Source organism: Callorhinus ursinus, unplaced genomic scaffold (assembly GCF_003265705.2).
Source record: "Callorhinus ursinus isolate GAN/ISIS: 27379988/994484 unplaced genomic scaffold, GSC_fseal_2.0 scaffold34, whole genome shotgun sequence".
Classification (NCBI taxonomy): Eukaryota; Metazoa; Chordata; class Mammalia; order Carnivora; family Otariidae; genus Callorhinus; species Callorhinus ursinus.
The window spans coordinates 495,615-638,467 of NW_027397096.1; the positions used below are offsets into that span (position 1 = coordinate 495,615).

Sequence of the window (142,853 nt, forward strand, 5' to 3'; positions counted from 1 at the left end):
TTAAATGATTTGCCCATGATCACACAACTAGTAATAATATTTATTGAGCTTTTCCAATAGACCAAGTTTTATTGATAATATATCAATAATATAATCAACAGCTAATATATATTACCTCATTTAAACCTCACACAAATCTTTTTTTAATTTTATTTTATTATGTTATATTAGTCACCATACATTACATCATTAGTTTTTGATGTAGTGTTCCATGATTCATTGTTTGAGTATAACACCCAGTGCTCCACGCAGAACGTGCCCTCCTTAATACCCATCACCGGGCTAACCCATCTCCCCACCTTCCTCCCCTCTAGAACCCTCAGTTTGTTTTTCAGAGTCCATCGTCTCTCATGGTTCTTCTCCCCCTCCGATTTTCCCCCCTTCATTTTTCCCTTCCTACTATCTTCTTCTTCTTCTTTTTTTAAAACATATAATGTATTATTTGTTTCAGAGGTACAGGTCTGTGATTCAACAGTCTTACACAATTCACAGCGCTCACCATAGCACATACCCTCCCCAGTGTCTATCACCCAGCCACCCCATCCCTCCCAGCCCCCGCCGCTCAAGCAACCTTCAGTTTGTTTCCTGAGATTAAGAATTCCTCATATCAGTGAGATCATCTGATACTTGTCTTTCTCTGATTGACTTATTTCGCTCAGCATAATACCCTCTAGTTCCATCCACATCATTGCAAATGGCAAAATTTCATTTTGATGGCTGCATAATATTCCATTGTATATATGTACCACATCTGCTTTATCCGTTCATCTGTTGATGGACATCTTGGCTCTTTCCATAATTTGGCTATTGTGGACATTCCTGCTATAAACATTGGGGTGCACGTACCCCTCCAGATCACTACATTTGTATCTTTGGGGTAAATACCCAGTAGTGCAATTGCTGGGTTGTAGAGTAGCTCTATTTTCAACTTTTTGAGTAATAAACCTCACACAAATCTTCTAAGGTATGTCCTATCTTCATTTAATAGACAAGGAAACTGAGGTACAGAAAGACTAACTTATCCTTGGACACACAGCCTGAGATAAAGGAGCTAAAAAGTCTGTCTCTGGGGCATATATTCATAACCAATAAGCTATAGAGTTAAGTATGACAGCTTTGAAGTGTATCAGCTTGGCTAGGCTGAATTACATTTGCCAGTTCCCTTTTCAGTATGTTTCCAATTAGCATGGGCCATAAAAGAGATTCTTGCTGGAGATTCGGGGTCAGAAGTGAAGCGGTGGCCATTTTGTAGCTGACACCTGTTGCCAGTTGTCTGCTGTTTCATCTCATTAGCATGGGCAGTGGGCATGGGTGTAACTGCCTTACCTTCCCCTGATCTTCCTTCAGCTTCTCTGACTCCTGGGCCAGGTGTGGGTAATTAGCTCTGTGCAAAGAGCCCTGGCTTCTGCAGGGCACCCACCCCATCAACATTAGAGGCAGCAAGAACTGATGGGGGCTTCTGTCAGTCCTCATGGGCCTCAGCTCACGCTTGTGAGTTCCAGCTTATTCTTCCTCATGTCCACTCTAAATCCATTGTCCATGCCCAAATGCCTGCCCTGTAGATTTCAAGCTCTAGCATCAGATGTGAAGACAACAGCCTTCCAGAAACTGCTTAACCAGCTAACAATTACAGAAGGTCAAATCTCTGTAATAAATATATATAGGCAGTCTTTGCTTTGCATGGTACTACAGGACTGTAAAAATGACCGTGCAAGCTGAAACCATTCAAAGTGATCTGAATACTCAGTGAGAAGAAGTATGATTGTTCTGTGATCTTTAAATATTTTGGTCAAAACATTAAAAATTCTCTACCGTTATAAGTGTATAGAGAAATGAAAAAAGAAAAGTTAATATTCATTTAGTACATTGTTATTTAAAACACTAAAAACACTGAAAAATTAAAATGTTTTATTTCTTTGTAAAAAACGTTTCAACAATGCTTGCCTTCTCATCATATAACTTACAGAGCAAGAATCTTTTCTACAGCTTGGTGAACTGTCATATTATATTCCTTGCTAAGTTTGGGTCTGTTTCCAGCATTTTATCATTAGATCTTTCGATGTCATGAAATATGTCTGAGAGTTCCTTTAACGTTATTTTTTTTACCAGCATCATTTCCTCTAGGGCATCTTCATGTTTTTTCATAACTACCTGCCTTAGAATTGGGATGCAAATGTCACAGCAGTGCCCTTATCTGCACTAGTAGTCCCACCAGTTTAGCTTAATATTAATCAATTCAGGGGCACCTGGGTGGCTCAGTTGGTTAAGTGTCTGCCTTCGGCTCATGGCATGATCCCGGGGTCCTGGGATCAGGCCCTGGGTCAGGTTCCCCACTCCACTGGAAGTCTGCCTCTTTCCCACTGCCCCTCCCCCAGGTCATGCATGCTCCCTCTCTCTCAAATAAATAAAAATTTAAAAAATATTAATCAGTTCATGCTGTTTTCCAAAATGGTAGAACCAGCCATTACAGCAGTGAAAGGGTTTTCTTCAGTCTCCTTACAATGATCATTTTCTTCCAATGTGGCTATTAGCTTCAATGCTCTGGCCTGAATGTTAGCCAAACTGATTTAAAAAAAAGTTATTATGTTCTTCAGTCAGAAGTGCAAGTAAACACTCCACTTCATCCATAAGTGGCTTTCTGTTTCTTGTGCAATTTAGAAGAAAAGCTGTTGGAGTGACTTCCCCTTATTTTTTTCATATTCCTCATACTTTTTCAATATGGTTCATAGGATACCTTCATATGAGTCTAGGTCTTTTGCTATCTTTGCTTTGTTGTCACTCTATTCAAATTTTCTAATCACATCGTTTCACTTCTAACATTTTCATTTTTCATTTCTTTGCTTCACTTTTATCTTTGTTGGCCAATTCTCTCTTTCGATTTTCCCTTTTTGTAAAATGTCATATAGGTTTATCACTGGGAGACAAGGAGGAAATACCTAATTTGCTGTCTGTGAGTGGATTGAATAACAGATATACAGTGACCAATCTCCAACAGATTTTGCAAAACGTGACATGATTAGTCACTGGTCATGACATGCACCTTATTCACATGGTGATTTGTGGACTAAATTGCTAGCGATGAATTTTGCATTTTATACAGTTAATTACTCACCAGTAATATACTGTGGTAACTAAAATTAGAACTATGTTGTTGGGGCACTGGTGTTAATTTATTAAACTGTGGTAACTGAAATTCATGCATGTTGGAAGTGTGCAGAGTGAGCACCAGCTGTGTGTGTATGTGTAGACCTGGCAGCAGTCCATAAAATCACTGTTCCTCCTCCAGTCTCAACAAAATCCCAAGATAGAGTAGGGATTATCCAGAAGAGACTTGTGGGTATAGCTTTTGTTTAAGGGAGTGAAGTTCCAATAATAATAAGATCGATAATAGAACCACAAAAATTTTTAAATAATTATATTGACAGAACCACTACCAGTTTGGACTACAAGGGACTAAAGCCACATAGAATGAAAAGAGGCATATGGGCCACCCCCTGCCTCCCCAAATCTACTAGCAGTAAGAAAGGTGATAAAACTAACCAGTTGAGGGCACCTGGGTCGCTCAGTCGGTGGAGCAGCTACCTTTGGCTCAGATCATGATCTCAGGGTCCTGGGATCCCTGGGTCCCAGGGTCTCTGTCAAATAAATGGATGAAATCTTTAAAAAAAGAAAAAAAAAAAAACTAACCAGTTGAAAACACAACCTACCTTTCATGGATGAAGAAGGATGACTTAGATGGCAGAATCAAGTGTTTAATAGAGTTGGGAGTCATGCAGGATTATATTCTGAGACCTTAAGTCCTAATCAAGGAGCTACAAGCTTGTGCCCAGCTGAATTTCAGAATTGCTGTGGACCATTGACTCCTATGTGCCTCCTATTTTCCCCTTTTTTGAATGGGAGGGTCTATAGCACTTATCCTAAGCCACTGTATTTTGAATGTATGGAAGGTCTATCTCTTTACTTCATAGGGTTTCCAATCAAGAGGTACTTTACTTGAGAAACCAGATCCAAGGAGCTTTATCTGCACCTGGATCTAATTTAAATGATGACATTCTAGACTTGGAATTGATGCTGTAACAGGTTGAGAATTTGGGGGATCATAGAAGAGTAAATGTATTTTGCATGTATGAGAAATTAATTTCTTTTTAAAATTTTTTTAGATTTTTTAAAGTTTATTTTATTTGAGAGAGAGAGAGAGCACACAATCAGGGGCAGAGGGAGAGGGAGAAGCAGACTTCCCACTGAGCAAGGAGCCCAACTTGGGGCTCAATCCCAGGACCCCGGGATCATGAGCCAAAGGCAGATGCTTAACCAACTGAGCCACCCAGGTGCCCTGAAATGTAAATAATTTCTGATCAGAGAGATGGTAGTGGTTTTCAGATATATCCACAAACTCTTTGACTACTTCTGCTTTGAAAAGGTAGAGCCTAATTTCCCTTGCTTTGAGTGACTTAGTGACTTGCTTCTAATTAATATATATCATGGAGTGATGGTATGTGACTTCTTTCATGAAAGACTACATAGACATTTCCTTGCTTTCTCTCTCAGATTATTCACCCTGGGAGAAGCCAGCTGTCGTGCTGTCAGGACACTCAAACAGTCCTATGGAAAGGTTTATATGGCAAGGAACTGAGGCCTCCTGCCAACAGCCCTGTTAGTGAGATACCATAGAGGTGGACCTCTCAGTCCCAGTCAAGTCTTTAGATGATTGTAGCCTTCACTTATAGCTTGACTGAAACCTCATGAGAAACCATGAGCCAGACACCATATTGCTAAGTTTCTGCCAAATGTTTATTGTGGTCTAAGCTATTAAGTTTTGGGGTAATTTGTAATGCAGCAGTAGATAATAATTAGTAATTATAATTAGGCTAAATACTCCAATTAAAAGAAAGATTCTCAAACCAGGGTTTTTTTTACAAGCTTTGTTTATTTATTTTTAGGTGATCTCTACACCCAATGTGGGGTTCAAACTCACGACCCTGAGATCAAGAGTTGCAGGCTCTTCTGACTGAGCCAGCCAGGTATCCCTCAACCTAGATTATTTATTTATTTTTAAAGATTTATTCATTTGCTTGAGAGAGAAGGGGGAGGGGCATCAGGAGAGAATCTTCCAAGCAGACTCCCCGCAGGGCATGGAGCTCAACACAGGGCTCAACCCCATGACCCATGAGATCACACCCTGAGCTGAAATCAAGAGTTGGACACTTAACCGACTAAGCCACCCAGGCACCCCTCAAACTAGATTTTTTAAAAAGCACAATAGGCACACCTTAAATATAAGGCTACAGGAAGGAAGTAAAAGAATGCAAAAACCATGCACTCAACAACAACAACAACAAAACAAACAATCCAACTTAAAAATGAGCAAAGGACTTGTTTGTCCAAATAAATTATACAAATGACCAAAAAGCAAACAAAAATATATGCAAACATCATAATCATTACAGAAATACAAATGAAAACCATAACGAAACAGCACCTTACATCCATTAGAATGGCTACTATTAAAAAACCCAAAACACAGAAAACAAATGTTGGCAAGGATATAGAGAAATTGGAACTCTTGTGCTCGGTTGGTAGGAATATAAAATGGTGGAAAGCATTATGGTGGGTCTTCCAAAAATTAAGAATAGAATTACCATGTGATCCAGCAATTCTCCTCCTGGATATATAACCCAAAGAATTAAAAGCAGGGTCTCAAAAGGATATTTGTACACCCATGTTCATAGCAGCATTATTCACAACAGATGAATGGATAAGCAAAATGTGGTGTGTACACACACACACCCACACACACACTGAAATATTATTGAGCCTTAAAAAAAAGGGAGAAAACTCTGACACATTCTACAATATGAATGAACCTGGAGGACATTATGCTAGGTGACATAAATCAGTCACAAAAATACAAATATTGTATGATTCCTCTTATATGAGGTACCTAGAATAGTGCAATTCATAGAGATAGAATGGTGGTTGTCAGGAGTTGGGAGGAGGAAGAAGGGGCATTAATGGGTAAAGAGTTTCAGTTTATAAAATGAAAGTTCTGGAGATTGGTTGCACAATAATGTGAAGGTACTTAATGTCATTGAACCATTAAAAATGGTTAAGGTGACTCTTCTGGGGACGGCATCTACAGCATTCAGAATGGTCCAGTGTTTGACATACCATCATAGTTTGTCCTACGATACAGCCTCTAACAAAACTAGGCTGTCTAGAACCCTTGGTAATAAAATCATTTACCTTTATACTAAGAAGGTTGGGAAAGCACCAAAATCCACTGTGGTGTGTGCCCAGGCCAAGTTCAAGGAGCAGTGACACCTACAGTTCTTATGAGGTTGTCTAAAATGAAAAAATACATCAGCAGGGCCTATGGTGGTTCCATGTGTGCTAAATGTGTTCGTGACAGGATCAAGTGTGCTTTCCTTATTGAGGAGCAGAAAATTGTTGTGAAAGTATTGAAGGTATAAACACAGAGTCAGAAAGCTAAATTTAAAAATGAAGCTCTTTTGGAGCACCTGGGTGACTCAGTCAGTTAAGCATCCAACTCTTGATCTCAGCTCAGGTCTTGATCTTAGGGTTGTGAGTTCGAGCCCTACATTGGGCCCCATGTTGGGCATGGAGCCTACTTAAAAAAAAAAAGAAAGAAAAGAAAAGAAAAAAAATGAAGCTCTTTTGAGTAAGAAAAAAATCAAAGGCCTTATTCTGTTAAAAAAAAAAAAGAGGGGTGCCTGGGTGGCTCAGTGGTTAAGCGTCTGCCTTCGGCTCAGGTCATGATCCCAGGGTCCTGGGATCAAGCCCCGCATCGGGCTCCCTGCTCCGTGGGAAGCCTGATTCTCCCTCTCCCACTCCCCCTGCTTGTGTTCCCTCTCTTGCTGTGTCTCTCTCTGTCAAATAAATAAAATCTTTAAAAAAAAAAAGATTAAGATGAAAGCTATAAAACAATGAAAGAAATTGAAGATGACACAAAAACTGGGAAGATGTTCATCCTCATGGATTGGAAGAACCAATATGGTTAAAACATCTGTATTACTCAAATCAATCTACAGACTTAAGGCAATCCCCATCAAAATACCAACAACATTTTTCACAAAACTAGAACAAATAATCCTAAAATGTGTATGGAACCACAAAAGACCCCAAAAAGCTGAAGTAATCTTGAAAAAGAACAAAGCTGTAGGTATCACAGTCCCAGATTTCAAGATATACTACAAAACTGTAGTAACCAAAACAGTATGGTACTGGCACAAAATAGACATATAGATCAATGGAGTAGAACAGAGAGTACAGAAATAACCCCACGCATTTATGGTCAATTAATTAATGACAAAGGAGGCAAGAATGTACAATGGGAAAAAGGCAGTCTCTTCAACAAATGGTCCTGGGAAAACTGGACAACCACATGCAGAAGAATGAAACTGGATCACTTTTTTACAGCATACATAAAAATAAACTAAAAACGGATTAAAGACTTATGTGAGACCTGAAACTAAAATTCTGAGAAGAAAACATAGGCAGTAATTTTTTTGACATCAGCCATAGAAACATCTTTCTAGATATGTCTCCTAAGGTAAGGGAAATAAAAGCAAAATTAAACTATTGGGACTATACCAAAATAAAAAGCTTTTGCACAGCCAAGGAACCCATCAACAAAACAAAACGGCAACCTAGTGAATGGGAGAGATACTTGCAAATGATATATCCAATAAGGAGTTAATATCCAAAATACATGAAGAACATAGACAACTCAACACCAAAAAACAAACAATCCAATTTTAAAAATGGGCAGAGGACATGAACAGACATTTATCCAAAGAAGATGTACAGGTGGCTAACAGACACATGAAAAGATGTTCAACATCACTGATCCTCAGGGAAATGCAAATCAAAACCACAATGAGGGGCACCTGGCTGGCCTAGTCTGACGAGCATGCAAATCTGATTTCGGGCTCATGAGTTAGAGCCCCACGTTGGGTGTAGGGATTATTTAAATAAGTAAATAAATAAATAAACTTAAAAAAATACCCACAATAAGGTATCACCTCATACCTGTCAGAATGGCTAAAATAAAAACATAAGAAATAACAAGTGTTGGCAAGGATGTGGAGAAAAAGGATCCCTTCTGCGCTATTGGGAAGGCAGACTGGTACAGCCACTGGAAAACAGTAGAGAGGTTATTCAAAAAATGAAAAAAATAGAATTACCATCTGATCTAGTAATTCCATTACTGGGTATTTACCCAAAGAAAATGAAAACACTAACTCAAAAAGATATGTGCATCTCTATGTTTATTGCAGTATTTACAACAGCCAAGATATGGAAGCAACCCAAGTGTCCATCAATAGATGACCAGATAAAGAAGACGTGGTATATATACACAATGGAACATTACTCAGCCATAGAGAAGAATGAAATCTTGTCATTTGCTATAGGTATGGACCTAGAGGGTATAATGCTAAGTGAAATAAATCAGTCAGAGGAAGACAAATGCCATATGGTTTCCCTCATATGTGGAATTTAAGAAACAAAACAGATGAACAAAGAAAAAAGAGACAAACAGAAAAACAGACTTAACTACAGAGGACAAACTGGTGGTTGCCAGAGGGGAGGTGGGTGGGGAATGGGGGAAACAGATGAAAGGGGTTAAGAGTACACTTATCTTGATGAGCACTGAGAAATGTATAGAGTTGTTGAACCATTATATCATACACCTGAAACTAATATAACACTATATGTTAATTATATTTCAATTAAAAATATATATAAATAAAAAATAAAGGTGATGAAACAGAGGTAAAAATGGTTAAGATGGTAAATTTTATGGTATGTGTATTCTACCACAATTAAAAATAAAAAATAGATAACTTTTATTTTTAAAAACTTTTTTAAAGATTTTATTTATCTATTTTTCAGAGAGAGGGAACACAAGCAGAGGGATGCGGCAGGCAGAGGGAGAATGAGCAAGGAGCCCAATGCGGGGCTCGATCCCAGGACTCTGGGATCATGACCTGAGCAGAGGCAGACGCTTAACTGACTGAGCAACCCAGGCATCCAAAAAACTAAACAATTTTTAAAAGAAGAAAAGCAGGGGTGCCTGGCTGGCTCAGTAAGCTGAGCATGCTATTCTTTTTTTTCTTTTAAAGATTTATTTATTTTAGAGGGAGAGAGAGCTTGAGAGAGGGAGCGAGTGCGGGGAGAGGCAGAGGGAGAGGAGAGAGAAACTTTACCAGACTCTGCTGGGCATGGAGCCCAATGCGGGGCTTGGTCTTGAGACCCTGAGATCATAACCTGAGCTGAAACCAAGAGTTGGACACTTAATCAACTGTGCCAGGGACCCGGACTATGCTATGCTTGATCTCAGGGTTGTGAGTTCAAGCCCCGCATTGGGTGCAGAGTTTACTTTAAAATCTTTTTAAATAAATAAATAAAAAGCATTAAAAAATGGGGAAATGCCTTTAATTATCTGTTGTACTTGCTAATTGGATCACATAGTTAATTTACATGTTTAAAAAAGAAACTGAAGTTGTGCACTGATCTTCAAATAAAAAAAGAGGTACACCATGCAAATGCTAACAATACCCATAAAACCTGGTGTAGCTATCTTACTATCAGACAAAGTAGACTTTAAGGCAAAAAGCATCACTAGAGATAAGTTCGTAATTCATAATTCCATATTTCATAATAATGAAATAGTCAACTATCTGAACAATATAACAATTCTAAATTTCTATGCTCTTAATAATATAGTCTCAAAATACAGCAAGCAAAAATTAATACAACTGAAAGTGAAAACTGATAAATCTACACTCATAATGGGAGGTCTTAATACCCCTCTCTTGGGATGCCTGGGTGGCTCAGTCGGTTAAGCACCTGCCCTCGGCTCAGGTCATGATCCCAGGGTCCTGGGATTGAGTCCCATATCTGGCTCTTTGCTCAGCAGGGAGTCTGCTTCTCCCTCTGCCCCTCCCCCTGCTTATGCTCTTTCTCTCTCTCTCTCTCTCTCTCTCTGATAAACAAATAATCTTAAAAAAAATACCCCTCTCTTAGTAACCAAAGAACAAGCAAATGGGTAATCACATATAAGTTATAAAATATTTTACCAATTAAAAAACTTGATTTCTTTAACATATGTAAAACACTCAACAATTGCAGAATACAAATTAGTACATATTAGGCAGATGAAACATGTACCAAAATGAGTAAAGTGACAATATTTTTGAGTATCAACAAATTTTAAAGTATTTAAATCATATGGAGTATTTTCACTGACCACAGTGTAATAAAACTCAAAATGAATAACAGAGGGGTGCCTGGGTGGCTCAGTCAGTTAGGCATCTGACTTTTGATCTCAGCTCAGGTCTTGAACTCAGTGTCGTGAGTTCAAGCCCTGCACTGGGCTCCATGCTGGGCATGGAGCCTACTTAAAAAAAAATTAATAACAGGAAGATTAACTCAGAAATATCTGTATGCATAAAAGTTTTAAAATATATTTTTAAATAATCTATAGGTCAAAGAACTCCCAGTGGACATGGGAAATAATTTCAATTAAATGCTAATATAAATATGACATACCCAAACTTGTGGAATGTAACTATGCTAACAGAAAGTTTATATTCATATATTAGAAGGGAAGAGAGACTAAGAATCAATGTTTGAAGCAGCCATGTCAAGAAGTCTTTTTAAATGACAGATTAGACCCAAAGAAAATGGTAGAAGAAATTATTAAGAGCAGAACTTAATGAAGTAGAAGGCAAACATACAACAGAGAATATTAATAAAGACAAATGTTTGTATTTTGAAAGGACTAATGGCTAAGCCCCTGGCACAACTATCAAGAACAAGAAGAGAAAATGTTTAAATAACCATTATTGGGAGGCACCTGTGGGGCTCAGTCGGTTAAGTACCAACTTTTGATTTGGCTCAGGTCACGATCTCAGGGTCCTGGGATCGAGCCCTGCTCGGCTCTGCACTCTGCTTGGGATTTGCTCTCTCCCTCTGCCCCTCTACCTGCTCACACTCTCTCTCTCTCAAATAAATAAATCTTTAAAAAAAAAAATAACCATTATTGGGAATTAAAAAAATGCATATCATTAGAGAGTCTACAAATATTTTTAAATGATATTATGGACAACTTTATTCCAGTAATTTCTACCTTTTGTTGAAATGGGCAAATATGAGAAAAAATAAAACTTACAAAATGGACACAAGAAGACATGGAAAATATGCATAGTTCTATACTTATGATTGAAATTGAATCGTTACTTAAAAACATTCCCACAAGTCACTCCAGGCCCAGATGGCTTTATCATTTGTATTCTACTGAAATATTTAAGGAAGAAACAAGGCTAATTTTACACTAACTTTATCTTTGGGCCTTAGTTTCCCCATCTGTAAAAGGCAGGTGTTGAACCAGTCAACTTCAGAAGTCTCTTCCAGTGTCAGCCCTTAATAACTCTGCTGGTGCCCCTTCTGGCAGGCCCTGTTCCACGGGGAAGTTAAGAACATTTGGCTTTGGGCGCCTGGGTGGCTCAGTTGGTTAAGCGACTGCCTTCAGCTCAGGTCATGATCCTGGAGTCCCGGGATCGAGTCCCACATCAGGCTCCCTGCTCGGCAGGGAGTCTGCTTCTCCCTCTGACCCTCTTCCCTCTCGTGCTCTCTCATTCTCTCTCTCTCAAATAAATAAATAAAATCTTTAAAAAAAAAAAAAGAACATTTGGCTTTGATTGGAAAAGATTTCAGGATTCTGAGGTTTAGAACCTGCTGATCACCACTGGATGAATGGGAGTCACCTGGGCTCTGTTCTCAATGCTCTGTAATTTGCTACTGATGTTGCTCTCTGAACTGAGACAGGTTCTCCTCCTGCAGTGGTCCCATAATCCCCCCATGCCCTTTACTCCAAGGAGAGCCTGTTTTAGATATCATGCTTAGATATCATGCTAAATATTTTACATCCTTTTTTCTTACATCCTTCTTCCTAAGTATAGGTTAACAAGCATGCATTATTAATTTTTTCCTCAGAATATAGGGTCATAGAGATGAATATCAGTTATTGCAATCTCAGAGAAGCAATCAAGGAAATTAAAGTACATATAGTTACTTACTTCTATACCAACTAATCCAATTTTCTATGATTTTTCTATGATTCTTGTCTCCCTTAAAAAAATCTCCCTACGTTTCAGACTGTTTGCAGTATCCTTAGGTATCACAAATGTGTTTTCTTAGCAGCTACAAATCCCTTTTTCTAATGTACTGCTTCTATTTTTCTGTGAGTTAAGAAAAGAGATTATCAGGTATATTAAGATTATGTGCAAACTAGGAGCAAATAAACCCCAGTGAAGGTAAAATGGAAAATTTTACTGAGATATTAACCTCTACACAGACTCTTCCCCTTTGTTCAAGCAGATAGTAGGACTTCTTTTTTTAAAGATTTTATTTATTTATTTGAGAGAGAGAGAGAGAGAGAGAGAGACTGAGCCAGGGAGAAGCAGAGAGAGAGGGACATGCAGACTCTGCGCTGAGTGTAGAGCCCAACACGGGACTCGATCCTACAACCCTGAGATCATGACCCCAGCCGAAGACAGACACTTAACCATCTGAGCCACCCAGGCACCCGATAGTAGGTGTTGTTCTACTAGTCTCAGGGATAGTTTGTGGCTCCTATTGAAGAAATAAGGATTGAGAAGAGATGGATTTCTTCTGATAATGGTTTCTTATGACCCGGGGCCCTTGAATTTGGATGGGAAAAAAAATTATATCTTTATTTTCACTAATACGTATCTGAAACATAGTCTTTCCTTCAATTATGTATGTAGCAACAAACCACTGTTGTACTAATAGTACCTGTGCATTGGCACCAGCAGAAACAGCGATTTTCATATCTTATTATGGTTGCTGCAATATGTTGAAATATTGTTTATGTTTACCACTACTTCAAAAGTATAAAGTTATTAAATCCATCACTAGATCTCGGTATTTAATGTACTTTTTAAAAAATCCATACGTTAGCATATCAGAGGTCTGTTTTTAGAATATTTTGGAGGCACTGGCTGGCTCAGTCGGTTAAGCTTCCGACTCTTGATTTCAGCTCAGGTCATGATCTGAGGGTCATGGGATCAAGCCCGGCGTCGGGCTCTGTGTTCAGCAAGGAGTCTGCTTGAGATTCTCTCTTTCCTTCTCCCTCTGCCCCTCCCCCGCTCTCGCTCGCTCTCTCTCTCTCTCTCTCTCAATAAATAAAATCTTTTAAAAAATAATAAAATATTTTGACAACGCTACATTAATATTTCCCCCAAGGCTGATGGAAGGAAAGAAAGAAAGAGAAGAGGGTTGTGAGTCTGTGATTCCTCTGGGAGGATGTGGCAGCTCACTGCATCCAGAGACAGAGTCCCATGTCACCAAGTTACAGCTTGACAGGGCCACTGTGACCTGTGGGGACCACTGCCTGATGGGACCCCCAATAAAAAGCTCTTCCAAAACAGCATATAACTCATAAGAATGAGGAACCCCGCCCCCAGCTCTATTTCTTACGCAACTGAATTTAAGGGCTGAAGTTGTGGCAGTTACAAAGGCTTCTCTAGTCACCGAAAGGCATGGCCTCAATTATAGGACTTCTGTCCATTGTAGACATAAACAGCATGGAAAAGGTTAAATACCTGTGTTCAGATCATAAGACCCGGCCCAGATTTGCTGTATATATTGCAATGTTAAATGAAAAAACACCCCTTTGTATTACAGTCATGTGGTCTTGTATATGACCATTAAATAATTTTTTTTAGGGGCGCCTGGGTGGCTCAGTCACTTGAGCGTCTGCCCTTGGCTCAGGTCATGATCTTGGGGTCCAGGGATTGAGCCCCGCATCAGGCTCCCTGCTCAGTGGGGAATCTCCTTCTCCCTCAGCCCCTCCACCCCCGCACCCCACTTGTGCTCTCTTTCTCTCAAATGCATAAATAATAATCTTAAAAAAATAATAATTTTTTTTAAAAAGTCTAATTGGGTTGCTCAGGGGCCTTTGATGGAATTCCTGAACAGTGGCTACGTTTCAGATAGAGGCTGAAGCATGACAGTCTGTGTGCGGGTCAGGGTTGCGAGAGGTCATGTGCAGTCCTGGCCTCTCCATTTGCTGCCTCACAGTTCCGGGGACCAAAATGGGAGCTCAGACATCTTTGCACTGAGTCAGTCTCCACTGCCCCCACTGGGCTCTCCACTCGCAGCCTCATGGGGCAGCTCGGCTCTCTGCCTCATTTTCTCCCATTTCTCCGTATCATATATAAACTCTCAACTCATGAGCCGAGAGAAGGACTAAGCCAAAAGCTTCTTCCTCCTCCTCTCTACCTTGTCTGCAAATTCCCTCCCACACAGAGAAGACGCCTTTGATGGTGAGCAGGAGGACTAGCCCTGCCCGCTTCAACTCTGGCAGAGAGCTGCCACCCCCTGTTGCCCCTCCTCCGGCCTCTCTGGCCCTTGCAGGGAGGAGTAGGAGTGGTGCCCAACTTTCTATCACTCTTTGCATCCTGACCTTTCCTCTCTACAGCTGGGCCTACCGTGGGAAGAGCCTCAGGCCTCAGCTTGCCAGATTATGCAGTGGACCAGCTGATAGGTGGGGCAGGCTCCTTCCGCCCCCAGATAGCATCAGCCTCATCAGCGATTTCAAGAGCAACATCTAAGAATTGGATGTGTTGGCCTTGGATGCACCTGCGGCAGGACCAGGCGGCTGTGTGTCCCCCTCTCTCACCCCCATGCCTCAGCAAGCAACAGGGACACAAGGTAATGGAAAGACAGGAGGCCTGGGTCCTACTCTGCCATTAAATCATTCCTGGCCCATCCAGGTCTCCTCCCCATCCTAGTCTTAGTTCCGCATCTTCAATATAAGTGAGTTAAGGGACACCTGGCCGGCTCAGTCGGAGGAGCATGTGACTCTTGATCTCGGGGTCATGAGTTCAAGCCCCACGTGGAGTACCGAGATGACTTAAATAAATAAAACTTAAAAAAAAAAAAGTGGGTTAAACTAGATGAACTTTAAGTTCCTTTCTACCCCTTAATGGTCCTTGCACATTATCAACATCCCAAAAGACAATATTTTCCGTCTCTTAGGCAAACCATAGGCTCTGTGGGAATGAGGGGCCCACCCCAAGTCACACAGTCAGACGAGGGATGTGGGGGATTGGAACTCACCTATTTAGAATCCTAATCCATTCAGCTGCATTGGTCAAGGCAAAACCTTACCTCAGGAGCTCTGTCCCTAATCCAAAGGTCTTTGAATTAGGAAACATGGCGGAGGGAGAACCTTCAAGGCCTAAGACAGCCCTAGGCCTGCTGCTGAGCTCAGAGGCAGTGAGGAAGGGAGCCAAAGAAGCTCATCACCTGAGATGCAAAAGGAAGTCTGATGACCCAGCCAGATGTGAGACTGGGGAATGGAAAAGAGTGGGTGCTAGGGATGCATTAGGACAAGGAAAAGCAACTGCTAAGATGCTGTGCTTGTTCAGAAAACAATGTCCCTAGCGCAGTATTGTTGTTGCAGAAAAATGCCATATTAGCTAACCATACAATCAGAGGCCATTACTTAGTAACAGGTACAGTCTATGAGACACAGACTGGGAAGTGGGCAGAATAGGTGCTTGCCCCAGTCTCTGAATGGTGAGATGGAGGTGGATTTTTACAAGCTTCTATTGGCCTCTTCAGGCTTGACATCTTACCTCCTGGTCCATAGTGCCTGTAGGAGGAGAGATGGGGTGGGTGCAAAGGATAAATAACTTTGAGAAACCACAGCAGCGGCCAGGAGATTTTAATTTTCTTTCTATTTTTTCTATCTTGAAATATTTGATATAGCCATAAGAATTTGTTATGTAGGGGCGCGTGGTTGGTTCAGTCGTTAAGCGTCTGCCTTCAGCTCAGGTCATGATCCCAGGGTCCTGGGATCGAGCCCCACGTTGGGCTCCCTGCTCACTGAGGAGCCTGCTTCTCCCTCTCCCACTCCCCCTGCTTGTGTTCCCTCTCTCGCTGTGTCTCTCTCTGTCAAATAAATAAATAAAATCTTAAAAAAAATAGAATTTGTTATGTATATACAGTCACATGCATAATAATAAAACAAATGCCTGTGAGCTCCCCACCCACTTAAGAACTAGAACACTGCCCGTGCTCAAATGTTTCACCTCCTGCCTGACCCAAAGGTGACCACTATTCTGAATTTGTCCCACAATATTTTGCTTTTCTTTCTACTTTTTCATACATAAATCTCCACGCAGTATAATGTTTAGTTTTATTTTTAAATTTAATAAGAATGTATTTATTCTATGAATTACTTTTTTCACTTATCATTGTTTCTAAGATTCTTCCATGCTGACATGTAAACAGTTCGTTCATCCTTGTGTGAATACACTACAACTGATTTTTCCACTTTTTTATCCAAGGACTTTGGGATTCTTTCTAGTTCTTTGCTGTTTTCAACAATGCTGCTAAGAACATTCGGATATTTATACCAAGTGTAAGAGTTTCTCTGGGGTATATACCCTGGAGTGGAATTATTGAGTCAAATTGTTTTTCAGAGTGGTCGGACCAATTTATGTTCCACTTATGAGAGTTCTTGTCACATGACATCCTCTCCAAGACTTGGTGTTGTTCTCCCACTTTCTAGCAGCATCCCTAACCTTGGCTACTTCTGCTGATGACCTACGGTGGCTCCCACCTTTCCCAGCCAGAGCCCTGGGGTGAACTTGCTGAGATGTTTCTATGTATCCTTGTGTTCCTAACTGATAACACTGACCACAGGGAAGGGAGGAAATATAAGTTTATGGATAGACTGGGGGACTTGAGGTTTATCTATGTGACTATCAGAATCACTGGCTCCTTTTGGAGAACAAAGGCCAGCTGGTAAATCTGTGAGTTCTGCCCTAACCCTAAGCACACTGAAGCCTGGTCTCCTGGGGTGACTGAAGATGCTTAATTCATTTTCCTCCCTATCAGCCCCCACAGTCTCTCCTGTTTCTTAGGTGATTATTCTTTACCTCCCCCCACGCCTCCGTCTACTCTCTGCCAGTGTTTCTCCAAGTGTGGCCCAACGGCCGCCTCCATCGGAATCAGCTGGGGTGCTTGTTAGAAATGCAGATTCTCAGAACCCTCTGCAGATGGAATCAGACTTTCTGAGGTGCAGCTTAGGAACTGCTGTTTAACACACTCCTCACATGATCCATGTGCATGTCGAAGTTTAAGAGCTACTGCTCCAAGCACTGCTGTTAGGGAGGTCAGGCCAAGGGCCTCTCCGAACGCTCAGACAGTCTCCCAACAGCTCCTCCATGAGGGCCAAGTTGATTCTCATCCTTCCATGACCCTTCCTCTACCTCCACTGTCCCTCAGGGCAGAAGGGATAAGGAGATCACTTTAGCTGAAGCATGTGTGTGTACAAGACACGCATCGCAGCATCCTTTACAGTAACGAGAAACCGAAAATTGCTGCCTCTTTATGAACAATTCATAAATTCATAAACCAAATTCATAATGGCACATCTTTCCAATGGAATGCTATGCAGCTATTCACAGTGACTTCATGTTGCTATTATTTCCTTTCCACTTCCAGCAAATCTTTAAAAAGTGTGTTAAATTTTACAGTTTCTGGTATTTGAATTTTCTACATAAGCATGCATTATGTTTATAATCAGAAAAACACAATAGAACACAGAAACATCCAGAAGCATTTGCTGGATATTTATAAAGGAATTGGCTTGGATTATTCTACAAGCCCTGCTAACAAGAATCTCTTTAAATTATCAAGGGAAATACTACAGGAAATTTTCTCATAGCTGAAGAACCTGGCTTTCTAGATCGAAAGAGTTCACAAAAAGGCTAGCACAACAAACTGTTGTTTAATGATTTTGCTTTTGTTTTTTAAGATTTTATTTATTTATTTGAGAGAAAGAATGAGCACAAGTGGGGAGAGGGGCAGAGGGAGAGAGAGAATTTCAAGCAGTCTCTGCGCTAAGCATCGGGACTCGATCCCAGGACTCTGAGATCATGACCTGAGCCAAAAACAAGAGTCAGATGCTTAACCGACTAAGTCACCCGGGCACCCCTAATGATTTTGCTTAATAATGCAGGTATTTATTTGCAACGACGTGGATGGAACTGGAGGGTGTTATGCTGAGTGAAATAAGTCAATCAGAGAAAGACATGTATCACATGACCTCACTGATATGAGGAATTCTTAATCTCAGGAAACAAACTGAGTGTTACTGGAGTGGTTGGGGGTGGGAGGGATGGGGTGGCTGGGTGATAGACATTGGGGAGGGTATGTGCTACGGTGAGCGCTGTGAATTGTGCAAGACTGCTGAATCACAGATCTGTACTTCTGAAAGAAATAACGCAACATATTTTAAGAAAAAAGGAAAAGAAGAAGATAACAGGAGAGGAAGAAAAGGGGAGTATGTCAGAGGGGGAGACGAACCATGAGAGATGATGGACTCTGAAAAACAAACTGAGGGTTCTAGAGGGGAGGGGGGGAGGGGGATGGGTTATCCTGGTGATGGGTATTGAGGAGGGCACGTTCTGCATGGAGCACTGGGTGTTATGAACAAACAATGAATCATGGAACACTGCACCAAAAACTAATGATGTAATATATGGTGATTAACATAACAATAAAAAAATTAAAAAAAAATAATGCAGGTATTTGTCCTCACCACGGATGAATTTTTTTTTTACTTAGTTTTTATTACTTTTTTTTTCAGAATACCAAGAATGAAGAGAAGATCCTAAAAGCTTCCGAAGAGAAAAAAGGAAAAACAGGTCAAAGACAAAGCATTAAGAATCAGAGTGGCATTTGGGCTGCTATCAGAGACATTGCATATTAGAAGACCAAGAAACTTTGCTTTCAAAACAGGGTTGCCTGGCTCAGTCAGTAGATCATGTGACTCTTGATCGTGGGCTGTGAGTTCAAGCCCCATGTTGGGCATAGAGATTATTTAAAAGAAAGAGAGAGAAAGGAAAGAAAATACAAAATAATCAGGAAAAATGATTCCTATATTTATCCTAAACTGCCTAGCATATGTAATGGTAGAATAAAGACATCCTGAGACATATAAGAACTCTAATATGTAATTTCCCAAACACTCTTAGAATATGCCTAGAGGATGCATTTTAGCAAAATGAGGATGTACAACATGAAAGAGAAAGCCATGAACCCTGGAAACTGGAGATCCAACCCAGGACACTGGTGAGGGTAGGTCCAGCAGGGCCCAGCTGTGTACAGGCCCTAGGAGGGTGCAGTTAGTCCAAGTTGGGGCAGGAGGAGGGGGCTGTGGGATAGATGCCTCCAGATTTAAAAATGCAAATGGAACCAGCAAAGGCTTCAAACCGTGTCTGAGTGTGTGGGAAACCTATTGACAGTCATGTGACAGATTTTTTGGAGTATTTGGGAAAAGTCACAGAAAGGAAACAGTCATATAGAAAACTAAGCAAATGAAAATATGAAAGCTGATAGTTTCAGGAAAACCAAAAAATTGTAGAAGAAAGAAAATATAGAGTACTGTAAGTCACCACAACACTTAAAACTGATAAACTATGAAACTATAGCATGTGCATATTACTTTAAAATACGGAGAAAAACGAGGGGAAAAAAACAGTTAAAAGAGTTGCAAGTGTCTGTCTCTTGGAAATGAGACAGGAGATTGGGTAAATACTGTTGTATTTTGCCATAAGCCTTGTAGCACTATTTTTTTTTAAACTGCACTTATTCTCCTTTTTTAAAAAAGATTTTATTTATTTGAGAGAGAGAGAGCACTAGAGAGAGAGAGAGAGAGAGAGCACGAGTTGGGGTCAGAGGAGAGGGAGAAGCAGGCTCCCCGCTGAGCAGGGAGCCCGATGTGGGGCTTGATCCCAGGACCCTGGGATCACAACCTGAGCAGAAGGCAGACACTTAACCAACTCAGCTACCATGTGCCCCTACACTCACTATTCTCATAATAAAAGTTGGAACATTCATACACTGCTGATTGAATGTAAAATGATGCAGGCAGTAACTCTAAAAAGTTAAACATAGAGTCACTACATGAACCAGCATTTCCACTCCTAGGAATATACTCAAGAGCACTGAAAACAGGTGTTCAAACAAAAACTTGTACAGGACTAGTTCAACATCATTTATTCACAACAACCAAAAAAAAAAAAAAAGGTAAATGTCCATGAAGGTTAGAAAAATGTGGCATATCCATATGGAATATGATTCAACTATAAAAAAAGGAATAAAGTACTGATCAATGCTACCACATGGATGAACCTTGAAAATGTTGCCCTAAGTGAAAGAAGCCAGTCACAAAAGGTCACATATTGTATAATTCCATTTATATGAAATGTTCAGAATAGGTAAATCCATAGAAACAGAAACTAGATTGGTGGTTGCTTGGGGTTGGTGGGAGGGGGAGATGGGGAGGGATTGCTTAATGGGTATGGAGTTTTTGGGGGGTGATGAAATGTTCTGCTGATGGTTGCACAACATTGTGAATATTTGAAAAACCACCAAATTGTACACTTTAAAATGATCAAATGGTGAATTTTATCTTATATAATTTTGTCTCAATAAGGATACATCGGGTTGTAGCAGAACACCCAATTCAAGCTGCTTAAATGATAAAAGATGTGTTTTGGGACGTCTGGGTGCCTCAGTTGGTTAAGTGTCTGCCTTCACTCAGGTCATGATCCTGGGCTCCTTGCTCAGCAGGGAGCCTGCTTCTCCTTCTGCCTGCTGCCCCCCCCCACCACCCCGGCTTGTGTGCTCTCTCTCTGGCAAATAAATAAAACCTTTAAAAAATTTATCAAAAAGAAAAGAGATGTGTTTTGAGTTGAAAATACTTTTTTTTTTTTTTTCAAAGAATAACCACCCAATATGCATGTTTTCCCTCCACTCTTCCAGGGCCTAAAATCCACTTGGCCCTGAGACCCAGGCACACAGGACCTGCAGCGGTGCTGGGGAGGACAGTGCACTGTGGTGGTAAATAAGCGCGTGGGAGCCAGACAGATTAGAGTTCCGGTTCCTTCACTGCCTTGCAGCCAGACCTTGCACAGAATTCTTAATCTGTTTCACTTGCCTCTTCACTAAAATGGGGCAAATAACAGCCCCCATCTTATCCAGGACTTGTTAAAATTAGAAGAGATAGAAGCGCCTGGGTAGCTCAGTCGGTTGAGCATCTGCCTTCGGCTGGGGTCATGATTTCAGGGTCCTGCGATTGAGTCCCGAGTCCCGCATCGGGCTCCTGCTCCACGGGGAGTCTGCTTCTCCCTCTCCTGGCAGCTTGTGCTCTGTTGCTATCTCTGTCTCTCTGTCAAATAAATAAGTAAAATCTTTAAAGTAAAATAAAATTAGAAGAGATAACGTTTTTATAAGCCCCAGGCGCAGTGCCTAGCCCATTGCACACTCAGATCTGCTATTTGGGGGGAAAGTTCTGCTCCCGGAATGAGCAGTTGCATTAAGCATAATGGAGCCAGAGCAGGTAGGAGAGGATTTCGGGAAAAAGCAATACTCTCTAATATTTATTGAGCGCTACTCGGTGGCAGGCCCCGTTCCAAGGCCTTCCTGCGCCTCCGCTCGCCTCCCTAGTGCACCCGGCCCGCCGCGGAACCCCGCCAGGGAGCGGGGCCCGTGCGGCCCCGGGCTGCGAGCCGCCGCGACCGCGCCCCAGCGACGCGAAGGAGGCCGGCGCCCGGGCGACAGGGGCCGGGGGTTGGGGGGGGGCGGGAGGGCCCGGGGCACGCGGGGATCGAAGAGCGGGGGCCGGAGCGCGGCGCGGGACGCGGGGCGGCACCGAGGCCGGAGGAGGCGGGAATCTGGGGGCTCGAGGGCCGCGGGGCGCGGAGGCCGGAGGCTGCTGGGACATGGTGGTGCGCAGGCAGCGGGGGCCGGAGAAAGCCGGGGCCTGGAGGAGCCCGGGGTGCTGTAGACGTCGCGGGAATCAAAGGGGCGTCGGAAAACCCAGGACAGCACCGCCCCAAGGTACCCCTGCCCGCACCCTTCGCTTAGAGCGCACACTGTGGGCTTGGCGCTAACCCTCTGTTCACAGGGCTCGGTTTACTCACTCGCCTCCTCCCCTAGTCTGGGATTGCTTGCGAAGTTGCTTGGTCTTCATTTTAAACGGCGGACAAAGGATCCAAACTGCGTCCCTCCCTCGGGCTCCAGTCGGCCTCTGGGGTCCTTGAAGGCAGGGCTGGTCCTTCACTACTGTGTCCCCAACAGCCTGGCACATGATAGGCTCTCAGTGGACGGTGGGTGGATACAGAAGAAATGGTTGTGTGAGAGAACTGCCTCCCTTGAGACCCAGAGCTCACTCTCGGGACTCGAAGCAGAGGTGGAGGCCTGTGGTAGGAGGCCTGGCACAGAAGCACTAATAGCTGCTGGGACCCCCCCCCCCCATGTGTATATTGGCGGGCCATGTGAAAGCACACTCATTGCTCTTTTTTTTTCTGAGCCTCACACTATCGTTGGAAAGTAGGAGCGGCTCCTGCTGTTGCTCTCATTTGGCAGATGAGAAGACCAAGATTCAGAGGAGTAGCCCAGTTACATGTTACGCAAAATCCAGTCTTGCCTGCTTTCTGGGGCCCGGCTTCCCGGAGTTCCTGCACCAGGCTTATAGCTATGGATGCCCATAGGGCTGGCATTTCTCCTGTTTTTCCTGTGCCCACTGAAGTATTCGGGCTGTAGGGTGCAAAGGGAGGGTGGTGGGCTGGTGACCGCGGCCAGCAGTAGGTGGTGTGGTAGTAAGGGAAATAGGGAAAGCAACACTGCCATTTAATGCCAGTCCAGGTTTGATTCAAGGCAGGCTTTACTGGGCTGTGTATTTGGGGAGGAGTGCAATGACAAATGAGACACAGGCCTTGCACTCAGGGAGTCAAAACTCGGTAGGACAATAGCCACATATATAGGATATTCACGAGTTCAAGAAGTTTAGCTAAAAACAGTGGTTCTCAACCAGAGGTTCAAGGAGTACCTATGGAGAATTTTAAGTATATGCATGCAAAGGCGCCTGGGTGGCTCAGATGGTTAAGCGTCTGCCTTCGGCTCAGGTCATGATCCCAGGGTCCTGGGATCGAGTCCCGCGTCGGGCTCCCTGCTCCTTGGGAGCCTGCTTCTCCCTCTGTCTCTCATGAATAAATAAATAAAATCTTTTAAAAAAAAAAGTATATGCATGCAAAATATTGATGTCAGAGCCCCACCTCAGGCCTACCAAGTCAGAATTTCCTGAAATGGGATCGAAGCATGTGGCTTTTTAAGAAAAAACCCTGGATTCTGATGTATACTCTTTGTTGAAACCTATTGCGTTAATGCAAAATTGTTGATTGTGGACCAATAAGAGAAGAACACAAGTAACTAGAGAGAGAAAATTGGGGTGGGTACCTTAATAAAGACACACTTTTTTTTGGCTAGGGAGATTCAAGTCACATCTGGATGGAGGAATCAGGAAGTATTTGGGTGATGTGGCAGTTTGTGACGGGACATAGGACGAGTAGGATGTGAACCAATAGAAATTGTGAGAAGAAGAGGAAGACATTTCAGGATGAAAGACCAACCTGAGCAAAGAAAGAGAGTCAGAAGAGAGCATGAAGTACATTTGGAAAACAGATTCTTAGGGAGTTTGACTGGAAGGAGACTAAACATGGCTGGAAAAGGAAGGACTCTGCTATGAATTGTCTTGTATGCCTGGATGAAGTCTTATTAAATACAAATGGAAGAGCCAATATTGTGGAGATGCTGATCTTCTCAGACTTGATCTGTATATTTAATGTAATGACAATAAAAAAAAAAATCCCCAAAGGATTTTTGTAGAAAACTTCACAAAATGGTTCTAGAGTTTATTTGGAAGCATAAACCTGTGAGAGAAGAGTTAGAAAATAGAAAGCTACAATAATTAAGACAAATGTGTACATGTGTGGAAATAGGTAGACAGGTCAGGAAAACAAGTCTAGAAATAAACCGAAGCATATGTGGGAACTAATAAATTACTAAGAGGACAATCCAAATCAATGGGTTAAAATGGTATTCAAATGAGATAAGCCAGTCATAAGAATACAAATACTGTATGATTCCATTATATAAGCTATGTAAAATAGCCAAATTCATGGAAACAGAAGGTAGAATGGTGGTTACCAATGCCTGGGGGAGGAGGAAGAGGGGAGGTGATGTTTAATGGTTTTAGTTTTGCAAATTGCAAAACTTCCAGATCTGTTTCACAACAATGTTCAAAGTTAGCACTACCTAACTGAACACTTAAAAATGGTTATGATGAGGGGCACCTGGGTGGCTCAGTCTACCTTCAGCTCAGGTCATGATCCTGGGGTCCTGGGATTGAGCCCCACATTGGGCTCCCTGCTCGTCGGGAAGCCTGCTTCTCCCTCTCTCACTCCCCCTGCTTGTATTCCCTCTCTTGCTACCTCTCGGTCAAATAAAATCTTAAAAAAAAAATGGTTATGATGGCAAATTTTATGTTATGTGTAATTCACCACAATAAACACAATTTTTAAAATGGTATTCAAAGGGGCGCCTGGGTGGCTTGGTCATTAAGCATCTGTCTTTGGCTCAGGTCATGATCCCAGGGTCCTGGGATCGAGCCCTGCATCAGGCTCCCTGCTCCGCGGGAAGCCTGCTTCTCCCTCTCCCACTCCCCCCGCTGTGTTCGCTCTCTCGCTGTGTCTCTCTCTGTCAAATAAATAAATAAAATCTTAAAAAAAAAAATAAAAGGCATCCAAATTGGAAAGAAGGAAGTAAAATGAGCTATATTGACCGATAACATGATCTTACATGTAGAAACCCTAGAGATTCACCAAAAGACTGTTAGAATGAATTTTAAAAATTGGCAAAGTTTCAGGATGCAAAATTAACATGCAAAAACAGTTGCATTTTTATACACTAAAAATAAGTAAAAGAAAATTAAGAAAACAATTACACTTACAATAGCAACAAAAAGAATAAAATACTTAATAAAAAATGCAACCAAGTAGCTGCATTCGTTTGCTAGGGCTGCTGTAACAACAACAACAACAAAAAACAAAACAAAAAAACACAGACTGGTAGTTTAAAAAGGCAAAAGATTTATGCGATCTGAAGAGAAACCAGAGTGTTCAGACTGGGTAGTTTAAACAACAAAGATTTATTTTCTCACAATTCTGGAGGCTAGAAATCCAAGGTCAAGGTGCTGGGAGATTTTGTTTCTTCTGAGGCCTCTTTCCTTGGCTCACAGATGGCTGTCTTTTTGCTGTGCCCTCATATGGTTGTTCCTCTGTCTGCATTGTTTGTGACCCTACTCTCCTCTCCTAATAAGGACACCAGTCATATTGGACTAGACTTCATCCTAACAACTTGGCCTTTTAGAATTCATTCAGTTTGGTACATGATGAACTCTTCCAATTTCAAGACTTTTATCATTCTCAGCTTTAGGAAATTTTCTTCCATTATTCCTTTTTTTCTTCCACTATTCTTTTCTGTGTTTTTACCTTCTGGAACTCCTACTAAACAGAGTTGGAGCTTCTGGATATATCTTCTAAATCTCTTTTTTTTTTTTTTTTTTAAAGATTTTTTTAATTTATTTATTCATGAGAGACAGAGAGAGAGAGAGGCAGAGGGAGAAGCAGGCTTCCCGCTGAGCAGGGAGCCCGATGCGGGACTCGATCCCAGGACCCTGGGATCATGACCTGAGCCGAAGGCAGACGCCTAACCATCTGAGCCACCCAGGCGCCCTAAATCTCTTTTATCTCCTATTATCTAACATTGTTTTCCCTTCCAAGCTGTCGTTTCTTTCTTTCTTTCTTTTTTTTAAGACTTTTTTATTTATTTATTTGACAGAGAGAGAGAGAGCACAAGCAGGTAGAGCAGCAAGCAGAGGGAGAGGGAGAAGCAGGCTCCCCACTGAGCAAGAAGCCTGATGTGGGGCTCGATCCCAGGACCCTGGGATCATGACCTGAGCCGAAGGCAGGTTAACCAACAAAGCCACCCAGGTAACCTGAAGCTGTGTTTTTTTGGCAAACCTGATTTTGTCTTCTTTCCTTTTTCTTTTTATTATTTCAGATCTACTTTCAAGTTATACAAATATATCTTATCATTGTAAAATACTTAAGTGATGCAGAAAAAACATTTAAAACTCTCATGCCCCACCTCTAACATTCCAATTCAGTTTCTGCAAGTTAACCACTACTATTAGTTTAGTTTTTCCTTCCAGAGCTTTCACTCTGGTTACTTTTATGTTTATATTTTCATATTAAATATGTGTTTTGTTTTTGCTTTATATAAGTGGTATCAAACTGAACTTACTGTTTCACAATTTCCTTTGTCCTTATTTTATATGTTGGAGTTTTATCGATGTATTTATTTATAACACTTACATAGCATTCCATAATAAACAATGTAACAACGAACATCTTTGTACCTACCTCAACCTCACTGTAAATATGTATTTCTTTGGGACAGAACTTAAAAAAATTGAATTGCTGGTTAGAAGAATATCTACATATTTATTTATTTTCTCAATATACCCTTAGTACAAAATTCAAAAGGTACAAAATCAGTGCTATTGTGAAGCAAGTCTTCTTCCTATTTGTGTCTCCCAGTCATTAGTTCTTCACTCCAGAAGCAATCACTGGTATCAGTTTCTTCCTTTCACAGGTATTCTTGGCCTGGATATTTTGGGTTTTAATATGTATGTTTCCAAATGAGGCTTCAAAAGGCAATTTATACTAGCTATGATAAATTACAATTGGCCATAGATTCTTTGCCGTTCCTTCTGCCCAGAGGTGAATTCTGTTTCCCCACTCCTTGCATTTAGGTTGGCCTAGGCCTTAAGAGCGATTGCAGCTTACTTTCTCACTCCCTTGGAATGTCGCTGCCCTGTGAGTAAACCCAGTGTATGCTAATGGATCGTGAGAAACTGTGAAGCAGAGACAAGTACTCCCAGCTTGGGTTTCCTAGACCAGGGGTTGGCAGACTTTCCGTAAAGGGCCACATGGTAAATATTTTCAGCTTTTGGGCTATGCGGCCTCTCTTGCAACGACTCAACTTTGTTGCTGTGTTGTGAGAACAGCCATAAACAATATGTAACTAGATAGGTGTGGCCAGATTTGGCCCAGTGGGAGTAGTTTGCTGACCCTGACCCTGGACCAACCAGCCTGCCAACTGCCAGGCCTTTGAATAAGGTCATCCTAGACCATCCAAGCCCCAGCTTAACCTCCAGCAAACTGCAGAGATCAGTGAACCAGAATAACTGCCCAGCTGATGTACAGAATTGTGAGTGATAGTTAATGCTGTTGTTTTAAGCCACTAAGTTTTAGGATGGCTTGTTACACAGCAAAAGCTAACTAACAACTAACCTTTGCCATAATTGGACATTATCAATATATTTTTAAAGGATTCTATTTACTTATTTTTGTCAGAGAGAGAGCAAGAGACAGCACAAGCCGGGGGAGTGGCAGGCAGAGGGAGAGGCAGAAGCAGGTTCCCAGCCAAGCAGGGAGCCCGACGTGGGACTTGATCCCAGGACCCTGGGGCCATGACCTGAGCCAAAAGCAGATGCTCAACAGACTGAGCCATCCAGGCATCCTTATCAATATTTTTTATTTTTATTAATATGATGTGTTACAAATGGTATAGTTATTTAACTATGCCTTTCTATGATTACTTATGCATTTGAGCCTTTTTTCATATATATTCATTGGTTTACTATGTATACTCTTGTGAATTTCTTTTTCATATTCATTGTTCATTTTAACATTGGATTATTATTGATTTGACATTGTTTGAGAATGTACCTTGGATAATAACTGTTATATATATTGCAAATATTTTCTCCCTGCTCATTGTCAATTATTTGTAGTATTTTTTATTATATTGAATTTTTAAATTTTTGTATAATCAAATTTAGCAATCATTTCCCTTATGGTTTTTGAGTTTTGTGTCTTTAGGAGACCTTCCCTATTCTTTTTATAAAAAACATTCTTCTACATTCTTCTAACACTTCTATAGTTGATTTTGTTTCCATAAATATTTTGTTTATTATCCATATGGGCTTTATTTTATGTGTGGTATAATTTTTTTTCCAACTGGAAAAATTAGCTGTTCTTGCACATTTTGTTTTCCAGATATATTTCAAAATCATCTGTAGTTTCCTATAAAAATCTCTTGGCATTTCAGTTGTTATTCCTATTTGTGTCCTGTTTTTTCAGAGTATCCTCAAAGTTTCTGGTCTGTCAGTGGCACTCTTTCTGGGTGTTCAGTCCTATTTGGAATTTCTTGTTTTTTAAATTAATATACTCTGTTTTATGAGACTTGGAACAGGAAGGAGAGTAGTCAGATGTACATTTAGATCCAGTTCTTCCACCAGGTATTAATTTTTGAAATTTATTTTCAAGTCTTTAAAGAATTTAGCACTATTATCATTATTATTATTATTTAAAGATTTATTTGTTTATTTATTTGAGAGACAGAAACAGAGAGTGTGCACGGTTGGGGGGAGGGACAGAGAGAGAGGGAGAGAAACTTTAGCAGATTTCCACACTGAGCGCAGAGCCTAACACCAGGCTCAATCCCAGGACCCTAATATCACAACCTGAGCTGAAACCAAGAATCTGATATTTAATCAATTTTGCCACCCAGGTGCCCCATTATTATTATTATTTTTTAAAGATTTATTAGGGTGTCTGGGTGGCTCAGTCAGTTAAGCGTCTGACTCTTTTATTTATTTTAGAGAGAAAGAGTGCATGTGTGGCACAGGGGGTTAGGAGGTAGAGGCCGAGAAAGAGGGAAAGAGAGAATCTCAAGCAGGCTCCCCACTGAGTGTGGAGCCCAATGCAGGGCTCAATCCCACCACCTCAAGACCATGACCCCAGCCAAAATCAAGAGTCAGATGCTCAATCAACTGAGCCACCCAGGTGCCCCACAGCATTATTTATAAAATGAAAAATATAAAGCATCACTTGAGTAGCTCTCTCAGTTATGTAAATGTAGGCTGAGAAACAGTCATTGTTTTGGAATTAGAGTGTAGCTTTTGTGAATTAATTAAGGTGGCCATTAGATCTCTGACAAACTAACTTAGTCCCCAAGAAAGAACTGAATACATTTACATAAGTAAGTCATGGTCTTCTGGGGTATAAGGAATTGATACTCAATCATTACTCTCTAAGACATGAAGTTAGAGAGACCTGTGGATGTTGTCTGGCTGGCACCGGCCAAAGGAGAGTGGCAGGGTAGAGTAACAAGTTCTTTGAAATCGTTAACTTCAGTAAAGTGGGAGTTCAGGATGATGCCCTCAAGGTTGATTTCAGCCCAGGCAATGGCTGATGCTGAAAGCAGGTCTGGTAGCAACTATGCAACATTTCAGAATTAGCAGCATTACCCACCAAATGTGCAGAATCAGTTTCCTACTACAAAGCAGCAGCAAAAAGCAAAGGATGTAATAGACTAATTGAACGCCTATACTGTCATTGATGGGGTATTGAAGTTGGACAGACTTCTCTTACAAGATTAAATTCTTGGGGATTTGAGGGTAAGTCAGAGAGATAAGCCCTAAGAGGCAGATGTTGAATATGTTACTAATCTCCACAAAATAGTGGAGTCTCTAAACAATATTCATTTAATGTAAAAAAATTTTTTTAAATGAGATGTATTTATCATTGTACCATAATTTTAGGAATAGGCCAATCTATGCCCACCTATAGGGAAATTAGTTTTAAAAATAATAGCACATCCATTCAATGGAATACTATGCTCCCATCACAAAGGATGATATAGAAATACAGAGGCGGCTGGGTGGCTCAGTCGTTAAGCATCTGCCTTCGGCTCAGGTCATGATCTCAGGGTCCTGGGATCGAGCCCCGCATCGGGCTCCCTGCTCCGCGGGAAGTCTGCTTCTCCCTCTCCCTCTCCCCCTGCTTGTGTTCCCTCTCTCGCTGTGTCTCTCTCTGTCAAATAAATAAATAAAATCTTTAAAAATATATATATATTAATTGAGGTAGGACAACCTCCAAGACTTATATCTGAGAAAAAAATATATGCTATTTCTATAAAAAATTTTAGTTATAGATCCATATAAATATATATATATTTCATATAGAGATCTGGAAGTAAGGTTAACAAATTTTGGTAATTGGCTCTAGGTGGTGAGATTTTAGATAATTTTTGCTTTCTTTTTTTTTTTTTATAGATTTTTTTTTAAATGTTTTATTTATTTATTCATGAGAGTCAGAGAGAGAGAGAGAGAGAGAGAGAGAGAGAGGCAGAGGGAGAAGCAGGCTCCCACCTAGCAGAGAGCCTGATGCGGGACTCGATCCTAGGACCCTGGGATCATGACCTGAGCCGAAGGCAGACGCTTAACCATCTGAGCCACCCAGGTGCCCCTAATTTTTGCTTTCTTATAGTCTCCTGTATTATTTAAAATTTTTACAAAATTTTCTATAATGAACAAGTTTTATCATTATGAAATAATTTTTAAAAATGGAAACTGACCAAAGAAATTATAAGGAATAATAATAATAATAATGATAGCTTACTATGTGCCAGAAACTATGCTATTTTATATGTATTATCTGATTTAATTCTCACAACAACCCTATGAGATTACTAACCTGTTTGGCAATATTGAACGAACCCAGGCTTGAACAGTTTAAGTAAACTGTCCAACATCACAGGGTTAGTATGTGGTTGGGGGCATGATTAAAGCTGATATTCCCTGGCTATAGAGCTAGAATCTCTCTGGTTTGGCCCATGGGGGAGTTGGATCTCTGTTTGGAGCAGATAGAGAAATTTGCCAGCATCTAAAATATAATCCACTTACAACCCTACAGTCATACCTCCAATGCCATTTTCTCTTTTACCTTTCCAGAAGCAAGCACTAAATACTGTGAAAATAACCAGTACCAAAATCACTACCAACCAAAGACAAAAAACTTTCTGTGGTGTTCTGTTCATTGGTAGATCCAGTGAACCATGGTTTGCAGTACTGTAGTGTATCCTGGCATAGTCCCCTCCTCTTGAATCTGGGCTGGCCCTTTGACTTGCTTTGACAAATAGAATTGAGTGAATAATGAAAGCACCAGTCTAGGCCTAAGCCTTAAGAAAGCCTAGCAGCTTACACTTTGCCCTTTTGGGAGCCCTGAGCTAACATGTAAGAAATCTGGCTACTCTGCTGGAGAAATTATATGGAAAGGTCACAGGGAGAGGGAGAGAATTTGAGACTACAGGGAGAGGGGAGCCCAGCCACTCCAGCTGAACCAGCCACCAGCTGATGCTACCATCAACAGCAAGTACAGAACAAGAATGGTTGGGCTAATCCCAACCCAGACTGCAGAAAAATGAGCAAATAAAAGAGCTGTTGTTTTAAGCTATACATTTTGGGGTGGTTTGTTACACAGTAGATAATGAGAACACCTCCTTGCTTTCCTTGCGTGACAAATGGTACACTTTGTTCTACATAAAACTTAAATCTTCATTTCTTTCTTATCTCTCAATTTTATAGCAATGCTTTGCCAGAAGCTTTCGCATTAAATACTGGGACACAGGAAAGCTTTAATGGAGTTACTAGGTGGGGGTCCAGAGGCTGACTTTAGTCCTAGCCTTGACTGTATCTTTTGAAAGTGATTTACCTTTTTGTCTCAATTGTGAAATGAGACTAATGCTCACTCTACTGGCCAGAGAGTAAAAATTAGTATAACCGAGTTGAAAAGAAAAACGAAAAGCATTTAATAGAGCTTCCAGCTCAAGAGGCAGGCGAGGAAACAAAAAGAACATGGATTTGATGTCATCTGGGTGTAAGATCTTGAACAAATTACTTAATATTTCTGATCCCCAGTTTTTCCTCTGTAAATGAGATTACTCCTTCTCATATCACAGGTTTATCTGTGATGATTAAATGAGACAACACATGAAGCAAGAGACCTGTTGCAGAAAAAACGCTGTCCGCCATCAAATCCTACAGCTCCCCGCCTCCGCCATCCTCATATTCCCGCCTAACCCCACAGAGTGTGATTCAGTAAGTCTGACGTGAGACCCAGAAAGCTACATCTTCATTTTTTAAAACCTACATTACAAAACAAACAAGGTCCCAAACAAATTCTAACGCAGGTGTCCTCACGCAAAAGACTCCGCTTGCTACCACGCCCCTTCCTTGTGTCAGGAGCGGCAAACTCCAGGTCTCGCGAGGGATTTTCTTTCTTCACACTCTGCTACGGGTCGCGCGAGAGTGCTTCGTCCAATCACGAGGCTGGATGCTTGCCCAACATGGCGGCGCGCTGGGAGCGTAACATCTGCGTTTCTAGGCGCTTCGCTCTGCGGGTGGCTTACGACTCTGGAGTTATAGAGGCCTAATCCAAACCGGTCATCTGGAAGAAACTTTGATTTCAGATGTGAGTCGTTTATCAACTGTTGGGCGGGTCGAGAGGTCATTTAACCTATGTATGGCCCAAGTTCCTTATTCTTGGGTTCTGGGCTGGTGAGTGGCTGACTTGGGGCCTAGGGAGACAGACGTGATGGGTGGGTGGCTTTGTGTCTGTGTATGTGCGTGCGTGTTGCGCGCGCGGGTTCTGTACTTGGTGAGGTGCTGGCTTGCGGTCTCGGGAGACAGACCACATGGGTGAGTGAATGGGCTGGATGGGTGGGTATGTTGTGTGCGCGCGCGCACGTGGAGGAGGATAATGGTGGTGGGATAGATGGGAGGAGTTGGCGCCTAGAATGGAGACTAGGATTGAAGTACGAAAGACCCCAGGGGCTGAGGAGTTTAGAGAGATGCGAAACTGATGCGGGAAGACTGAGTGGATAAGATGAGCGTGTGGGAGGAGTGGAGGAGATGGAGAAATGGCACTGGCGGAACTAGAGGAAAAAGTCGGATTTATGAAGGAAGGCGACGAGAGAAAACGGCGTTTGGGGTTGAACTGGGAGAGATCTGTGCAGAAGGAATTCAAAGTTAGAAGCGGAAATTAGAATTCGAAGCGGAATTTAGAGTCTTTTGAATGTTAAGATAAACGGTAGTTGAAGAGTATTATTAAGGGTCAGGAGAAACCAAGGAAACAGTAGACCATGCAAAGAAAGTCGAAGCGTCAGCTTCAAGGGTGTACTGCTTTGGCTTTCAGGACTGATTTGGGTAACCCAGAAGAAAAAGCTCCAGCCCTAAGTAGGGCTGATCCTTTTTGAGTGTCACGATGAGGACTGTTTACAAAAAACGAGAGTGCTGTGTTTCAGTGGCTTGGGACAGTGAAAAGAGTTCCATCATGTTTTCAGTAAACAACTTATGAGTGGTAACTCTCCCAGGCCCTAATTTAGGCAGTGGGATATTGCAGTGAACAAGATAGACAAAATATTTTCCCTCATGAAACTTAACTGGCAGGGCAGATTTTAAAAAGTAAGTAAGTGCTGTATATGGAATGTCAGATGGGTAAGTTCTGTGTTGAAGACTTTGAAAGTGTTAAGGGAGAGGAGTGTGTTCACTCACTGCACATGTAAGTGTGCAATGGGAGAGGAGTGTGTTCACTCACTGCACATGTAAGTGTTCACTCATTGCACTAAGAAAAGGCATCAGGGGTGCCTGGCTGGCTCAGTCCATAGAGTATGCTGCTCTTGATCTCGGGGTAGTGAGTTCAAGCCCCAAGTTGAGCGTAGAGCTTACTTTAAAAAGAGGTGGGGGGGGGGAGAGACAGTGAGAAGGTGAGGTTTTACCAAAGGCCTGAACAAGGCGAGAGTATCTTGTACGTATGTATTTCTGGGGGAAGAGCAGTCCATACCGTCCAAGTACAAAATCCCTGATGCAGGAGTGTGCCACACTTGGTTAAAAACAAACAAACAAACAAAAAACACCCCAAAAACCAAGGAGACTAATGTGGCTAGATAAGAATGAGCCAGGAAGAGAAAAATAGGCTAGAGAGAAGGGGGAGTGACAGTGTTAATGCCAGGTGAGAGTTAACACTGAGTTAAATTCTGAGAAATAGGATAGATTTAGCTAAGATCCCTTTGCCTTTAGGAGGTTGGTTAGCAAAAAAGTGGCTTTATTGACTCTTATCTGTTCTGACCAGAAAGTTTGATTAATGTAGGATATAAATTGAACCTGCCGTATCTGTAATTTAATTTGTTCCACATATGTTCAAAGTGTCATGTGTGTACACTGATGTCATCTGTGCAGTCTTTAGAATCTTAATGTGTTGCAGAGCTCTAACATACCAGTGTCTTTTGAAATTACTGTTAGAGTACCTTTTTTTGTTGCTGCTTGCCAGAACCACAAGAAAGGAAAACATTTTCCTTTTAAACTTTTTCTTTTTTTTTAAGATTTTTTAAAGTAATCTCTGCAGCCAATGTGGGGCTTGAACTTACAACCCTGAGATCAAGAGTTGCATGCTCCACTGACTGAGCCAGCCAGGCACCCCCTTTTCAACTTTTTCATGGGAGCTGGTTCTTATCCTAATTCTATGCTCCCCTCTTTTTTTTTTTTTAAGATTTTATTTGAGAGAGAGAGAGAATGAGAGATAGAGAGCACGAGAGGGAAGAGGGTCAGAGGCAGAAGCAGACTCCCTGCTGAGCAGGGAGCCCGATGTGAGACTCGATCCCGGGACTTCGGGATCATGACCTGAGCCGAAGGCAGTCGCTTAACCAACTGAGCCACCCAGGCGCCCAATGCTCCCCTCTTTTTTGATAGTCTGTAAAGGGTATGTTAATGTTAGGAAATTGCAACTTGTATATAGTGAGTTTCTGTGATAATGTTAGGGGCAAAAGGTGGTAGCTTAGTATGCTGAAAAACTTCCAGGTGACTATTAATTCCTCTAAATTCTGAATTATTCTCTCGAGTATTTATTGTATGCCAGTTGCTGGAGGATACAGTGAAGAATAAGATGGACATGGTTGCAGCCTGGAAGGTGGGGTGGAGGACAGGACAGACATTGTAAACTAAGAGCTTTGAGGGAAAGCATAGAATGCTTTGAAAGTATGTAGAGTGGGCATCTGATTGGATGTGTGGTGTCAGAGAAAGTCTACCTGAGAAAATGATGCTTAGGGTGTGATTTGAAGGACTAGTGGGCCTTCACAAGGAGAATGGATGGTAGGAGAGTGAAGAGAACCTCTTAGGCAGTAAGAATAACAGATGGTGGGACAGATCATTATACAGCAGAGAAAATGAAAAGACAAGTGTGTCTGGAGCATAGTGGCAACAAATGAGGTTGGAGGGATAGGCAAGTCTAGATTATGTATGCCTTGTTAATGATTTTGGACTTTATAAGCCTAATAGCTTTAGGAAGCCACTGAAGGGATTTAGCAAGGACTCCAGATTTGCATGGAGGGAGGGAGGGAAGACCTGTCTGTTAGGTGAAAAGTGGATGGCAAAGGCAAGAGTGATTATAGAGAGATCAGTTAGAGGCTATTATAGTAATCCAAGGGAGATGATAATGATCTGGGGGTAGAGTTGTGGAGTTGTGACAGAAATGGGTAGGGTCAAGAAATAATTAGAAGGTAGAGAATATTCAGGACATGGTGTGTTTGGAATGGGGGAGATGGGGTGGAGAAGATGCTAAAGATTTCTGGCCTGAGCACCACAAGAAAGGTAGTGGTGTTATTTGGCGAAAAAGGGATGATTAGAAAAGGACCAGTTTGAGGTGGGTAGAAATGACTTAATTTTGGACATTGTACATGAAGTACTTCTGAGCCATTCAAGTGACAAGTCGGGTAGGCAGTTGGATATATGATTTGGAAAGGTCCACGATGAAGATAGCTCTTTTTTGAAAATGGTTGTTAAATTTTCAGTGTAGAGGTTAATATTTGCAAATGACATATCCAGTAAGAGGTCAGTATCCAAAATACATAAAAAACGTATACAACTCAACACCAAAAAGCCCAAATAATCCAATTAGAAAATGGGCAGGGGCACCTGGGTGGCTCAGTCGTTAAGCGTCTGCCTTCAGCTCAGGTCATGATCCCAGGGTCCGCATCAGGCTCCCTGCTCGGCAGGAAGCCTGTTTCTCCCTCTCCCACTCCCCCTGCTTGTGTTCTCTCTCTCGCTGTCTCTGTCAAATAAATAAATAAAATCTTTAAAAAAAAAAAAGAAAATGGGCAGAGGACCCGAATAGACATTTTTCCAAAGAAGACATATGGATGGCCAACAGACACGTGAAAAGATGCTTAACATCACTGATCATCAGAGAAATTAAAATCAAAGCCATAATGAGATATCACCTCATGCCTGTCAGGATGGCTAAAATCAAAAACACAGGAAATAACAAGTGTTGGCAGGGATGTGGAGAAAAAGAAACGTTCCTGCACTATTGGTTGGAATGCAAATTGGTGCAGCCACTGTGGAAAACAGTACAGAGGTTCCTCAAAAAATTAAAAATAGAATTACCAGGCACCTGGGTGGCTCAGTTGGTTAAGCGACTGCCTTCAGCTCAGGTCATGATCCCGGAGTCTCAGGATCGAATCCTGCATCCAGCTCCCTGCTCAGCTTCTCCCTCTGATCCTCCCCCTTCTCATGCTTTCTCTCACTCTCTCTCTCAAATAAATAAAATTAAAAAAAAAATAGAATTACCATTTGGGGTACCTGGGTGGCTTAGTTGGTTAAGTGTCCAACTCAACTCACGTCTTGATCTCAGGGTTCTGAGTTCAAGCCGAAAAATGAAAAAAGAATTACCATCTAATCCAGTAATTCTGCCACTGGGTATTTACCTAAAGGAAATAAAAACACTAATTCAAAATGATACATGCACCCCTATATTTATGGCAGCATTGTATACAAGAGCAAAGATAAGGAAGCAACCCAAATGTCTATCAATAGATGAATGGATGAAAAAGGTATAGAAAAAGACACATACCATATGATTTCACTCATGTGGAATTTGAGAAACAAAACAGATGAACATAGGGGAAGGGAAGGAAAAATAAGATAAAAACAGAGAGGGAGGCAAACCATAAGAGACTCTTAACTATAGGGAATAAACAGAGTTGCTGGTGGGGAGTGCGTGGGAGGATGGGGTAATTGGGTGATGGGTATTAAGGAGGGCACTGGATATAATGAGATGTTAATGTATAACTGATGAGTCACTAAATTCTACCCGTGAAACTAATAGTACACTGTATGTTAACTAAATTGGAAAAAAAAGGTATGTATATACACAATGGAATATTACTCAGCCATCAAAAAGAATGCAGTCTTGCCATTTGCAACAACATGGATGGACCTAGAGGGTATAATGCTAAGTGAAATAAGTCAAAGAAAGACAAATACCATATGATTTCACTCGTGGAATTTAAAAAAACACAAAAAAGGGAGACCAGCAAAAACACTTTTTTTTTTTTTTTTAAGATTTTACTCATTTATTTGACAGAGAGATAGCGAGAGCAGGAACACAAGCAGGGGGAGTGGGAGAGGGAGAAGCAGGCCTCCCGCCGAGTAGGGAGCCCGATGTGGGGCTCGATCCCAGGACGCTGGGATCATGACCTGAGCCGAAGGCAGATGCTTAATGACTGAGCCACCCAGGCGCCCCCAAAAAACAGACTCTTAAATGCAGAGAACAAGCTGGTGGTTGCCAGAGGGGAGGTGGATGGGGGGGATGGATGAAATAAAGGGGATTAAGAGTACACTTATCTTGATGAGCACCAAAGAATATATAGAATTGTTGAACCATTATATCGTATACTGAAACTAATATAACACTGTTAGTTATACTTGAATTAAAAAATTAAAAAATTTTTTCAGTGTAGAAAGCTGTCAAAAAATCCTTCTGAAATAGAGTGTTAGCAAATCTATTACTATGTAAAGTTATATCTCTAATAAAACCTACAAAGGAAGGGTGCTTGTTGCTAGGAAACTTTATAATAGGGGATATGACTTAACCAGGGGCATTAGGGAAGGAAAAACTTACCTGAAGAAGAGATGCTTGAATTGAGTAAGGATGAGTAGGAATTCATCAGGTGAAAAGGAGGAGGAAAAAACATTACAAAGGGAATAAACTGTAAAGACCCAATTACCAGAGTGGAGGGACAGAAAGAAGAGCAATGGGAGTTATGGCTTAACCTGATGGTGAAAAAATAGTTAAGGCCACACCATGCTGGCCCTTATATGTATGCTGAAGTAATGATTTTTGTTTTTAATCCTAAGTAAAATTTTGAGCAAGTGGGCATAGGAGAAGGAAGACACAGTGAGATTTGTGTTTAGGAGATGATCTCTGCAAGGTGGAAAAAGGAAATGTGAGAGAGTAAGAGTGGAGTCAATGTGACCAAGTAAGAGGCTGTCATAAATTCAGGTGACTTGTACTGGGCTGATATTGGTGGAGATAGGGAAAAACAGATGGATTTGAGAGGTATTTAGCAGGTAAAATCCACATGACTGTTGATTTCTTGGGGGTATGAGAGGTATAGAACTGTCCAGTGATGGCTACGATTCTGGCTTACATAACACTGTTTAGATGAGTGCACCGTAGAAAAAACAGTGGAAAATACAGAATGGGCTATAACGAAGAAAATACAAATCACTTACCACCCAGAGATATGCACTAAAATAATTTTTAAAATTACCAACTGTATAACTTACTAAGCCACTACAATCAGGGCGTCTGGGTGGTTCTGTCAGTTGGGTGTCTGCCTTTGGCTCAGGTCGTGATCCCGGAGTCCCTGGATCGAGCCCCGCAGCAGGGAGCCTGCTTCTCCCTCTGCCCCTCACCCTGCTCATGCTCACTCTCTCTTGCTCTCTCAAATGGATAAATAAAATCTTAAAAAAAAAAAAACTACAATCAATGGCTTTTCTTCAGTTTTATATCTTGCTATAAATGTGTTAATTTTTTTTTTTGTAATCTGGAAGGAGACAAAATTGTTTTCATTTGGTTTTAGCTACCTAGGAATGACAAGACTGAAATTTATAAAATAGAAGATATTATTTTGAAACATTAGTGATTTATGATGTGCTACCAAGTATTCAGTCCATACAAGACCCCTATAAAAACTAACCTCTGACTATTAGTTCTTGGCTATAGATTATACTGCCTTCTGCCCCTTTGATGCTTTCAAAAGAATAGTTTCCAGTTTTCATGGTTTAAAAAAAAACCCATATGTTGCGTATGCATTTCAAGCTGTGATAAAATATACATAACATAAAATTTACCATTTTAAGCATTTTTAAGTGTACTGTTCAGTGGCATTAAGTACATTCACACTGTTGTATAACCATCACCACTGTCCATTTCTAGAAGTTTTTCATCATCCTAAACAGAAACCCATTAAATAACAACTCAACATTCATACCTCCTCCCCAAACCCTGGTAACCTCTATTCTACTCTCTTTATGAATTTGCCTATTCTTGGTATTTACTATGAGTGGGATAATACAACATTTGTCCTTTTGAATATGGCTTCTTTTCCTTAGCATAATTTTTTTTTAACATTTTATTTATTTATTTGAGAAAGAGAGGGAGAGTGAGAGGGAGAAGCAGACTCTCTGCTGAGCAGGGAACCCATTATGGGACCTGATCCAAGGACCCTGGGATCATGACCTGAGCTGAAGACAGATGCTTAACCGACTGAGCCACCCAAGTGTCCCAGCATAATGTTTTTAAGGTTCATCCATGTTGTAGGATGTATCAGAATTTTATTCCTTTTTTTGGCTGAAGGACATTGCATTATATGTATGTACCACATTTTCTTTATCCATTTATGGACACTTGGGGTTGTTTCTACTTTTTTGGCTGTTGTGAATAATGCTGCTGTGAACATTGATGTGCAAATGCTGTTTGAATCCCTTCTTCAGTTCTCTTGGGTGTATACCTAGGAGTGGAATTGCTGGATCATATGGTGGTAATTCTATGTTTAACTTTTTAAGAACCGCTGAGCTGTTTCCACAGCCATTGTATATGTTCCCACCTGCAATGATCCAATTTCCTAACATCCTCACCAACACTTCTCTTAACCCTTTTTTTCTTTTTTAATAATAGCCATCCTACTGGGTATGAAGTGATACTGTGGTTTTGATTTGCATTTCCCTAATGACTCATTATGATGTTAAGCATATTTTAATGTGCTTATTTGTCGTGTACATTTGAAAAATATAATTTCTACTTTCTCAGTTGATTGGCAAAAATATATTGGCTATAACTGTTGACTTGGCAACCACAGCTTTTTCCCATTAATGTATTTTTTGACTAAATATGCTTTCCTTTTTTTCTTTTTAAAGATGGCTCTGAGTAAATCAATGCATGCAAGAAATAGATACAAGGACAAACCTCCTGACTTTGCATATCTGGCAACCAAATATCCAGATTTTAAGCAGCATGTTCAGATAAATCTGAATGGAAGAGTGAGGTAGGTAACATGAAGAATTCTTAATACTCTATTATTCTAGTATAATCTGAATGGACACAGGGTAGTGGAAAGCATACTGGACTGATAGTACACCTGAATGCAATGCTAGACATTTCCTGAAATTTCTCATCTGATCTTGGACAAATCACTTAACCTGTCTGGGTTTCATCTCTATGTTGGTGCGGGGAGAGGGAGAGAGAGAATCTTAAGTAGTCTCCACGCCCAGTGAGAAGCCCTACGTGGGGCTTGATCTAACAACTCTGAGATCATGACCTGAGCCGAAATGAAGAGTTGGATAATTAACTGACTGAGCCACCTAGGCACTCCTGGGTTTCATCTTTTCAAGTTATAAAATGAGAGGATTGGACCAAATACTTTTCAGTTTCTTTCTGGCTTTAAGAAAACTTGATGTCCAGATTATTGCTTACCCAATAGGGATCCCAGAGTAAGTGCAGAAACCTTGGGATTGTGCTCTAAAACGTGCTGATAAGGGCCTAGAGTTCTTATTTTATTTACTTGCTTATTTTTAGTGAGGATTATTTTGTTTATTTTTAATTTTTATTTATTTTTTATTTAAATTAGAGTCCTTGTTTTAAGTGTGTTTTTACTTTGATGTAGGTAGGAAAATAATAACCAGACATCAAAACTGATTTCATAGATACTATTACTTAGGATGTCAATAAATTTATTAAAAAAAATTTTTTTTTTTTAATTTGAGAGAGAGAGAATGAGAGCACGAGTGGGGCGGGGGGGGGCGTGTGGGGATGAGCAGAGGCAGAGGGAAAAGCAGACCCCCCCTGAGCAAGGCGCCCGATGTGGGGCTCGATCCCGGCACTCCGGGATTATGACCTGAGCCAAGGGCTGCTGCTTAACCAACTAAGCCACCTAGGCGTCCTGGGATGTCGATAAATTTAAAGTTTAGTTGAGGGGCACTTGGGTGCTCCATTGGTTCAGTGTCTGTTGATTTCGGCTCAAGTCATGTGAGATCAAGCCCCGCACTGGGCTCTGTGCTCAGTGTGGTCCAGCTTGTCCCTCTCCCTCTGCTCCTCCCCCCGCTCACACTCTTTCTCTGTCTCGCTTTCAAATAAATAAATAAAATCCTTTTAAAAAAGTTAAATTTAGTTCAAAAGTTGCTTTTAAAAATTAAGAAAATAGGAGCGCCTGGGTGGCTCAGTCGTTAAGTGTCCACCTTCGGCTGAGGTCATGGTCCCAGGGTCCGGGATCGAGCCCTGCATTGGGCTCTCTGCTCCTTGGGAAGCCTGCTTCTCCCACTCCCCCTGCTTGTGTTCCCTCTCTCGCTGTGTCTCTCTCTCTCTGTCAAATAAATAAATAAAATCTTTTTAAAAAAATTAAGAAAATAATGAGTGCTTTGGGAAATGGCAAATATGATAATGGTGTGGGAATAACTGATGTGTGTATTACACCTTTGAGAAGGAAATCTTTAACTGCATTCCTAAACTCTGTGGGAATTATAGGCTGGACATTCCAAGCCTTCCTGGGGAAAGATGTAGTGATTTAACTGTGAGGGACAGGAGGAGCAGGGTTGTGGAGAAAAGGGAAGGTAAGGAATAATAGTATCACAGAACTTGAGGCATTTTGATGACCTCTTCCTACTAGCTGTTTCCTTATGGCTTTAGAAATGGAGGTCCGAGGGCAGGATTTAACCTGAGGGGCAACATAGCCTAGAAATCACATAAAATCTGAAAAATATGTGTATTTAGGGGCGCCTGGGTGGCTCAGTTGGTTAAGTGTCTGCCTTCGGCTCAGGTCATGATCCCAGGGTCCTGGGATTGAGCCCCACATCAGGCTCCCTGCTCAGTGGGGAGCCTACTTCTCCCTCTGCACGCACACTGGCTCTCACTCTCTCTGTCAAATAAATAAAATCATTAAAATACATGTATATTTATACTCATTTTTCTGGGAGATAATCCTTAGTTTTCATCAGATACTGAAAGAGATCTGGGCTCCCTTCCTCCCCCAATACACAGAGGTTAAGATCAAATGCCCTAGAGTATGGCTTCCAAGCTTTTTTGTCTACTCAGTTCAAAGTTGAGGATAGTTCCATATCACTGCTTGTATAGGGGACTCTGTTAATATTAAGCACATTAAAAAACATAATTCAAACTAAAAATTAAACATTTAAATAAGAGTTCTAATATTTCCTTTGCATACTCTAAAGAATTATTTTCAGCACCTTACTTTGGGAGAAAACCTTAGCGAGATTGAGTTAGTATTTCTTTTTGTTTAGATCATCCCTACCATTTTTCTTAAATCTTTGTTCCATAATTATGTATGTGAATGTTTTATTTAGTCCATATAGTGTTAGGACAGCTACAGTTTTGTTATTCTTTGTTTTCTCTGTATACCTATCATTGTACTTAAGTACTTAAATACCTATTGATTAACCATTTTGTGCTAAGTTTTAGGAAAGCCATAATAAACAAGAAAGACAGTGACTACTGCATTTGGAGTTCACACATTAGTGGGGGAAGTGGACACATAAATAAGCGGTCAAGCTTTTGGTATGGCAGAACCTGTGGAATCACATAGAAGGGAGACCTGACCGCGACTTTGCAATTTAGAGAATGATTTGAAACAGAAGTGGGTCTTGGTTGTGGTGAAGAATGAATAGGAGTTAACCAGATAGAAGTGTGTTACAGGCAGAGGGGGCAGTCTGCAGAGCACTGAGCAGTAAAGGAACTGGAAAAGCCGAATGTGTCTAAGATGTTGTGGACAAATGACAGGAGGTAAGGCTGGGGAGGATTATGCTTGTACTTTATAAGGCCCACTTAGGAGTTTGGATTTTATTTTTATTTTTTTAGATTTTATTTATTTGAGAGAGAGAGTAAAAGAGAGAGAGAGCACGAGTGGGAAGAGCAGAGGGAGAGGGAGAACCAGAGCAGGGAGCCCTATGTAGGCTTGGTCCTGCAACTACGGGATTATGACCTTAACTGAAGGCAGATGCTTAACCAACGAAGCCACCCAGGTGCCCTAATTTTGTTCTTTTTAAGAGAGAGAAAGTGATCCCACATGGGAGTGAGGGACAGAGGGAGAGGGAGAGTTAAGTAAGCTCCACACCCAGTGCGGAGCAGAGCTCAGTCTCATGACCTGAGCTGAAATTAAGAGTTGGATGCTTAACCACCTGAGCCACTTAGGTGCCCTAAGGAGTTTGGAATTTATTTTAAGGACATGGTGTGGAGGGTTCTTGTATCTTCAGAGTTACCCATCCCTGTCCTTATCCACTAGTTTAAAAGCAGAGGAATAACATGTTCAGAGTTGTGTTTATATAAAAGTATTCTAGGAGCATTGGGGAGGATGGGTTGCAGGGGAAATTAAGATTGGAGGTATAGGGAAGTGAGTAGGAAATGGTTTCAGTAATCTGGATTAGACAGACATTGGTGGCCAAACTAGGTAGAGGCAGGAGGGATAGAAATCACTGATGAGTTTGACTGAAATTCATGAAGAAAATTAGCAGGACATGGTGGAAGTTAAGGAGTCTGAGCCAGATATAGTGCTTGTGATTTTTTTTTTTTAAAGATTTTATTTATTTATTTGACAGAGACACAGCGAGAGAGGGAACACAAGCAGGGGGAGTGGAAGAGGGAGAAGCAGGCTTCCCGCGGAGCAGGGAGCCTGATGCGGGGCTCGATCCTAGGACTCTGGGATCATAACCTCAGCTGAAGGCAGATGCTTAACAGCTGAGCCACTCAGGTGCCCCAGGTGCTTGTGATTTTAATTTAGCAAGAGGATGGGTGGTAGTACCTAGTTTACTGAGTTAGGGAACAAGGGAAAACGAGCTCATTTGTGGGGAGATGAGAGTTTCAGTTTGGGGCATATGGAATCTGAGAAGGCTGTGGGATATTCAAGTAGGGTTATTGTGTTGGCAGTTGAAAGTTGGAAGAGAGGGACAAAGCAGTGATGTGGAGGGAAGGCCATGGGTCTTCGAGCTAAATCCTGATGAATGAATAGAAGAGGGAAAGAATTCGGGTATAGAGAAGAGATTTTTGTGAAAGGTGTGTTTAAGTTTGGAGAACTGCGTGTAGGTGGGGTTGAAGTGGATATAGGATATCGGGTTGAGAAATAAGAGACTGAAAGGAAAACAAAGAACAGGTCACAAAGAGCCTTTTATAGCATGCAAGTTCACTTGACTGCTCAGACACCGGAGGAACCAGAGGAGGGTTTTTAAGATGGTTTAGGATTAATATTTTTTAAAATATCGCTCAGAGCAAACCAAACAGATCTGTTATTACAATGTATTTGAATGGATTAAAGGTGTCTGGCAAGTAATAGACATTCAATAAATTTGTTAAACTCTCGAGAATAATTCCTCTGTAAACTCTAACTCTGTGCCAATTACAAGTGGCATACTTATTTCTTCCTCCAAGTTTTTAAGTTCCACCTAATTAACATACATTGTAATATTAGTTTCAGGTATAGGATTTAGTGACTCATCGCTTACATAGGCTATACTAGGCAAATGAGAGTTCCCCCAAATTAGAAAAATAAAATAGAAGGCAAAAAAGCATCAAATTGGAAAAAAGAGGGTTAGTTTACATTAATAAAAGCAATAATTTTGGGACGCCTGGGTGGCTTAGTTGGTTGTGTCTGCCTTCGGCTCAGGTCATGATCCCAGAGTCCAGGGATCAAGCCCCGCATCGGGCTCCCTGCTCAGTGGGAAGCCTGCTTCTCCCTCTCCCACTCCCCCTGCTTGTGTTCCCTTTCTTGCTGTGTCTCTCTCTGTCAAAAAAATAAATAAAATCTTTAAAAAAAATTTGATTCAACGATGTATTTTGAATGTTTAATGTATAAATGTGAACATTCTCTCTTTTTTTTTTAAGATTTATTTTAGAGAGAGACAGCTTGCAAGCAGGGGGAGGGGTGGAGGGAGAGGGTAAAGTACAGAATCTCAAGCAGACTCCCTGCTGAGTGTGGAGCTGGGTGCAAGGCTTGATCTTAGGACCCTGAGGTCATGACCTAAGCTGAAGTCAAGAGTTGGATGCTTAACTGACTGAACTACTCAGGTGCCCCACTTTTTTTAAAGTTTCATTTATTTAAGTAATCTCTACCCAACGTGGGGCTCAAACTCATGACCCCAAGATCAAGAGTTGCATGCTCTGCCGACTGAGCCAGCCTGGCACCCCATCAATGTACATTCTTTTAAAATGACTTGCCCAGGCTTGTAACAATAAGAAATGACTGAGCTGGGGGCGCCTGGGTGGCTCCTCAGTTGAGTGTCTGCCTTCGGCTCGGGTCATGATTCTGGGATCAAGTCCTGGGATGGGCTCCCTGCTCAGCAGGAGGGTCTGCTTCTCCCTCTCCCTCTGCCCATAGCCCTGCTTGCGCTCACACTCTCTCAAATAAATAAATGAATAAAATCTTAGGGAAAAAAAGTGTATATATATGTGTGTGTTTTGTGTGTGTGTATGTATACACACATATATAAATATATAACTGTGTGTGTGTATATATATATACACACACACATACACATACATAAAAGTGTTGCTGCTTCCCCCAATCAAAATCCCTGTTTTTGGGAGACAAGATAGGTATAATGTTTCCAAAATTCAAAGAAAAGATGCTCAAAGCAATAAAAGAGTAATGGGTGGTAGAAAGGTGTAAGTGTGTGAACTTTAAGTTCACAATATATTTAAATATCTACCGGGATATTTAAGTTAGATATTTAACATCCAGATATTTAAGTTAGAGTAATTAAAACATTAGTACAGTGTTGGAGCAAGAATGGGCCATCAGAGTGGCATTCTGAAACACATCTAAGTCTAAACAGCAGAACAGTTGCATGTGCACATTAAGTGGTGGGATGATTCCTGCCTGTCACTTGATTCAATAGCGTACCTCCCAGAAGGAGTACAAAGTGAACAGGGTGACTCTTCCTTTCTTAATCAGTCTTGACTCTTGTGTATTTCTCATCGTGTGAATATCATACAGTGCTATAAACGATTAAAGAGATTTTCCAGTGTAAAATTTTGACCATATTGGATTTTCAGTTTATGTGCTTACTTGAGAACCTTTCAAGTAAGGTACCACCCTATGGTGAAAAGCTATAGTGTAGAATAGAGTAGCATTTCAGTTCATTAGGGGTGAGGCAGACAGTAATGAGTTTTTTTCAGTAATGCATTTTTTTTTCTTTTGAGAGAGAGAGTGAGCACGTGTTAGTGGGGAGAGGGGCAAAGGGGGAGAGAGAGAGAGAATCCAGGCAGGCTCCATGCCCAGTGCAGAGCCCAATGTGGGGCTTAATCCTAGGACCCCAAGATCATGACCTGAGCCAAAACCAAGAGTTGGACGCTCAACCGACAGCCACCCAGGCACCCCCAGTAATGGATTTTTAATAGATGCAGTTGGGACAGCCACGGGAAGGGTGCATTTAGATTTCCTTTCCTATGTTATGCAAAATATATTCCTGATCACTGAATGATTTCAATATATTTATTTTTTTTAAGTACTAGAAAAAAACATAGGTGAATGTCTTAACTTTGGATATAGAAATGGGCTTTCTATGCATACTCCAAGGATAGAATTCATCAAAGAAAAGATGGCTGGATTCAGCTACATGAGATGTAAACAATTTTACATGTCAGGAAATACTAAAAGTAAAAGATGACAGGGCGCCTGGGTGGCTCAGTTGGTTAAGCGGCTGCCTTCGGCTCAGGTCATGATCCTGGAGTCCCGGGATCAAGTCCCACATCGGGCTTCCTGCTCGGCAGGGAGTCTGCTTCTCCCTCTGACCCTCTTCCCTCTCGTGCTTTCTATCTCTCATTCTCTCTCTCTCAAATAAATAAATAAAATCTTTAAAAAAAAAATGACAGAACACTGCAAATACTTACAGCGTATGGCAGAGAATTAGCTTTCTCAATATAAAGAACTCTTATAAGACAATAAGAAAAAGTAAGAAACCTTTATAGAGAAAGGTAAGGATTAAAAATGGACTGTTCACAAGAGGAAAGACAGTGGACCAAATTAGCAAAGATAAAATATTAAAATATGCATCGGGGCACCTGGATGGCTTAGTCAATTGAGCATCTGACTGGATTTCGGCTCAGGTCATGATTTCAGGGTCGTGGGATCCAGCCCTTTGTTGGGCTCCATGCTTAGTGTGGAGTCTGCTTGTCACTCAACCTCTGTTCCTCCCTCCCCCCTGCTGCCCCCTCCTTCTCCCTCTGCCCCCCGCTCACTCACTGGCTCTGTGTCAAATAAATGAATAAATAAAATCTTAAAAAAATAAAACATCCATCAATGGCAAAAATGTAGTCAAATGGCATAGAGAAAATGTTGGTAAAACTGCAACCTTGGAAGTTCTAAAAAACATACTTGAAATAATGTTTGTTTAAGGATATTTATCCTAAAGCTGTTTATAACAAGAAAAATAGGAAATAATCTAAATATCTAGTATATAGGTTCTTAACAGTACAGTTCCATGGAATATCATGGAGCCTGTAGAGTGGATGCTGCAGATTATAAAACATGATAATTTTGTTTCAAGCTAAAACTGAAGTATCTGCTGATTGCTCTGCACAAAAAGGGACTAAAAGGTTATGAGTTGTGTTGTTCAGACACATTGATGTTCTTTTTGTAATAGGCAAAAGTAATTTTTTTTTAAATTTTATTTCTTTGTTTGAGAGAGAGAGAGCATGAGCAGGGGGAGGGGCAGAGGGAGAAGCCGACTCCCCACGGAGCATGGAGCCCAACGGTGGGCTCCATCCCAGGACCTGGAGATCATGACCTGAGCTGAAGGCAGATGCTCAACCGATTGAGCCACCCAGGCGCCCCTAGGCAAAAGTAATTTTTTAATTTTTTTCAGGATAGGGATGCTTGGGTGGCTCAGTCAGTTACCTGTCTGCCTTTGGCTCAGGCCATGATCCCAGGGTGCTGGGATCGAGTCTCGCATCAAGCTCCTTGCTCGGTGGGGAGCCTGCTTCTCCCTCTGCCTCCCGCTCTCCCTGCTTGTGCGCTTGCTCGCTCTCTCTCTGACAAATAAATAAAATCTCTAAATTTTCTGCAGGATAAAACAAGCTTATTTATGAAGGGATAGGAAGAGGATGAGGCAAGCTTAAGGAGGAGAGCCTTCTTTCTTTTTTTTTCTGTTTATTTTTTAATTTTTAATTTTAATTTTATTTTTTTTTAAAGATTTTACTTATTTATCTGATAGAGGGAGACACAGCGTGAGAGGGAACACAAGCGCGGAAAAGCAGGCTTCCCGCAGAGCAGGGAGGCCGATGCAGGGCTCCATCCCAGGACCCTGGGATCAGGACCTGAGCCGAAGGCAGACGCTTATCGACTGAGCCGCCCAGACTTTATTTTTTTAATAATTTTTTAAGATTTTATTTGAGAGAGAGTGAGCGAGAAGTGAAGCACAAGTCGGGGGAGGTGCAAAGGGAGGGGGATAAGCAGGTTCCCCACTGAGTGGGGCTGGATCCCAGGACCCTAGGATCATGCATGACCTGTGCTGAAGGCAAAGGCTTAACTGACTGAACCACCCAGGCGCCCAGAGCCTCCTGTTATTTCTTTAAAGATGGAAACAATATGAGCTTATTAATAGTTGGCAGGGTAGCATGTTTAGAAGGAATCTGCATGCTCCTAGACATTATCCCCCTTCCTGCTCTGCTTACTTAGTTAAGAGTTATTGATTGTCTGCATTGATACTTTTATTTTATTTATTCTTTTAAATATTTTTATAGTGGCTTTTTACTTAATTCAGTGAAATGTGTGAAAAAGAATGCCAAAATATAAACCCAGCTAATGATGGAAAAGGAATATCAGACAAAACAGTAGACCTGAGATGGCTCAAAGGGTCGTTTATTTGCTCAACTCTTAAGCAGGGTGTGGTATGGAGAGAGGGGACTCATTTCTGAGTCAGTCATCCTAAGGACTGGTCTTGAGGGTGCCACATAGCAGCTCTAGAGATTTTAGGTAATTTCTTTTAAAGACTTTATTTATTTGACAGCACAAACAGGGGGAGTGGCGGGCAGAGGGAGGGGGAGAAGCAGACCCCCCGCCAAGCAGGAAGCCCGATGTGGGGCTTGATCCCAGGACCCCAGGATCATGCCCCGAGCTAAAGGCAGACACTTAACCCACTGAACCACCCAGGCGCCCCTTTAGATAATTTTCTTAACTTTACTGAGACTAAATTTCCTCATCTAAAGAAGGGGGATAAAAGGACATACTTTGGATATTTGTTGTAAAGGTTAGTGATAATGCAGGTAAAGTGACATTATAGACACTTAGCAAATGATAGGTACTCTTACTGTTGTTATGCCTGGTATAATTGATAAGGTGACTAAGATTGCTAGTGTGATGTCCCTTTCTGTTTTTCTTCCCTGTACCTATCACTGCTTTGTTGTAATCATATCTGACGATTGTAACTAGATTTTAGTTCATACTTTTTTCACAGTAACCAGCTCCATGGAGATAATCCTGCAATTTACTTGAACCCTGTCAGTTGAGCATTGAAGTTTTTTTTTTTTTAAAGATTTTATTTATTTATTTGACAGAGAGAGACACAGCGAGAGAGGGAACACAAGCAGGGGGAGTGGGAGAGGGAGAAGCAGGCTTCCGCGGAGCAGGGAGTCCGATGCGGGGCTCGATCCCAGGACCCTGGGATCATGACCTGAGCCAAAGGCAGATGCTTAACCGACTGAGCCACCCAGGCACCCCTTGAAGGGTTTTCTCATACATTATGACTGTACATTTTTAACCCCTCAGTGAAGATCTAATTAATAGAAACCAGTGCCGGAAAATTAGGTTGGGAGGCTCTAGCCTTTATTGTTGTTACATGAGGTTCAGTCTCTGTAGTGTTAGAATGATTGTTAACCATGGGTCACAGAGTGTGTCCTTCCAAACTCTATCTATAATGGTAATACTGTATTCTTCAGTAGCAGAGCAGGAGTCATTCTGGGGAAATTGGACATGAGCCTGTTGACAATAGGCTATTTTGTGAAGCTGGATGTGTTAAACAGCAAAGACTTGATGGAGTAAATTGCTAATTTCCACGTGAGAGCTAATTTTAGTTCCGGTGATCTCAGAAATGAGAATGAGAAAAGGTTTTGCCTGTGTTCAGGATTTTTTAATGTCCCAGGGTGCTACGGTGACCTAGATATTTAGCTAGTAAAGCCGGATGACTAGACTTTGTCCTACAAAAGGATTTCCAACCCTTAGATTAGTGTCTGTGTTTTCTTGGAAGAAAGTGAATATTTGCCTTGCTAACAAAGTGTAAGAATCAGCTCTTCATAGATTTTTTTTCAGTTTCTTTAATTACACTAGTCTCTGCTTGATGTCTTGTACATTTTGGTGATTAGGATGTAGTTCCTTATTGGGACACCTGGGTGGCTCAGTAGGGTAAGCGTCTGACTCCTAATATCAGCTCAGGTCATGATCTCAGGGTCGTGAATTCAAGCCCCGCATTGGGCTCCACACTGGGCATGGAGCCTACTTTAAAAAAAAAAAAAAAAAAAGATGTAGTTCCTTATTAATAAATTGTATGCTGTAGTCCCTCAAGGTGAACATATATATATTTTTTCATAACAAAAATTGTTTATATAAACAACAACTCTCTTTGAAGACACTAAGAAAACATTAATTACAATGCTGTTTCTCTTGCTCCAAATGTTTCACGAAGCTGTGTAATTAATGCTTAGACTGCAGTACTCTCCTTGGTGATTGTTGTCACCGTGGGAAATCTCCTGGTTTGGTTTCCAACAGAATTGTCCCTCTTCCGTGGAAAAGTATCCTGGAGCCAGGGGCCTGTTTTCCATTTTTGGGAAAGGGGATTTTTCTTTTTTGAAATTATACAGACATTATAGAACCCTTAATGGGAAAATTACAGAAATATATCCTTCCTAACTACATTTATGATGGTAATGTTGCAGACATAAAAGAAAAATGTCACCATTCTTCCACCCCCAGAAGACCAAATTGCTTTGTGTTCCTTTCAAAGTCCTTGTCCTTATGCATGTATAGTATTTTTTGATTGTAATTTTGATACAGATATAATAATAAGACTTTTTCTTCCCCCCACGTGACATTATAAGCATTTTCCATATGGTTATAAAATGCTGTTATGAAGGTGATATTATGTCAAATGTATTCAGATAAAACAAAAATATGAGGAGAGTGGAAGTGTCTACCCTACTCATCCACCTATTTGCATATCCAGAAGTGGCTCTTAACCCTTTCGGATTTTTTAGGGTGCCTGGGTGGCTCCGATGGTTAAGCGTCTGCCTTCAGCTCAGGTCATGATCCCAGAGTTCTGGGATCGAGTCCCGCATCGGGCCCCCTGCTCCTTGGGAGCCTGCTTCTCCCTCTGCCTCTCTCTCTCTGTCTCTCATGAATAAATAAAAATCTTAAAAAAAAAAACCCTTTCAGACTTTTTTTTATATATATACACACACGGGATCGTACTTTTCTTTTTAAGATTTTATTTATTTGAGAGAGAGAGAATGAGTGAGAGAGAAAGAGAGAGCACATGAGAGGGGAAAGGGTCAGAGGGAGAAGCAGGCTCCCTTGCTAAGCAAGGAGCCCGATGTGGGACTCGTTCCTGGGACTCCAGGATTATGACCTGAGCTGAAGGCAGTCGCTTAACCAGTTGAGCCACCCAGGCGCCCCACACAGGATCATTTTTGTTTGGTTTTTGTAGGGTCTTTTTGTACAAGAATGTGATCATGATGTATGTATATGCTTTTATTCAAAGGTGTTTTTTTTTTCATATATACATATATATATATACACACATATATATATATATATCAAGGAACATTCTTCATACAATAATATGTGGCCCAGCCCAGTCTTACTCTTTTTTTTTTTTTAAGGTTTTATTAATTTATTTGAGAGAGAAAGAGTGAAAGTGAGAAAGAGAGCACAAGCGGGGGTTGGGGGGACAGAGGGAGAGGGAGCCTGACATGGGGCTCGATCCCAGGACCCTGGGATCACAACCCGAGCCAAAGGCAGATGCTTAACTGACTGAGCCACCAGGCGCCTCTCAGTCTTAGTCCTTTTAATGACTGCATACTAATCTCATTGATTACTTTTAGATTGTTCCTAAAATTTCTGTAATATGAAACTTAAATTTTTTTAAGGTTCTCTTACTGCTGAACTTTATAAAAGTTTGGGTTTTTTTTTTTTAAAGATTTCATTTATTAGAGAGAGGGAGAGAGTGAGCACAAGCAGGGGGGAGCAGCAGACAGAGAGAGAGGGAGAACCGGGCTCCCTGCTGAGTGGGGAGCCTGATGCAGGACTCAATCCCCGGACCCAGAGATTCTGACCTGAACTGAAGGCAGACACTTAACCGACTGAGCCACCCAAATGCCCCCCAAACTTTTTTTTAAAGATGTATTTACTTATTTGAGAGAGAGTGCAGGGGTGGGGCTGGGCAGAGGGAGAGGGAGCAGACTCTCTGCTGAGTGTGGAGCCAGACGTGGGGCTCCGTGGGGCTTGATCCCAGACTCTGAAATCTTGACCTGAGCTAAAATCTAGAAACAGCTGCTTAACTGACTGAGCCACCCAGGTTCCCCCAAAGTTTTTTTTTTTTTCCTAAGTATTTTGTTTTTTGTTTTTAAAGTGAATTTAAGGTAAGTCACTGGGCTTTGCTAGAAAAGTTGCAGTACTCTTAACTGTACTTGGAAGGCCAAAGAGGTGTTTGGATGACTAGGTTTTTATTTCCTGTCATCTGCTTTTTAGCACAGGGATCTGCATTTAAGAGATCAGTTTGATCACAGTTTCTTGTAATTTTGCAAGTAGGATTTTGGGTTCTTTGGTTAGTCTAAGGTTGTTAATAATAGTCATTTCCACTGTTCCAGGATCTCTTTTTTTTTTTTTTTTGTATGATATTACTATCTAATTGCTTATTTGACCTATGGGATGTTAAAGTTAAAAAAAATTTTTAGGGGGTTGCCTTGGTGGCTAAGTTGGTTAAATGTACAACTCCTGATTTTGGCTCAGGTTGTGAGATCGAGCCCCATGTTGGGGTCCACTCTGGGCATGGAGCCTGCTTAAAATTCTCTCTCTCTGCCCACTTCTCTCCTCTTTCTCTCACCCCCCCCCACCAAAAAATCAGTCATGGTTAAGTATGAGTTGGTGGAAAACACAACAAAAGACCATGGGTCTGCTTTTGGTTTTATTCAACAAATTATTATTCATAATTCTCACTGTTACTATTATTACTATATTCTAATCAGATCTGTGATGTGGATCCCATACTCTCCCTTCTTCTCAGGAACCTTCGTCTAATTTTCCTTCTACTAATTATTTAATCTCTCTCCATCAACTGGCTTCTTCTCTTTGACTTTTTAGAAATTTGAGATATAATTCACATACTATAAAATCATTTTATTTATTTTTTAAGGATTTATTTGAGAGAGAGAAAGAGAAAATGCATGCGCACAGCTGGGAGGGGCAGAGGGAGAGGGAAACCCAAGGAGACTCTGCAGTTGGCGCAGAGCCCCATTTGGGGCTCGATCCGACAACCATGATATCACAACCCAAGCTGAAACCAAGAGTCAGATGCTCAACCGACTACGCCACCCAGGCGGCCCTAAAATCAGTGTACAGTTCAATTGTTCTTAATATGTCACAGGGTTGTGCAAGCATCACCACTAATTCCAGAACATTTTCGTCACCCCCGAAAGAAACCTATTCAGCAGTCACTCCCAAATCCTTCCTCTCTCTCTTTAGCCCCTGGCAACCACTAATCTGCTTACTTTCTCTATATATTTGCATGTTTTGGACATTTCGTATAAATAGAATCATAATAGGTGGTCTTTGTGACTTCCCATTGACTTTAAACATTTTTGTCTTCAATTAAAAATTACTAATAGGGGTCTGCCTTCAGCTCAGGTCATGATCCCGGGGTCCTGGGATCGAGCCCCACATCGGGCTCCCTGCTCAGTGGGGAGCCTGCTTCTCCCTCTCCCTCTGCCGCTCCCCCTGCTTGTGCTCTCTCTCTCTCTGTCAAGTAAATAAAGTCTTAAAAAAAATACTAATAAAATCTCTCCATCAGCACTGCCACTTACACTGCCCCATCTCACTTCTCTCTTGGGTAACAACTTCTTGAAGAATTGTTTATTTTTACTGTCTTCATTTTTCCACACCATACTTAATCGTCAGCTCATTCCAGGGTGGTTTCTAATTCCACCACTACCAAAGCAGCTCTTGAAAAAGGTCTCCAGTGATCTTGTGTCACTAAATGCAATTTTGGTTTTCAGTTGACTTTTGAGAAGCACATTACTTTGCTGACACTGTTCTTCATGGACACTCTATTCCCTTGGCTTCCTTGGCACCACACTTTATTCTACCCTTTCTGTCCTTGTGTAGCTTCCTTTGTAATGATTGTATATACAGACATTCAAGGAGTCTTCAAGGCTTAGTGCAGAGCTCTCTTTTCTTCTAATTTCGTATTTTCCCCTTAAGCATTCTCATCCCTCCAGGACCTGACTTGTTTGTTTGCAAATCACCCATACATTTGTTTTCCGCAGACCAGTTTTCTGGGTTCTATACCTAGAGGTCACTGCTTCCTCAGTATCTCCACTTGGATGTCTCAGATTCAGCTCAGATTTATGATATTTATCCTAAAAAATGGTTTTCTGTCAGAGTTCCCAATTTTAGTGAATGGCAGGGTCTATCCTGTTGAACAAGCCAGAACCCTAGGGGATATCTATGTATACATCCTTTCTCTCACATACAAGTCCATCACCAAATCTTATAAATTTTCCCTCCTGAATGTCTCTTAATTCTTTTCACTTTCCCCTGGCTTTGCCACCACCACCTTTATCCAGCCTCTTAACCCATGTTAATGCGGTGTTCCCTTCCCTTAGTTCGTTCTTTCTTAATTTTTATTCTGCCCTCAGTTATTAGCTCAGTTACCTTTTCTGATTTTTCTAAGGTAGTTCTACTAATTACGTAGATTTCACAGCACCTTGTACCTATCTTTTACGGCATTGAGCACAGTGACAATTTTACATGTATTTGAGTGATTCTTGGATGAATACCTAACCTCTACCAGACTGTCACTGTCGTGAAAGGAGAGATCATGTCTGTATTTGCATACTGCAGTATCTCTAGCACTTTGCACAATGCCTAGCACATAGTTGATGCATGATAAATGTCTGTCGAATGAATAAAGGAATAAATGCCCACTGTCACAACTTCTTAAAAATTCTATTCTGTATAACTCAGTTGAACAAAGTAAAGTAATCTCTACACCCAACGTGGGGCTCAGACTCACAACCCTGAGATTAAGTCAGCCAGGCACCCTGGGATTGAAACATTTTTATACCTCATCTTTTTTTTTTAATGTTTTATTTATTTATTCGTGAAAGTCAGAGAGAGAGAGAGTGAGAGAGAGGCAGAGGCAGAGGGAGAAGCAGGCTCCCCGCCTAGCAGGGAGCCCCATGCGGGACTCGATCCTAGGACTCTGGGATCATGACCTGAGCCGAAGGCAGATGCTTAACCATCTGAGCCACCCAGGCACCCTATACTTCATCTTTAAAAAAGCATAGGGGAGCCAAGTATCCCAGCTTTTTTTTTTTTTTTTTTTTTTTAGAATTCCACTGTTTACAATATAGGTTACAACCTGTCAGCCTGTGAATTGTGTAAGGCTTGCAGTTGTTTATTGCCCACATAGATTTTAAGAATCAGGGAAATTTCATATAAAATTATGGTTTGTTGGTTTCCTTTGAAAATTTTAGAGATCTGGCAAAATGGCTGGTAAACTCAGTTGACATTAACTACCTGGAATTGAGCGGTGATCGTAATCTTTGAAATGGCCATTTGTGTCATCTAGCATAATGCTACTAAAAGTGTGGTTATTGAACTAGTGGCTTGTCCACAAACTATTTGTTACTGTCTGCAGAGATAAGGGCCTTGTGCTACATGTTTAAGTTCAACAGACGTTTCCTTGGTTGAATGCCTTTCTTCAGTGTGCTGATGTACAGGCTAGCACAAGCTCTGTGTCTTGTTAGGGACTGGCATTTTGAGTAACACCATGTAAATATTTGAGTGTGCAGTCCCTGACTTTCATAATTTTATTCAAAATGCCAATGCAAAGTAACATTCAGAAGTTATGGAATAGTAATTATGTCATGTCAGGGGTCCTGCTGTTGCTGTTACACTGTTCAAGCTTATTTTATAAGGTATCTAGGCTATTAAGTTTCTTTGATAGAAAAGTTGTGAATTTTTACATTTTGGATTTTAAGGCTTTGAACATAAACACTGTATTGGGGCATAATTTGTGTGTTTAGCAGTGAAGCTAAATAGATTAAGCTACTGTTATAGAATAAAGGATGTGAATTCATTTGAATGCCTTATTGTGGTACTCAGATGTAAACTTTCCATATGTAAAAATTTGGTTTTTATTTCTCTCTTATTGAAGGAAATGGAGTTGTCCCATCTTTTTCACATACTTGACAGATTTCACAGGAATAAAATATAACATTCTTATTAGAATTAAAAGTAAAGTTTTTATAGATTTAATACCTCCCCCCTTTTATTTTTGCTATATCATTTATCTTGTTGAATCTGAGATTGTACTGCTTTTTTTTTTTTAAGATTTTATTATTTGAGAGAGAATGAGAGAGAGAGAAAGCACATGAGGTGGGGGGAGAGTCAGAGGGAGAAGCAGACTTGGGAGCCCGATGCGGGACTCCAGGATCATGACCTGAGCCGAAGGCAGTCGCTTAACCAACTGAGCCACCCAGGCGCCCTGTACTGCTTTTAATTGAGGAAGAAATCCAAAGGTAATACACGTCATTTTTTTTGAAAATTGAGTGAGGCAATTGCTGTGCAATTGAGTGAAGCAGAAATGTGTTTATGGTTGCTTTGCCATGGACTGATTCTCTTTTATCAGCCCCCACAAATGACAAAATTAATATATAACCACTTAGATGTCTAGGAATAGATTTAATTCCCCTTTAAATAGGCTTAATATATTTTTAATGAGACTTTTTATTGCTAGCCTATATTGATACAGTAAACTTCTACTTGCATTGTTTTGTAGAAACTAGTCTTTAAAAGCTCACCAATCCCCACCTAAATGTAAAGGGGTTATCACTTTTGAAATTACTGTCCTCCCCAGGGTGCGTTGCTAGCTCAGTTGCCAGAGCACGTGATTCTTGATCTTGAGGTCATGAGTTGAGCCCCAAGTGGGGGTAAAGTTTACTTTAAAAAACAAAAACAAAAAAAAAGGAAGAAATTACTATTCTCTGGACTTCGCTCTGGCATTTCGTATTTCTCACTCTTCCTACACAGTTGCTTCTTCATCTCATTGAGTGCTTTTTATTCCCCCTCAGAATTGATGGTTATCTAGTGAAAGGTAATGCCTGCCGGTTTCTCTTTTCCTTACAGTTGGCTGGTATACTTTTGCTTAAACTTTTATTTTCAATCTTTGGATCACTGTGTTTTGGCATAGTTTTTGTTTACAGGATAGATTAGTGGTTTTGTCTTTATAATCTGAGAGTCTTAGAGTTTACCATTCACATTTATTTTACAATGTGCTTTGTTTTGGTGCTTCTTTTTTCTCTCTTTACACTTTGTGATCTGGTTTTCATCTCCCTTTTCTTCACCACCTGATTTTATTTGATTATATTATTTCTCTTAATTTTCTAGTGTTTATATTCTTTTTTATATTCTTAAATGTGTACTTCTGTCTCTGCTATTATCAGCTTTGCATGAAATCTTTTGACCCATGTTGAGGAAATAATGTATTTAAATACCTCTTCTTTTTCCATCTCCCCTCAATTTTAATTATGTGTACATGATTATGGTTTACAAACATTTACATTCTGTGGTGTAGCCACAGATTGTTTTAATCTTAGTTCTTTGGTTAAAATAGTTCACTGCTAGTCTATTGCCCCAATTTCTTTTTTTTTTTAAAGATTTTATTTATTTATTTGACAGAGAGATAGAGAGCACAGATAGGCAGAGCGGCAGGCAGAGGGAGAGGGAGAAGCAGGCTGTCTGCTGAGCAGGGAGCCCGACGCAGGGCTCAGTCCCAGGACCCTGAGATCATGACCTGAGCCGAAGGCAGCTGCTTAACCGACTGAGCCACCCAGGTGCCCCTGCCCTAGTTTCTTTCTTTGTCCCTTGGTTGGTTGAACTTTTCCATTAGGATTGTTTTTTTCCACAAAGGGATCATGGAAGCTATGTTCCTTGAGTTCTTGTATGCTCAAAAAATGTCATACTTGTACAGTTTTGCTAAGTATAAAATTGTTTATGTGTTGTCATACTTAAAGTACAATTTTGCTAAGTATAAAATTGTTGAGTGACATTTCCCCCCCACCAAGGGCTTTGTAGTCTGTGTCCTTTTCTTTTCTGCTATTGAATAGTGCTGTGGAAGTCTGAAGCCAGTCTTTTCTGTTTGTTTAAGATTTTATTTTTTAAGTAATCTCTGTGCCCAGTGTGGAGCTTGAATTTACAACCCCGAGATCAAGGGGAGTCGCTTGCTCTGCCCACTGAGCCACGCACCCCCCTGAAGCCAGTCATTTTACCTTGCTGCCCTTCTTTCCCCAATAGGTGGTTTAACTTTTTTCCTAGATGTGTAGTTTTTTTTCTCTTAATCCTTAAAGTCTAGTACTTTTCTGGTATATGTGTTGGTATTGCTAATTCTGAATTGGTTTTTCTTCTAAGGGCTCGGTTAATCTTTTGAGGAGAGGGGATTATCTTCTTTGGGTCTCTTATTCAGGAACACCAATTCTGTGTATGAGGGGTCTCTGTTATCTGCCTCTCCCATATTATTTTTTCTCTAGCTTTTTTTTTTTTTAAGATTTATTTATTTGAGAGAGAGAGCATGAGCGGTGGGGGTGGGGACTTGGCAGGCAGTGGCAGAGGTGGAGGGAAAGGGACAAGCAGACTCCCCACCGAGGCAGGGCTCTGGAGGCGGGGCTTGATCCCATGACCCTGAGATCACGACCTGAGCTGAAACCAAGAGTCAGACGCTTAACTGACTGAGCCACCCAGGTGCCCCAATTATTTTTTCTCTGATTTTTAACTTCATGTTCATTTTATTTATTTTGATATAGTTCACATACTGTAAAATTCACCTTTTTAAATTGTATAAATCAGTGGTTTTTAGTATGTGGACAGTATTGTGCTATTATCACCACTGTCTCATTCCTGAATTCCATTTCATTTTGCATGCTTTTTTTTTTTTAAGATTTTATTTATTTATTGTCATTGAGAGAGAGAGCACAAGCAGGGGGAGTGGCAGACAGAGGGAGAAGCAGGCTCCCCGCTGAGCAGGGAGCCTAATGTGGGGCTTGATCCCAGGGATCATGACCTGAGCAGAAGGCACATGCTCAACTGACTGAGCCACATGCTTAACCACCTGAGCTACCCAGGTGCCCCTGTTTTGTCCTTCTTGATGTTTCATTGAAGCATATGATGTCAGTTTGTCCCATAATTAGTGGTGTTAACTTTGATCGCATAAGGTGGTATTCATCAGATTTCTTCATTATAGAGTTACTGTTTTCTCCTTTGTAATTGATAATTTGTGGGGAAGTACTTTGAGACCTTGTAAATACTGTTTGTCATTGAACTTTTATCTACTGTTTTTAGCATCCATTGATGATTCTTTTTTTTTACTTAAAGATTTTATTTATTTATTTGACAGAGACACAGAGAGAGAGGGAACACAAGCAGGGGGAGTGGGAGGAGAAGCAGGCTTCCCGCGGAGCAGGGAGCCCGATGTGGGGCTCGATCCCAGAAGCCTGGGATCATGACCTGAGCGGAAGGCAGACGCCTAATGACTGAGCCACCCAGGCATCCCCGTTGATGAATCTTAATTGAAACAGGAACATGGTGATTGCCAAGTGTAATTTTCTAGCTCCTTCATTTCTTCTACATTTGTTCATTATCATCCCACTGTAAATAAGAGCTGTGTTTTCTCCCCCATTTATTTATGTAAGTATGGACTCTTGTATCTTTCTTTTATTCTGTGGCTATGATCCCTTGATAGCATTCTTCATTCAAATTGTGCCAGATTTGGTCAGTGGGAGCCTCATTGACTGGCCCATGTCCTTTTGACTTCCCTCATCTTTGAGCATGTCCTGTTTTCTGATATAACAAAGTGTTCCAGGCTCATCTTAAACTTTCTCCTACTTCATACCTGAAATAGCCATTCAGCTAAGGACCTCTGATTCCTTTTAGTGGGAGTGGTATTTGGAAACCAAGATTTGGAACACTAGGTATGCTCATTGCTTCTAGGTTCTGATATATCTTTTGAGATTCCACGATAGCCATCTTCTTTCTGTTTGCTATAGATTATATTAAAATTTCATTTTTTAAAACTGAGGTATAACTGACATCAGTTTTAGGTATATAACCTGATGGTTCAATATTTGTATATATCAAAAAGGATCACAATAAGTATATCTGTCATCATATAGTCACAAAATTTTTCTTGTGATGAGAACTTTTAAGATTCTCTTAGCAACTTTCAAATTTGCAATATAGTATTTACTGTAGCCACCATGCTGTGCATTACATCTCCATGACTTATTTATTTTATAAGTGGAAATCTATACCTTTTGACCCCCTTCGCCATTTCACCCACCCCCTGCCTCTGGCAACCACCAATCTGTTTCCTATCTATGACGGGGTTTTTTTGTTTTTGTTTTTTAAATAAACTCTACCCACAGTGTGGGGCTTGGGCTCAACCCTAAGATCAGGAGTTGCATGCTCTACTGACTGAACCTCCCAGGCACCCCTATGAGGTGTTTTTTGTTTTTCATTTTAGATTCTGCATTTAAGTGAGATGATACGATATTTGCCTTTCTCTGTCTGATCCATTTTACTTGGCACGGTGCCAAGGTCCACCATTGTTGCACATGGCAAGATTTCACTCATTTATGGCTGAATAGTATTCCTCTGTGTGTGTGTGTGTGTGTGTGTGTGGTTTCACATTTTTTAATCCATTTATTCATCGATGGACATGTAGGTTGTTTACATGTCTTAACTATTGTAAATAATGCTGCAGTGAACTTAGGGGTGCATATATCTTTTTGAGTTAGTGTTTTCATTTTCTTTGGATACTCAGAAGTGGAATTGCTGGCCCATATGGTAGTTCTATTTTTTTTTTAATTCCAGTATAGTTTATATTACAGTTTTATATTAGTTTCCAGGTATATAATAATAGCGTTTCAACAGTTCTATACATTATTCAGTACTCATCCCAGCATGTTCATTCCTTAATCCCTATCACCTATTTCAGACCTCTGATGGTAACCATCAGTTCTCTAGTTAAGAGTCTGTTTCTTGGTTTGTCTCTCTCTCTCTCTCTCTCTCTCAGTAGTTCTATTTTTAATTTTTTGAGGAACCACCATACTGTTTTCCATAGTGGCTGCGCCAGTTTACGCTCCCAGTGAAAGCTTTGTTCTTAATATCTTTTACTTTTTTACTACAAACTAGTACCCTGAAACATTCTTGTTTTTGTTTTTGTTTTGTTTTGTTTTTGTTTTTGGTTTTGGTTTTTTTATAAAGATTTTATTTATTTATTTGAGAGAGAGACAATGAAAGATAGAGAGCACAAGAGGGAAGAGGGTCAGAGGGAGAAGCAGACTCCCTGCTCAGCAGGGAGCCCGATGTGGGACTCGATCCTGGGGCTCCAGGATCATGGCCTGAGCCGAAGGCAGTCGCTTAACCAACTGAGCCACCCAGGCTCCCTGTTTTGTTTTGTTTTAAGATTTTATTTATTTGAGAGTGAGAATGAGCACGAGCTGGGGTGGGGAGGGCAAAGGGAGAGGGAGAAGCAGACTCCCTGCTGAGCAGGGAGCCCGATGTGGGGCTCCATCCCAGGACCCTGAGAGCATGACCTGAACCAAAATCAAGATTCAGATGCTTAACTGACTGAGCCACCCAGGTTCCCAACCCTGAAGCATTCTTAAAGGTCATAAGAAACCATATATTCAAGTAATAGAGTGCAGTTTTTGTATAGATAACAAATTTTGTATATATTCCTGAAATCTAATCCTGCTCATCATCACTCTTTGCAAATTCTTTTACTTACTAAAATTGTGTTTTTCTGAACAGTTTTTTTAAAGGGTAGATCATGTCTCTCAGGGTTGAGATTGAGCCCTGTGTTGGCTCCATGCTGGGAGTGTAGCCTGCTTAAGATTCTTTCTCCCTCTGCACCCACCCTTAAAAAAATAAAGAGTAGATCATGTCATCTACAACCATTGATTGTATATTCCTTAATATATGTTTAATAGTGTTATTAAATGCTTACTATTATAAAGCAGAAGAATAAAGATTTTGTTAGGTATCAGACTGGAGGATAATGGAAATGTTTACTGGTGTTTGGTTATCCTGTGTCTTCGGTAACTATTGATTGTTCCACGTCTCTGTAATTTGCTCTACAAATATTTAAGTGAATACCATTTTACTAATTCATAGTATGCATCATAAACCCTTAAAATTTTACCTGGAAGCATTGTTTGGATTTTTATTATGTCTTAATTCCTTAGTTTTATAGATGGAGAAACTGAGACCTAAGAATTGAAGTGACCTTCAATCCATGGCTAGTTGATTGCAGACTCTAGATTAGAGTCCAGATTTCTGAACTCCCATACTCTAGAATATTTTTGCTGTGGGTGATGGTGGAGCTTGGGTCCATGGTATCTCCCTGAAGTTTCCATGGTATCCAGGTGGATAAAGCGCTCTTCCTTCCATCTGGGCATTGAGTTTTTCAGAATGATTGGTCAATTGATGGCTAAGATGGGAACATACAACTTTAGGCCAGAATTTAGAGCAGTTTCAAAGCTCCTTTTTTTTTTTTTTTTAAAGATCTTACTTATTTACTTGACAGAGAAAGAGACAGTGAGAGAGGGAACACAAGCAGGGGGAGTGGGAGAGGGAGAAGCAGGCTTCCCGCCGAGCAGGGAGCCTGATATGGGGCTCGATCCCAGGACCCCTGGGATCATGACCTGAGCTGAAGGCAGACGCTTAATGACTGAGCCACCCAGGCACCCCTCAAAGCTCCTTTCTTAGTTTCAGTCCCATCTACTGGCTTTCTGCTCTCTTTTCATTGCCCCATTTATAAATAAGGTCTTCAGTTTTGTTTTAAGGTTTCCACTTTAGGAACATTTTAACATTAAAATAATTATATTGGCACAAGTTTCTTAAAAAGTTAAATGTAAATATCATATATGAGTAATATCATACGAACACTTGCATGAGAATATTTAAAGTGCCATTGTTCATGAGAGCCAAAAAGTGAAAGAATCCAAATGTTCATTAAGTGGTGAATGGATAAACAAACCACTAATGCGGTTATTCCTATAATGGAATGTTATTTGGCCATGTAAAGGAATGAAGTACTGATACATGTTACACTATGGGTGAACCTCAAAGGTTGTGGTAAGTAAAAGAATCGAGACATAAAGGCCACATAGTGTATGATTTCATTTAGTTAAAATGTCCACAAGAAGCAAATCTGTGGAGACAGAAAGTACATTAGTGGTTGCCTAGAGCTGACAGTGGAAATAAGGAATGGCTTGCAAATGGGCACGAGGTATCTTTTTTGGGGTGATGGAAGTGTTCTAAAACTGGATTGTAGTGATGGTTGTCCAACTCTTAATATAATAAAAACTGTTGAATTGTATACTTATGAATTTTATGTAAATTATACCTCAGTAAAGCTGCTAAAAATACATTTTAAAATTGTTATCTATAATATTTAAGTCTTACCCTGTTTTCATTATTAAGCATTTTATACTGCTTTCTTTCCACTTTTAAATATGATTTTTAAAAAGTGCTAAAGTCAAATGATGTTAATGATAATAGTAAAAATAGCCAGTGTTTGTATAATAGTTACTATGTACTGGGCATTATGCTAACTTTTCTCAGGTTATCTCACAGCAACACTATGATACAGGTATTATTATCCCCATTTTACAGCTGAGGAAATAGTCCCATGGAGGTTAAATAACTTGTCCAAAGTCACATTAACTAAGTAAGGAGACAATTGGGCAGGAATTGGAGCAGAGGCACTCCTGTCCTCCATGTTCCTTGTATGAAAATGCAGTGTTTTCAGTGGAAATCTATACTGCCTTTCATATACTGTGACTGTGTTAAGCACCCATATGTGTTTGTCACTGCGCTGAATGCTCTACATAGCTATGTATGTGTGGTCTCCTAGAAATCCAAGTGGGTGTTTGGTACTGTCTGGCCGCCATAGAGCTTGTATAGCACCGTGAATCTTACTAATCAGTTTTCTTTCTTTTTCTCCACTCCTCAGTCTTAATTTTAAAGACCCAGAAGCAGTCAGAGCTCTGACCTGTACTCTTCTAAAGGAAGATTTTGGACTTTCTATTGATATCCCGTTGGAAAGACTGATTCCTACAGTTCCCTTGAGACTCAACTACATTCATTGGGTGGAAGATCTGATTGGTCATCAGGACTCTGACAAAAATACTCTCCGAAGAGGAATTGACATAGGTATATATGGTTTTAAATTCTCTCTTTTTTTTAAGATTTTATTTACTTTTGAGAGAGAGAGCATGAGCAAGGGGGAGGGGCAGAGGAAGAAGCAGACTCCCCGTCTAGCAGGGAGCCGGATGCAGGGCTCGATCCCAGGACCCTGGTAGATGCCTAATCGACTGAGCCACCCAGGTGTGCCCTGTTTTTAGCCCTTTTTTTTTTTTAATGTTTTTATTTATTTATTCATGAGAGTCAGAGAGAGAGAGAGGCAGAGGCAGGGAGAGAAGCAGGCTCCCCGCCTAGCAGGAGCCCGATGCGGGACTCAGTCCCAGGACCCTGGGATCATGACCTGAGCTGAAGGCAGACGCTTAACCATCTGAGCCACCCAGGCGCCCCTAGCCCTTTCTTATTCAGCATCCTAACTCTAGGCAATTTCATCCACATCTATGACTATTTTCCACCTCCATGCAAATAACCCACAAATTTATGTATTCTGCCTACTCAGATCTTGAGCTCTAGTCCCAAATGTCAGAAATACGGATATCTCAAGAACATCTCAGACTTTGCCATGTCCAAGACCAGACTCATACTCTTTTCTTTCTGATCTTGGTCCTCTTTCTTCATTCCTTATTTCAATGAATCTACCACAGTCCACCCTGTCATCCTTGATATTCCTTGATACATCTCCCCATTCTCACCAAGACTGTCTATCATCATTTCCTGTTGTTTTTTTTTTAATTTTATTATGTTATGTTAATCACCATATATTACGTCATTAGTTTTTGATGTAGTGTTCCCTGATTCATTGTGTATAACACCCAGTGCTCCATTCAATACATGCCCTGCTGGTTTTGTCTCTCAAATATTTTTTGGGATGCCTGGGTGGCTCAGTTGGTTAAATGTCTGCCTTCAGCTCAGGTCATGATCCTGGGGTGCTGGGATTAAGTCCTGCTCCTTGCTCATTGGGGAGTCTGCTTCTCCCTCTGCCTCCTGCTCAGCCTGCTTGTGCCTTCTGTCTGTCTCTCTCTCTGACAAATAAATAAATAAATCTTTAAAAAAATATATTTCTTAAATCATCTACTTCTCTCCATTTCCAGTGTCACCATCTCAGTCCAAATCACTGTCATCTCTCATGGTCTAAGGAATTACTTTTTTGTTTAAGATTTTATTTATTTGTCAGAGAGAGAGAGAGCACATGCGTGCAGGCAGAGGGAGAAGCTGGCTCCCCACTGAGCAAGGAGCCCAACATGGGACTTAATCCCAGCACCCCGGGATCATGACCTGAGCTGAAGGCAGATGCTTAACCAACTGAGCCACCCAGGCATCCCCAGAATTACTTTTTAACTACTCTTCTCATCTACTCTGTTTCCTCTCCATTTCATTTTTCAGAAACTCTGTACCATACCTGGTCACATGTTTATCACTTTAATGACTTCCTATTGCTTCTGTGAGAAACACCCAATACCCTAACTTGATCTGTTAGCATGTCCATTGTCTGTTCCCTGCCCTCTTCTTTGAGCTTCTCTAAGCCTCATCCAGTGTGCTTCCTTGTTTTTTACACTTGTGGTCTTTAGATCTTCTGATAAGTAAGACACCATGATTTTAGGCCTTTGTACTGTTGTTCCCTCTGCCTGTAACTTCACCACCGTTACCTTGTTAATCTCATTTATCCTGTAGTTGTCAACTCAAGCCTTATTTCCTCAAGAAAGCCTTCTCTGACCTTCCAGCAGAAGACAGTTTTCTTGATTATGAGCTTTAGAAAACCATGTTTCTTCCTTCATGGTATTTGATTTATTTTTAACCACACATTCACTTGTCTGATTAATGTCTTTCTTGACCACTAGATTACCAAGTGCAGAGCCTGTTACTTTTGTGCTTTACTATAATATCCCAAGGCCCAGCAAAGTTTCTGGCACATAGTAGGTGTCCAATAAATAATTTATTGAATGTTCATGGATAAATACATCATTCTTTTCTTTTTTAAAAATATATTTATTGGGGCACCTGGGTGGCTCAGTTGTTAAGCGTCTGCCTTCAGCTCAGGTCACCGAGCCCCGCATTGGGCTCCTTGCTCTGTGGGAAGCCTGCTTCTCCCTCTCCCACTTCCCCGATTATGTTCCCTCTCTCGCTGTGTCTCTCTCTGTCAAATAAATAAATAAAAAATCTTTAAAGAAAAAAATACTATTTATGTATTAGAGTGTGAGAGCAAGAGAGATCACAGAGGGAGAGGGAGAAGCAGACTTGCTGTTGAGCAGGGAGCCTGATGTGGGGCTCGATCCCAGGACCTGGAGATCATGACCCGAGCTGAAGGTAGACGCTCAACTGACTCAGCCACCCAGGTGCCCCTAAATACATCATTCTTCAACATTCAGTCTCTGAACGCCCCATATGAGCTAAGCACTATGTAAAAATGAGGGGTTTAACAAAAGCTCTGCCCTTTTATGTTCATGGCAGATTGGCTGATGGGTATAGAAAGCTTAAAAAGCATAAGAGCCTACTTGGTACTAATTTATTTTAATTATGCCCCAAATTGTCTAAAGTAACACTTGAGGATATAGGAGGTTAATGGATTTTAGCTCTTCACAAGGGGCACTGTTGCTGAAATCACATTCATTCTAATTAGGATTTTACATAAATTCTTCCCCCAGACTCCATCAGTTTGCTTTAATTCTATGATTATACACTTTACATTTTTATTTATCATTACAAGGATTATTACCCATTTTAAAATGTCATTCAGCTTTCTGAGGGTGTTAGAATTCAAGTCTTTTTGGTCTTTTTTTTTTTTAAAGATTTTAGCTTTGTCCTTACTGTGGCAGTTGTTTTTTGTTTTTGTTTTTTTTTTAAGATTTTATTTATTTATTTGACAGAGAGAGACAGTGAGAGCAGGAACACAAGCAGGGGGAGTGGGAGAGGGAGAAGCAGGCTTCCCGCTGAGCAGGGAGCCCAATGTGGGACTCGATCCCAGGACCCTGGGATCATGACCTGAGCCGAAGGCAGACGCCTAACGACCGAGCCACCCAGGCGCCCCTCAAGTTTTTTTGGTCTTAAGAATTGAGAAATTTGATTTTTTTGGCAGAGGACAGGTCCTTTACCTGTATTTTTTACCGTGGAGGTACCTGATCTTTGGGCAGTTGAAGAAAAGTACTTTTTCTTTTTTGCTGTTTGCTTTTAAATGAATTGAAGTATGAAGAGAAAGGCAGTTGTGTGAGAATCAAGGCTTGGCATCTGGTCCAGGTATTTTTTTCCTACAGAGCTTCTTCCTTACTCTTAATGACTCTGGCTTACCAGAATGGCTAGCAGGGACTAAATAATTGTGGCCTCTGAGAGGAGCTTGAGTTCCCTTTACCACCCGTTCCTTCACTACCTCATACATCCCCAAGGAGGTGTTTGCCCAGTAGCTTCAGGGCCAGGATGATATAAGTAAACATGATAGGAAGTATAGCAGTCATGGTGACTGTCAAAGGGCTGTTAGTTATTGTCCTTTTTCTTTTTTTTAAGATTTTGTCAGAGAGAGAGAGAGTGAGTGAGCAGAAGCAGGGGGAGCAGCAGGCAGAGGGAGAAGCAACTGCTGAGCAAGGAGTCCGATGTAGGACTCGATCCCAGAACCCCTGGGATCATGACCTGAGCCGAAGGCAGATGCTTAAGCAACTGAGCCACCCAGGCGCCCCTTTTGTCCTGTCTTTTATCATCTTGTTCAGAATACTTAATGAAGAAGCAGTACGATGACCCTGGGTTTCCTCTGGGTGAAGAGTATCTCTAGCCCTCATCTCTTCTTGCCAAATCCTTATAAGACTAGACTGGCACCAAGATGTGGTCAGGGGAGAGCAGGCCTGGAGTGGCTGGTAGGTGCTGACCACCATAGGCCTTCAGGAGAATCACTGGCTTTTCTTCTCTTGAATGTGTGCTTTGGATCTTATTGGCCAATATTAGTCAGTGGTCATAAAAGCAGTATTTGTGGTTAGTATATAGTCCAGTCTATGTTTGGGGGATACAAGTTTAGGACCAAACCCTAGTTGTCAAAGAGTGATTTTTGCCTGGAACATTTGCCTTCAAATGTCTCCCTTGAAACCATGGTGGGGCAAGCAGTGATTGATGTTTTGGATCTGGATCAGATGTCTTTCTATGTCATCACATCTAAGAAATGAAATCTCTCTTTAGTTGTTTTTGTTGTGGTTGTTGTTTTTAGTTTTTTTTTGTTTTAACTTTGATTTCCTTGAAGTAACAACTTACAGATATGTGGGGAATTGGTCATTTAAATAATCTTAAAAATTTTACATCCTATGTATTTTTTTCTGCTTTGGGGGAACGGGATATACATTGATCTATTTTAAGCTTTGATTTCATTTAAGAAAATCGAGTTTTGTGTGAGATTTAAAATGAAAAATTTTATAAAGTAAATTAACGTGTTTTGATAATTTTTAATCAGTCCTGTAGTCCTTGATCACCAGCCTGGTAGCACACTTCATTTTAAATACAACATACAAAAGAAGAGGATGCTGTCCTCTAAGAAATTTGAATCCAATTATGAGGTAAGACTGACATACCTGAAATGACTAGAGAACCCAGCAGCTACAGTATGTATGTAATCAGGTACCAGCTTAGGACTTAAACTGTTAAGGTTACAAGAATTCTAAGAAGAGAAGAATGGTGTTTTGGCTTGTTATTCTCACCTCTCCCTCTGGTGTGTGCAACATGTTCTGCATTTTCGTTTTACTAGGTACTGGGGCATCCTGCATCTATCCTTTACTTGGAACAACCTTAAATGGCTGGTATTTCCTTGCAACAGAAGTAGATGACATGTGCTTCAACTATGCGAAGAAAAATGTGGAACAGAATAATTTGTCTGATCTTATAAAAGGTTAGCTCTATAGAATAAATACCCCTTTCAAGCACTGTTTAATAATCTGTTTTTATAATTTAACACATCTCATTTTTTGCTTTAATATACAGACTTTGGTAATTTTTAAAAAATATGGTATATTGTGGAAGGAAAAATAAAATAAGATAAAACAGAGAGGGAGGCAAACCATAAGAGACTCTTAACGATGGAGAACAAACTGAGGGTTGCTGTAGGGGAGGTGGGTGAGGGATGGGCTAAATGGGTGATGGGAATTAAGGAGGGCAATTGTGATGAGCACTGGGTGTTATATGTAAGTGATGAATCACTAAATTCTACTGAAACTAATACTACACTATATGTTAACTAACTTGAGTTTAAATAAAATCTTGGAAGAAGAAAATAAATGAAACAAGTAGAACAGAAAAAATAAGGTACATTGTAACGGGGTTTTCAGCTTTGTTATCAGAGTTAACTCAGAAGGAAATATGGTAAATACAGTCGATCCTCATAATTTGTGGATTCTGTATTTGTGAATTTCCCTGCTTGGGGTTATGTTTAACCCCAAAATCAATAATCGAGGTACTTTTAGGGTCATTTACAGACATGTGCAGAGTGGCAAAAAATTTGAGTCATCCAACACGCACGTTCCCAGCTGAAATTGAACAAGGTGATGCTCTGCCTTTTTGTTTCAGCTCTCTGCTATAAACAAGTGTCCTTTTCATAGTCTATTTAATGTCACTTTTTTTTTCATTTTTGTACTTTTTCTTGGTGATTTTGCTGTTTAAAATGGCCCCTAAAGAAACTGCTTAAGTGGTATCTAGTAGATGTTCCTTCAATATAAGAAGAATGTGACAAACCTTACAGGGAAAATACATGTGTTAGATAAGCTTCATTCAGACATGAGTTCTAGTGCTGTGGGCCATCATTTCAGTATTAATGAATCAGCAGTGTATGTTAAAATAAGGAGTCTTTTAAAAATAAATAAAGTGTCTTTAAACAGAAATACACATAAAATAAAATTATATATTGATCAGTTGTTGAGACTGTTTGACCAGAGGCTCATAGTTACCTAACCTTACATTTCTCTTAGGAGCCATTGGTTCCAGTTCAGTGTTCATGGTGACTTTATAAAACATAACTACCACGAATAGTGGAAATCAACTGTACATGAAGTAACCTAGTCACCAAGATTTTATTTTTTATCACTTTAGAGAGAGCACGAGTGGAGGGAGGGGCAGAGGGAGAGGGAGAAAAGCAGACTCCCTGCCGAGCAGGGAGCCTGATGTGGGGCTCGATATTCCTACCCTGGGATCGTAACCTGAGCTGAAACCAAGAGTCGGACACTTAACCAACTGAGCTACCCAGGTGCCCCGTCACCAAGATTTTAAAAGGGAAACCCTGCTGTTGATTAAAGTGTACCATCTTTTTTATTTCAGTACATGGAACTGTGCCACAGATAGTCAAGTCCCCTTAGTGACCAGTTACTTTTAATTTTATGCTTACTGTATATTTGAAGAGCTGTTCATATTTGCTTTTTTTCATTAAAGAGAATTTATGTCTCTTTATGGAAAAACAAGGCTTTTCTTACTAGTGTTAAGCATATCATTATAAGGGGAGATACTAACATTGTTAATGTGTTTTTCAGTTGTCCATTTCTGTGTTACAAATTACTCCAAAATCTAGCAACTTTAAACAAATATCTCATAGATTGTGTGGGCCGGAAATTTGGGCATGGCCTACTTGGGTGGTTCTGGTTTAGTCTGATGAATTTGCAGTCATCTGAAGGATTGACTGGAGATAAGAGATTTGCTCCCAAGATGGTTCATATAACTTGGTCATTGGTAGTAGGCTAGATTCATTCTCGTGGATCTCTCCTCTAGGCTACTTGAGCAACCTTACAGTGTATCAGCCTGGCTTCTCTTAGTGCAAGTAATTCAAGAAATAGGGCAAGGAGGAAGCCATTTTTCTTTTATGACCTAGCCTCAGAAGTGACATCCTTTCACTTCATATTCATTCTGTTCAATAAAAGTGAGTCACTGAGTATAGCCTATACTCAAGGAGAGGGAAATTAAACTCTACCCATTGAAGAAACTAGTGTCATAGAATCTGTGGTCATATTTGAAAACTACCACAGCATTAATAGTAGTTAACAGTTCCTATTTTTTCTCCTAGTGGTAAAAGTACCACAGAAGACACTCCTGATGGATGCTCTTAAAGAAGAATCTGAGATAATCTATGATTTTTGCATGTGCAACCCTCCCTTTTTTGCCAATCAGTTGGAAGCCAAGGTAAAGTACCTTCTGCTTTAAGACAAATGACTAGGGGCACCTGGGTGGCTCATTCGGTTAAGCGTCTGTGTTTTTGGCTCAGGTCATGATCCCAGGGTCCTGGGATGGAGCCCCATGTTGGGCTCCCTGCTCAGCGAGGAGCCTGCTTCTCCCTCTCCCTCTGCTGCTCCCCCTGGTTATGCTCTCTCTCAGATCAATCAATCAATAAATAAAATCTTAAAAAAAAATAATTGACTTACTTACCTTGTTGACATTTGCAAAGATAAGAGCAGACAACAGCTTTTATTTTGGAAGCTATATCAGGATGTTTCTGGTATCAAGCGCCTGAGGACTGAATTCATATTGACTTAATAAAGGAAGTTTATTGGCTTACATATCTGAGAAATCCAGCAGCAGTATATTTTATGTATATATGAAGATATATACATAAAGGTACCCATGCCATAAGTGTAAATTGGCTTTTCCAAAGTGAATACTCCTGTGGAACCAGCATCCAGATGAAGAAATAGAATATTACTAGCATCAGAACTAAATTTCTTTTTATATCAGTTTTATTGAGATATAATTCACATGCCATACAATTTACCCACTTAAAGGGTAGAATTTAGTTATTCTTAGTATATTCACAGAGTTGTGCAGCTGTCATCACAGTCCATTTTAGAACATGATTTCATCACTCCCCTACCCCCCCATCCCCATTAGCAGTTACTCTGTTTCCCACAGCTCCTATAGTCCCCGGTAACCACCAGTCTGCTTTCTGTCTTTATGGATTTGCCTATTTTGGACATTTCATGTAAGTGGAATCATACAATATGTGGTCTTTTGTTACTGACTTTGACTAAACATAGTACATTTTCAAGGTTCATCCCGTATCAGTACTTAATTTCCTTTTATTGCCAAATAGTATTCCATTGTATGGAAATACCACATTTTACTTATCCATTCATTCATTGATGGACATTTGGGTTGTCTTTACTTTTTGGCTGTTACGAATAATGCTAATGTGAGCATTCATGTACACATGTTTGTGTAGACATTTCTCCTTCGAATATACCTAGGAGTAGAATTGCTGAGTCAAATGGTAACTCTGTTTAGTTGTTTGAAGAACTGCCAGACTGTTCTCCAAAGTGGCTGCATCATTTTTCATTCCACCAGCAGCAGTATATGAGGGTTCCACTTTCCAGTTTCTCCACATGCTTGTTAACACTTGTTATTATATTGTCTTAATCATAGCCATCCTAGTGGGTATGAAGTGGTATCTCATCTTGGTTTTGATGTTTATTTCCTTGATGACTAATTATGTTGAACATCTTTTCATGTGCTTATTGGCAATTTGTATATATTCTTTCAAGAAATGACTGTTCAGATCCTTTACCCATTTAAAAATTGGATTATTTTTCTTTTTATTATTGTTGTAAGAATTCTTTATGTATTCTTGGGTGCCTGGGTGGCTCAGTTGGTTAAGCGACTGCCTTCGGCTCAGGTCATGATCCTGGAGTCCCGGGATCGAGTCCCGCATCGGGCTCCCTGCTCAGCGGGGAGTCTGCTTCTCCCTCTGACCCTCCCCCCTCTCATGCTCGCTCTCTCTCTCATTCTCTCTCTCAAATAAATAAATAAATAAAATCTTTAAAAAAAAAGTTTAAAAAAAAAAGAATTCTTTATGTATTCTAAACATAAGTTCCTTATTAGATTTATTATTTGCAAACATTTTCTCCTGTGGGTTGTCTTTTCATTTTTTTTTTTTTTTAAGATTTTATTTATTAGAGAGAGAGCGTGAGAGCAAGAGCACAAGCGTGGGGTTGGGGGGGGGCAGGTCAGAAGGAGAGGAAGAAGAGAGAAGAAGGCTCCTGGCTGAGTAAGGAGCCTGACTCAGGGCTCAGTCCCAGACCCTGGGATCATGACCCGAGTCGAAGGCAGACGCTTAACCCACTGAGCCACCTAGGCACCTCATATTTTCACTTTCTTGGTGTCCTTTGCAGCCTATAAGTTAAATTTTAAGGAGTACAATTTCTCTAAGAGACCATTGCCTAATCGAAGGTCATGAAGATTTACTTCTATGTTTTCTTTGGAAATTTTATGATTTTAGCTTTTATATTTAGATCTTTATTTAATTTTTTAATATGATTTGAGGTAGGAGGGGATTAAATATTTAAATTTAAAAAGTGAGATCATAAGAGTACTAGAAGAAAACATAAGTAAATATTTATATAATCTTTGGGTGCAGTATTTTCTGTGCATGATACCAAGACAAAACATAAAGAAAAGTGACAGATTAGGCTACATAAAAAAGGTAAAGTTTTTATATGTTAAATCACAAAGATGGAAGGTAAAAAAGACCCTGGGGAAGAATATTAACATGAATCCAGTTGCTTAAAATGTAATATTACAATGGCTGAATGATTTTTAAATCCTAGATTTAGCATGATATTTGGAAACTAAATTACATCTCAGCATTCTTACTTTGAACTAGATTACAGTCAAAGACTTGGTCTCACGGTATAAGAATTTCACCACATGTTGTTGTTGTCGTGCAGGGAGTAAACTCTCGAAATCCTCGGAGACCTCCACCTAGTTCCGTAAATACAGGAGGTATCACAGAAATCATGGCAGAAGGAGGTGAATTAGAGTTTGTTAAAAGGATCATCCATGACAGTTTACAACTTAAAAAAAGATTAAGGTAAGTTAGTTATTACAACACAGGACTATTTTCTCCCCATGTAATTCTAGAAGAAACCATGTCACTTAGAGGAAATGTAATCATAGTAGTCTAAAGAATAAACAGATAAAGATGGAAAAGATTGCAGATTCCACAGCCTGTAAAGACCCTGTTTCTGAGGATGCTCTTACGGTTCTAATTGATTTGTTTTTCTTGTACTACATGGATAGAAAGGAGGAAAATACTGTATGATTGTATTGCTCCCATTGGCATGGTACTGTGGTGGAACAAAACTGATTCAAATATGGCTTTTGATTAGAAAACAGATGGGTTCAGATCTGTCCCATGAACCAGAATAAATTTGTTGCCTAGTCCTTGATGCAATTTATGTTCTTGGAATCAGTCTCCCAAACAATGACAGATGTGAGGACATTGAGCTGTCAAGAACTTAATGAAGGGAAACTGAGATCACTAACCAGTTACAGAGGAGAATTAAGGCTATTCCTTTTTAAAAGCTAATTATTTCAGGGGCACCTGGGTGGCTCAGTCATTAAGTGTCTGCCTTCGGCTCAGGTCATGATCCCGGGGTCCTGGGATCGAGCCCCGCATCAGGCTCCCTGCTCAGTGGGGAGCCTGCTTCTCCCTCTCCCACTCCCCCTGCTTGTGTTCCCTCTCTCGCTGTGTCTCTCTCTGTCAAAATAAATAAATAAAATCTTTAAAAAATAAAATAAAATAAAAGCTAATTATTTCGGACAACACACCTGTAATTAAGCAGCATAAGGTACTCGAAAAGTGCTATTTGTCTCGCTTGACTTCTCACCCTGCCAAGTGTTGTTGAAATGATGGATAATGTGGTAGTTCAAAAGTGAAAGGGTTTATAACCCTAGGATTTAGTTTGGGACATAGAGAAGATTTTTTAAAATTTTAATAAAATACACATAACATGAAATTGATAGTTTTAACATAAAACTATTAAAGTGTACAGTTTAGAAGTGTTAAGTACATTTATATTGTTATGCAGTGAATCTCCAGAACTCATTCTTATAAAACTTAAACTCTCTACACATTAAACAGCAATCCCTCATTCCTTCCTTTCACCCCAACGTCTGGCAAACACGATTCTTTCTGTCTCTGTGAATTCGATTATTCTGGGGACTTTTTATAGTGTTTGTCCTTTCGTGACTGGCTTCTTTCACTTACCATATGTGTCCTCAGTGTTCATCCATGTTAGAGCATGTATCACAATTTCCTTCCTTTTTAAGGCTGAATAATATTAATATTCCATTGTATGTATATACCACATTTTGTTTATTCATTTATTTTTTGATGGACATTTGGGTTGCTTTCCCCTTTTGGCTATTGTGAATAATGTTGCTGTGAACACAGGAATGCAAATATCTCGTAAGACCCTGCTTTCAATTCTTTTGTGTATAAACCCAGTGAAATTGCCAGATAAAGAATACTTTTTTCTTTTTCTTTTGGATTTATATGTGTTTAAAGCTGCTTATTTTACTTAAAGGCCAATTCCAAAACAATGAATATCCTAATTTGTTAAATGTGAGTTTATACATTTGCGGGAAGCAACTGGATTATTGGGTGGTTTGCCTCTCAGAAGATTTACACATCGCTGAAGCCAAAGGTTAATAAATTTCTGCATTAAATTGATTTCTTCAAAGACCTGATAGGGTATGAAGAAGAAAGTGACGTAAGTTACACTGAGCATTGAGAAGAGTTTGAATAGGTAAAATAAGCTTAAAGGAGGTAACAAAGCACTGAAACTGTGAAAAGATGTAACCAGGGCCATGTGGCTGCTTCAGAATCTACTGTTGGCTTTTGAGGGACTGGAGCCAACCAGGGAAATGGGGAAGGTTGTTTTCAGGAGGCTTTTAATTGGTAAATTTCTATTATTTCTGAAGTCCCATTCGAACTACAAAAGTATGTTTTATTTTTATTTTGGAGGGGGATGTAGGGCAGAGGGAGAGGGAGAGAGAATCTTAAGCAGACTCCATCTCCCCAGCATGGAGCCCTGATACGGTGCTCCATCTCACAACCCTGAGATCATGACCTGAGCCGAAATCAAGAGTCACTCAGATGCTTAACTGACTGAGCCACCCAGGTGCCCCAGAACTACAAGAATATGTTTTGAAGGAACACCATTATTTTATTTAAGATTTTATTTATTTATTTGTCAGAGAGAGAGGTGGGGAGAGGCAGGCAGAGGGAGAAGCAGGCTCCCCGCTGAGCAGGGATTCCCAATGCAGGGTTTGATCCCAGGACTCTGGGATCATGACCTGAGCTGAGGGCAGATGCTTAACTGACTGAACCACGCAGGCGCCCAGGAACAGCAGGGAGAGAAATTGATCACTATGTTCCAAGTCTGCCTATACCTGGTTCAGTGGCAGCCCCCAAATTGAATGAAAGGTACATGTTTGCTAGGAAGGATAAATTGCTAGAGCCCATCATATCTCGTGAGAGTTGACCATTTTGAACTTGGTATCATAGGAGGAAAACATTGTCCATTTATGATTTATTTAAACATAGGGTTCAGCAGTTTTGTCTGCTCTGTTAGGATGCAGGCAGTTTGAGAGAGATAATAAAAGGAAGAGAAGAAATTAACTCATTTTTATTGAAAAGAGACTAAAACAATGTTTTTTAAGAGTATTTCTCATATTGTTTACAATTTCACATTTGTTCCATGCTGATTTTCATTTGTACATAGTACCAGTTCGTGTCCTCCTACATATTTTTATAGTTGACATAATGTTTGTACCACTCTGCAACTCTCAAATTTTAGAATGCTGTGAAAACTGTATGCAGCCATACCTTGGAGATACTGTGGATTTGGTTCTAGACCACAGCAATGAAGTGAATATTGCAATATGAAACAAGTTAAATGAATGGTTTCCTGGTACATATGTTACATGCACATGCTATAGTCTAGTAAATGTGCAGTAGCATTATATCTAAAAAAATGTACAGACCTTATTAAAAATACTTCATTGCTAAAAAATGCTGACTCTCATCTGAGCTTTCAATGAGTTGTAAGCTTTGCTGGTGGGGGAATTTTGTCTCGGTGTTGATGGCTGCTCACTGGTGGTGGCTGAAAGTTGGAGTGGCTGTGGCAGTTTCTTTAAATAAGACAACAATGAAGATTGCTGCATTGACTCTTTCACACCATTTCTCTGTAGAATGTGATGCTGTTTGATAACATTCCACTCACAGCAGAACTTCTTTCAAAATTAGAGTCAATTCTCTCAAACCCTGCTGCCACTTCTATACTAAGTTTATGTAAAATTCTAAATCCTTTGTTGTTATTTCAACAGTCTTCATAGCATCTTCACTAGGAATAGATTCTAGCTCAAGAAGCTACTTTCTTTGCTCATCCACAAAAAGCATCTCCTCATCCATTCGAGTTTTATCATGAGATTGCAGCTATTGAGTCACATCTTCAAGTTCTACTTCTAATTCTGATTCTCTTGCGATTTCCACCACATCTGTGGTTACTTCCTCCACTAAAGTCTTAAGGCCCCAAAAGTCATTCATGTGGGATGGAATCGGCTTCATTCCAAACTTTTGTTAATGTTGTTATTTTGACCTCTTTCCGTGAATCCCAAATGTTCTTAATGGCATCTAGAATGGTGAAGCCTTTCCAGAAGGTATTCTGTATACTTTGTCCAGATCCATGAGAGGAATCACTATCTATGGCAGCTAGAGCTTTATGAAAGGTATTTCATAAATATAAGATTTGAAAGTCAAAATTACTGCTTGATCCACGGGCTGCAGAGTGGATGTTGTGTTAGCAGGCATGAAAACATCATTTATCTCATTGTGCGTCGCCATCAGGGCTCTTGGGTGATGAGGTGCATTGTCAGTGAGCAGCAATATTTTGAAAGGAATCTTTTATTCTGAGCACTAGGTCTCAATGGTGGGCTTAAAATATTCAGTAAACTATGTTGTAAACATTGTGTTGTCACCCAGGCTTTTGTTCCATTTATAGAGCTCAAGCAGAGTAAATTTAGCATAATTCTTAAGGGCCCTAGGATTTTCTGAATGTTCAGTGAGCATTGGCTTCAACTTAAATCACTCAGCTGCATTGGCCCCTAACAAGAGAGTCATCCTGTCCTTTGAAGCTCTCTAGCTATGAAAGCCCTAGATGACATCTTGTTTCAATATAAGATTGTTTCATCTACATGGAACATCTATTGTTTAATGTAGTCACCTTCATTAATGATCTTAGCTAAATCTTCAGCATAACTTGCTGCAACTTCTGCATCAGCACTTGCCGCTTCACCTTGCATTTTTATGTTCTGAAGATGGCTTCTTTCCTTAAAACCTCATGAATGAGCCTCTGCTAGCCTCAAGCTTTTCTTGGCAGCTTCCTCACCTTTCTCAGCCTTCATAGAATTGAAGAGAAATAGGACCCAACTCTAGATTAGCCTTTGGTTTAAGAGAACGTTGCAGCTGGTGTGATTGTCTATCCAGACCACTAAAACTTTCTCTATATCAGCAAACTGTTTTGCTTTCTTATCATTAATGTGTTCACTAGGGTAGCACTTCTAATTTCCTTCAAGAAATTTTTCTTTGCATTCACAACTTGGCTAACAGTCACAAGAGGCCTAGCTTTTGGCCTCTCTTGCCTTTTGACATGCCTTCCTCACTGAGCTTAATCACCTCTAGCGTTTGACTGAAAGTGAGAGAAGTGGACCCCCCTTTCATTTGAACACTTCGAGGCTGTTGTAGGATTGTTAATTGGCCTAATTTCAGTATCATAGTGTCTCAGGGAATAGAGAAGAGAGGGAGAGGGATGGGAGAACAGCTGGTTGGTAGAGCAGTCAAACACACAAAACATTCACTGATCAAGTTCACCATTTTACGTGGGTGTGATTTGTGACACCCCAAAATAATTACAGTAGTACTATCACAGACCATCATAACAAATACTATGATAATGAAAACGTTTGAAATACTGGGAGATTTACCAAAATGTGACACAGAGACACAAATTGAGCAATGGCTATTGGGAAAATGGTGTCAGTAGAGTTGCTCAATGCAGGATTGCCCCAAATTTCAGTTTGTTAAAAAAAAGAAAAATCTGTGAAGTGCAATAAAAGAAGGCACAAAAAATGAGGTATGCCTATATTTTGAAGCTCTGAATAAGTGACTAAAAACAAGTATTTTAACCCTACCATCTGCTGCTTATTCCTCTAGAATTTTTTTCTTCTTATTACTGAAAAAGTGTAGGAACTAAGCAGAATTTGTAACATGGGGTGAAATCAGTTAAATTTGTTGGACTGATCTCAGTGGTGGCACTCAAGATGCCTCATCTCCCTGTTACAATTCATGCCTCACCTAAGTCATGCTCAGTAGCACCTGCAGTGTGGTTGTGTACCTTAAAGAATTTTACAGCCGGGAGGCTCTTGGGAGGTAAAGTTATCCAGTATCTTAGTTTTACAGATTAGAAGCTTGGGACCTGGATCTCCTGATTCTGGTCTAGTACTCTTCCCACCACCCTCTGCGGCGGCTGCAGCTCCAGCGTGTGGCTAGACTTCTGAGTAGACAGCCTTTCTAGTGCTGATGAAGATTTGTAAGTGCTTGTCATCCTTACCTTTCATGTTTTGTGCCTGTGACTTGAGCTTACTTCATAGCATTTTCTTTTTTAGAGACTCACTCACCAAAGCTTCTAAATAGATCAGCAGACTTGGTCAGACTCCTCATGGCCTTAATTCCAGTCTTGTCATTGGTTATTAGGTCTGAAGCTGATGCCCTTTATGGCAGTTATTTTATGATTTTTCCAGGAACCAGAGATCTGTATCTGCAAAGTTCTTTTTTTTTTTTTTTTTTTAAGATTTTATTTATTTGACAGAGACACAGTGAGAGAGGGAACACAAGCAGAGGGAGCGGGAGCGGGAGAGGGAGAAGCAGGCTTCCCGCCGAGCAGGGAGCCTAATGTGGGGCTCGATCCTAGGACCCTGGGATCATGACCTGAGCCGAAGGCAGACGCTTAATGACTGAGCCACCCAGGCGCCCCTGTATCTGCAAAGTTCTAACTTAATACAGATTTCACCATTTTTCCTCTTTTTGCTTTTTCCTTTCTAATCCCTACCCCCTACCAGATGGTAGATACTTCTTGGGTCTGTATATACTCTACATATTTGGTGATGGGCAATAAATCGAATAATCTGTGCCTTTTGAATGTAATTCTTTGACTTAAATTTTGTTTTCTTATTGGTAAAATGGGATAATAATAGTGGGTCATAGAATTAAATGAACACATATTTGATATAATGAATATCAAAGAGGATCATCTTAACTGTTGTAGGAATTCAGTAGATTTACATGTGTGGTCCACTGTGTTGAAAGGATGTTGCAAGTACTTTGTTATGTTATTTTAATAAAGAACTCCCCCTCCCCTTCTGTTTATTTTTTTATTTTTAAGATTTTATTTATTTATTTGAGAGTGAGAGAGAGCAAGCATGGGGGGTGCAGAGGGAGGGAGAAGCAGGCTCCCCACTGAGCAGGGAGCCCGATGCAGGGCTGGAACCCAGGATCCTGGGATCATGACCTGAGCCAAAGGCATATGCTTAACTGACTGAGCCACCCAGGCACCCCTCCCCTCTTGTTTTTTTAAAGTAGGTGCTAGTATAGTTATGGGGTACTATAAGTAATAGTTGCAGGGAATAATTGTAGATTTTATAACTGGGCTTTTAATCAGTTCTTCAGCTGAAAGACTCCATTTTCCTATAAACTTTGACTTGTCTTTATAAAAGGGTAAGCCACCAGTTAGTTGTTCAGAGAATAAAGAGAAATTACATATGAATGTACATGTAAACTGAAGTGCTATCTAAATGTTAGATGTTACTACTATTTTTTATAATTTTATCTTTCCTTTAAAAAAAAAAGATTTATTTATTTATTTTAGAGAGAGTGTGCACGAGTCAGGGGAGGGATGGAGAGAGAGAGAGAGTCTCTCAAGCAGACTCCCCATTGAGTGTGGAGCCTGACATGGGGCTTGATCTCACAACCCAGAGATCATGACCTGAGCCAAAACCAAGAGTTGGATGCTTAACTGATTGAGCCACCCAGGTGCCCCTATAATTTTAATCTTTTTAAAATAATCACCCTTAGAGAAAATTAGAAAATGAAGAAAACATTGATCTCAGCACTTTGACACACTATGAGTTTATTTTGGGTGCATTTCCTGCCAATTTCCCCTTTTTTCATTCCCACAGTTGTAATCATGAATACCAATAATTTTGTCTTCTGCTTTTGTTTTTAACTTTACTTTTTTCATTCCTTTGTTTCTTTGTGGTTAATGGTATGTGCATAGCAGTAATTTTAAATAGCTTGACAACAGTCCATAATTAAGTAATTCCTTATAATTGGGCATTATATTTATTCTTTTTCTCATTGTTACAAAAAACATACCACTTCTCGTTTGTTACTGAACTGCTACAGATAAATCTAATGAGACTATTGTGAATGGCTGTCTTTGACCTCTGGTTTCATCTTTGATTGGGACCCATTGTAGGGTTGCAAATCAATAAAAGTGTTTTTTGGGTGTCATTAGAAAGAAATGCACCCCTTGCTCCAGTGTACCAACTCACTACACAGATACAGAATGTAGAAATGTATTGGGGGACAGATAGTATACCAGCCTATTCTCCAGGTAGAAGAGCTTTTTTCTCAATTTAAACCTAAAAGTATTTCTTAATTGTGAGCTCCACAGGAGACAGATGCTGTATTTTGATTTTTTTCTTCCTACTCAAGTAGGAAGATGAAGAATAAGCAGCTTGAAGGATGAGGGGCTACTATATGATTTTTTTTTAATGAATCAGTTTATGTGCTTTTCATCACCTTAATTTATGTATCATAGTTTAATTCCTTTCAAGTTTGATGTGGCAGAGCGTTGTTGATTGGTGACTGCTCAGGTCTTAGGGAGAAAAGGTTGAATCCAGTTGCTCATGCCATGACGAGCTAGCTGTATCTGTTTTTATGACATATCCACCTATAGTAGGTAGTCACTGGTTCTACTTTAAGCGGTCAGAGAAGAGAGTTGTTACAATAAAACATGTATTTTTAGTTCATCAGGCAGTTACAAAAAGGAATACCAAGGGGCGCCTGGGTGGCTCAGTTGGTTAAGTGTCTAACTTTGGCTCAGGTCGTGGTCTCAGCATCCAGCAATTGAGCCCTTATCAAGCCCTGCATCGGGCTCCATACTCAGTGGGGAGTCTGCTTCTCCCTCTCTCTCTGCCCATCCCCACACTCATGCGCTCTCTCTCTCAAATAAATAAATAAAATGTAAAAAAATGTTTAAATAGAAAGAAATACCAAAGAATGAAAAGCCTTGGCCCCACTCTTGGAGAATCTTGTTCTAGTGTTTCTTGCACATGTAAAAATGTGTGTGAATAATTAAAACTACTTTTTTAAGAAAAACATAGAATGAAAGTTTATTTTTAGCCATGTGGATTTGTAATTTACGGTACTTTAAATATAAAATTTTGAGACTGGATAGACATTAGGGCTACTCTGCTGCATACTTAGGGGCATTTATTCTGGTAATTTGTTATAGGCAGCAAAATGTTAGGTTCTACAGCTAGAGAAGTTTTTAGACTATGCTCATTGCCACTTAACATGCCAAACCTCTGCTTCTATCTGTTTTTCTACATTACACTTCAGATTAAGATTTGGTGTTTTAAAATAACCAATCCCGGGGTGCCTGGGTGGCTCAGTCGGCTAAGCGTCTGCCTTCGGCTCAGGTCATGATCTCAGGGTCCTGGGATTGGGCCCCGCATTGGGGCTCCCTGCTCAGTGAGGAGTCTGCTTTTCCCTCTGCCCCTCCCTCTGCTCATGCTCGTTTGCTCTCTCTCTCTCTCTCTCTCTCTCTCTCAAATAAATAATCTTTTAAAAAGTAAATAAATATAAAATAACCAATCCCCACTAAAAAGAACCAGGCCCCTTGTAGAAATGGGTGATTCCAGTGCTGGGTAAAGGTAAGTTTAAGAGCCTGGAATGTCTTATAATACCAAAAAATAAGCAAGTGCTCAAAATATGACATGTCAAAAGGATATAGGAGCCAGTTCAAGCCAAATCTGTGACAATATGATTTTTTTTTATTATGTTAATCACCATACATTATATCATTAGTTTTTGATGTAGTGTTCCATGATTCATTATTTGCGTATAATACCTAGTGCTCCATGCAGAACGTGCCCTCTTTAATACCCATCACCAGGCTAACCCATCCTCCTGACCCCCTCCCCTCTAGAACCCTCAGTTTGTTTTTCAGAGTCCATCATCTTTCATGGTTCATTTCCCCCTCCGATTTCCCCCTTCATTCTTCCTCTCCTGCTATCTTCTTCTTCTTTTTTTAATTTTTTATTGTTATGTTAATCACCATACATTACATCATTAGTTTTTGATGTAGTGTTCCATGATTCATTGTGCATAACACCCAGTGCTCCACGCAGAATGTGCTCTCTTTAACCAGGCTAACCCATCCCCCCACCCCCCTCCCCTCTAGAACCCTCAGTTTGTTTTTCAGAGTCCATCGTCTCTCATGGTTCGTCTACCCCTCCGATTTAGTCCCCTTCATTCTTCCCCTCCTGCTATCTTCTTTTTTTTTTAAACATACAATGTATTATTTGTTTCAGAGTTACAGATCTGTGATTCAACAGTCTTGCACAATTTACAGCGCTCACCATAGCACATACCCTCCCCAGTGTCTATCACCCAGCTGCCCCATCCCTCCCCCCGCCACCACTCCAGGAACCCTCAGTTTGTTTCCTGAGATTAAGAATTCCTCATATCAGTGAGGTCATGTGATACATGTCTTTCTCTGATTGACTTATTTCACTCAGCATAACACTCTCCAGTTCTATCCATGTCGTTGCAAATGGCAAGCTTTCATTCCTTTTGATGGCTGCATAATATTCCTCTGTGTGTGTGTGTGTGTGTGTGTGTGTGTGTGTGTGTGTGTGTGTGTGTGTGTGGTGTATATACACACACACACACCACATATACCACATCTTCTTTATTCATCTGTCGATGGACATCTTGGCTCTTTCCACAGTTTGGCTATTATGGACATTGCTGCTATAAACATTGGGGTGCACGTACCCCTTCGGGTCCCTACATTTGTATCTTTGTGGTAAATACCCCGTAGTGCCATTGCTGGATCGTATGGTAGCTCTATTTTCAACTTTTTGAAGAACCTCCATACTGTTTTCCAGAGTGGCTGCACCAGCTTGCATTCCCACCAACAGTGTAGGAGGGTTCCCCTTTCTCCACATCCCCGCCAACATCTGTCGTTCCCTGACTTGTTAATTTTAGCCATTCTGACTGGTGTGAGGTGATATCTCATTGAGGTTTTGATTTGGATTTCCCTGATGCCGAGCGATGTTGAGCACTTTTTCATGTGTCTGTTGGCCATTTGGATGTCTTCTTTGGAAAAATGTCTGTTCATGTCTTCTGCCCATTTCTTGATTGGATCATTTGTTCTTTGGGTGTTGAGTTTAATAAGTTCTTTATAGATTTTGGATACTAGCCCTTTATCTGATAATGTCGTTTGCAAGTATCTTGTCCCATTCTGTCAGTTGTCTTTTGGTTCTGTTGACTGTTTCTTTTGCTGTGCTTTTTATCTTGATGAAGTCCCAATAGTTCATTTTTGCCCTTGCTTCCCTTTCCTTTGGTGATGTTTCTAGGAAGAAGTTGCTGCAGCTGAGGTCGAAGAGGTTGCTGCCTGTGTTCTCCTTTAGAATGTTGATGGACTCCTGTTTCACATTGAGGTCTTTCAACCATTTGGAGTCTATTTTTGTGTGTGGTGTAAGGAAATGGTCCAGTTTCATTCTTCTGCATGTGGCTGTCCAAGTTTCCCAACACCATTTGTTGAAGAGACTGTCTTTTTTCCACTGGACATTATTTCCTGCTTTGTCAAAGATGAGTTGACCATAGAGTTGAGGGTCCATCTCTGGGCTCTCTTCTGTTCCATTGATCTATGTGTCTGTTTTTGTGCCACTACCATACTGTCTTGATGATGACAGCTTTGTAATAGAGCTTGAAGTCTGGAATTGTGATGCTGCCAGCTTTACTTTTCTTTTTCAGCATTCCTCTGGCTATTCGGGGTCTTTTCTGGTTCCATACAAATATTAGGATTATTTGTTCCATTTCTTTGAAAAAAGTGGATGGTATTTTGATGGGGATTGCATTGAATGTGTAGATTGCTCTAGGTAGCATTGACATTTTCACAATATTTGTTCTTCCAATCCATGAGCAAGGAACGTTTTTCCATTTCTTTGTGTCTTCCTCAATTTGTTTCATGAGTATTTTATAGTTTTCTGAGTACAAATTCTTTGCCTCTTTGGTTAGATTTATTCCTCGGTATCTTATGTTTTGGGTGCAGTTGTAAATGGGATCGACTCCTTAATTTCTCTCTTTTCTGTCTTCTTGTTGGTGTATAGGAATGCCACTGATTTCTGTGCATTTTATATCCTGCCACTTTACTGAATTCCTGTATGAGTTCTAGCAGTTTTGGGGTGGAGACAATATGATTTTCATAATAAATAATGACAATAATGGGTTTTAAGCCATTAAATAAAATAAGCAAAGAGGAGAGAGGAAAAGTTGTTATAGTAGAATGCCAACTAATACATGTAGAAAGAATAAAGTTAGAAAAATCACCATTTGGCCATTATTTTATTTTATTTTTTATTTTTTTAAAGGTTTTATTTATTTATTTGCCAGAGATAATACAAGTAGGCAGAGAGGCAGGCAGAGGGAGAGGGAGAAGCAGGCTCCCCGCCGAGCAGGGAGCCCAATGCAGGACTCGATCCCAGGACCCTGGGATCATGACCTGAGCCAAAGGCAGCTGCTTACCCGCCTGAGCCACCCAGGCGCCCCTGCCATCATTATTTTAATAATTGATTCATGGAAGATCAACAGTGGAAAATTTGAAGAGAAACAGGATGTTAATAGTTTCAGAGTATCTCCCCACAGATGACTTATAATCACAAAGAAATATGGTAACCTTACAGTAGAGAAGCCTGGGGGATTCCACCTTGAGCGGGTGATCACCTTCTGATGCGCTGCACCCAGAAGGACACAATAGCACTCTGCTCTTTATGCCCATCGTGTGTAGCTTCAACCTAACTCTGAGGAAACTTCAGACAAACCAACTTCAGAACCACTTTTGGCAGTTTTATTGAGATGGGCTCTTTATGCCCATCGTGTGTAGCTTCAACCTAACTCTGAGGAAACTTCAGACAAACCAACTTGGAAGCGTTTTGTAAAATATTTCTCCAGAAATATAAAGGTCATGGAAAAAAAAAAAAAAGGCTGAATGAGGAACTGTTCAGGATTGAAGGAGACTAAAGAGACTTGACACAGAAATGAAATGCAGGATCTTAGATTGGATCTTGCATCGGGGGAGAAAATTGCCATGAAGGACATTATAGGGATAATTGGTGACATTTGAAAATGGACTGTATTCCCAATATAAATAGTACTATGCAAGTGTTAAATTTTCTCAATTTGATAATTGTTCTGTGGTTATGAGGGAGAATGTCCTTGTTTTTAAAATGTACGTGCCAAAATATTTAGGGTGAAAGGGGCATGATGATGCTAACTCTCAATTGGTTTTAAAAAAACACAGAGCAAGCAAATGGAGGAAAATGTTGATTGATGAATCTGGGTGAAGAGTATACTGGAATCGTTTGTACTAATCTTGCAACTCTTCTGTACACTTGAAATTATTTCAAAATAATTTTTCTTGAAAGCTACTGTCTCAGAGGAGTTACTAAATGCTGTAATGACTAGAGTGCTACTTTCATCATTAAAATAGTGTAATGGGTTCAGAGTCTCCTGGGTAACTAGATTTTCCTTTTGTTCATTTTTTTTTTCTACTTGCATTTTGATTAGTTGTCACAAGATGCCTGTTGAGAGTAGCTAGGATCTAATGGGTAGGCATTTTCTGAAGTGAAGTCAACTCAGAATTTTAATACACCCTGTTACTTTTTTTTTTTTTAAGATTTTATTTATAACTTACTTGAAAGAGAGAGCGAGTGAGCACAAGAGCAGGAACACAAGTAGGGGGAGTGGACGAGGGAGAAGCAGGCATCCCACTGAGCAGGGAGCCCAATATGGGACTCCATCCCAGGACCCTGGGATCATGACCCGAGCCGAAGGCAGAGGCTTAATGACTGAGCCACCCAGGCGCCCTTCTGCTTTTCCTTTAAGAAATATAAATGCTGCAGAAAAGTTATTGATGAGATTAAATCTTAAAAGATTCCAATATAGTATTCAGCTTACAGCAAAGTTAAAAGAAATGTGAACTCTACCAAGCCATTGTTAACTACCAAGGACATATTTAACTGTGAGAAGACTTACTTATATAAATATTTACTTTCCTTCATCTCCTGAGGAAATGTATACTATCTTTCTTTTGTCTTTGTTCTGGGCTGTTTCTTGGTTTCTGGTGATTCTGATCTAATATGTTCAGGAATGCTAATTTTAAAGGAAAGGTGTTAACCTATTTTATATGGTTACTGTGTGAGCACTAATTGCTCTTAATTTCTTTTTTCCATCTTGTTCCTAACGTACCAAAGGCTTTTAATTCCTGGTTAATGATTTCTCTGTTGAAATAATGATTTCTCTACTGTCTTCTTAAAGGGAGCATATTGTTTTTGTCCCAAACATTTTAAAGCCACCAAATGAAATTGATTATGCTATAAGTAAATTTACCCAGGTTTGTTTAAAGTAGTTTAGATTAAACAATAATTTGTCTTTTCAAAGGGAAAACTGATTGACTAAACAAAAATAGGGGCAGTCAGCTATTGTTAAATCCACAAACAATGAAAACAAAATATTGGTTAGTGCAAACTATTTCTATAGCAATATAATAGTATTTCTCATACTTCTATAAACAATGAGATTTTTATTTATATTATTTAATGTATTAAGTTGGAACCAACTGCCAGTGTATTTACAATACAAAGCCAGAGGGGCGCCTGGGTGGCTCATTTGTTGGGCGTCTGCCTTCAGCTCAGGTCATGATCCCGGGGTCCTGGGATCGAGTCCCACATCGGGCTCCCTCCTCGCAGGGAGGCCCGCTTCTCCCTCTCCCACTCCCCCTGCTTGTGTTCCTGCTCTCGCTGTCTCTGTCTCTGTCAAATGGATAAAATCTTTAAAAAAAAAAAAAATACAAAGCCAGATAAAAAAAAATTCTCTGTGATTGCATTTATGTGAAAGTCTGGAATAGGCAAAACGATTAAGACAAAATGACTGGCGGCCACTAGAGGCTGGGGTAGGGGGGCAAAGACTGCAGTGGGTCACTAGGGAACTTTTTAGGGTGATGTAAATGTTCTATATCGTGATTGTGGTGGTGGTAATATACACATTTGTCAAAACTCATTGAATTATATACTTAAAATTGGATAATTTTACTATATATGCTATATTTTGATAAAACTTGTAAATATAAAAATTCTTTCATGTTCCTTATATCTTTGCTGTCATTCATTTATACGTATATATTTATTAGCATACATAATCAAATACATTGTTGGTATTGTTATTTTTAACAAACTGTTACCTGTTACAGCCATTAAAAATTTTAAAAGTTTTGAAAAACAGTGAAAATAAAAATAAAAAGTTTTGGGACTCTTGGGTGGCTCAGCCAGTTAGTGTCTGCCTTCAGCTCAGGTCATGATCCTGGGGTCCTGGGATCGAGTCCCGCATCGAGCTCCCCACTCAGCAGAGAGTCTGCTTCTCCCTCTACCCCTTCCCCTGCTCGCGTGCGTGCTCTCTCTCTCATATAAATAAATAAAATCATTTTTTGAAAAAAAAATAACTTTTAGGTTTTTTTTTTAAACCTTCACTTATTTCTTCTTCTCCCTTTTTCTCCATTTTTCTTATATAGATCTGAGTTTCTGACCCGATACCATTTTTCTTCTTGTAAGGTCTTGTAAATGTCAAGAGAAGTTCTCTAGAAAAGGAACTGGCAACAAATTCCCTCAATTTCTGTTTGAGGAAGTCTTATTTTGCCTTCACTTTTGAAGGGCATTTTGCAAGGAATAGAATTCTAGGTTGGTGGGTTTTTTCCTCTCAGTGTTTTAAACATTTCACTCCACTCTCTTCTTGCTTGCATGGTTCTTAAGAGAAGTTTGATGTAATTCTTTCCTTTGTTCCTCTGTAAATAGTGTAGCTTTTTCCCTCTGGCTTCTTTCAGGATTTTTTCTTTATGTTTGGTTTTCTGTATTTTGAAAATCATATGTCTTAGGTATAATTTTTTTGGCATTTTGCCTGCTCAGTGATCTCTGAGCTTCCTGAATCTGTGATTTGGTGTCTGACATGAACTTGGTGGAAATTCTCAGCCATTATGGTTTCAGATATTTTTTCTGCACCTTTCTTTTTCTTCTGGAATTCCAGTCACACATACTTTACACCTTTTGTAGTTGTCCCATAGTTCCTGGATATTGTATTGTGTTTTTTTGTTTTGTTTTGTTTTCCTGTGCCTTTACTCTTTGCTTTTCACTTTTGGCAGTTTTATTGAGATAGCCTCAGACTCAGAGATTCTTTCTTCCTCTGGGTCCAGTCTACCGATGAGCCCATTAAAGGCATTCTTCCTTTCTGTTACAGTGTTTTTGATCTCTAGCATTTCTTTTTGGTTCTTTTTTAGAATTTCCATCTCTCTGCTTACATTGCCCATCTGTTTTTTCATGCTCTCTGCTGTATCCATTAGAGCCCTTTAGCATCTTGTGTGTTTTTTTTTTTTTTTTTAAAGATTTTATTTGTCAGAGAGTGAGAGAGCACAAGCAGGGGGATGTGGCAGGCAGAGGGAGAAGCAGGCTCCCTGCTCAGCGAGGAGCCCGATGCAGGACTCAGTCCCAGGACCCTGGGATCATGACTTGAGCCTAAGGCCAACTTAACCAGCTGAACCACCCAGGCGTCCTGAGCCCTTAGCGTCTTAATCATAGTTTTAAATTCCTACTCCGATAACTCCAACACTCTTACCATGTATGGTTCTGATGCTAGCTCTGTCTCTTCAAACTGTTTTTTGCCTTTTAGTATGTTTTGTAATTCTTTTTTTTTTAAAGATTTTATTTATTTATTTGAGAGAGAGAGAATGAGAGATAGAAAGCACGAGAGGGAGGAGGGTCAGAGGGAGAAGCAGACTCCCCGCTGAACTGGGAGCCCAATGTGGAACTCGATCCTGGGACTCCAGGATCATGACCTGGGCCGAAGGCAGTTGCTCAACCAACTGAGCCACCCAGGCACCCTGTAATTTTTTCTTGATAGAAGGACATAATATACTGGGTAGAAGGAACTGCTGTAAATATAAATAGGCCTTTGTAATGTGGTGGTGAGGTGTGGGGAGAGGGGAAACATGTCCTGTGAGTAGGTCTCCATCTTTTAGTGAGTCTGTGCCTCTGGATTGTGAACTTCACACATGCTTCTCAGTCCCTCCTTACCTCCTCCCCCTCTCCCTTGTTGGGACAGGATTGCTAAAGTAGGCTGGAGTTGGATGATGCCATTCCTCCAGGTCAGTTAGGTTCTCATAATACCCCAACAGGCTAGGATCTGGTTAACTAGTTTCTCTTGAGGTCAGGCCTTGTTAAGAACAGGATGCTCTAGCCTATTTCAAAATTACCCCTTTTTCTCTTTTCCTGCTGGAAGCACAGAGATTTTTTTCTCCCATATTCACTGTGGACCTGGTCAAGCTCCTGGAGGTAAAATTCACAGAAGTTTGGGGTCCTGATGATGGAGTCCTCCTGGGGTTTTTATTTCTCAGACTTGTCAATGCTGCATCTCCAGCAATTTTTCAGTTACAATTCAGGTTTCCCTAGCTTAGCAATGATTGCCATGGTGGTTTGCTCCTGGATTTCTGTTTAGTGAGTTGTGGTTCTTTATATTCACCTGGTAGTCTGATTTTAGAGGCAGTTGTTTTCCCTTTGAGTTGCTCTGTGATGGATGTAGGAAGAGTTTTTAGTTTTTCAGATGGTTAGGTTTTTTACTTTAAACAGTGTACTGACTTCTAACTTCTTACATGTTGGACTAGAAACTAGAAGTCTCCCTGTATCTCTTTTTATCTGTTTATTAATCTTACTAAGTTTAGGAGTTCCTTATATATGCTGGATACAAGCCCTTTGTCAGATGTATTTTGCAAGTATTTCCTCCCAGTCTGTGGTTTGCCTTTTTAATTTTATAACAGTGTCTTTTGAAAAGTAAGCTTTGGGTACTTTGGTTTAAAATCAACTGATAATATAAGTGAATCTGTTTCTGGACTACATTCCATTCTCTTGATCTGTATGTCTATATTTATGCCATTACCATATTGTCTTAATATCAGAGCTTTATAATAAGTCTTGAATTCAGTAGTATAAGTCCTCCAATTTTGTTGTTCTTTTTCAAAAAATTGTTGTGGCTATTTGAAATCTTTCATTTCCGTATAAATTTTAGAATCAGTTTATCAATTTCTATGAAAAATCTTACGGGGATTTTGGTTGGGATTTTATCAATTTTTATAGATCAAATTGGAGAGAACTGATAGCTTACCAATGTTAAATCTCCATCCCAACATGGCATAGCTCTTCATTTATTTAGATCTTTGAATTCTTTCAGCAGTGTTTGATGGTTTTCTTGCACATATTGTGTTAATTTTATTCGTAAGTATTTCATGTATTTTGAAGCTATTGTAAATTGAATTTTTAAATTTTAATTTCTAGTTATGTATTGCTACTATAAGGAAATACAGTTGATTTTATATTGAGCTTTTATCCTGTGACCTTGCTGAATTCATTTACTCTAGTAGCTTTTCCCTAGATTTCAAAGAAATTTCTACATAGATGGTCATGTCTTCTGTTAAGAAAGACAGTTTTCTTTCTTTGCAGTCTGTATGCATTTTATCACTTTTTTGTACTGACTAGACTCTCTAGTACGATTTTTGAATAGAAGTGGAGGGTGGATATCATTCCCAATGTCATCATACTTTAAACATTTTATATAAGATTTAAATGTTTAAGAAAACTATGATTCTCTTGTTACTGTTTCTAGTCTAATTAATTATCATTATACCCCTTTTCTGAAACACCACTTAATGTGTGCTGCTTGATACTGTCCCACAGGTCACGTTGTGCTGTGTGTGTGTTGTTTTTTTTCCCCAGTCTTTTTTCCCCCCATGTGCTTTATTTTGGATAGTTTCTGTTGCTGTGTCTTCCACAGGTCTTTTCTTTTGCAGAGTCTGGTATGTTGTTAATCCCATCCAGTGAATTTTTCATTTTAGGTATCATAATTTTCATGTCTAAAAGTTCCATTTGGTTGGTTTTTATATCTTCCCTCATGCTCCTCACCATGTCCATGTTTTGTTAATATCTGGTTATTTTTATTGGATACTAGACATTGCAAATCTTACTTATGTTTTGGGGTGCTGTATTTCATCGTGTTCCTTTAAAGAATGTCAGATTCTGATGCTTACTTAAGTTACTTGTGATCTTTGAGCCTTTTGAGTTTTACTTTTAAGCTTCAATAGGGTAAATATAGAATAGCCTCTAGACTCATTACAAAGCAGTATCCTTTCTAGGACTCCACTAGATAGATGCCCTTTTTATTAACAAGGGCTTTCTGCTCTGGCCAGTAGAACTGCAAACTAGTCTAGCTATGTCTGGACTCCAGGAATTGTTCAGCTTATTGCTTTTTGGGAATTTTTTTTTTTAATATTTATTTTAGAGAGTTGGGGGTGGGGAGAGAATCCTTAAGCAGACTCCTTGTTGAGCGTGTAGCCCAACGCAGGGCTTGGTCCCAGGACCCTGACATCATGACCAGAGCGGAAATCAAAGTTGGATGCTTAATCGATTGAGCCACTCAGGGGCCCCTCTGGGAATTTTTTCCCTTGTTTCATGGAGTTCCACCTCACAGGTGCAAATCCTTATTCTGTAAAATATTCCAGGGAACTTTTCTGCAGATGCCTAGAATTCTCTCTCTGTGCAAGTCCTTCCTCTCTTGTATTTTGCTCTTCAAATCCTTACTGCCTGGGCCTTTGAAATCCAGGCTCTTGCTCACCAATTCAAGATTATTGGACTCTGAGTTTCCTTTCCCTGTATTGCTGCTTGGAAATTTCCTTTAGGCAGTAAGCTTTGTCAATTATGGGACTCACCTGGTTTCCCTCCTGGAGATTATAGGTTTTCACTGCAGTTGTCCTATGTCTGAAAAACAACTGTTACATATATTTTGCCAGGTTTCCTAGTTGCTTATGATAGAATGTATAGTAGTTAATCTTTCATAGGCTGAATTCTATTTTACCTTTTAACCAGTTCATTCTATCTTCTCCCCACTCCCTCTTCTAGATTTGTGTTTACTATAGAAGAAATTGACTTCATATTCTTTTGAAACACTAATACATATCCTTAAATCATTTGCAGATGAGGCCATCTCAGAGTATAGGTACATGCCAGATTTTACAGTTTTTATTAAGATGGTATGGGGGGTGTTTATACTTTTTTTAGTTGAGGTATAATTTGACATACAACACTGTAGTAGTTTCAGGTATACATGTTTTTATTGTTATTTATTAACTAATTTCTGTCCTAAAGGCCAAATGGCCTTTATTCTGAGTGTCACAGGGGAGTCTCTCTTTTTCACTCTCTTTCCAAATATGTACAGCCCTGAATCATTGGAGAGGCTAAGTGGTTTTTGGTTTTTTTAAGTTGCTTTGGGCTTGTTTTCCCTTACTTTATTATTATTATTTTTTTAAGATTTTATTTATTTATGTGAGAGAGAGAGCACGAGCAGCGGGGGAGGGGCAGAGGGAGAAGCAGACTCCCCACTGAGCGGGGAGCCCGACACAGGACTCGATCCCAGGACCTCAGGATCATGACCTGAGCTGAGGGCAGACGCTTAATGGACTGAGCCACCCAGGTGCCTTTGTTTTCCTTTGCTAGGTTTGCTCTTTGTCTAAATAAAATTTTTGTTATTGTTACTTATAACTTAACTCAAAAATTTTTTGCTGTGAGTTCCCATTTTTTTCATGTGAAAAATGCTTAATTTAAAAATGTAACCATGTAAACAGTGTTTTACTTCTCTCATTTTTTTTTCCCTAGGTGGTATAGCTGTATGCTCGGGAAAAAATGCAGCCTGGCTCCTCTGAAGGAAGAACTTCGCATACAAGGGGTAAATCTTTGTCAATACTATTCTGATACATCTACTTTGGATGGGAGTTAGAGTATGGAATTTTCCTTTATACCTTAAAACTCTAAATGTGTTTTGTTTTTATTTTTTAATTTTGTAAAAGAAGCTTTTTATAAATTATTTTTAAAAGGCCTTCTTTGACAATTAGAGAAAAGATGGAGGCAAACAAGATGGGTACAATGTCAGAGAGATACCAGAAATCAGAACACTTGGTTCTGCCTGCCACTCACTCCACATCTGACTGCTTTATGATCGAAACTGACATACGTTAGGGGCCTGTTCTGGGTCACATACCTAGTTATCAAAGATCAGCTAGAACTAGAATGATACTCATGCAAGTTTGCTTCCCTTTATGGTGCAGTCCACATGAATTCAGCCCCTTGCTTCTCTTTTGAAAAGCAGGTGGCAAATTAATACTGCCCCTTGACTCCTCTCCCAGTTTATGGTGTTTGGGCACAAGTAAGCATGAACCAGATGACTTTTCAGAGAAGGGGGTCAAATGTGTGGTCAGTGGTAGAGACCAAGTTTCTGATTTCTGGTTTCTCTCAGACATTGTACCCATCCTGTTTTCCCTATCACACCTTTTCTTTGTTAAAATTCTAACAGCAACAAAGTAGTTTCATTTTTTTCCCCTAAAATCTGGGACAAAAGGGAGACTGCATAGTTGTATCTAGCTAGGCTTTGGTGGCTCTCTTTCCGAAAAGAAAAGAAAAAAACCATTTGAATCATTTACCAGTGGTTCTTTGAAGAGCTGTGTTATTTTGGGTGTTTTGAATATTTGGACTTTGAAACCAGAACTCTAAATTCTCTGTAATGTTTTAGGAGAGAAAAAACAAAACAAAACACAACTTTGTTGGGAGATAATTTAGATAGCTATTGTTTTGGGATAGTAGTGTTTGTTAACTGATAAAAAGAAAAACCAACACATAATTAACATGAGGCAACAACCCAAAACATACTGGTAGAATTACTTCAGTTTGATAAGATGACATGTTTGTTGGTTTCAGGTTCCTAAAGTTACCTACACTGAGTTCTGTCAAGGTCGGACAATGAGATGGGCTTTAGCTTGGAGTTTTTATGATGATGTTACAGTACCAGTAAGTAAAGACTTTGCTTTAGCTTCTCCAAATTCCAGCACATGATGGGTTTTAATAGATCACAAATGAACTAAATCTGTACTGCCTTGGTTTCCCTGAAGTTTGCCCCAAATGCTTATTTCAGAATGGGAAATGGTTGTGAAATATCAGATAGTCCTGGGGCGCCTGGGTGGCTCAGTTGTTAAGCGTCTGCCTTCAGCTCAGGTTATGATCCCAGTGTCCTGGGATCAAGCGCCACGTCTGGCTCCCTGCTCAGCGGGAAGCCTGCTTCTCCCTCTCCCATTCTCCCTGCTTGTGTTCACTCTCTTGCTGTGTCTCTCTCTCTATCAAATAAATAAATAAAATCTTTAAAAAAAAAAAAAAAAAAGTCCTAGAAGGCTGACTTTGGTGACCATGGAGCCTTTCTCTGGGTTTGTGCAACACATTCTTGCTCAGCAGATATAAATGAATTAGAAGTGTGTCTTTCGGGAATTAAAAGTTCAGGTAATATAACCTGTAGAAACACCTTGCAAATGTAATTATTCTGTTGGATATTCTTTAAGGACTGAAATTGAAGTCTGTTTAGTTTGATACTTTCATAGAGAAGCTGTTTCCTGGGGTTATTGGGGAATACAGAAATTGCTGTTTGGAGTTGCAGGCTTTTGATATGTAACATTCAGGGATCATTCCAGTAAAAGGTTCTGTGTTAGCTTTAAAATTACCAGTAGAATATTGGTCAGTTTTGAAGCTGGGTAATAGGTCATTATTCTAGTCTCTCTACTTTGCATCTGCTTAATAAGCTTGAACATTTTCTGGAATAGAATGTTTTTGTTGTTGTTTTTGTTTTTTAAGATTTTATTTATTTTGAGAGAGAGAGAGAGAGAGTGCACAAACGGCAGGGAGGGGCAGACAGGGAGGGAGAGGCAGACTCCCTGCTGAGCAGAGAACCCGATGCAATGCGGGACTCGGGACTCGATCCCAGGGTCCTGGGATTCATGACCTGAGCCTGAGGCAGATGCCCAACTGACTGAGCCACCCAGGTGCCCCTGGAATAGAATGTTTTAAAAAATAATTTGTTCTATACATCAAAAACTAATGATGTATGGTGATTAACATAACATAATAATAAAAATAATAATAATTTGTTATACCAACTTCTCTTTGTCCTCTGTGCTATTGTGGGTAAAGGAAAAATACTTCTGAACTGGTTAGACCGAATAATTTTTCTGGGCTGTACTGAGAGGTGGTAATAGAATAGCATCTGTTTATTCTCAAAGTTCCTTCACAAGAGTGATCAACCTTTTTGCTGGAGCCATGGTTCCATGTTAAGTTTATGTGTACATTGCTCGGCGCTGTACTCCTGTAGTATTTGTGGGGGCCTGATACCTGGTCCTCCAGCTTTCTGACCCCCTGTCCATACAATATGCATGTTCTGGGTGCTCCTCTCCCAAAGGCTTAGTTGCACTTGGTCTTTCAAGTCACCTTAAATGTTGCTGTGTCTAGAGCAGTAGAGACATGTGCAGAACCTCAACAGTTTGCAGATGCTTCTGATACATGGGCTCACATTGAAAACTCAGCCTGTCCTTTCTGCACTTTGCTACTAGGTGTGCTGCTGGGTTGAAAGAAGTCTCCCAGGGGTACCTGGGTGGCTCATCGGTTAAGCGTCTGCCTTCGGCTCAGGTCATGATCCCAGGGCCCTGGGATCAAGCCCCACGTCGGGCTCCCTGCTCAGCTGGGACCTGCTTCTCCTCTGCCTGCCGCTCCCCCTGTTTGTGCTCTCGCTCTCTCTTTCTCTGACAAATAAATAAATAAAATCTTAAAAAAAAAAAAAGAAAGAAAGAAAGAAATGTGTCTCCCAGTCAAGTTTGAATGACCTATCATGTAGAAGTCTATACCTCTGTACAATGCAGTAGGGAAACTAGAGGTCAGTGTTTGAAATGTCCACTGTTTAAAAAGATGGTCCTAATTTTTTTTTACCTCCCTATAGGATTATCCTTTCTGTCATTTTCTAGAATATTGGGGTTTTCACACCAAATTGTTAAAATCATTAGTAATGCCCTAGGTTATCCCTCTTTAGACACTGGGTTATCCCTGTGAGGATACTAACAGTTGCAGGAAGGTGGAACTGCGCCTGTTTCCAAATGCTTTTTGTTTAATCTGCTTCCTGCATTTGTTGGCACCGCAGGTGAAAGAGCTTATAATGGGCTCTGGCACTTTCCATGCCATCTCAGAGCCCAGAGTTACCTTTGCCCTCTTCGATTAGTAGCCATTTCAGATCAAAATATCAAAGGGCACTGTGTTTCTGTGTCAGCAGAATTAGCTTATTTTGAAAAGGAACCTTCTCCCTCCCTGTCTTTTAGGCCATGCTTGAGCTCTATTTGTAGTTTCAACCATCAAAGAATGCCTCTTGCAAAGAGGCATTCTTGCAAAGGGCCTTGGGTTTCTCCCATGCCAGAGTATTCCCTCCCCACCACTACCCTCAACTCAAAGCTGTTAATAATGCGTTCCCAAGTGTTCCATTAGGTGCACTCAAACTGCTACAGGGAAAATGGCAATTTCTGATTTGCAGTAACCCAGCAACAGTTTCTTAGCACTGGTTCCCTTGATCAGCAGCTGCTTTCCCAGGGGTAGTCCCAGGGCACTGGTGAGGTTTTCAGTGGGCTCTCCTCTTGGTTCTCCTTCCCTCCACCTGGACCTCTCCCCACCCCTTGCATTTTGAAATGCCTATCTGACTTTTTCCCCTCTTGTTCACGTTAGGGATGGGGAGATAGGAGGATGCTGCTTTCAATGAGAGGAAGCCAAGGACTAGAGAAGTAGAAATATTGACCTACTTCCCCACCCCACCCCCACTCATGCCTTTTTAGGGTAAATGCGCAAGTTACTATGGCAACTTCTGTTTTCACTTATCTCAGGCCCACTGACTGTGTTTCTGTTGGTGCTGAATGCTAAAAAAAATTCTGATTCAAGTGCCTACACTAAGTCCATTGCTCTTGTCTGGATTTATTTTAGCAACAAAACGATGAGTCTTAGTGTTGATAGAATTTTTGTACAATCATTCCTGACTGATGATGAATATAAGGAAGCATATTGTGAGGACTGTTCTTTACAAATTGAACAAGCCACTTAGAATGTCTCTTTGTCCCAGCTTCTCCTCTAATTGCTCAGGGTGTTATTTTGGCTTTGCTTTGCTTTCAGAAGTTTTTTTTTTTTTTTTTTTTAATTTTTTTTTTTGACAGGGAGAGACCGCAATGGAGGGAACACAAGCAGGGGGAGTGGGAGAGGGAGAAGCAGGCTTCCCGCTGAGCAGAGAGCCCGATGCCGGGCTCAATCCCAGGACCCTGGGATCATGACCTGAGCCGAAGGCAGACGCTTAATGACTGAGCCACCCAAGTGCCCCTGCTTTCAGAAGTTTAACACTTGTTAAAATAAGAAGGAAAAATAGTGTGGTCCCAGTAAGTTGTGCACTCTTGGTATGAGCATTGCTCTAGAACTCTGGTTTTAAAAAAATTATCCCTCTGTGTTCAAGACATTTCTTTTAAGCCTGGAGACTTTCCTGTCTAGGGAGCAAAACTAGAGGGATTTTGGAAAGCAGATGGAGGGAAAGGGTCAAATTAATCAGGTAACCTTGTTAGTGTCAGAGCTGGGTTCTGGCAGTACTGTCCTTACTACTGCATAGGTATTCACACTGGTTCTAGATAGATCAGGGATTCTGTATAGGGTGCCACAGGGGGATGACAGCTGGGGCAGATGTCAGGTTAGTACTTCCGGCCTTGCTCTCATTTTAACCAGAGCTGATCTGCTTGCATCGATGTTAGTATTGATTTTATTTCTTGAAAAGATGCTGCTGTTAAATGGTTTGAAAACCAGTACTATACCGGGCTATACAGCAGGCTGTAAAACAGATGCATGGATTAAGGAGCTGAGCTTTGAGCAAAACCAGAGCCAGAGTCCAGAAGGACTCTTTTCTTAGTTACTTATTAAGTATGACCTTCATTGTGATAATACCGAAGAAAAAACACACCATTTTCTGTCCTTTCAGTGACAAGTTTTATGGGTGGGAAGCACACACAAAGCATTGCTATGGAATTATAACTGAGTAAGTGCTGAAATGAATGGTCAGGCGTTAGGGAGTTCCCAAAATGAAAGCAGATCTGGCTGGTCTAGTCAGAGCTGACTTCATGGAGGAGTTGTCAGTATCTGACTGGTGCTCAGTAATTTTTCTTTGAATGTTAAAAGGAATGGTGTAGGGTTTGTACTAAGGTGCAACATTGTGAACAGGACATTAATAGATCTAATAGATTTGAAGCACTGGAGATAGTCTCTGTTGTTATTTGAATGCATCACACACATTAATGTCATTTTTATTTAAACCTGACAACAGTCAAGTGAAAGTAGATGGTATTATCCCCACTTTCTATATGAGGAAACTGGGGGCTCTAAAAAGGTTAGTCCTCGGGGCGCCTGGGTGGCTCAGTTGTTAAGCGTCTGCCTTCGGCTCAGGTCATGATCCCGGGGTCCTGGGATTGACCCCCACATCAGGCTCCCCGCTCAGCGGGAAGCCTGCTTCTCCCTCTCCCACTCCCCCTGCTTGTGTTCCTGCTCTTGCTGTCTCTCACTCGTTCTGTCAAATAAATAAAATCTTAAAAAAAAAAAAAAACAGGCTAGTCCTCAACCATGCTAACATAATTATTCGTTTTGACCCACATTTCACCACAGCAGTTTCAAAAAGTTTTTATCTCTAATGATTTTTTAAATTTAAATGCAATTAATTAACATATAATGTATTATTGATTTCAGAGATAGAGGTCAGTGATTCATCAGTCTTATACGCAGTGCTCATTACGTCATGTGCCCTCCTTAATGTCCATCACCCAGTTACCCCATCCCCCCACCTCCCTCCCCTCCAACACCCCTCAGTTTGTTTCCTATGATTAACAGTTTCTTATGGTTTATCTCCCTCTCTGGTTTCATCTTGTTTTATTTTTTCCTCTCATCCCCTATGATCCTCTGTTTTGTTTCTTAAATTCCACATATCAGTGAGATCATATGATAATTGTCTTTCTCTGATTGATTTATTACGCTTAGCGTAATACCCTCTAGTTCTGTCCACATCGTTGCAAATGGCAAGATTTCATATTTTTTGATGGCTGAGTAGTATTCCATTGTATATATGCACCCATCTTTATCCATTCGTCTTTCTATGGACATCTGGGTTCTTTCCATAGTTTGGCTATTGTGGACATTGCTGTTATAAACACTGGGGTGCAGGTGCCCCTTCGGATCACTACATTTGTATCTTTGGGGTAAATACCCAGGAGTGCAATTGCTGGGTTATAGGGTAGCTCTATTTTCAACTTTTCCCGGGTGGCTCTATATTCAAGTTTTCCAGAATGGTTTTACCAGCTTGCATTCCCACCAGCAGTGTAGGAGGGTTCCCCTTTCTCCACATCCTCTCCAACATCTGTTGTTTCCTGACTTGTTAATTTTAGCCATTCTGACCAGTGTGAGGTGGTATCTCATTGTGGTTTTGATTTGTATTTCTCTGATGCCGAGCGATGTTGAGCATTTTTTCATGTGTCTGTTGGCCATTTGGATGTCTTCTTTGGAGAAATGTTTGTTCATGTCTTCCAGCAGTCTCAAAATTAACATTACCATCAGCAAAATGATTTGTGAAAATAACTATTTTGTTCTTTTTTTCATTTCTTTTGTCCTTGCGGACTGACTCCTGATAGATTTTAAAGTCATTTGGAATGTTTCTTTGTGGGTTTATGCCACCAAGCCCATACACAGTTAGTAGGTTCATTTGTTTCATTTCTTAGGGATTTCTTTTTGTGAGCTATTTAATTTTGTAATTGTGAAAGATACATGGCTTCAAAGTCAAATCTCAAAAAAAAAAAAAAGGTATAGTCAGTAGTCTAGCTTCTCTTGTCTCTTTGAAACATCCTAATCCTTCCCTTCTCCATGGGTCATTATAATTTATCCTTCCATTGTGTGTGTGTGTGTGTGTGTGTGTGTGTGTGTGTGTGTGTGTTTTAACATAGGAAATATACATGTAGGGTTCAGACTACCACGACTGGTTGGGTCATTTGGAAGAGCATGAGACTCTTGAATTTGGGGTCATGAGTTTGAGCCTCATGGTGGGTGTGGCGATTACTTTAAAAGAAAAGAGTCTTTATTTATTTATTTGGGGGGAGAGGTGGAGGTGGGAAGAGAGAGAATCTTAAGCAGGCTCCATGCCCAGTGCAGAGCCTGACCCGGGGCTCAATCCCACAACCCTGAGATCATGACCTGAGTCGAAATCAAGAGTCGGTTGCTTAACCAATTGAGCCACCCACGTGCCCCCCACAAAAAAAAACTTAAATAAATAAATAAATAAAACCAGCCCTTCTTAGATAGCATTCTACATAGACTTTTCTGCCCCTTGCTTTTTTACTTTTTACCGTTATTACATATATCCCAGGGATGATTTCAGGACATTTTATTTTATTATTTTTTTAAGTAATCTCTACACCCAGTGTGGGACTTGAACTCACAATCCCTGAGATCAAGAGTCACAAGCTCTTAGGGGTGCGTAGCTGGCTCAGTTGGTAGAGCATGCGACTCTTGATCTCAGGGTTGTGAGTTCAAGCCCCATATTGGGTGTAGAGATTATTTAAAAATAAAATCATTTTTAAAACAAATCATGGGGCGCCTGAGTGGCTCAGTCAGTTAAGCGTCTGCCTTTGGCTCAGGTCATGATGTCAGGGTCCTGGGATCGAGTCCTTCATCGGGCTCCCCGCTCTGTGGGAAGCCTGCTTCTCCCTCTCCCACTCCCCCTGCTTGTGTTCCCTCTCTCTTGTGTCTCTCTGTCAAATAAATAAAATCTTTAAAAAAAAATCATTTAAAAAAAAGTGGTGGGTACCTGGGTGGCTCAGTTAGCCTTGGGCTCAGGTCATGATCCTGGGGTCCTGGAATCAAGCCCCAGTCAGACTCCCTGCTGGGCATGGAGCCTGCTTCCCCTCTCCTCTGCTCCTCCCCCTGCTCTCTCTCAAATAAAATCTTCAAAAAAAAAAATAATAATAAAAAAGAGTCACATGCTCTATTGACTCAGCCAGCCAGCCAGGTGCCCCGATTTCAGGACATTTTAAACAGTAACCTGTCAGATTAAGATAGCAGTAGATATGCCCACTGAACTGTTTGTTAATAAGGGAGTTACACCCTTAGACAACAAAATATTCAATCTACTTCGTGGCAGCAGAGCTGATACACATTCAAATAAGGCATGGTTGGTAAGATAGTCTGTCCCTCCCGGCACACCTCCTGTCAATATTCTAGTCGGGTGTCACTGTTGGCCCTTGGCTCTCTTTCTCCAAATAGTGAGAGCCTGTGCAGAATCACAGCTCTCAGGCATTCAGCTTCTTTCTGGAGGGCCGGGCGAGCGGCATCAGCCATTCAGAGTACAGCAGAACAGCAAGGACTCCACCGCAGTGGCCAAGAGCAAGAGCACTCCTGTCCGCTCAAGACCATTCTGGAGGTTGCTTTGTTAAAACAAGGAGGCTGTGGCTACAGCAGATCTCTAGTGAATGACTCCCATCTTTTCCTGCAGATCCTAGGGAGAACTTAATGATCTCTTGTAACTTGTGGCTTCTCTGGGAGGTTTTGCCTTAGCTATAGTTAACAACAGGCAGCATAGCAGGAGCTACGTGGATCTGTGTCAAGTTGTACCTCATTTGAAAGTCTCTCGACTGATTGCATCACTGAGATCTAGAAATTAAGAGGGAGGATTCAAGAGATTTATAGAGAGCCCTGCTAGGTAAAGCATATTTTAAAATTTAAGAACTGTTATTGTTGGGCGCCTGGGTGGCTCAGTTGGTTAAGCAACTGCCTTCGGCTCAGGTCATGATCCTGGAGTCCCGGGATCGAGTCCCACATCGGGCTCCCTGCTCAGCGGGGAGTCTGCTTCTCCCTCTGACCCTCTCCTATCTCATGCTCTCTATCTCTCATTCTCTCTCTCTCTCAAATAAATAAATAAAATCTTTAAAAAAAAAAAAAGAACTGTTATTGTTCAGTTTATGGTTTCGATCTACTGTATTTTCAATGATGCAACAAAGTAGCACTTGAGGCCCCTCCCGCTGATTGTTATTCATTAAATCCTTGTAATTCAAAAGATACAAAGCCAGTATCCCCTGTGGAGTCTAGAGTTCCTCACCAAACTTTCACATTGTCCTTTCAAGCTGGGGAATACAGTAGTACATCTTCTAATCCAAAATCAGTTGTAAGTTCACCTTCCAGTTCTTCACATTAAACTGAACTAGCCGTTGTAAATAAGTGATTTTGTTTTACAGTATAAAATGTTGAATTATTTATGTTATCTTGCCTGTTTAAAGTACATTATGATAGTTTGAGTACAGCACTCTTCATTTAAAATATTTGTGGTTTTGGGTGCCTGGGTGGCTCAGTTGGTTAAGCATCTGCCTTCAGCTTGGGTCATGATCATGGAGTCCCGGGATCGAGTCCCACATAGGTCTCCCTGCTCAGCGGGAAGTCTGCTTCTCCCTCTGACCTGCACCCTGCTCTTGTTCTCTCTCACTCTCTCAAATAAATAAAATCTTTAAAAAATATAAAATATTTGTAGTTTGAGATCATAAGCATATTTGCAAATAAGTTCATCTCAGTTGGGAGAAAACAGTTTCTATACTAGTGTTGTGGCAGGGTATAAAATTACTTGCTACTAGAGACCTGTGGGGTTGAATTTAAATATTAATTTCTCAAGGCCTACCTCTGTTTAGATTTTAGTCTGGCCCTGCCTACTAAGAAGTTTCAGTACAAACACGAGGGGGAAAGGAATAATTGCTGTAAGCCAGCTTATGATAAACTTCAATCATTTAAAAACTTTGAGAATTTCTAGGGGCTGCCTGCGTGGCTCAGTGGGTTAAGCGTTTGACTCTTGATTTCAGCTCAAGTCATGATCTCAGGGTCGTGGGATCAAGCCCCGTGTTGGGGCTCCACACTCAGCAGGGAGTCTGCTTCTCTCTCCCTCTTCCTCCTTTCCCTCTGCCCCTCCTCCTGCTCTTGTGTGCATTCTGTCTCTCTCAGATAAATGGGTAAATCTTTTTAAAAATGTTTAAAAACTGAGAATCTCAGGACGCCTGGGTGGCTTAGTCATTTAAGCGTCTGCCTTTGGATCAGGTCATGATCCCAGGGTCCTTGGATCGAGTCCTGCATGCTGAGCAAGGAGCCTGCTTCTCCCTCTGCCTGCCGCTCCCCCTGGTTGTGCTCTCTCTCCCTTCTCTCTCTCTGACAAATAAATAAAATCTTTTTTTAAAAAATACAATAAAAAAATAAAAACTGAGAATTTCTAGATTATGAATTACCTGTCTCTTGAGTGCCTAGTTTCTATAGTAGAATAAAACTGAAACGGTCCTGTATGTATATGTACGTGTGTATTAAAGCAATTCACTAAAGGGGTGCCTGGGTGGCTCAGTCGGTTGAATGTCCAACTCTTGATTTTGGCTCAGGGTCATGGGATGGAGCCCAGCTGACCCTGAGCTCAGCAGGGAGTCTGCTTGAGATTCTCTCCCTCTGCCCCTCTCCCTGTGTGCACGTGCGCATGCACATGCACTCATCTCAAATAAATAAATAAATGAAATCTTTCAAGCAATTCACTGAAAATATTCAGAAGTACCAGATTTATCAGTTGTCCATTACATATGAAAAACTGGGGCCACAGTGCCAGGTAAAGGAGCTTGTACTTGAGATACAGAAGTTTTCATTTTCATCCTGGGGTAGTAGGGTAACAAATTGCCTTTTCTGTTATTTCTCACTCCCACAGAGCTTGGAAAGTGAATCCATGATAGAGCTCTTAACTAGGTTTGGTGAGGATGCATTTCTTTCCTTTAAGTTCTAGAAATGATAATGAGTCCTTTCTTTTTTTTGGAGAAAGACTATTGTAGGCCAGCTCTAGCATGACAAATTGAAAAACAGCAACATCTGCACTATGCTCGTTGGAATTTAAGCCCAAGTGATTACCATCTCTGTCAGAAGAGATACGAGGTGCTGTCCTTTAGCCATAATTCTCAGTGGCCTTTGGTGTGCTGAGTGGGCTGTCAGGGATGATCCTGTTACAGTGACCTGTCCATAGTAACAGCCTTGGATATTGGGGAATCTGGTTCTTGTCCTCCAGCCCCCTCCTGCACACCACGAACTTTCTTCCTCCCCAACTTAAGCTCCTTAGTGAAAAGTATTAGATCTCAGTAGACTGTAGGAATTATCTTTCTTATGTTGGGTGATTGAGTAATAACAATACTTCTGTGTTAATATGAATTTCTCTCATCTTGTCTGAAACATTAATTGAGCAAGTTCAGACTCAGAGCTTGGAGTCCATGATTCATTTTTCAAGAACAAGTTCTTTTTTTTTAAGATTATTTATTTATTTATTTGACAGAACAAGAGAGAGAGACAGAGAGGGAACAGAAGCAGGGGGAATGGGAGAGGGAGAAGCGGGCTTCCCGCCGAGCAGGGAGCCCGACGCGGGGCTCGATCCCAGGACCCCGGGATCATGACCCGAGCCGAAGGCAGACGCTTAACGACTGAGCCACCCAGGCGCCCCAAGAACAAATTCTTAAGTCATATACGTACCCTTTGTTTTTGGTCCTTTTCTTTTCTTTTTTTAAGATTTTATTTATTTATTTGACAGAGAGAGAAGAGCGCGCAGGAGAGCTCACAAGTGGGTGGGGAAGGGCAGAGGGAGAGGGAAAAGCAGACTCCCCAGTGAGTAGCAATGAAGGGGGCTGGATCCCAGGACCTCGGGATCATGACCTAAGCCAAAGGCAGAGGCTTAACTGACTGAGCCACCCAGGCGCCCCTGGTCCTTTTCTCCTAAGCTTGTTTTCTAGTGTTTAATTTCCTTTTTTTATTTTTATTTTTTTTTTAGTCAATATCTGGTATAAAGGGAAAATACAGATTATTTCTTAGAAATATGATCTAGAACTTTTCTAGCATAGAAAAAACTGCCTGTTGTGTATTTATGAGATGTGGAGTTGCTGGGTAGTTTGTACAAGGCCTTGCAGTAAGTGGGCCTGACTGTGTGTGTACGCATGTGTCTGTGTGTGTCTCCAGTGGAGTTGCATTTAGCGACACCAGCACTGAGGGGCTGCTGCTTGCGGGAAGTTCTTCAAAGCTGATAAGGTGTTTTCTCTTTATGAGCCTTCTCCTTATAATCCTTGCCTGCTCATTTTGACCCTAACCTTTAGAATTATCTTCATTTTTTTAAAGTTTTGATAGATTTTGCTGACAGGTACAGATCTGTCTCTTAAAGTGTTCATAATATATCTGGTCTTAGCTAAGAGTCATTAAAAAAATTTAGTAAATTTTGGGGCACCTGGGTGGCTCAGTCATTAAGCGTCTGCCTTCGGCTCAGGTCATGATCCCAGGGTTCTGGGATCGAGCCCCGCATTGGGCTCCCTGCTTCGCGGGAAGCCTGCTTCTCCCTCTCCCACTCCCCCTGCTTGTGTTCCCTCTCTCCCTGTCTCTCTCTCTGACAAATAAGTAAAATCTTAAAAAAAAATTAGTAAAATTTTACTTTATAAAAATAAGTTTTAAATACAGCAATGTCATTTAGTTTTTAAAATGGAACTTGAGTCCCTCTAGTGGGTAGAGTATAATTCACTTCCTAAGCTTGAAATCGAAAGACGACACTTGAATGATGTGGAACTAGCTTTTAAATCCACTCTTCTTGTCACTACTGGTGTCTCCTCTTCCAGCAGAGGCAGTGCTCAGCTAACTGTTGGCTTGTTCCTAACATGAGCCAAGATTCAGCAGGCCTCCTTCTCTGCCCATGTGACCCTAGTGGCCCTGGTCATTCCTCGAATGTGATCTCACAGGCTGTGGCTAACCAGCTGCTTTCCTTCAAGCCTCAGCAAGTATCAACTTAGACTACATATAGGCGATTTTAAACCATGCAGTTCTTTTTTTTTTTTTTTAAGATTTTATTTATTTATTTGAGAAAGAGAGCATGAGCAGGGGGAGGGGCAGAGCAGGGAGCCTGACTTGGACTTGGACTTGCGGCTTGATCCCAGGACCCCCTGGATCACGACCCAAGCCAAAGGCAGATGCTCAACCGAGTGAGACACCCAAGTGCCCCTAAACCACGCAGTTCTTTAAAGAAGAGAACACAGTGCTCCCAGAGCCTTTGAGTTGCCATGAAATAAGTAATTGTACAGGTGTGTGTTGGGCACAACACGTAGATTAAGAACATTTAGTAATTGGAGGGTGTTATATACCGATAGCCTATGGCAAAGAACCTGGTTTTGGAGTTCAATTCTAACTTTGCAAATTACTAGCTATGTGACCCTGATATGGTTACATATCTTTGTATCTTAATTTTCCTTTCTATTAAATGAGGAGGTGATAAATCTGTTTGGCAGAGTTGTTTTAAGTATTGAAAGTAAACATGCAAAGGCCTTTTGTTTTTAGTGCTCTGCATTTGGTAGTAGAAATCATGGAAATGTCCCTGGTTGAGTTCATTATAATGCATGGGATTTGATTGTTTGGATTACTTTCCCTTCCTCCCGCACGCCTTCTTTTTCTTTCAGTCGCCACCCAGTAAGCGAAGAAAATTAGAGAAGTCAAGGAAACCCATTACATTTGTAGTGTTGGAGTCTGTGATGAAAGAATTGTCCCTTAAAGCATCATCGTCCCTGGGCTCTGAGACAGTGGAAGGCATAGTAGTTGTGACAGCATGGATTGAAAAAATCCTCACCGACCTGAAGGTACCTGGTTAAGCACATTGAAGAAGTACTTAAAACAATCTCTTTTTTCCTTCCTCTTTTTTTTTTTTTTAAGGAGTTTTGAGAGGAGAAAAGTGATTTCCTCTAAAATTCTGTTTTTCCTCCAATAGGTCCAGCATAAGCGAGTTCCCTGTGGAAAGGAAGAAGTTAGCCTTTTTCTAACAGCAATAGAAAACTCCTGGATTCATTTAAGGAGAAAGAAAAGAGAACGAGTGAGACAATTAAGAGAAGTTCCCCGAGCTCCTGAGGATGTCATTCAAGCCTTGGAGGAGAAAAAGTCCACCCCCAAAGAGTCTGGCAGTAGCCAAGATTTGGCCCAGGGCCCCCAGGAGAGTGTCCCATGTGGGCCTGCTTCACAGGAAGGCGAGTCTGCCACTGTTGAGGGCCATTGCTCAAACCAGGATCTGCTTTCCCAGGAAGAAAACCCAGAACCCATGGAGGATGAAAGGAATGAGGAAAAGGGAGGGACGGAGGTTTTGGAGAGTTGTAAAGGCTCTAGCAATGGAGCCCAGGACCGAGAGGCTTCTGAGCAGTTCAGCAGTCCAGTGTCTGAAAAGGGGAGCCATCTCCAAGGAGTGGCTGGACATTACCTATTCAAGTGTTTGATAAACGTGAAGAAGGAGGTGGATGATGCTTTAGTTGAAATGCATTGGGTTGAGGGCCAGAACAGGGATTTGATGAACCAGCTTTGTACCTATATACGTAACCAAATTTTCAGGCTTGTTGCTAGTTAACTTCTTGCACAGTTGGGAAAGTTTCTATAAAGTAGCCTGCTTTGGGGTGGCAAGAGGCATTCCACCATAGGCCCACTGATAACATGTGCAATTATCTTTAAAATAAAATAAACAAATCTATTTTAAAACACTCCCCACCCCCACCCCTTTAAAGTTATTGGACATTAGTATGGTAGTTCATGAGGAAAAATTGTTACCAGCATCAACAAAAAGCTATCAGTAAACCCAGGAGGGATTTAAACCTTTAAGCTGACCACCTTAAATTTAGGCTGAGGCCGAAAGAATTGTTTTTGGAGTCTGATCTGTGTCGGAACTACAGAGCATCCTGCTCGGTCATTCCTAGTTGCTTCTTGAGGAGGGATGGCTTTCTCGTTCTCTGAATGGAGGCAGTACATCGGACAGATAGGCCCTGTGCCCACTTCTAGAGTCACCTGCAAGGCTTCTCTGGGTACATAGGATTGATTACCCCTGCATCAGTCCTGAGGAAGGAACTGGCCTAATGGTAGGTGGTGGGAGAGTCAGGGAGAGAAAGTTTAGTAATGCCAGGAAGAAGGGCTGACCTGGGAGGGTGCCTGGAAGCGTCACATTCCTGATTCATGTCTGTTTTGGTGCTGCTTATTTCAGAAAACAGAATTAGGTAAGCAAAACTCCCACCAGATGTGACTGAGACACAACAGAATGAAGCCATACCCCTACCTCCAACCTGTTTGAAAGTACTGTTTTGTAGTGGTTTTACTGATGTATGATTTTTTTTCTTTTGACATTTGAAATGGAGCTTTGTTTTATTTTTAATATAAGAACATGCAGAATTGAAATCTGTCAATCCCGTTTGAATCCTGGGATTCGGGGGAATATTTCCATAGATGTGAATGGATAAATGACTGATGATAGAAATAAGAAATGGAGCAAGATAGTTATGAGCAGTAGGTTGCTTAAGAAAGTCTCATCTATTGGCGGACAAGTTGTAGCTGATCACATACTGCTTTTTGTGGGTTCCCTTGTAATCTCTTCGGTGCTTACCTGTTCGCACTAGAAATTCTGAGGCCGGGATGACCATGTTCTTAAAACATGTTTCTCATTGGAGTGTCTCAGGGCTCAGCAAGAAAATACCTCTGGAAAGGGGGTCTCTCTCTCTCTTTTTTTTTTTTTTTTTTTGTTCTCTTGGTGTCTCAGTTACCCTCTGCTGTGCTTAACTTTCACACCTTGAGTTTGATTTTACACCAGTGGTCCTAAGGCTGTGTCTAGACTGAACTCTTTGAGTACAGTGCCAGAGCCCCTTCTTATCCTCAAAGACTGGGGCTGAGTAGTTAAGCCATGCTTTTGAAAGGTGGCTATTGGTTAGGGCAGAAAACTGATGGACTTGGCCCGTCTTGGCAGCACCTAGACCCGGCCCTCAGCAGAGATAAAAGAACTAAAAATAGGACTATATTGTACTTCCCCCCTGTCAGTAGAGACAGAGCTGCCCAATAGAACATATTAACTGGTGTTCTTCACTAGAAGTCCTAGGACCTCTAGAGAATCCATAAACCTCCTGGATTACTTCAGAAAGCTCTGTGAACACCCCCTCCCCCCCCACCCCTTCAGAGAGAAGAATCTCTGACAGGATGAGAAAACCAGTACCCAGGGTCACACAGAGTAGCATGTGCTCATTAAAGATTTGGAAAATGAGAGTAGAAAACAGCAACAGAATCACCCCCTTGTCGCAGTCTTATGACAATTATTGTATTTTAGTGTTTCCTTCTAGTCTTTCTGTAGATGATCTGGGTGCACAAGGGTGTGGGCTTAACTTTGTACTCATGCTGTGTATTTAATTTTATATTACACTTCTCTTCATTTAATGTCTTGTATTTTTCTGTGTTAGAACAATAGTGTATTTACATACATTCCCTGCCTGTTCAAAATGCATTTCAGGCACAGTACTAACTTTAGTTTAAGTCTGGTACCGAGGGCTGCCGGGAAAGTGCTCTGTGTGACTGGAGGCACAGAAGATGCGTCTTGCTTCTATATGTGCTTCAGTGTCCCAGGTTTAAGGCTCAGTGTCCTGGAGGAGGTTTTATAGGTGGTGAGCTCACGCTCTTAGAATTTAAAAACTGAATGATGAGGCTTGAAGCTTCCAACTGGAGCTGTGAGTGCCTTCTTTGCACTTGGATGTCTTCGTTTTCTTCTCTGAGAAGAACAGCTTATTTCTAACAAGAGAATATTGAAGACATTTTTAAAAGACATCCAGCAATTGTTTTAATAATGCATATGTTTTATAATTGCGTTATGTGTGGTAGCATACACTCTGGTATAAGGGAAAAAGGATTTTTCTTTTTAAGATTTTATTTATTTGACAGCACAAGCGGGGGAACGGCAGAGAGAGAGGGAGAAGCAGGCTTCCCACTGAGCAGGGAGCTGGATGCAGAGCTTGCTTGGTCCCAGGACCCTGAGATCATGACCTGAGCCAAAGGCCGCCACCCAACCAACTGAGCCACGCAAGCGCCCTGGAATTTTTTTTCTTTCAAGAAATAGGTTATTAACCAATGTATCATAAGGTTGAGTGATGCTTGCCTTAGGTGCCTAGAGGTCACGTTCATGTTGATGGATTTTATGGACTTAAATCTTTGTGGTATTTATCTTAAATTCTAACTCTGGTCCCTGGCATTGGCTTCTGATCTCTTGGTAACTAAAGTAGAAACAGAAGCTGAACTTACTCTCCAAGGGGGACCAAAGCTGCTTTTGTTCTTTGGAATCTGCTTTGCTTCTAGCAGTTTGGTTCCTTCACCAGAGCACTGCTGCGTGTCCTAGAAGGGTTGGTGTCACCATGGTGGAATTTCAGCTGATCTGAAGGGTTCATGCTTGTCACTTAAAATTTTAGTATCTATTTTTTGATATAATGAAACCTCTCTTCTCTTGATGGAAATAATGTGAGCACACCACCTTCTAAGTTCTGACTAGTAATAAAACTGCAAGATGTGGAAAAGATGCAAAAGCCTATGGAAAATCCGAGCCCTCTTAAAAGAAGGGAGTAGGTAGCCCTTCATCTAACCTAACCCACAGCATTTTCCTCTCTAGCCACATGAGGGCATCTTTGGCCCTTTGATCAAGCACCTTCACTTTGCTGCAGGAATGGATAAAATGTGTCCTTGGTATTTTTTTTGAAATATCCGTCTGCTACCCAGATAATATTTTTTATGCAAACAAGTAAATTTTCACATAAATAAAATTTGAAAACTAAAAGTAGAAAGAGGGAAAAACCCACCACCCCATGGTCTTTTTATCTGGGCATAGTATTTCAACCTTTTTATGTTTCTTTATGGTCTCAGTTGACAATATTTTATTTCCATGTGTCCTGCTACTCTAGAAGATATCCAGGTTGGGTCAGTCTTTGGATTAACTTTTATCTAGTTAATGGAGGTACTGGGGGGGCTATACAGTAGTTTTGCAGAAGTCTTGGGTTCCAGGAAGAGTTAATATAGAGAGTTCTAAGAAACTGTTTTCATTGTTCTTTTGTCTTTAAATTCTTGCTTTGGTTTATCTGGTTGACTGGCATATATGTTGTTTACTTCAGAAGTTGGCACAGTTGGGTCTGTGTTTTGTACATTATATTGGTGAGCTAGGCCTTGTTTCCCACAAGGGATGTTTCTCTAGAACATAGATATTACTAACTCTGGGGTCTGTGTGGGTAAAGGAAAAGTTCCATCTACCCTTATCGTTATGGCACAGAATGAGAGAGGCCCCCCAACAGATCTTTCTGCACATTAGGAGGGAAAAGGTCCAGTTTGGAAAACTAAGGAGCCTCTTTGGAGAAGGAAAGTCTCAAAGGTGCCGCAGGTTTGCAGCCATCCAGGAGGTGCCCCTAGGAAAGGGACATGACATACCTTGTTTAAAGAAGTTGGTGCCAGGAGATTGGGTTTGCTGAATGGGCACTAGCCCCCGTAAAATGCAGAAGACATTTACTCCTGAGACTGAATTGGCTTTTGCCTCCTGGAGCAGAGCGTGGTTTGTCTGGAACCTTTCTGAATACTCCCCAGTACCAAGTCTTGGCGCCGGTGCCAGCACAGTATTCGAAAGCCCTGTGTGGGGCTCAGCCCACTAGCAGCAGGGCCTCACGCACATACCCAACAGCTCCCACTCTGCTCTGTGGAGACATTCAGATCCTCTGCCGTGACTCACCCAAATGACTAAAACAGCAGTTTATTTTTTTAATTACTGGTTGGAACAGCTAATGCGCCCTTTTAGAACAGCTAACGCTGCCTTATGGAGGCTGTGCTTTTACTGCATTGGGACTGAGTGAGGGCCTTGCACCTCTGTGCCCTTTGAGGTGTGGCCTATCTGCCTCTCAGTCCAAACAAAAACATCAGGGACTCTAGGCTCTCGCCTGGGAAGTGGAGGGTCATGGGTGCTTGCTGTGAGCCAAGAAATTGTGATAAGAAGGAGTGGACCCGAAACTGCTGCTGGACTTGGCAGAATTGGCTTGTATATGATGTTCCCAAGAGGGCAAAGGATATTTAATCCCAGATGCTTCTCCAGCACCCTAGGAGAATGAAGAGCAGGAAAGAGACTTTGCATCATCAGACCTGGCTTTGTGTTCCAGTTCCACCCGCAGGGTAAGTCAGTTTCACTAAGCCTTGGCTTCCTCGTACAAAAGATGAGGGATTCTTGCTTCGCAGAGTTGTAGCGGCAGTGAAGTGAGAAGTACTAAGACACCTGGAGGAGTGCATAAGCAGAGCGGTCTTCTCAACTTGCTCATCTCTTTGTATTCTTCTTTGAGTTTTCCATTTCTGGTCAGAACATCTTCTACCCATAGACTCATGTCCGAAGGCCAAGACCTCAAGTGTGGAACTACAGGTGTAGAGTACCACTTCTTGACCAAGAACAAACGCCCTGCTTCCATGTACTGGAGTGACAAACGGGGAACCAAATTGATTGGTCATCTTCTACATAAATTGTCTCGTTTAGTAACTCAGCACAGTGGTGGGGTGTCCCTCTGTGATAGCTTTAAAAAATGGAAGCTCGGAGAGCTTAAGTGACTTCCCCTAAGGTTATCCACAGAGCTAAGTCATGGAGATGGGGTTTGAACTTGGGTCCAGAAATCTGAGACTGGGGTCTTGTACCAAATCTCAAGATTTGTAACAAATGCTACACTTAAATGGAAATGGGCTTTTGGACTCATTTGACCTACCTCTGGGGAAGGAGACTTCTATTACATGGCACAAAGAAGAGAGAAGAAGCATCTCTCAACCAGCTTCATTTCATTTAGCACTTCAAGGTAGTAGTATTTTCAAGCCTGGGATCAGTGAGCAAGATTTGATAAATGAAATTGCTTATAATTAATTCTTAATTTATGCTACCAAATCTTCATAGAATTTTGTATTTGGCAGCAGTGCAGATAATTAAGTAGTTAGTGGAACCACGTAATAAAATGTCTTGTGCAAGCACATGTTGGATCAGAATCAATGTAAAATAACTGATAATTAGGTAATGACTCTTTGATAATGCATAATTGTATAATAATGGAAGAAGTGTTTTACTTTTTTAATATTTTAATAGGCAGCTCCAAATATTTCACTTACAGAGTTGTGCTTTTTGATCTTGCTGGAGAAAGTCACAATTGTCAAAAAAAACAGCAAGTCATCTTCCCCAGGTAGGGTGAATGAACTCACGGAAGTCTAGAGGAAAGAAGGGCTGCCTGCCATCTGGTGGACCCATTCAGGGAGTGTGGCCCAAGAGTCTAGAAACTAGAGCCAGGAAATTCCCAGCTAGGGGACTTGGCTGGCTTCAGCAGCCAATTAGCCCCCAGGGAAATGGCAGCTTATGCTACTGCTGTCCAAAAAGAGAAGGCTCTGCGGGGAGCACTGTGGAGCCAGACCCCTCCCGGGACAGTGGAGGAGGCATGGGCCTGCTCCCATAGATTCTGTGATTCAAGAGATTGGATGTCTCTTGCTGGGAAAGGGGGGTTCCCAGTCTGCTCTGGGGTAGGATCCTTAATTCAGGTGTGTTTGTCCTAGGATTCCTGCCTTCAGGGGCACACGTGGGGCTTTTGAACCAAACTCTAGCCTGTATTTCTCTGAACTCTAGATGAGCACTAATAAGGACTTGATTCATTCACAAAGGGAAGTATTTCCTCATCCTCTACAGTAGGGGCCAGGCAAGAAGGGATAGAGCTCATATTCTGACTAAAAGGGATTCCTATTGGTTGTTGCCATGCAAAAATAGTGTTTCTTGGATCTTCTGATTTTTTTTGCAAGAAGCCAGAAATCCAGATTTATGAGAAATTTACTTAATTGTAAATCCTGACAGCTAATTCAGTATTCTGTAAAAACGTGGTAGACCATCAGTTTTGTGACCTCTTCCACCACAGGTGGTAGAACTGTCTAAATATTTGCTGCCTCCACTTCCCTAACTCTCATTCACCTCACCTACTCAGGTTGGCTTGCCTGCCTGCCTGCCTGCCTGCCTGCCTGTCTTTTTTATAAAAGAGTCCTTCTCACCTCTTAGGAGAGAATCCCGAAGATTCCATCCAGGGTCCTTGTTTGCTCTTTGCTCCTAGCACTTCTGGCTGATTGCATCCACTCCCATGACTTGTTCACCCATGGATTCATCATTCCCAAATCTAGACCTTTCCTGAACTTTTAACATCCAGTACCTAACCACTTACTGGACATCTCCCCCAGGACCACGGCAGTGTCAAACTCACCTTACTGTTTAAACCTGCTTCTCTCCCGGGACGCCTGGGTGGCTCAGACTGTTAAGCGTCTGCCTTCGGCTCAGGTCATGATCCCAGGGTCCTGGGATTGAGTCCCACATCGGGCTCCTTGCTTGGCAGGGAGCCTGCTTCTCCCTCTGCCTGCCACTCCCCATGCTTGTGTGCTCTCTCTCTCTAATAAATAAACTCTTAAAAAAAAAAAACCAAAACCTTCTTTCCCATGTTCTTGATCACCATCCATCCAGCTGCCCAGATTAGGAATCGCTGTTCCTCTCTGTCCTTCACCACCAGGGACTAAAATCTTTCACGTTAGAAATATCTTCCAAATTCAGCCCAGTCTCTCCATCCAGACTGCCGCTACCTTTGTGCTCTTCCTCATCTCTCATCTGGACTGGAAGGGTCCCCTGAACCATTTCTGGGGAACTTCAGAGCTGAATAGCAGAAAGAGATTTAGATAGATTTGGTGGTGGGGAGGGAGATGAAGAAACCCATGTTGGGGGGTGAAACAGGAGCACTTTCAGAAGAAGGACTGGGGTGGGAAGTAGATCCATAGCAACATGTCACATTGAGATCAAGAGATATGAGGCCCTTCCTGAGCGAGCACAGGAGAATTTTTTCCTCTTTAACTTGTTTCATAGTTACAAAGAATGCATTCTCATTATAAGAATTTTGAAAATAATGGATAAAAATTTATAATTCCACTATTCAAATGGAGTTATTTTATATGTTAGTATTTTTATATGCATATATATTTTTAAATAGCAAATGTGAGATATTGTATATGACTTTTTATAATCTTTTTCATGTAGCAATATATTGTGATAACTTTCTGATTATAAAACTAATCTGTGTCAGAAAACTTGTAAAAATAAAAATTACCAGTAATCACACTGCCCAGAGACAACCACCACTAATATTTTGGTTTGCTGACAACCTGTTTTCTTTACGTGCCATATTGTGAGTGTTACTTCACGGTAGTGAAGTGGAAGTGGAAATTTTAGTTTTCTGGTTTTCACTATTGTAAATAATGCTTTAGTGAATATCTTTGTATAAAAATCTTTATATGTGTGGGGGGCTCCTGACTGACTCAGTAGAGCAAGGGAGGGACTCTTGATCTCCCCGTCTGAGTTCAAGCCCCACATTAGGAATAGAGTTTCTTGAAAATCTTACTGTGTTTTCTTATTGCTTTAGGATAAACTTACATAAAAATTACTGAAGCAGAGGAACCTTTTTAAAGGTTCTTTGTGTATATTGCCAATTTGGTCACTAAAAAGGTTGTGCTAGTTTACATTTCCATTAAGTGCCAGTTTTTACCACTCCTTTGATAGCACTACAAGGCTAATTTTTAGTGTCATTTTTTTAAGCTAGCTATTTATTTATTTATTTATTTATTTATTTATTTATTTATTTAAGAGAGCATAAACGAGCTGGGGGAGGGGCAGAGGAGAGGGAGAGAGAATCTCAAGCAAACTGCGCTGAGCACTGAGCCTGAGGCAGAGCTTGATCTCACAACCCTGAGATTATGGCCTGAACCAAAATCAAGAGCCACATGCTCAACTCACTGAGCCACCCAGGCACCCCAAGGCTAATTTTTTAAAAACCCTCTATTAGGATGCCTCGCACGCTGGTAGAACATGCGACCCTTGATCTCAGGGTTGTAGGTTTGAGCCCCACGTTGAGTGTAGAGATTATTTAGAAATAAAATCTTAAGGGCGCCTGGGTGGCTCAAGTCGGTTAAGCATCTACCTTTGGCTCAAGTCATGATTCCAGCGTCCTGGGATTGAGCCCCACATCGGGCTCCCTAATCAGGGGGGAGTCTGCTTCTCCTTCTCCCGCTCTCCCTATTTGTGCTGGCTCTCTGTCAAATTTTAAAAAATCTTAAAAAAAACCCTAAAATCTTTAAAAAAAGTCCCTTATCAGTTGATAGACAAGAATTTCCAGTGTTTTAATTTTATTATGGTATTGGCAAGGTTAGACATTTTCATATATTTATACATACTTATGTTACATGTTATTTCATATATTTTATAAAATTTAGATTATGTTCATTTTTCTAGACAAGTGTTCTTTTTGTTATTGAACTGCAAGAGCACATTTGCCAATATTTCCCTCCATTTTGTCATTTACCTTTCCCCTTTATTTATGGTGATTTTGTTTTGTTTTTACAGTTAGGAGCTTGTAGAGGGTTTTTTTTTTTTTTAAGATTTTAAGTATTTGACACAGAGAGCACAAGCGGGGGCGGGGGCGACAGGCAGAGGGAGAGGGAGAAGCAGGCTTCCCACGGAGCAGGGAGCCCGATGTGGGGCTCGATCCCAGGACCCTGGGATCGTGACCTGAGCTGAAGGCACACGCTTAACCGACTGAGCCACCCAGGCGTCCCAGGAGCTTGTAGAGGGTTTATGTAATCAAATCTGTCATGCCTCTGCCTTTATATTTTCATTTTTTATATATTTTTATTTACTTTATTTTTTTTTTTTTTTTGAGAGAGAGAGTACACAAGGGAGGCATGGTGGGCAGAGGAAGAGGGAGAAAGGGAGAATCCCAAGCTGACTGCCCTCCCGACCCGAGGCTTGATCTCAAGACCCTGAGATCATGACCTGAGCCGAAATCAAGAGTTGTATGCTTAACCGACCAAGCCACCCAGGCGTCCCATCTGCCTTTATATTTTCTTTGTTTGCCTTCATGGGTAGAAATCTTCACTGCTCTTGGAGCAGAAAAAAATGTTTCCTTGTATTTTCTTATGGCTCCTTTTGGCATTTTTTACATGTAACATTTGAATTGATGTTGGTATATGATGTGACATTTAAGAACCTAACTGTGTTTAACGAATGCTTCTAGTCATCACAGAGTAACTCTCTGAGCAGTGATTGGGACGCTTTAGCACTGCTGTCTGAGGTGTCTGGGATGGGAAAGGTATGCCTTTGGGTGGGGGGGTGAGGTCATGTACTCTTATCAGCCCCCAGCCTGGAAGTGGGAGGAGAGGCATGGGCTGGTATGTGGCTCCTGGAGTGTCCTCGATTGTCCCCAGCACTGTCCAGTAGAGACTTTCCCAGTGGGCCCTGGGCCTTTAGAAAGAAGTCCAGTTGTGGAGCTGAGCCCTGGATCTAGGCAGTCCAGTCATTGACAGGCCACTGCTCAGAGCCTTACGTACTGTTCTGAGAGGGCGTCAGTTATGAGCACAGGGAGCTGATCTCTTGGGTTTTAAAGACTTGACTGCAGCCTGCCTTTTAGGTATGAGCTTGGATTGCTGGGACAGTCAACCTCAGTCCTTTCCATGGGGCATTACAGTCCAGTTCCTCTGCCCTTGGGGGGCCTCCCCTGTCATGGACACCCCCAACCCCACCCCCACTTGACCCAGTTGGCTCTTGACTCAGAAGACTATACCTTGCTCTGCTCATAACCTTGCCCCATCTCACTCTCAATGACCTGAATTAATTTTCTCTCATAAAGCCACCTCTTTTTTAAGAGGAATAGCTGAAGTTCTTGTCTTTTCCCTCGTGCCTTTCTGCTTTGATCAGCTTCTTCCTACCAAGTCGCCTATAGCCCCCATCTTTAGCTGCAGTGTTTAAGTAGCCTCTTTGGTTTCTCAGAAAAGCTCAAAGTGCGTGGCTCCTCCCTTTTAGCTTCGGAACTGCATTTCTTTCCTTATTACTCAGTGTCCACACCCAGGGCGGTTGCCTGGATAAAAATCTGCCCCTTTCCCTAGTCACCTTTTCAGGCCAGACATAGGCACCAGTGAGGAATGGCTTTCTACCCAGGCCCAGTTAGAAGCTCTTAATTCCTCAGTGGCCTGAGCCTCAGATAGTCTGAGCCTCTGGATCCTAAGTCTGGTTTTTTCCTTCCCTTCTCATTCATCTGCTAAGTTTGTTTATTGGGCACCACTAAGCAAAGTTAATGATTATTCCTGTCTTTAGCCAGAAGGGGAGAAGTTCTCTCCTGTCATCACCCATTTCTGTGAGGTTTTCAAGGACCTGGACCCACTTCCCAGGTTTGGCTATCCAACGCAGTCAAGGGAGAACCAGGCTGCTCTCATCCCAGCTGACACTAAGCAGCTTTGTGACGTTGGATAAGACAGCTTCTCTTGGGAGGTTAGACTAGATAATTTCAACTCTTCCGGCTGGGAGATCATATGAGGCAAGGAAGAGGGGAAAGTACGTGACTTGACTGTACCTGTTCTGAGGGTTCAGGAGAAGTCCATTCCTCAGTGGGAGTGGAGGAAAGTAGGTGAGGACTTTGGTGGAATCTGCCAGCTCTGAGGAACCCACCTCACTGATGACTGGATGAATACCATATGGGAAATACCTCTATCAAAGCGATTCAGAATCCTGCTCATCATTCAGACTGGGCTTGTCAGGAATCAGGTTCGGTCCACTTAATTTCTTCTTCTCCTTAGAAAAGTATGATGATCTGGGAACCTAACCTAAATGAGCACGTCAGCATGTTTATGGGTCTTTGTGTGGTCATAGGATCTCTTATGCTATATCCAGCACGGTGGTGGTAGAAGAGCAAACCTAAGCTTTTCCAGGTATTACTGTGGAGTTGAGTTCTGCTTTGTGACCTTTTACCCCACCCTGGCTTACCAAAGGTCACCTGGCCTTGGCTACAAGGTTACCTAGCCCAGTGCCTGGCACATGTTAGGCACACAATAAATATTTGTTAAGTGAATGTTGTGCTGTTACCCTGGGTGTACTACTAGTCTTCTGTCCCTTCTCTTCGTCCTGGCTGGCTTTCTTTCTCCCTTTGGTCTTGTCTTAATTATGATACGTGAAAAGCTCCTTAAAACAAAACAAAAAAAACCCACTTGCAGAATTTTGAGAAGTTGGTCCTGAACAGTTAGGACATCTTCTGGGATCTAATATAAAATACCTGTACTTTGGCTTTACGTCCTTTCTGCCGTCTCATTATGTATGCATCTTAGGGGTCAAGGAAACTGATTTTCATAGCTCTTGGAGTTGCATATGTATGTAATGCTTTGTTTGAGGGAGTGGGGTGGGGTGGAGGATGGAAGACCGTCTCATTAAGGGAATGTCTCTAGTTTGGCATATTAAAAAATTGAGGGATTTGAACTGGGCATTAGGATGCACCGACTTGAGGAGGAAGACTGAAAATAGAAATCCTTTCGTGAGAAAGTACACATGAAACAACTTTTTGGAGATGGCTGGGCTTTGGATCATTCCCATGAAGTGCTCACCTTTCTGCTGAAACATCAGAAGACTTCTTTTCACTTTCCTTTGAATGAATACAGTTGCCAGTTTCTACCCCAGTTCCATCCCTTTGGAACAGGAAGCTGGGGCTAAAATGTTAAACGGCTCTCCTGTTAATTCCCCTCTCCTTTTATACACCCCTTATAGGTATCTCCCATCCCAGTTGTGTCCATTCCCCAACTGGGGAAACCCTGGCTGATAAGAAATTCTGTTTAGCTATTTTCAGGCTCCTGTAGGCAACAACAGGCTTAGAAAAAAAGCCTCCTTTCTAAACCCTTGCTTTTGCCTAACATCCCCTGGCTGCTGTCCCCACATGACCCGAATAAACATGATCATGTGAAGCCAGTAAGGCTGTTTGTTTTAAATAGCAAGCATCTCGACTAAGCTCTGGAGCAGATGGGGTATTGGGGGCAAGGGAGAGACTGGCATTTGACTCTGTTCACCCCACTTTTATCTCTTGCTTACCCACCCCTGACGGAAAAGGTGTCTTCAGAATGCTCCTTTTCAGAGGAGTGCCTTCTTAATGTAATAGAGCTGGTACCTGACAAAGAGAGTCAAAAATTGGGCTTCGACCTCTACAAGAGACTTCAGGACTATATGAGTGCTATGACCACTTGAGGAAAGCCGACGGTATAGCTGGATGGAGCTCTCCGAGCATCTTGGGCCACTGGACAGAATAGTACAGTCTGACCCCAAACAAAATGAAAACTTGGTCAACGTTATTTCAGGTCACTATTATGTATATTACATACACTGTTTAGCACCCCACCCCAACACACACACCTATGTATTGCCTTTAAACTTCTCATTTTCCTTGGTTGTGCAGTGGGCCAGGCCCAACCACACTAGTAGCAGGTGGCAGACATCTAAAAGGAAGCAATGTCAGGACCAGCACAGATCTCGCCCTCCCAAGAAAAGGGCATTTATTCCAGGGCACCTGGGCTACGTTGTTCCCACCCCCTCCCCCACCTTCCTTTCCAGCTCCATTGTAAGCAAAGCTAGTGGCACCTGGACGTGTGTAATGGCCTCTGCTCAGCTACAAACTCTGGGGCATTAAATGTGTAAAGATCAGATCCCTCTGTAGACTGCTGCTGGCAAACAACCCCCTTCCTTCTGTTCACTAGGTTCTTGATTTCCAAGATCTGTGCAGATTTTCTTTCCTTAGTATGCATTATGCCCTCAAAGGAAGGGAGCAAAGCCAGCAGGCATGCATTTGTACCGGCTTTCTGTGCCTCTAAGCTAGACCCCCAAATAGGAACATACCTAAGGGCACAGTGGGGATGGAATAGAATGGGATGGGATGAGATAGATTGGCAGGGTGGTCTGCCACTCAGCTGTCCTCATAAAGTTTTGCTTTGTAGCTTTGTGTGATGGTGAAGCCCAGGCTGCAGGACCCTGAACCCAGCTGGCATTGTCCCACTCTGAACTGGTAGCAAAAAGAATCCGAGGCTAGGCCCCGAGGGCCATAGGACTGCTGGCATTAGGCCAGCAGAGCTGTACATGCTCCAGGGTGCCACCAGAGTGCCTTCAGCCGGCCTTTGTGTCACCACCAACTGTACTGGTGGGGCTTGTGTGGCCTGCACCGAAGAAGAACAGCGGGGTTTCAGGTGAAGATTTTGGAGACCCTGACGACAGTAAGTGGGCAGACCACTTCCCATGCAGGCAGTTTGATATTCCCCCATGATTTTTTTCGAATTGGGTGCCCTGCCCCAGAACTGCCTTCAGAAGAGTCGTCCATGGGGTCAAGGATAAATACTCCTCCCTCCAGGGCATGCAGCAACTGGAATACTGAGTGACTTTAGACAAATCCTCTCCGGTCTCTGGGCCTCAGTTTCCTTATCTGCAAAATGAGAGAATTTGGGTACCCTGACAAAGGTCTAACTTTCTGATTGTACCCGCAGGCGCCCCCAAATACTAGCGCAAGAGCGGCGGCCAGCGAGCGCCAGCCGGGGGTCCCGCCGTCTTGGCGAGCGCCGTGGACACCAGGCTGAGCGTCCCGACCCCACGCCCCGCCCGCGGCCTCAGTGGCCCAGCGGCTGGCAGGGCCAGGCTTCCGCCCTCCACGTTGTTGTTCCCGATTTGGGCCCCGCCCCCTTGGTCTGGGCTTCGGACGCCTTGCCTCAACTGCCCCCGCCCCGGCCCCAGAGCAAAGGGTGGCCTGTGGGCCATCCACATTAGACACGCGTGGACAAAGACAAGAATTTGGGGGAAGAAAAGAGAGAGACTTGGTTTTGAAGGGAGAGTGGTGAAGGGTAATGGGTAGGCCAGGGCACAACTGCAGAATTTCCCTCTCGGCGTCCCACCCTCCGTTCTTACAGTGGACCCATCCGCACCCACGAATGTGACCGTGTTAGACACTGGCCCTTTAAACAGAAGGCTGGCGGCGCGGGGTGTCCATGTGGAGCTGCTCCATGCCGTGTTGTCCTGCCCGCCCATTGGCCCGCGGCCCGGTGACGTCGCCTAATAGGATGCGAACGCACTGCGGGGGGAGGAACGGAGGCAAAACGCGGAACCGGATCATCACTCCGCTCCCTCCGCTAGTCTCTGGCAGCCTCCTGCCGTCAGCTCCGCCCACGGGCGGATCCCGGGGGAATTGCGACAGCCGGGTGGTTGCAGGAATTAGGTCACGTGTGGGTAGGGAGCGGAGACCCAGGGGTCAGGTCAGTCTCTACCATCGTAAGGTTTCCCTGACCTGGAATATCCTTATTTGAGCTAACTTAAGTCTTAAAATTTTCCACCCTTCTTTTCCTTCAGCAGGACACACTTCGTTGTGAATGACCGCAACACGCAGCCCTTGCTCAACTTGTGGCTTCCCATCGGGGCGGGGCGAGGCGAGAAAGCGGAAATGCAGGGCGCGAGCGGGGCTGGATATTCTCCCACCCCCACCCAGGCCACGTGTGCGCGCGCCGTCTATAGTGGGCGGGGCCAGCCCGCTCGGGACCCCGCCCCTCCCTTCCTGAGACGCCGCGGCCCTGCGGGCGGGGGCTCCGGTCCGGGCTTTGGCTGCGGCCCCGGTGTAGTAGCGGGGGCGGCGGCCGGGGGCAGCGCGGCTCCTTCCCTTGTTGTGTGTGTCGGTGCCTCCTCGCCATCTTGTTGCAAAGCCTTTTCTTGTCGGCGGGACTCCCGGGGGCCGCGGGGCGGGAGGCATCAGAGGAGGAAAAAGAGAGGGAGGGGAAGGAGGGAGGCAGTGCCGCCTTTTGTTTTTTTGCATCACAATTTTTTTAATTTGTAAATTATATTTTGCAAATATTTTGGGAAACAATTTTTTCTCTCCGTGCTCTCCCGTTCTTCCCTGCGGAGTGCGCTGCGCCGCCCAGCCCTGTCGCCCCCCGGAGGTGATCCCTCCCTCCTGCCTGCCCGCCAGCCTGACCTGTGCCCGGCTCGCGGGCCGCAGTCTCGGCCCCGGCGCGCCCCCGGCAGCTCTCGGCGCGATGAGCATAGAGACGCTACTGGAGGCGGCCCGCTTCCTGGAATGGCAAGCGCAGCAACAACAGAGAGCACGTGGTGAGCGGCCGGGCTGGGCCCCTGGGGCACCGGGGAAGGGGAGACGAGCGACCCTGGTCTGTGAACCCACGCGAAACCGCGGGCAGGACCCCTTCCCGGGCGGCCTGCGAAGCCGAGCAGCGCAAGGTTCCTCACAGGAGCCGCCGCCCGGGGAGGAATGTTAGGGGCAGTAAAATTAATTAATGAATTCATTACCGTGCAGTGAGGGACCCGGCTCCTGTGGGCGCCACCTCAGCTGCCTGCCACCCCGTGTGCACCTTTCCTGGGGGCTCCTTTCGCGTGGGTCAGCGGCGTCCTCGGTAGCGCCGAGGATGTGTGAGTCGGTGGGGGGTGGGGTGTGGAATGGTGTTGCGTGGGGGTGGCAGACCCGCGTGTGCGTGCGTGTGTGCACGGGGGAATGTGTGATGTGAGCCTCGAAGAGAGCGGATGAACGGACGTGTACACGGGCGAGTGTATAGTGCACACGAGTGGGCGTGTGTGTAACGGAGTGGGGGGTGGGAATTACTCTACGCCGAGCAGCTCCCCGGCTTCCCTGGCCCTGTGGGGAGGGTGCGGGGGGCGCTCCCGGCCGATCTACGCGCCGCTTGGGGCGGAGGCGGCCTTTGCAGAATGAAATGACATCGCGTGTCTTATGATCCTGGCCAGCCCCGCCTGACCCCGCCTCCCAGAGCTGGGCTGGGTCGCGCTTCAGGGGTTTGGGTGAGAGCTGGGCTGATTGGGTGTCTGCGAAACGGCCCGCAGGTCGCTGGGGGCAGTCCCCGGGCCCCCCTTGCTGCGCCCCACTTTAGCCGGTGTGGAATGTGGCGTGTCTGCGCGTTCCAAACCCGCTCTCGGCTGGAATGTTGCGTGTGCCTGCGTTCCAAGCCCGTTGGTTACACCGGGTGGTGACGTGGACGGGCCCCGCCTCCGACCACGTGCACGGGGGACACTCCCGCTGGGGACAGAGCGGCCCGGCCCCTCCCAGCTGCCTCGCGCTCGGCCGGGGGCGGGGCCTGGGCGGGGCTGGCGAGTGGCCTTGCGCCGGGTTGGGCCCTGGCTCCGGCCGCCGGGCACCTCCCAGGGAGAGCCGCTGGAAGGAGGAGCCGCTGAGCTCACCTGTCCATTCTCGCCCCAACCTCCTGTTTTTGATCCTGGGGCGAGGGAAACCCTCAGAATCGCAGGGCGACAGGACATTTAGAGCTCACATATGCCCACTGACGTTTTGGGGAACGTTCTCACCAGGACCTCCTGGCAATACTCCTAGCCACATTGTGGAATGAGCCAGGCTGAGAAGGGGCAAACTTTGGCGTTCCCTCGGCAGGAAACGAGGATTTCAGATGCTTCCCATCCCACCCGCTCTGTCGGTGGTCCCCAGCTTCAGGGCGCTGCAGGAATAGGGGTTGGAGGCAAAGACCTCCGTTTTCCGGACCCTTGAGAGGGCCTCGGCCCTGGATCGGTGTGTGTGCAGTATCCGGGGACTCATGTCCCCTCCAACCTCCCCTCCCCTCCTTCTGCCGGGTTCGTTGTGGTGGAGAGAGTGCTTCGCCCTCCTTTCCTTTCTCTCTGCCTATTGTTGCTTCAATGATGAGTCATGCAGGAGGTAGTAGTGTGTGTTTTGTGCGCGCGCGCCCTGCAGCTTTTGCCGCGGCCGCGGCGGCGGAGGGGGTGGGGTGGGGGGGAGCGGCAGCGGGCCAGGGGCGGGGGGAGCGGCGGGTCCGCCCGGCCTAGTCACTGGTCGACCGGCCTCTCAAGGTCAGGAGTCCCTCGAGATCTTTGAGACTGAGATGCTTGGGTTTTACGGAATTGATGGGCCGGGACATCGGCCAGCGTGCCCCTCCCCCTTATCTTCTGGGTCCCGAGCAGGGTCAGGCCCTGGACAGTGATGGTGGTGACCGAGAATGTCCTGTTTGCGGGCGCAGCGAAGGGGCGAGGGGAGGGGGCTACGTGCACAAGAATTGGAGAGACTTGAGTCACCTGCTGCCACCAGCAGAGTGCAATTCAGGAGTACCTATTGTGTCCTTGCTGTGTATCAGGCACTGTGCTAAGAGGTGAACAGGGTTGATCCTGCTTTTTCCCCAAGGGAACAACCACTTCACCTTCACTTTACCCTCAGACTGATTGGTCTTATGGGGAAGGGGAGAAGATTCCCCAACTGTCATCTCCCCCACCCTTTCCAAAATATGAAGTCCAGAGCTGACAGTAAGAAGGACAGGGATGATGTGTGCAACACTGTGAAGAGCCTGGGAATGGTTCTCTCCTAAGAAGTTGCAGAGCTCTCCCCTCCCCCAGGTGGTGAGAACTGGGGGCAGGGAGCTGAGCAGAGAGGCCCAGTTTAACTGACCACTCACAGTTCCTTCTTGGTGGGGCTGGGGGATGGATGGTGCAAAGCCAGATCTACTCCAAAAGCTCACGTGCAGATGGCTAGACTTAGCCCCAGCACGTCAATCTCAAATTCATTTTTTCCCCTTCCTTGAGGTTCTGTCTTCTGACTTGGGGTGGGGACAGTGGGAGAGAAGGGGTCATGTGTGGACCTGCTGACCAGAACTGCTTTCCTGGGTATGTACCTGATGAACAGCTCTGAACAGGGATCCTCTTATCCATGTCCCCTTTCAGTTTCAAGGGTGGGTTTCCTGAGTTAGACCAGCCGGATTGTTCCCATGATGCGCCTGAGAATGTGTGCGCACATGTATGTGTGAGAGGGAAAAAGTGGTCAGCGGGAGGGCCTGGTCATTTCCAGCTGAATTCATGGAGGTGGCTCAAATGGACCCTCTTCTACCTGACCTAGTCACATCCTGGGGCCTGCCTTATGTACCAAGTTTCCTATTAGCCTGAAGAAGGGGAGAACTCCCCCTGAACACGGGGCTACCTAGTGTAGACTCCTCAGGCCCCAGCCCTGTGCCTGCTGTGGCCCCTGAATCACCCCAGACGTGTCATGCTAACTTCTCTGGGGCCAGCGTCGTGGGCATGTTTGCGAGCGGGAGAGGGAGTGCACCCCTGGGTGCCGCAGAGCATTATTTTACAGAGCCTGAATCTGTTCTGTTCCTGAGGGAGTCCCCTGAGTGACTGCCAGCTTGCTCCCCCCACTTTGTTTCCCCCTCCCCAGGGCATAGGAAGAGGGTCACTGCTGGGTGGGGAGGAGGCAGGAAGCCTTGGTGGGCTGCATCTGGCCTGGGACACCCCCTCTTCACCACCAGTCAAGGTTTTTCATGCTGATCCAGGTGTGATACAGCCTGGCCATTCACCTGGGTCCCTCCCGGCACCTGTGAGGCATGGCTGCCTGACTCTGGAAAAGAGAGGGTAGGTGAGGTTGCCATCTCCTGGATGAGCTGTGGGTTCCTTTAAAATATGGGGAATATGAGGTTTACTTTGTCTGGGTTCCCAGGGCACCTGTCTTTGGGGCTTGGGGCCCTCTCTGTCCCACTGCTAATGGGAGAGTGGAACCCTGGTCCCAAAGCCAATGGAAGTTTGGGTCCCGGCTCAAAGGAATGAAGGTGGGCTGTGTTGGGCCCTGGAGCTGAGGGGAAGGGGATGGGAAGGGGGGAGGGGGGAGCAGGGTAGGGGATGGACTAGGTAGCTGGTCGGTGGCCTTGCGCAGACCACTCTGCCCGCGGGGTCTCTGGGCAGCTGGAGGGCAGAGAGCTGGTTTTCTCTGGGGCTGTAACAGAAGCCAGTGCCGGCCGGAAGGGCCTGGGAGAGCGCTGCCATCATTGGAGCAGGCCTGGCAGCTCCCCTTCCTGAAGGGCAGGGGCTACGGAAGAGGCCTGTGCTGCTGGGAAACCACTGAGCGCTTCCCTCTCACGACACCGCTCGACTTCCTCCTTCGCCCCTGCGGGAGGGAGGGCCTCCGAGCCGGCCGGGCTCACACTCACTTTGTCGGTTGGCCTAAGGGCCCCAGTGGGGGGGTTGATGCCCTCCTCCGTAGGGGCGTGTGTGCCGGCTCCGCTGTCAGCTCAGTCAGTCGGCAGTGTGGCCAATCCCGGACCGCAGGAGCGCTGGTTGACCAGCCGGCTCCCTGGCCTGGGGGCTACGGCTGCTCCCCAGGGTCCCTGCCCAGCCCTGTGGCCAGGGAACCGGAATGGTGGGGCCTGGAGAGCACCGGGCAGGGTGGAGATGGAGAGGTACTTCTGGCTCAGGAAGGGCTCTCCCCTTCCCCTGGTCCCAGCCAGCTCCAGAGCAGGCCTCACCTTGCAGCAGGGCTTGCAGCCGAGATGCTGAACGGACAGGTGCAGGGCTGTTTTCCTTTCCTCTTTGCTTGCCTCTTACACTCTGGCTGTGCTGCTGGTGGGGGGGTGGCTGGGGAGGGATTTGGGAGCAGTGAATTCTAGCACACAAAGGGCAGAGGAGGGCCGAATGTGTTTTGTGTGGTTGCTGAGGAAACCAGACACTGGGCCCTGGCCTGGGACTCCTGGGCCTGATGTCCTCATGTGCGAACTGAAGGTGATGTCCCAGCCCTGCCTGTGGCATGGACTCTTGTGAGGACCCAGGTGTGTGTGTGTGTGTGTGTGTGTGTGTGTGTGTGTGTGTACAGACGCCTAGTTAGCATGTGCTTACACAGCAGGTATGGGCATCTGCCAGGTGTCAGGATTCCTGGCTGGGTCTGGTTTCAGTGTTACCTGTGACTTGCTCTGTGACTCTCAGTAAATCACTTTGCCTCTCTGAGCTCATTTATTTCATCTTGAAATGAAGATGCTGCCTGCCCTCTGGAAGGTACTTGGTAAAAACTGTTGAAGGCCTTCCTCAGAAGCTATGATCTGTCCACCCCTCCTCCATTCTCCTGTAGTGGCGTGTGAGGTCTTTTCACTGACTGGCCTCTGCCCACCTTATGGGGTGACAGCACCCCACTCCCCTCAGCCTTGTTGTTCCTGAACTTCCCTGCACCAGCCTAACCCCTCAATCTTCAGGTTGCCAGGCCTCCAGCATCCTCGCTGACCACTCCTGCTCTTTCTACAGCCTCTCTCCTCTCCCAGCCTAGATTGTTCTCTGTTACTTGTCCTTCCCCTCATCTAAAGGCAGAGACTAGGTCTCTTCTGTTGTTCACTGCTGTGCCCCCCGGCACTTAGCCCCAGTGCCTGGCTGGCTGTAGATAGGTATTTGTGGTGTCTCAGGCTGAGCACTGACTGGGACAGGGTCAGAGGCCGCGTTACGCTTGAAAGACTTCAGAAGCTGCAGGCCAGGACTGCCGGCCCGCTGAGACGCCCCTTGTGTTCTCTCTGCACAGAGGAGCAGGAGCGGCTCCGCTTGGAGCGGGACAGAGAGCAGGAGCAGAAGAAGGCCAGCAGCCTGGCCAGGCTGGCCCACGCCCTTCCTGTGGAGGAACCCCGCATTGAAGCACCACCCCTACCTCTGTCCCCCCCAGCACCCCCCCCAGCACCTCCACCCCCACTTGCCACCCCCACCCCACTGACTGTCATTCCTATTCCAGTAGTGACCAACTCTCCTCAGCCTCTGCCCCCGCCCCCACCACTGCCTCCTGCAGCCCAGCCTTTGCCCCTGGCGCCTCGCCAGCCAACCCTGGTTAGCACCCCTGGACTCAGCATTAAGGAGTCTGCTCCCTTGCCCACCAGGCCACAGGTGCCCAACCCTGCTCCCCTGCTGCCAGACTCCAAGACCACTGGCAGCCCCAAACCTTTGCAGCCCCTCCCCACACCCATCCTGACCATAGCACCTCACCCTGGAGTTCAGCCCCAGCTGGCCCCCCAGCAGCCACCCCCACCCACTCTTGGGACCCTGAAGTTGGCACCAGCCGAAGAAGTCAAATCCAGCGAACAGAAGAAGAGGCCTGGGGGGTGAGTGAGGTGTGGCCGAGTCCAGGCTGGTGGGATGGAGAGCTGCCCACACTCTGGGCTGTGTGTGCAAGAGAAAGTAGTCCCTCCTAAGCTCATCCTTCAAAGCCATGTCCTTTCTCTCCCACTGAGAAGCATCATACTATATTTGGACAGTTCTCACTGTGCCTATGTCCATTCCCCATTTCCTCTGTTGTTGTCAGGCTTCCGTGTTCTCTGACCCCCTCAAGGATGGGCCGATGGCATTGCCAGGCCTTTGGACAGAGTATTGGATTGGGGATCTCTTGGGTGAGGGCTGGGGTCAATTGGCTATTTCTGTGAGCCCCAGGAGGCCTTCTGTCTCCTCACAGGTGGACAAGGGCAGGATGGAGGATTAAAGGGATTGTGAATTATGAGCATACATGTGCCTTCCAGGGGGTATACGCGCCTCCGCACAGGGTGAATCTCTCCCATTGCTGCTTTGTACGGCGAATAAACCACCTGTGGCATTTGGGGAGTGGGGGCAGGAAGGCCACCTAATTGGGCCCTCCTCCCTGAACCTCCTTTCCTGTCCGTCTGGGTTTCAGGATCGGAACCAGAGAAGTCCACAACAAATTGGAGAAGAACAGGTGTGTGCGCGCGCGTGCGTGTGGGCCCGCCCCGCCCCCTACCGGGACTGGTCCCACCCTTGGTCCCCCAAGCTCTCCTGGGGCCTGCTCCCCCCCCCCCCCCCCCCCCCCCCCCCCCAGGCGCTGGCTAACCAGCGCCACTCCGTCTTCCCAGGAGGGCCCATCTGAAGGAATGCTTTGAGACCCTGAAGCGCAACATCCCCAACGTGGATGACAAGAAGACGTCGAATCTGAGTGTGCTGCGGACAGCGCTGCGGTACATCCAGGTATGGGGGAGGGAGGCACCGCCGAGAGGAGGGCGGGCGGTGGCCACAGCGCCAGCTTCCTCCCCACTCCCGCCCGCCCTCTTCCCCTCGCCGCGGCCCCGCCCCGCCCCGCCCTGCCCTCGCTCCCTCTCCGGCTCCCCCGCCCGCCTCCACGCGGGCGCTGAGCACATGGCCTGGTTGACGTCAGCGGGGCTCCCCGCCCGCCAGGGGGCGGGGGGACGGGCGCGCGTGCGCGGGGGAGGGCGGCCGCGGCGTTCCCCTCTCCCCCTTCGCCCGCCGGGCCGCCCCGCAGAGCCCCGCCATCTGCGCCGCCCCCGCAGCTCGGTCCCCCGGGGCCCGGGTCCGCGCTACCACCTTGCGTTGTTAATGCACCCGCGGGTGAGAAGGGCGTGGCGCGGCCCCGGCGCCTCCACCGCGCCCGCAGTGCCTGGGCGGGAACCCGGACTCGGCCCGAGAGTCTGTAGCTCGTGGTGGGGTGGGGAGTCGCCTGGGCGTGGCTCCCTGCAGACGGCGGCGCGCCGGTGAGGCCCCCCCCCCACTCTGACCCCAGAATGATTAAGAGCCTTCCAGTGAGAGCACTGAGGTGCCACGACTCGAGTTTGGGGGTTAAACCGGGGAAATGTGGTGGTCTGGGTGACCAAAATAGTCCTGGGGTCACCGAACCTTTCAAAAATTACGCTCTCTTGCCTGGGTTTTTAAAAGCCCCTTTTCAAGGGGCCCTCCTGGCCGTGTGTTCCTCTCCCTTTTGGGCACTGGCTTCCCTCCGCAGTACGGGGTGGGGGGCTCCCGCCAGATAAGACAGTTGCCATGACGGCCCCGTGTCTCGGTTTCCCTGGAAACCGGCCGAGGGTTCCGTGTGCCGGGAAAGAAGCTGTGGGGGTGGGGCGGGCGGCTACGCTCGGCTGCCGCGGAGACAGAGTCGGAACCGAGCCGTTGGGGAGTGGGAGGGACTTAGCGCTGCCTACCCGCGCGGGGTGGGGGCGGGGGAAGCTTGGGGTCCCCCTGTCCGCGCGCTTGGGCAGCTGTTGGGGGGGCGGGCAGCGACAAGGTCCCGCTGGGGTGGGGGTCAGGGAGGGTCCGACCGAAGTAGGAGCCAGAGGCATGGCCGTACCCCTCCCCCGGCCAAGACTGCGGGGTCACAGCCCTGAGGTAACCGGAGCCTGACTCGTTCGGGGGGGTGGAGGCGCTGCTACGCGACTGCTCCCAGCCGGCGGCTCCCCCCCCCTGCCTCCCGCGAACGCGCGCCCTTCCGCCCGCCCTGCGGGTGAGGGGGAGTGGCTGGCGCGCCTCCAGGCTGCTTCCCGGCACCCGAGAGGGGCGGAGCCGGGCTCGGGGATTGGCGGGGCCGGGTTGGGGGCGGGGCTTCCGCGCGCTGAGCGGTGGGGTGCCGCGGGCTGGGAGTGACGCTGCAAAGCCGGGTCCGCGTGGGTGCGCGCGTGCTCCGGGAGGGGCGGGGCCTCGCTTGCGGCAGGTCTGGCCTCGGAGGAGGAGGGGCCCGAGGGGTGGGGATTGGAGGGTCCCCGGGAGGCCTACTTCCTACATGTTTTTGTAGAACGTGATCTTGAGAATATTACTGGTTCTTCAGTTATTCCTAATCATATGGCCTAGGAGCAAATCCTTGTCAAGTGCTGTGACGTTCTCTTGACTATCAGTTTTTTTCTGTACTGCCACTTTGCTAAATAGGAAAGAAAAAGTATCTCCGTCATGGGGATGTTAGGAGGATGCATCCTCTATAAGTACCAACTTCATAGCAATTACTGAGACACAGGAAGGATGGAATAGCACATTCCACTTTATAGACACATACTTAGGAAGGGGAGCCTTGTTTGCGTGACAATTGAAAATAAATTGGAAATAGAGACTCAGTAGAACCAGCAGGCATGGGCCTGGGCTGAGTAGGCAGTTAGGATTACCCAGGCTGTTCCTAAGAGATATTTGTCCTGGGGCAGTGGAAGCAGAAATAGAATACTTAACAAGGCTTTCTAAATCCTTAACCTCACTCATATATTTATTCATTTAGGTACTTTGGACAGCTCTGTGTCGGACTCTGAGAATAAAGCAGGAAGCAAAGAAAAAAGCGTGGGTCTGTGTCTTCATAGGTTTGGTCTTGATGGCAGATTATAAACAAACAAAACAAAGGACTGTGCCATGAGGATGTAAAACGGTCCAGGATCACAGAATCTGTTCTAGGGAGTGAGGGAAGTTGTTGCTGAGGAAGGGGCATTCGAGCTGAGACCTGAAGGTTTCAGGGTGACCTAGGCAAAACAGAGGGCAGAAGGCCCAGCGCAGGCCAGTTTCTCCAACAGGGGGGAGCAGGAGGCAGTTTTGGAAGTTAAAGGTGGTCGTGAGGGTTGCCACGTGGAGATGGAGGCAGCAGGGCACTAGATGGGAGTCAAAAGGGAGTAGTAGAGAGACCACGTTAGCTCTGTAGACTGAAGGCTTTGGGTGTGTGCTGAGGTGGGAAGCTGTAGCCCCCAGGCAGACGCAGAGTGGCTAGGAGGTGCGAAAGGGTTTGAAGAAAGCCACAGTGAAGTGGACAAAAACAGGAAGAGGAGTAGGCAGGTAGCAAACTGTGCATCCAGGCAGTCTTAGGAAATGTGTTTAAAATGAAGCAATGTGGACAAAAATGAGACTCTGGGGAAACTTTCCAGTGGCCTCTGGGCCTGTGGAGAACTGGGCTCGTTAAGAAAAAGAGGTCTTGACCTCTGAGTTTCTCCCAGAGCCAGAAATCAACTCTCCTTGCTGGTGGGTAGAGTTCAGGATGGTCACTTCAAGCCCCCAGCAGCCAGGTTCAAGTGAGAGCTGACTCACCCTAGGCCCTATCATTGGTATGGCCTCATCTGATGTCATGTCCAGCAAACTGGCCTCTCAGGGTAGAGCCAGGTGAGAAGCCATCCCTGTGTGTGTGTGTGTGTGTGTGTGTGTGTATTTGCATGTGCCTCTTGTGTGTAACGGAGGGATCTTTCTGGCAGAACTGTGGCGAGAAGCAGGTTAAATCTCAAAAGCCAGGATGTAGGGGAGGCCATGTGTGGCCTGGGACTGCGGGCAGAATTGTAAAGCTACCAGGTTTCAGGCCAGAACAGAGTATGGTTGTATCTGGGTTATGTGTTGCAGGCACTAATGGTTTGAGGCATTTCTGAGTGGTGAGATCAGAAATACAAGGAGTTTGGGGCTCCCGGAGGGAGTGGGTGAAGTTGAGGATCTTGCCATACCCAGGAGGGGCGAGGGGCAAGTGAACAGTCAGTTAGGCTGCTGTGAGACTGCTTGTAGTAAATGGAATCGGGGCAAACTCAGTCCATGGGGTGACTGATTCCCTGTGACAGAGGGACAGGACAGAGGTGGGAATCCACATGCCCACATCCTGACAGATCCTTCCCCCAGGGCTAAGATACGCATAGTTCTGTCCTGGCCGCTGGTAGGTTTGAGGGGAAAAAGCTAATTATGGAATAGTCCTTGCCCTTACTCACTGCGTTTTACGGGGACTGTGTGTACTGAGGTGGGAAAACAAAACATGAAGTTTTTAGGGGTCATCTGAGCCAATGTCTGATTAAGTACTGATGGTCTTCTTAAGTGCTTGAGTGTGGGCTGCCGCGTCAGGAAGAGCTCAAGGGCCTGGGACAGGGAAGGGTGGTGGGAGCTCGGGTGTGGGCTTGGAACACAAGCAGATAAGATGCAGGGGGGGCGAGAAAGGAGGATCTGTGTGTGGGATGGGGTTCAGAGAGGAGAACCAAGACGAGCTGGAGAGTTTGGTGTGTGCAGGGTCCATGGGTTCTGCACCTGCCGGGACCGGCAAACCTTGGAAGCCAGGAGCTCAGGAGCAGCGCAGGTTCGGAGGTTTTGGGGTGCAGCAGGGCAAGCGTGTCCGTGTTCAGTGGCCCCAGCGCTCGTGACGTGCCTGGGCTAAGGAGAAGCTGGCAGCAGGGAGGTCTGCAAGACTTCGAGGAGTCCGTTTAATAGGGCGTCAGAGTCAGGAGGTCATGGAGGACACAAGCTGGCCTTTTGGAGCTGCAAATAAGTCCTGTGTGAGGGGAAACTGGAGACACTTCCGACAGGAGAGGCTCGGCTCATGGCCCCTGTGTGAGCACCCCCCACACGCACAGCTTCCTGTGGCCCGGACAGCCTTGGGCTCCGTGGCCAAGGGCACTCCCTCCTGGTGCTCTTAGTGAGGGGGGTGGCCTCAGAGTCACGGGGCAGGGCCAACCCGGAACCTGGGGTGAAGGACAGAAGTGTCTCTGGTGGTGCTCAGTGTCAGAGGTGATCAGAGCAGCTCAGCTACAGGTGTGGAAGGAGGGGGCATGGTCCAGGGCTGGGGGATCCGTCAGCAGCCTGGGGACTCTGGAGGGCGGCAGGCGGGGTGAAACCAGTGTTGGTGAGAGGCAGCGCAGGTAGGCACCTTGGGGAGCGGCCCAGGGCCGGGCGGAGGGTGCAGACCAGCAGCTGCCCGCGCCGAGCCAGACAGAGGCAGGTGGAGAAGAAATGTGGGGGGCGGGGGGGACTCCTCAGGGACACTGGAGGAGACTAGGGAATGATGCTGTGGAGAGAGGGGCAGGATCGTTGGGGGTTCTTTGGGGAATGAGTTCCAAGGAGGGTAGCTTGAGGCACGGTGACTGCGCTGTTTGAGTGTGCCGGGGGCCTTGAGCGGCCTTGAGCGAGAAGTGTTTCCCCTTCTGTCCTCCGCAGGATGGAGCAAAGAGGCTGCAGGGCAGGTGGATGGGGCCAGAGGCCAAGAAGCTCCTCCGGACAAAGTTGTTGTGGGTGGGGGCGGGGGAGGGCGTTCATCCCGGGGACGAGCTGACCTGCAGCTGTGCTTTCTGTCCGTGGTGCCTGCTGGAGAGCCCGCAGTGCACAGGCCGGGGGGCCTCGTGGGGCCCCGGGCGCGGACCAGGGGCGGGTGTGGTCTCCCGCAGCCCCCTCACTGCAGACCTGGCCCTGGGGGCTGAGTGGCCAGGAGACCAGCGTGGCCGTGGGGAGAGGTTTCCGTACTGGGGGCCCTCTAGCTCCTGCTCAGGGTATCCTTCGGGCCCTTGCCTTGTTCTCCAGTCTCTGAAGAGGAAGGAGAAGGAATATGAGCATGAGATGGAGCGCCTGGCTCGGGAGAAGATCGCCACACAGCAGCGGCTGACAGAGCTCAAGCATGAGCTGAGCCAGTGGATGGACGTGCTGGAGATCGACCGCGTGCTCCGGCAGACCGGCCAGCCCGAGGACGACCAGGCCTCCACCTCCACAGCCTCTGGTGAGCCCGCCCCTCCCTGGCCAGGCCCTCCCCGCCCCACCCCGCCCCCCGGCTCCACGCCCCCCAGACCCCAGGGGCATTTACTCCTCCAGCCTCGGGTTTCCCAAGCCCTTCTGACCTGTCCCTGTCCCCTGCCCCCCCACAGAGGGTGAGGACAACATAGACGAGGATATGGAGGAGGACCAGACCGGCCTGGGCCCACCTAAACTGAGCCATCGCCCCCACCCGGAGCTGCCGAAGCCACCGCCCAGCGCCGCCCCTGCGCCTCTGCCTCCCCATGCACACCCGCACTCCCAGCCTGTGGCCCTGTCCCCCGTCCCCCTGCCTGGGCAGCAGCCGCCAACACAGCAGAAGACCGCTCTGCCGGCCCCTCCTCCCCCACCGGCTGCCCCTGCGCAGACGCTGGTGCCGGCCCCAGCCCACCTGGTGGCAGCAGCTGGCGGGGGCTCCACGGTCATCGCCCACACAGCCACCACCCATGCCTCAGTCATCCAGACTGTGAACCACGTTCTCCAGGGCCCGGGCGGCAAGCACGTCGCCCACATTGCGCCCTCAGCCCCCAGCCCTGCTGTGCAGCTGGCGCCCGCCACGCCCCCCATCGGCCACATCACAGTGCACCCTGCCGCCCTCAACCACGTGGCCCACCTCGGCTCCCAGCTGCCCCTGTACCCGCAGCCCGTGGCGGTGAGCCAGCCCGTGGCGGTGAGCCACATTGCCCACACCCTCTCACACCAGCAAGTGAATGGCACAGCCGGGCTGGGGCCCCCAGCCACGGTCATGGCGAAGCCGGCCGTGGGGGCTCAGGTGGTGCACCACCCCCAGCTGGTGGGCCAGACAGTGCTCAACCCTGTGACCATGGTCACCATGCCCTCCTTCCCGGTCAGCACGCTCAAGCTGGCTTGAGGAGGAGGGCCACTCAGAGGCCCCCAGTGGGGGCAGGGAGGGGGAACCCGTCCCCCACTCTCTCCCACCCACCAGCTCCACACATTCCAGCCAGGCCGAGGCCCGCCGCACCCACCCCCACCCCCAGGCCTCTTAGGGGAAGGGGGTGCAGAGACTCTGAGCCAGGGGAGGGCGGGCCACCCCGGGGAGCTGGGCACGGGGCAGGGGGTCTGCCCTAGGACTTGAGCATGTGATGAGACACTCTGGTGAATGTGCCACTCGCCTGGCCTGGTGCCGGCTCCAGTGCCCTTCCTGCCTCCCCACCTTGTCTCCTGAAGCCCTGCGCCGTGGGTGTTGTGTTTTGCCGACCTCCCCGCCCTGCCTGCCTCCCAGTGCTGCCGCTGCTCGTGAGGGGGCCGTGGGCCCGGGGCCTCCGTCCAGAGCCTCAGCCTTCGCTTCCCAGGCCTTTCCGGGGCTGGGGTGGGGGGGGGGGAGCAGGCAGGGAGCAGAAGGAAAGCAACTTGGCCCAGAAAGCTGGGTGGGAGGGGGGCACTGCTCTGAGTGCAGGTGACAGATCCTAGGATGGGGCTGTGCTGCGGTCCCATCCAGGCAGGTGGGCCCCCCGGCTTAGGGCTCTCCGACCCAGCTGCGGTCACTGATTCGTTACCGCAGAAGCTAGTTAAGAGGAGTCGCTACCAACAACTACCCCATGCTGTTGCTAAGCTCCCTGAGGTCCCCCCGTCCCCGTCCTCGGTCCTTGCCACTGGGCTCCTGACCTCGGGAGGGTAGGCTGAGGGTGGGGGCTGGGAAGGAAGGGCTTGGCTGGCCTGTTGCCATGCTGGCCCTTCCCACCACTGGCCTGGGTCTGGGCTGAGGAGAGAGCTCTGGACCGCCTGGCCCCACCCCTGGGCCTGGCTTTTGGCTTCCCAAAGGCAAGAGGGGATGGGGTGCTGTCGCATCGGCCGCCCTGCTTCCCTGGCCTCTGCTCAGTGCTATGTGCTCCCCCGAGTGCCTCCTGTAGCCTCGAGCTGGCGTCTGGTCTGGGTTCTGGGAGCCTGAAGCCACACTGCTGAGGCCCTCAGGAAGTCAGAATCTGGGGTCTGGGCCAAATGCCCAGGGCCCTTTCCAGATGCCCTGGGCGGGGACCTGTAGAGCAGGGAGGAGGGCTGCTACTTCTGCCCCAACTAATCTGTCTCTGGCATCATCTCTGTCTTTCCCCTGAACATCCACTTTCCTCCAGTGCGCTCTTCTGAGTGTGCCACAACCTTCCTCTCAGGAAGGTCCTTCGTTGGATCTAGGGCAGGGCTGAGCTTGGGGTGGGGAGGAGTGAGGGGGCCTGTGTGCAGGGCCTGCTGCTTTCCCTGCCTCTGCCAACTGCTTTGGCTTCTCTTTTTATGTGGGTATTTATTACAAGTGGCCTTGTGTCAGACACACTCAGTTGTACACACATGCACACTCGCCTCCCCACCTGGACACACACAGTGGCCAGTGGCCTTTCAATGTGGGGAGGGGAAGCCAGTGTCCCCAGGTGTGACCTTTGCTTTGATAGGCAGGGGGAGTGACCTGCAGGGTACTGAGGAGGCTCACAAAGGTCTTGAACAGATTTGGACACCTCAGAACTCTGTTCTTTCCTAGTCCTGGAGACTTCCCCGGGGCCTGTTCTCCGTCTCACCTGGGGTGGGGAAAGGGAAGGCCTCTGGTCATCTAGAAGCCCCCAGGAGGGAGCCTCACACCCGCCCCAGCATAGCACTCCCCACCCCACCAGCTTGCTGCCTTCCTGCCCCTGCAGCCACCACCCGCCACCCTGGTTCTTGAGGAAACCAGCGCCTGCTCTTCCCCGAGAGATTACAACTGAGGGAGTCTGATGGGCCTGGTGCCCAGGGAACAGAGAAGCATTGGGGAACCTGCCCTTTCCAGCTCTGCTCACCTCGCATTCTGAGGCCATTCCGGAGTTGAAAGCGTGTCAGCCAGGGGCCTCTCGGGCCTGCACAGATACCTCATCCGCCCGCTCACCGCCCCCGCCCCTCCCCACCCCAGCAGTGGGGGCCTTTGAATCTAGTGCCGAATGACTATGTCCAGATTGGTGATGATGGGTGTTGTTGCTGTTGTTTTTGTTGTTGTTTGTGAACGCTGTGATGCTGTGTGCCCGAGAGGGCAGCCGCCGCCCAGCCCTCCCTTGGGCATCTATCTCCCCTCTGAGAGCTGTCAGGACCACATCTGTCCTCACCCTGTGGGACCGCCAGCCCCTCCCCCTCCCTAGCCCTTCCAGCCTGGGGGACGCGTGCGTGCACACACATACACACACACACACACCTTACCTCTCATGCGTGTTTTACTTTTTGATGTTAAGAGTGGCTCACTGGCTGGGAGCCTTTACCTCGGGGAGAGGGGGAGGTTGGTTCCTTGGGGGGCCAAAGAAGGGCAGGGAGTGCCTGGAGGGGAATGAGGGGTCATCATAACCCCTGCTCTCCAGGAACAGCTTCTCCCCCATCCCAGGGTTCCATCCCCACCCCCCAAAGAGGTGGCCCTTGTTTACAGTGAGGACTCGGTCACTGTGTCTCCGTTTCCTGAAATACAAACTGTAGCGACCCCAGACTGTAGAGATTTTTATGTGTTTGGATACATCTGCTGTGTGGGAAAAAAAAAAAAAAAAAAAACCCTACAAAAACCCTAATTTTGTACATATTGTATTTTTACTATTGAACTGTATTCTAGTGGCTGTTCATGCTCCAAGACTTTAGGTATTGAGACATGAATACTATCCATGTAATAAGCACTTGCCTGGAATAAAATATAAAACTGAAATAAACCTGCACTGAAACCAGAGATGGAGCCGCCAGGCTGCAGCATCCGGGTCACTCTGTTGCAACAGGAGGCCTCCACCTATCAGGAAAGACCTCCGGCAAGAAGCATCGGGGGCCTTACCTTGTCCTTTTGAGGGATGCGGGTTCCTCCAGCAGCTTTGGTGCTGGTCAATTTTAGAAGATTCGGGACCTTCCGGTTCTGATGCCAATGTTCAATCCTAAACAAGCTCTGAGAACGGCAGTTCTGGTCTTCCTTATTCTTTTGTAATACTTTCTACTTCCTCAAACCATTTTTACAAACACTATCTTGTTTCATCTCTTAACAGCATGGTGGAGTACATAAGCCAAGAACTAGCCCTGTTCTGGCAGGTAAGGAAACAGATTTGAGGTGGCCGAGTGACTTGTACAGTCACACAGGCTAGTAGCCTGGGAGCTTGGGGAGCTGCAATCAGATCTGACAACTACGGCAGAGTCCCCCAGCGTGTGTCACGAAGCCCTGGGGCCTGCCGCAGAGCTGGGGATCCTGACCTTGAGAAAGTTCCAATAGGAAAGGTGGAGAGGGAGCGCCCTGGATCGGTGCACAGAACGGGGAGAGGCTTCTTGAGAGGGGATGTGCTTCTGAGGTGGTAAGTCAGGCCAGGTCATCTGGGGAGTCCATGAGGGAAAGGAACAAGAGGAGGAAGAAGTCGGAGGTCAGTACTCAAAGAACCGGGTTCTAAGATGGGCCTGGAAGACCCTTGTCCTTATAACTACATCTCTCCCGGTTTAGGGGAAATCAGCCCTTTGCAGGCTGTCTCAGGAGGAAGTGGGGAGGTGAGGAAGAGGCTTAGCTATAACCCAGGCGCCGCCTTGTCCAACGCCCTGACCACACCTTCCCCACTCCCAGCCCCAGCCAGAGGAATGGACTCGACTTCTCTTCCTGGGAGGGATTATCCTTAGGGAAGGACGTGGTGGCCACGAATGTCTTGGGGTCCCCTTCTCTGAGGAAGCGCTAACTCAAGAAAGGCCAGACCCAAGTGCCCCTCCGCGGCCAGCCCCTTCACTTGTGAGATGCTGGCTCCCTCTGCTGGCAGCTCCAGGAAGAGCGGAGTCTCTCAGCTTTAGGGAAGGCCTAGGGTTAGGAGTCCCACTGTCTGGCACTGGGGACAAGGATGAAGCCTCTGCCCCTGACAGTGCTGACCCAGCATCACCTGAGGGCTATTGCTAGATCTTAAGGGTAGGCAGGAACTCCCCCAGCCCAGCTGGAGCCTGCCAGAGAGGGGCCTGTGATCAGAGTAACGAAAGTCCTGAGTAGGAATCCAGGTGCCTCTGTTTAGCAGCTCTGTGCGAGAGGGGCTTCCAGGGTTGGAGGGTCCCCGGGGGGGGGGAGTGTTCCTACTTGCACTTCGTGCTCCCCTTAATCTGCCTGTGGTGTTGCCCTCAGCAGACCGATCGCTGTGGCTGCAGGATTCCCTCTGGTCCTGGAAGCCCAGCTGAGGGGGTAGGGAGTGCTGACGATTGTGGGCCAAGAGGGAGCGGGGGGGGGGGGGGGGGGGGGAGTATAGAGGAACCGGGCCACTGCCAGGCTAGTTTAGCAGGGGCCTTGGTGAGCTTCTTTCAGGTGGAGTCACAGCACAGGAAATTCTGATTGTTCTAGGCAACAGGATGGGGGGGGTTGTGTGGGGGGGGTGCCTTGAGGAGCTTGTAAGGTTCCCTGGACCCAGATTTCCCCGTGTCAACCAGTTCTGTTGCTTTGGCAGCTCTGAGTTGCCCTAATGCCCAGAAAGCCCGTGTCTAGACCAGACCACATGCTGTGGCTGGAGAGCGCTCCACCTGGAGCCACTGACGATGGGGGGCCGTAGTCCTCTGGGGTGGGGGACGGCAGGTGGAAACCTGCTATTATGGCTGGGCCCTTTCCATGCCTCAGCCACCTTGGTCCCTCCTGACAGTGTCCTCACACCCCAGCCTGAAGCAGGCAGCCTGGAGGGCTCCGTGGGAGCCAGGAACCAGAGCCAGAGGGGCAGGGTTCTTCCCCACTGGCTGGAGGGCCCAGGACGCTCCTACAGATTCCCATTCAAGCACCAACTCATCATTGTAGCTGGTCAAGAGGGCAGGCAGGTTGGGGAAAGGGTGGGACAGGGACCTAGGTCCGGAGGCCGGACAGGTCATTGGTCGGTCTGGGACAGGACCCCTGGCTTGAGGTGAGGCCCCCCCCGCCCCACTGAGTACTCAGGGTCCTGCTGTCACACCTGCCCCTGGCCAGCCCACAGCAGAGGTCCCTCTCTCCTGGAAACTTTGGTTCTCTGTTCTCACCAACCTTGTCTTGCGGGGCTGGCCCTCCTTACAGCTCAATTGTGGAGCTTCTAGAATTTCCCAATACACAAAGTCACTCCCTGTCCAGTGCCAGCCCACAAGCAGGCCCCAGAGCCTCAGGCATTGCCAAATGCTGGGTTTATTGGTCTGTTAACACTGAAGAGTATAGTTTCTGAGCCAAAAAAACATACACACTCTGCTTCTCACAAAACCACTGAATCACTAAGGCAGGCACACAATGGCCACCATGCTTGGTGGCAGCCAAGGACTCACGGACAACAGGGGTAGGCAATGGGGCGGCTGGCCCCCAGACTGGCTGTGCAGTGCCCAGGAGAGGGGTGGGCTGGGGAGACTGTGCTGGATGCAGAAGGGCCACGGGGCCCTTTCC

The 142,853-nt window shown here is 43.7% G+C and overlaps 3 protein-coding genes, 1 long non-coding RNA gene and 1 pseudogene across 14 annotated transcripts in view; 3 read left to right on the forward strand and 2 right to left on the reverse strand.

Moving 5' to 3' along the window:
* Nucleotides 1-6,147: 6,147 nt before the first annotated feature.
* On the forward strand, nt 6,148-6,539 carry LOC112808455 (large ribosomal subunit protein eL34-like; annotated as a pseudogene).
* Nucleotides 6,540-20,824: 14,285 nt separating this feature from the next.
* On the reverse strand, nt 20,825-22,375 carry LOC141370390 (uncharacterized). Its single transcript, XR_012374385.1, has 2 exons — nt 22,053-22,375; nt 20,825-21,296 (listed from the first exon to the last, which is right to left on the reverse strand). It is a non-coding gene; the product is annotated as an uncharacterized lncRNA (long non-coding RNA).
* Nucleotides 22,376-32,200: 9,825 nt separating this feature from the next.
* Nucleotides 32,201-116,800, forward strand: METTL16 (methyltransferase 16, RNA N6-adenosine). 2 transcript variants are annotated; one of them, XM_025851232.2, is made up of 10 exons: nt 32,201-32,351; nt 40,136-40,263; nt 64,502-64,701; nt 69,404-69,544; nt 71,699-71,814; nt 74,349-74,491; nt 94,558-94,627; nt 95,653-95,742; nt 108,294-108,470; nt 108,599-116,800. In XM_025851232.2, exons 2-10 carry the CDS (start codon nt 40,136-40,138, stop codon nt 109,220-109,222), a joined length of 1,689 nt encoding a protein of 562 aa, XP_025707017.1. In that variant the 5' UTR covers nt 32,201-32,351; the 3' UTR covers nt 109,223-116,800. The 2 variants fall into 2 exon arrangements, with proteins under 2 accessions (XP_025707017.1, XP_073735362.1); XM_073879261.1 differs by lacking the exon at nt 32,201-32,351 and adding an exon at nt 33,097-33,115.
* A 7,306-nt stretch (nt 116,801-124,106) lies between these two features.
* MNT (MAX network transcriptional repressor) lies at nt 124,107-140,195 on the forward strand. Of its 3 annotated transcripts, none has more exons than XM_025851212.2 (6): nt 124,107-124,618; nt 129,816-130,383; nt 130,947-130,988; nt 131,143-131,254; nt 136,295-136,487; nt 136,633-140,195. In XM_025851212.2, the coding sequence occupies exons 1-6, from the start codon at nt 124,546-124,548 to the stop codon at nt 137,388-137,390; spliced, it is 1,746 nt and encodes a 581-aa protein (XP_025706997.1). In that variant the 5' UTR covers nt 124,107-124,545; the 3' UTR covers nt 137,391-140,195. The 3 variants fall into 3 exon arrangements, with proteins under 3 accessions (XP_025706997.1, XP_025706996.1, XP_025706998.1); XM_025851211.2 differs by lacking the exon at nt 124,107-124,618 and adding an exon at nt 128,397-128,820; XM_025851213.2 differs by lacking the exon at nt 124,107-124,618 and adding an exon at nt 128,397-128,715.
* SGSM2 (small G protein signaling modulator 2) overlaps nt 133,341-142,853 on the reverse strand; it is a 43,758-nt gene continuing 34,245 nt past the window's right edge. For 4 of the 8 annotated variants that reach the window (XM_025851364.2, XM_073879267.1, XM_073879270.1 and 1 more), the window contains 2 exons: nt 140,702-140,818; nt 133,341-136,297 (listed from right to left, as the gene is read on the reverse strand). In XM_025851364.2, coding sequence (XP_025707149.2) covers nt 136,259-136,297; nt 140,702-140,818 — 156 coding nt within the window. In that variant the 3' untranslated portion in view covers nt 133,341-136,258. Of the gene's footprint in view, nt 136,298-140,294; nt 140,392-140,701; nt 140,819-142,586 lie in introns of those variants that run through there. The other 4 variants (XM_073879271.1, XM_073879269.1, XR_012374387.1 and 1 more) reach the window with 3 other exon arrangements.

Excerpts from the sequence above, each read along its gene's own strand:
- METTL16 (XM_025851232.2), top strand. The coding sequence starts at position 40,136 with ATGGCTCTGAGTAAATCAATGCATGCAAGAAATAGATACAAGGACAAA. Across the intron at positions 95,743-108,293 it reads ATGATGATGTTACAGTACCA|TCGCCACCCAGTAAGCGAAG; the intron begins GTAAGTAAAGAC and ends TTTTTCTTTCAG. Across the intron at positions 108,471-108,598 it reads AAATCCTCACCGACCTGAAG|GTCCAGCATAAGCGAGTTCC; the intron begins GTACCTGGTTAA and ends TTCCTCCAATAG.
- MNT (XM_025851211.2), top strand. The coding sequence starts at position 128,673 with ATGGTGGGGCCTGGAGAGCACCGGGCAGGGTGGAGATGGAGAGGTACT. Across the intron at positions 128,821-129,815 it reads CCGAGATGCTGAACGGACAG|AGGAGCAGGAGCGGCTCCGC; the intron begins GTGCAGGGCTGT and ends CTCTCTGCACAG. Across the intron at positions 130,384-130,946 it reads CAGAAGAAGAGGCCTGGGGG|GATCGGAACCAGAGAAGTCC; the intron begins GTGAGTGAGGTG and ends TCTGGGTTTCAG.